At 43.6% G+C, this 106,746-nt stretch overlaps 1 protein-coding gene across 11 annotated transcripts; it reads right to left on the reverse strand.

The window, feature by feature from the left end:
• Positions 1-10,662: 10,662 nt before the first annotated feature.
• ZBTB38 (zinc finger and BTB domain containing 38) lies at positions 10,663-87,054 on the reverse strand. 11 transcript variants are annotated; one of them, XM_014789135.2, is made up of 5 exons: positions 86,761-87,054; positions 85,611-85,684; positions 68,665-68,730; positions 53,941-54,045; positions 10,663-17,049 (listed from the first exon to the last, which is right to left on the reverse strand). In XM_014789135.2, exon 5 carries the CDS (start codon positions 17,047-17,049, stop codon positions 13,462-13,464), a length of 3,588 nt encoding a protein of 1,195 aa, XP_014644621.1. In that variant the 5' UTR covers positions 53,941-54,045; positions 68,665-68,730; positions 85,611-85,684; positions 86,761-87,054; the 3' UTR covers positions 10,663-13,461. The 11 variants fall into 11 exon arrangements, 9 of the variants coding, with proteins under 9 accessions (XP_014644621.1, XP_087286591.1, XP_087286590.1 ...); XM_087430465.1 differs by lacking the exons at positions 68,665-68,730; positions 85,611-85,684; positions 86,761-87,054 and adding exons at positions 41,273-41,387; positions 47,396-47,559; positions 55,452-55,546; XM_087430464.1 differs by lacking the exons at positions 68,665-68,730; positions 85,611-85,684; positions 86,761-87,054 and adding exons at positions 41,273-41,387; positions 55,452-55,546.
• Positions 87,055-106,746: the final 19,692 nt, after the last annotated feature.

Here is a 106,746-nt window from a genome sequence, read left to right on the forward strand (position 1 = left end):
TGCACTTTCTTCCCCTCCACCCTTAATGGATAGATGACCCCTGGTGGCATCTCTTTGCTCTATCGGTGGCCACTTGAGAATGCTGGCGAGTTGGTCCATTGTATGCAGCTGTTGTCCACGGCTAGCTCTTTGCCCACAGGTGGCTCACAGATGCTTCTCAACCTTTGCAGGCAGTCCACAGGCACCCTCTCACTGGGTTGTACCACTCCATGCCATACCATGGCACCCATCCTTACTCTATAGAGATCTTTGCATGTTACCTCAGGTGTATGTGTGTGCACGCGTGGCGGAGTCACCTCCCAATAATCCAGGCAAGAAGCAAGTGTAACTAGTTTATGGAATGGGATGCACCTGGTCAAGTACAATCCAAGGTTGAAGCAGAACATGATGTTCCAAGTCTCAAATTACTGCCTATCTTATTCTGAGTGTTAACTTCATGTGAAACTAAAAACCCTTAGGTTTGGGATATCAAAGGGTGAGTGCTACTGAGAAAAATTGCTGATCACATGTGCACACTTGGTTAGCACAACATTGACATGTATTTCCTTCAATAAGCTAAGCCAGGAGCAAGTTAACGGAGAGGGGCCGGAAGAGGGGCAGGCACAACATTATGGGGATGGGCTGTCGGGCCAGCTGCCGCTGAGTCCCAGCTGCAGCGTCAGTGACCTCTGCTGGCAAGATTTTTCTCTCCAGTCTGCACAAAGCTTGGCGTCCCCTCCAGGTCTGTGTGTCTGGTTCAGTGTTCTTCAGAGAGATGCCGCAAGACTGATGCACAGCGAGGGTAGGGCAGACTGGGATTTTATGCTAAAATGTTTACAGGAGTTGGAGCTCACAGCAGTCAGGAGTTTAAGCATTGATCATATCCCTGCCTCCCTTAGCTTTCTCTCAAATGCAGATATTACTCACTTTCCAGATATAAACATATTTTCTTTCCTTTTTTAATACTTTTCTCAAAAAGAACATATTCAGGGGCCAGCCCTGTGGCATAGTGGTTAAGTTTGCACGCTCCACTTCAGCCACCTGGGTTCACAGGTTCGGATCCCAGGCACAGACCTACACCACTCATCAAGCCATACTGTGGTGGCGACACATATACAAAATAGAAGATTGGCACAGATGTTAGCTCAGGGACAATCTTCCTCACCAAAAAAAAAAAATTCAAAAACAAGTTTCACATAAACAAGTTTGTGAAATTTCTTAAGAATAATGTGTTTTCAAGTTGACAAAGTGAGGTGAAAACACTCTGTCAAAATAAGCTCACTTTTTAATGTGTGTGGGTCAGGGGATGAGGCATCCTTTACAGATCCCTACCCAAATCACACACTTCACGTTGCCACGTCGTCTCACTCACAGATACATGGGAAATGCTGCTGTTGGGCAAGGCCTGAGCGCAGCTCTAAGCCAGGCGGACCTTTCCATAACTGGCCGGATAAATCTGTAATGGGAGATTCTGGGCTAGAAAGCTGGACAGCAAAGTCCAAGCCATCAAGACAGGTCTCGAGAGTCATGCTGATGCAGAGTTACTGACTTAGCAGCTCTTGTCCCCGTGAGACCACATGGTGGGCACTTGAGGGCCTCTCTCAGCCTGCCCCACTCTCTCTAATTATTACGTTTGCCCTCGGGGTGGGGCCTCTGCAGCTATCTTCTAATAGGACTCTGTCCCTTTAACCAGAGCTAACTGACCAAGGGGAACCAATCCCTTCAACAGGGGGTGGGGGAGGGTGGGAATCAGATATCCTTTTCCAGAAACTGGCGATTAGGACGCAGGGACAACAGTCAGGCTCTGATGGACACTGTGCCTGTGAGGTCCTGCAGGGCGGGCCAGCATCTTCCACTGCAGTCAGGGAGAGCAGAGAAGGCTGGTCAGCACAGAGAGAACTGAATAAAGGTGACACGAGGGGGACGCAGAGATGAGGTGATATAGAGAGAAGGTTTCTGCTTCCTGGTTCAAATTTTCATCCATCCTCCCTTAGGTTCTGTCTTACGCTCCTGTTTCCTTCCCATGTCCCATTTTGTTTAAACAACAAAAGACCCCGAAGACAGATGCACTTCTTTTTAGTTTGCATTTAATACAGAGAAAAATAACTCTGAAAACTTTTGCTTGAGAGCTCAAAATTTGAATTATGGTGATCCAAACTATCAGGAACCCTCAGAATAGAGTGAGGCGTGTGTTAATTGGATTTTCTGGATAAATGAGAGTTAAGCAGAAATTTCCATCTTTGTTATAAAAATCTGTCTAAAATGCATGAATAAAGAAAAGATTGGAAACAACTTAAATGTCTATCAGTAGAACACTGGTTAGAGATTCATATGATGCAGTACTATGCAGGCATTAAAAGAATAAGACAGATAGAGCCATATGCCCCACCACAGAAGGTTCTCCATGACATATTGTTAAATAAACTAAAGTATCTGAATGCTTTCATTTGTGTAAAAAAAAATAATAAGGAAATAAAAATATTTAGGTTCATAGACACACACACATATATGCTTGGATATGCATAAGATATCATCTGTGGAGGGATACTCAAGATCTGGGACAGTGCAGGCCTCTAGGGAGAAACCCAGGGGCAGAATGAGAGGGAAACTTATTTCTATCTGTGTATCCTTTTGTATATTGGAAAAAAATGTTTTTTTTTTTACCATGTACAGGTATTAGCTCTTTAAATGTATACATAATACATTATCACATTCAGATGCATTAGCCTACTTTCCACTTTTATTAAGTACAGAGCACTCATTTCCCTTAACCATGAGAGATCCTGGAAATCGGAGTAGAAAGATCTTCAGAAACGTGCACATTGCTGGGGTCACCTATTCAAATGTGTTTGCTTTCGTCTGTAGAAGTCGTTGAGTGATCAGGTAAAGGCTGTGAGAAGTGAAGGCTGGGGGTTGCTTGAGCAGACAAAGTGTGGGGAGAAGGGAGATGAGAAGGGGTCTGGTCTGAGCCCCTGCGAGTCCACGCCCAGGTGGAGGCACTGCTAGCACACGGGGTTCTCATTTCCTACGTGGATTCTCACCACTCAGAGTGGTGAAGCCCTTGGACTTGGGCCTTTCTGCATCCATTAAACGGTGAAAAAAATATTTTCTTTCCAGGTTCTTCCGAGGAATAAATATTAAAGCATCTGGCACAGTGCTTGGCTCAGTTAGTTTTAGCTGAGTGCTGTGTGTTTGTGGTCATTTTGGTTGACTTTTCTTCAACGTGTCCTAGAAGGAGGTACATAACCTATATTAGCAGAGAATTATTATGAGTGTCAACAATGATGTTGGATGTCCTGGGTTTGAATTCAGACTCTGATGTTTAGAGGAGGTTAGTACCAGAAGTTTCTCTGCTCTCTTTGAAGACTTTTTTTGAGGGGAGGAAACTTATTTCATTCAGCATGGACATCTTTGCCATCAGTTGGAGAGAACCAGCCTGAGACTAAAGCCAGCACAGAGGAAAGTAGAGCAGAGAGAAAAGGGAGAGAGAAAAGGAGAGAGAGAGAGAACATAATTTTGCTACAGCCGTTGGATCCAGCTTTGCTTAAAGCCAACTATTCTGTCCATGGCAATTGAGAAGATGCTGACTCAGTTCCTTGTTCTTGTGTTGAGATGTAGAAACAGAGTGTACTAGAATTAGGAATTCCCAGTCTCTTCGGTGTTCTGGGCTGGAGTGAGACCGTATGAGAAGTGTCGGGCCCAGGTCTTCCTCTCATCCCTTCCCACCCACAACCCTGCTCCGTCCCACACTGCTGGGGACCTCGTGGACACACATGAGGACCCTGAAACTGCATCACAAACGCTGTCCACTTCCCCTGCAAAGAGCTGCCCCTTGCTTGTCCCTGGGACTGAGGGGAGTGACGCTGGCAGGGAAGAGGCCTAGGCAGGCCCTAGAAGTGGGCAGGGAATTCTCAGGTTCTGGATACTCAGAGTGTGGCCTGGGGGATGGCACAGACTCTGGGTTGGCACATCCCTGTTGGCCCTGCAGACTGTTTGCCCCATGGAGTGGGGGACCTCTGGACGAGGGCAGGGCGGGGCCTTTTGGCCTGGGTGTAAGAATGATACTGAGTGGGGAGGAGTTCCCAGTGGTTGGAATGTTGTCCTATTCAGAATGAGCAATAGCAGAGGAGGCTAGTTCTCATCATGATGAGAGATGACAAAAACAGTAGCCCGGAATTCTTACCTTTTGTCTTTAGGATGAGAAACATCAGAAATGATGGGGTCTGATTTGGAAAGCCTGTCGCTCTCCCCACTCACCGCATTTACACAGAAGCTGTCCAAGTCAATGAGTGGTACTTGGCCTTTCAGTCCAGCAAAACTGAGAAGCTAGATGTTAACAGAACCTAAGACACACACTATCTCGGGTTGTCAGAGTTCAGGAGAGAAACTGGCCACTTGGGAGTGAGTCAGCTTCTCTCTGGCATTACCTCATCGCTCATGTGAAGTGAGTTTACCTTTCTAAAGCAGAGATGTCATTTCCCACTCCTTCCATTAGAGGGGCCGGATGTGTATAAAGTAAGCGCTGACCCGGACTTTCCGGGCTCTGACATTATACAGCAGGGGGCACTGAAGGAGCTCGAAGATCCTTCCTGAGGCTGTTCTACACCTCAGATGCTAACTTCCTGGTCCCAGCCACAGGCTCCCCCCATATCTGACCCTTTTGAGTAGCTGACTAAAAGTTTCAGATTTCAATTACTTATAAGAGAAACAATACACACACACACACACACACACACACACACACACACACACACACTTCTATTCTTTCCTCACTAGAGACAAGCAAAAGTATGAAGTTTTCCATTTGCCTTGGGCCACACAAGACCATATTTTCACTCCAACATAAAAAAAGCCTTGTTTAGACAGTCCGTGATGTTTGACCCAATTTGTACCCTCCTCATTTCTTTTCATTCTTAGTATTTTTAGAATTTCTTCCTCTCTCCCAAATCTCTGAGAGAGAACTCCAGGAACTCTCTGCTTCCACCAAGAATAATGCTATGCTCTTAACCACCACAGCTTTGCTGTGACAAGTTGTGCCGTGCTCCGGGGCTCCAGTCCCTTCTGCCTCTCCTAGAAGGCTCGGGAACTCAGCTGCCTAGGGTTAACTTGCTCCACATACCAGCTGTGTGACCTTGGGTAAGTTATTTCACTTCTCCGTGCCTTGGTTTTCTCACTGGGAATTATCCCTTGTAGCAGCTTGTCTCTAAAGACGTCTGCCATCCATTCCTTCCCTCCCTGTACGTGCCTGACCCTTCCCCACTGAGAATTAGCACCCACTCCTCCACTCTCTTGACCCTGGCTGGGCTGTGACTGCTTTGATGCCCAGAGTGGTCAAGCTTTTAGACGACTCTGTCCCCACTGCTATCTGACTGCAAATGCATGAGGGGCCTGCTCAGCTGATCCCAGTCAAACCTCAGACCCATGTGAAATCATAATAAGTGGTTGTTTTAAGCCACTAAGTTCTGTGCAGCAAAAGATGACCACACTAAACTTTGATGGAGATGATGATGATAATGTCTACCTCACAGAACTGATATGAGGATTAAATGAGTTAATATTCATTGGATGCTTAGAACAGTGCCTGGTAATACTAATTGCCATATAAAAGCATGTTGAACCAAAAAATGAGTGACCTAGGACTCTGAGGGTATTAGAGTCTCCAGCTAACAAAAACTCATTCTGAGGAAAGCACAGTAGTTGCCACTGTCCAGTCCCCAGTCTTCTGAAAAATAACTCAGTCAATGTGGAGTCAGTTGGTGGCGGTGAAAACAGTGTCCTGAAAACCAAAAGGTGTTGGTCCCATCTCTCTGAGCCTGGGCAAGCCCCTTAACTTCCCTAGGCCTCCGTGTCCACAGCTTTCAAGTGAAGACCATAATCACTGCCACCAAAACAGGACTGTTGTGAGGGACAAATATGAAAATAGTTGTGACAGAGCTTTGAAGAACATAGATTCTTTAGCCTTTGCTGAGACATTTCATTTCTGACCCCTCCATGTGTGTCAGTCTGTCAGACATTGAGGTCTGTACTTCCTTACATTAAACCCTGGCTCCATGCTTCTTGGCTACAACCAGTCTCTCGCCAATACCCCCAACTCCCTTTTCTCCTCATCCTTTTTTCTGCATGGTGGAATCCTGGTCTCCAAACCTGGGTTCCACTTGTAGCTACCTTTCTCTGTCTGTCTTCTCCCCTTCACAGCTCAGCTTCTTGACACCGAGTCTTCACTCACTGTCTCCACCTCTACGCAGCGTCTGCCTTCCCCACCACCCAGAGCTGCTCTGCCAGGATCACCAGCGGAATTGCTAGAGCAGGCTCATACCAGCTCTCACGACTGGGTGCCTCTCTTCCCAACTCCATGTTCAGTGATATCATGTTGGTAGCTTAAAATCATCCATGGTGGGAGTATTTACGCAGTATTGCCACAGAATTGGCAAACACTATAAATCAGGCTTTCTGCTTCCCCCAGGAGCTGGTTGTTAACCTTTACCAGCACACCACTGGCAGTGACCTTCTAGTTGCTGAATGCAAAAGGGCACTTTCCAGACTTTCCTTACTTGGCTTTATCTTCACTGGACACAATTCACCAGTCTGTCCTTTCTGAGATGTTCTCCATCTCTGGCTTCCTAGCTGCCACTCCCCCAACTTTCTTCCTACTTCTCTGGCCTCCTCTCTGTCTCAGCCTCTTATATAGGATTTATTTAACTCATCTTTCAAATATTGGTGTTTTCCAGGATTCTGTCTTTCTCTATACAAGCTTCATAGGGCACATCTTGCATTCCCATAGTTTTAACAATTCTAAAACTAAAAGGTTATCTTTGATCCCTCCCCAGCCCTCACTTGCCGTATCAATTCCACAAGCCCTGCTGATTTGATCTCCTAAACAGCTCCCAAATCTTCCCCCTTCTCTCCATCTTCACTTCCCATATGTAATCCAAGCCACTATTATCTCCAGCCTGGACCACTGCAATAGTTTCCTAACTGCTCTACTTTTGGCTGCTACTGTCCTCTGAGCCATTCTCTACATTTCAGCCACAGTGATTTTTTCACAATACAAAACTGATTAAAATACCTCTTCTTGTCCCAACCAGCTTTAAACAATTCAGTGGCTTTCCACTGCTCTTAGTGACCTGGGAGGCCCTGCGTGGTATGGCTCCTGTCCTCCAGTCTGATCACAAATCCATCTTTCTTGCACTCTGGCCACCATTTGCTTCCAATGCATGATGTTCCCTCTAAAAGCAGACTTTTGTACCTGCTATTCCCTCTACCTGGAAACTCTCTCTCCTCTCAACTCCTACTCATCTTTCAGACCTCACCTCAAAAGTTCCTTCCTCAAGGGCGACTTCCCTTGACCTTCCAGAGGAGGTTAGACCCCCCATTAGACATCCTCATGGCACTCATTGCAGCTGTGATCATTCAGCTTTTTGCGGTCCCCACTGGATTCCCACTGAGCTCCAGGGACTCTCTGTTTTGCCCACTCTTGGATTCCCAGTGCCTAGCTCAAACATGTTTTGAATGAATGAAACATGACGTTCAGATCCATACCTGGAGTCAGTCCCCTCTTCTGAATTTCTGCTCCACGTATCTAGTGGTCTGCTGGTGACTCCATCCTTCCAATTGCTCAGGCCCAGACCTTGGAGTCATCCTTCACTCCTCTGTTTTCCTCATCCCATGGGACCTAAACCACCCGCAAATTCTATCAGATTGATCTTCAAAGGATGTCCAATATCTCAGCCAGATAGTATGTGCCTCCTGATGAAACAACATAACCCAACCTAGGAAGCTGTCTTGCTGCTTCCCAGATGGTGAGAAACCACCTCATTTCTTCACAAATAAATTGCAAAGAGGAAAAAAAGAGATAGAAGGGGGAACCTACAGATTAAAAAATACTTAGCTACATCAACCAATTGTAGTGTGGGACCTTATGTGGGTTCTGATTCAAATTGTAAACAAAATTATGACAACTTTAAGATAATCAGATTTTAACTGATGGATCTGATGATATTAAGGAACTATTAATTTTTAAGGTGTGATGATATGGTTATATTAAAAATGTTTATTTTTTTAGAGATGCAAGCTGAAATATTTACAGATGAAATGGTGTGATGTCTGGGATCTGCTTCAAAATAACACAGTAGAGAGGGCAAGTAGGTGAGGGCATAGATAAAACTGGTGATGAATTGTTGACTGCTGAAGTTGGGTGATGAGTACACTGGGGTTCACCATACTATTCTTTTTCATGTTTGCAATTTTTCCTATTAAAAATATCTATTCAGAATGTGATCTATTCTTCCTATTTTCACTACTCCTACCCTTGTCCTAGCCACTGTCATCTCTCACCTGTTCAGCCTCCCATCTGATCTCCCCACCCCCACCCTCGCCCCGTCCTGCTATGTGGTCACTACCCTGCAGTGAGAGAGATCCTTAACACATCAGATCGGTTCCTCTCTGCTTAAGTCCTGCAACCGCTTCTCATCTTGCTTGGACCTTGTGGTACACCTCTCTGAGCTCATCTCCTAGCACTCAGCGCCTCATCCGCTCCCCTACCACCCTTCTGCTGTCAGGCTAGAACTTCAGACTCTCTGGCAACGCCCACGAGGCCCTGGTGTTGTGTCCTCTGCGTGCCCCTCCTGCCTCACCACCCCAAACTCCAGGCTTCGGGGATAATCCACACTCACCCCAGGCTCCTTTGCTTAGTCGCTCCTACCTGGACTTGCCCCTGCTGGGAAGCCCAGGCTCCGTCAGCAGCAACTCAGTGCTCTCTGTTTGGTTCTGAGCCCCTTGGAGCTCAGTTTCGTTTAATAATCATCGATTGCCTCGTCAGTCTCCTTCCCTGGAACTTAAGTTCCTTGAAGGCTTAGGCTACTTCTTACATCTCTGTAGCCCTGGCCTTGACAAAACGCCTGACACTCAAAATTAAGCATATTTTGAATAAATGAATTACATTTTTACATAAGTTAGCACTGTTACATCTTTTAAATCTCTGTATGCCAAAGTTTCTTATAACAGGAATAAAATTACATAGAAGTCATAACTTTTAAAATTATTGCTAAAAGTGCTCTTGACTTCTCAGCCAAACACTGTAAATAAATAGATTTGATGCCTTAGATGTCAAGAATGAAATAATAAAAATGTAATCACATTCCCCTTATAACCAGTTCTTCCATTGGTTGTCTAAATTTGGAGTGTTTCGTTTTAAAAATTGTACACCAAGCCAACTTGCCTGCTCACTGACCGTCTTGCTTGAACAATCAGGGTCAAGGGGTGCACACTGGGGAGGGATGGAGGGAGGGACCAAAGGGGGCTGCTCTCTCCAGAAAGGCGATTAATAGATGCCAGGACTTGGGGAGGGGAAAGGGGAAGAGTTGTCAGACTCACAGGAAATTGAAGCGGAAGACTCATTGCCTCTGCCAAGAACTGATGGAGACAGAGGGAATGGAACCAAATCAACCAACAGGTGATGAGAAGAGAGGAAGGTGAGCAACAGGAATGACAAGACCTGAAGTAATGGAAAGAATACTGCTTTCTAAACAGGATTGCTTTGCGTGGTTTGTTTTTATCCTTTTAATCCAGTTACTATCTCAATTGTTGCAAATTATTTCCATATTAAATGTTTTGCTAGATAATGAAGTTGATTTTAGCAGAGAGCAGTTATTAAATTTTTGGAGAATCTGGTTTGGATTGCCCTTCAGATAAAAAATTACTACTACTGGCCAGCCATTAGGATGGAAATTTGAGTTATTTCCCTGTGTAGGTGATGGATTGTGCCACCCGAGCCCCTGGCACTTCCTTTCACATTAGCCATTGGGCCTAACTGCATGCATTTGAAGATAATTAGCAAAGGTTAGGAGTACAGTCTGTGAGGATGGAACAGATATTTTTAATGTGAAAAATTACTAGCTTATAATAGCATTAAATTATAATTTCACTCCATATTCTAAAAAAAGTATACAAACTCTTAAAAACTGATTTTATAGAATATCCAAAGATATAAGAGAAGCCAAATGCCTCAAGTACTGAGGCCTCAGTAAGATAGCAGTGAGTGCGGGGAAGCTGCACCTCACGGGGCCTCCTAGAGGCCGTCAATACAACAATCACCACCCTAAGGCTGCATTACTTTGTCACGTCTCTTTTCTCCATTCTCTGTTCAGTTTACAGTAAGCATTTTTCTCTGAGGTGTTGAGAAGGAACAAAAACACGGGCTTTGGAGTCAGGCAGCCCTGGGTTGGAATCCTGGCTCTGTCTGGCTGTGGGATCTTCTCAAAGTCACTATAAAATGTGGATAATGAGGTCTACTTCCCAGGGTTCTTGGGGAAGGACTGAATGAAACAGCCGATGTAAAGAATGTTGCCCAACACCTGGCACTCGATAGTGTAATTTGTTATCCACTGTGGATGAGCAGAGCAGAATGTTTCCAACACTCAGTGATTTTCATAAGATCAGGCCTATCCAAAGCACTAAATTACCAGCAGACTTCAATCTCTCTTATTCCGCTTTTTTTTTTTTTTAATGTCATATTCCATTTGAGTCCCAAGCATGTAAGTAGGTACTATGGAATGTAAACAAGTAAGGAAACAGAAATATATTGAATGAATAATATGTGAAACAATGCTCTGACTCACACAGATGAAATAGCTGCTTGGCTGCACAAAAGAATTAACATTAAAACATTTAAAAAGAGACTTAACATAGGAATAAGCTATTTTAATCAAGCAAAAACAAATTTATATTCATTATTTCTAAAAATAAAATTAGACTTTTCCAACCCTTAACATCTGCATTTAATAATATCTTCTAACCAAAATACAGATGCTAAAACAGCAAATTACAATATATCTTGTACAGCATACAGTATGCTCACTGTTTACACTTACTTTAATTCTAGTTGGTCGGTATGTACTCAATGCATACTTAAACATCACTCATAATAAAGTTTTCACAATTAACAAAAAATGTGACAAGGCTGTCTTAAAACGGCTCTGCTATAAATTGTATAGAATATACAGAATTACAAAGTCAAGTATTTTTTATCAAAATATACACCCCTCCCTGAAACTAACACAAGCTATCAACATTTTAAACGAATAATACAATTATAGAAAATATTTGCAAAATTATTTTTTCATGTATAAATATTCTGCCATATTTACTTTGGTCTAGAATTATCAGCATACAAGTCCACTTAAAAAATATCCACATGTAAGGGCTGAGAGACATCACTACATGTAATAATTTTATATTTGGAGTTACCTCAAATCAAAATGACTAAAATACACAGTAATTCTCCTCGATTCATAATCCTAGTTGAGATAAAACAAATTAATAGATCATAGGATTGCTTATTCAATATTCTAATTATCAATTCAAAAATGATTTTCATAAGCCCTTTGTGACTATCTCTTTAACAAAACCCAAATGAATAGTGCAGGTGTACATATATACAATGTATAAAATAGACTTGAGTCCGCTTGCATTTTCCCATTTGTCTCTATTACATAATACTGTATGTAAGTGAAAGCAGAACAAAAGATAAATGCAGGTACAACATTGGGCTTACTTAACAGCAAAGTACTATACTATAAAAAGGTCAGCTTTGATCATGTCCTTCTCTGGGTGTTTAAATGCTTTCTTGCCCACCCAAATCCATATTAAGTCTTCTTCATGGAGACATCACAACACTCGGAGAGAGAGAAACCGGAGTCCTTTGAGCTACTTCTTCATAATGGTAACCTTGCAACCTTGGATAAACTTGGGTTTCCATCTATCAAATCCCATGAATATGAATGGCTGCAGGTTACCCTTAAATCGGGTTCTGGATTCTGCTCACACTGGTGATCAAAGGGTAGGAATGTTTTCTCTCTCCCTCCTATTCTGGCAGTTTAAAAAGTAAGAATCACGAGTTCCAGCTTCCCAGGAACCTAGTCCACATGATGGAATAAATAGCCTAGAGGGCAATTAGACTTTGAGGGCAATGTTGATGGTGTGGGTCAGTGGAAAAGAACATTAGAAAACTTAAGTGGATTTTTAGGCAAGGGGGTTAGATGTCTGCAAACATGAAGGCAAGGCATCTGGTTTTGTGGATATATTTCTAAGTCATGTCAGTAAGTGATGGAACCTTGTCATTCCACATTCTCTCTCCCCATCCCTCAAAAACAAAGCTACTGTTTGAGGCAAGGAAGGTCATCACTTCCTCTTGCCCAATCAAATCATTAATGGGTGGGATAGAGGGGGGTGTTTCTGTTGTCCTTTCGTTTTATACTAGTATATACTTGTGGGCTGCATAGTCTCCAAGAAGGCTAATAATTGTAGGGATTAGGCTTTCTGTCACTTTCAAGTGCTTGGAAATTCATCACCGTATGTGTGCCTTGTGCTAACCTTCCTGGACACTCCTTCAGTGGAATGGGAGGTGTCAGGTTTTACTTGACCCCTTGAGGCTGGTTAAGTCTATCTGGACTAGACCTCCACATCCACGGCCTTGTGATGGATGGAAGACTGCAGGGAGTTTCAGAAGAATTTGACGCTTCTTCATTTTCTGAGGTGAGGCCACAGCAAAGTAATATACAGCACAGGTAATCACAGGTAAATTCTGGGAAGGCTCTTCCCCATAGATAAGGCATGACCCATGTTTTCAGTGACTCGAGTAGACCAATTCTAATAATAGCTCAGCCATACTTCAAGAGAACAGCATTCCATCTAAAAGCATACACATGCTCTTAAGTCATATCCAAAATGCTTTCTACTGATTTTTACATCAGTCCTCATTATTTGCAGATCTATTGCTCATCATTATAATTCTCTACAGGGGACATGGACAGTTAAAAGTTATAGTGATTTATATACGTATCTTACAAGGTTTGTGTTGCAGAAAAGTAGTTCTAGATAATGTATGAATGTTCTACTTAGGTTACTCATTTCACACATATTTTCAGCTATATTATTAAGTATTTCATATGTATCCATTAATTTAAACAATTTTTAATAGTGCAGAAGCTGTGTGGGAATAATGACTGTCATAGCTCATTCACCTTTTAACGTATTTATGAAGATGACATTTTCATGATATCTGACCCTATCTTCTCCAGTGACTAAAGACAGTTCAGCAGCCAGTTCCTATTAGCAATTACTAGAAAGTTTTATATTAGGCTAAAATTAAACTCTTTGTTTTCACTGGCAGAAATACCACAGCTAAGAACTTCATAAACTTTCACAAGATACTTGGGATACTGGAGGATCAGCTATTTTGTTTTTGTGCACTTTGCATGAAGTTAATGCTAAAACCCAAAGTAGATATTAGGATCCTTTTTCTGGAATTTTCACAAATGAGATTTTCTTTTTTACATTTCACTCCTTCATGACTGTTACGTGAACAAAACAAAACTAAACTAAAAAAAAAAAACAAAAACAAAAAGAGAACAGCTAACTAAAAAAACTCCTCAAAACACAAACACACCAACTTAGATTTTTGAAGATTTTTCTAAGTATCGCCATTCAAAGGACATTTTCAACAATGGTTTGTACGTTATCCTTTTGGCCATTGTCTTCTGAATCAATGAAATGTGGATTCTCCAGGGGATTTGAGTTTTCATGGCACACGTCACCTTCCGTGTTCTCCCGCTGACTTGGGCTTTTAAATAAGTGTTTCTTCTGGTGCATCCCCAGGGCAGCAGCTGTTTTGCAAATTTTGGGGCACTGGAAGCAGGCATAGCCCTTCCCGTTGTGCTCCCGAATATGCCTCTGCTCGTGATTCCTTTTTGTGGAGAGATACAAAAAACTCTGAAAGCAGAACTGACAGTGGTAGCGCTTTTCGCCAGTGTGGATTCTTTCGTGGATTTTGAGGGTCTCGTTCAACGTGAACGCCTTGTTGCAATACTGACAGACGAACTCCTTCAGGCCCAGGTGGATGCGTTCGTGTTTCTGCAAGTTTCCTTGCATGGAAAAGCGCCGGCCGCAGGTCTTGCATGGGTACGGCTTCTCTCCGGTGTGACACCGCATGTGCATCTTGAGTGTGGACGGGCTCTGGAACTGCTTGGCGCAGAGCTCACAGGTATAGGGCCTGGCAGTGAGATGTCGGTGGGGCCGTCCTTGGTTTCCAGCCCCCGAGGCCTTGTCTCCGTCGCAGAGTTCACACTGCAACTGAGGCATCTCTTTATTTTCTTCTTCCTCGAAGGCCTTCTCCGGAGGAGCCTTCCCCACAGCACAGTCCAGTTCTGCTGGGTATTTACACTTATTGCTTGGGCTCCTGTTTTCATGCTCTTTCCTCCAGGTGACTTTCCTCATTTTTCTCAACTGTCTGGATTTCTTTTTGGGTTTGTAGTTGTAGTAAGGGCGCCATGGTTTGTCCGTGGAATCCTGGTCACTTGCATCGTCGAACATTTCGCTCATCTCCACACACTCGGATTGGCAAAGCCCAAGTGGGCTGTCTCTATTGGTCTCCGGGTCACTCTCTCGTGGCAGAGTCTCCTCTTGCATTTGATACTTGGGTCTTCTTCCTCTTTTATAGAACAATTTAGATCCTAGGATATGCCTTTTCACAATGGCTTCATTCCCAATTTTCACTGTTATTTGGCAAAGGGGCGCGACGTTGCTATTTGTGGAGGTTCCAGGGAGAGCAGGCTTTGCAATGTAGGTTTCAATTTTACTGGTTTCTTTAATGATATTTGTGGTTTTGCTCAACGACCCTCCAGGATCAGCAATGTATTTTGACTCCTCTGGTAGTTCTCCTCTGTTACATGGTACAGTTTTCTTTTTCTCCTTAATGCTTTTGGGTCTGCTGGCAACTCTACTCACTTTGTCTGGCTCAGGTTTGCTGTCATCTTTCAGGGACTGACTGATGGCTGGGTCTGAAGCGGCTCTGTGGTTGCTGCTGGTCATGGCAGCAACAGCGTTGCTGTGCATTATCACCGAGGAAAACTGGCTACTGTGCACAATGACTGAGGGTGCCGAGCCACTGTAGCTGATCACTGAGGCGGAGTTCTCGCTGCCATTACTCACAGACAACGCAGGAACCTCCCCTGCCGGGACGTCAGACCTGACAGCATTTTCAGTGGAAGAAACTGACACCTCAGTTGAATAAAAGTTATTGTCAAGATGCACTTTCAAGGTCTCCTCTCCCCATTTGGTGCCCTCTGCATTTTGCACACTGGCAGAAGTGGGTATGTCCTGACATGCAGGTGTTTCCAATGGGATGGCTGGACTCTTGGTCAAGGTGTTCACACCATCTTGGAAATTCAGTGAAGGTAATTCAGAGCTGTGTGGATTCTGAATAACATAGGGACCAGGTGCAGACTCACTCATCTGACTGCTTTCTCGAGCATTTTCATAGGAAGAATTTCGGTAGCTCTTATAAGGAGCCCTCTTGCATTTCATAGGCAGGAGTCTATAAAGTTTATATGGATAGACACTAGGCTTCAAGCCTCCGTTTGCCGTTTTTTTACTGATGGACAGTCTATGATCTATGGCATGGAAAGACTTCTGATGGTTTTTGAGTATATAGTAGGTCATGAAAGTTTCAAGGCAGAAAATGCACTGATACCGCCTTTCTCCTGTGTGCCAAATTTCATGTCTTGTCCTGTACTCAGCCAATGCAAAAACTTTGTTGCAGTAATGGCAAGGATATGTTCTTCTCCATGAGTGAACATTTGCATGTCTGCGGAGGCTGGACAAAGTCACGTAACTACGTTTGCATACAACACAACTGTAGAGCATCTGCCCATTAACAAATTTAACCATGTGGTCTGTTTCTGGCAAGGTACTTCCGGTACTGGAAAAGTCACCAATCCTATTATCAGATAATAAAGGTTCTGGACCCGTGAATGAACTTCCATTTTGTCCAATGGTAGGATAGTTTTCTAAAAAGCGCTGATTTCCTCCCGGAACGGGCATGTGGCTGGGCCGCATACAGATCTGCTCGTGCCGGTCCAATCTGCTCAGGGAGCTGAACTGCTTGTTGCAGTGCTTGCACACCAAAGGCTCCTGGGTTGGCTTGTGCAGCTGCATGTGGGCACTGAGCAGAGTGCTGCTGTCAAAGGATTTGGAACAACAGCTACAATTGTAAACGAGAGGCGGAACCTCTGCTGCCGGCGGCCCGGGAACGTCAGAGGATTTATTTTCATCTTCCCTGGAAAAACGGACATCTCCTTCATTGTTGGGAGACTTTGAATGAGAAAGAACTGCAGCTGGCTGTGGACTTCTTTCTTGATTAACCTCTGCGTTGGTTACTGGAGGAGGTGGTATACTTTCTGCAGCTGAATCAGAATCCTGGGGTAGGGAGAGTGTCTTTGGCTTTCGGCATGTTTTTGGCTTTGCTGTAAGAGCTTCGCCATTTTCTTTACCTGCTTTACCAGGTGAAGTGCTATCACGTTCACGTACAGGCTGACTCCTGTAAGCCTCAGCCACGGAAGAAACGGCATACGAGTGCTCGGCCAGGGTCCGGACGGGCTCCGCCTCGTGGCAGACATCAGTCCTCTCCAGGCAGAGACCAGCGGTTCTCATGGAGTCAGAGACCTTCTTGAAACTTGCCCTCAAGTCCAGCGGAGAAAACATGTTATTACTATTTTCTGTCTCAATGATGGAAAATGCATTTGTGATCCTTGGCCCATTAGTGATGGCCGGTTCTTCATGCCTTTTTTCATTTTTTTCTTCTTTAACCACTCCCTTCTCAGTAATGCAGAATACATAGGGACCCGGGGAATTGGAAAAGCTGCGATCGGTAAGATCTTCCAAGAAGGATATTCCCAGCTTTTTCCCTGCGGCCGCAAGGTCAGTGACTGTCTCCTGCCTCTTGACGACAACTGTGGAGCTGTAGATATAATTAAGGATTTCTGTAAACACTTCAGCTTTGAGATCATCCAGCTCCAGGACATGGCTGGAAATACAGATTGTATGGCTCCAAAAGATATTTTTGAAATAAAGGCTCGAAGCAGCCAGGACATTGCTGTGGGCTTTAAATTTGGTGTCTTCCACAATGATCGTGACATCACATAAAATGCCTCGAATGCGCTGCTCATTTAAGATGGAGAGCACTGTGTCACTGTGAAAGTCGTCCTTGAGGTCCCTGGAAAGGGACATGACTGTCATCTGAAACAAGAGGAGAGAACTGGTCAGAGGCCCTTCCACAAGTAGCTTCTTTATTTCTAGAATATTTCAACCTCTTTGAAAAACTTTTATTTTGTATGAAAATACAGGTTTTTATCTCATTCTGTTTTGCTTCCAAGACTTGGAGTCAACATTAGAAGCTAAATCTTTATCTCGCCTCAGCCTGTTTCTCATACCATTGCTAACAGTTGTTATGGTTGGAAATCCTCCCAGAACTCTTTCTCCTTCTTCCTTCAAAGTTGTAGCCATATATACATGTCCAAATTTGGGAGGCGGAGGTTTCTTCCCCTCCAGTGTTAAGGGTCTCATCATCACTCAAGGCTGCTGTACTGAACCCTGGAGCTGGGCAAAGCCATGGTCCTGCCACAAGCCTCTGATTTATTTTCAAAGATAGCCCTGATGATCTGACCCAAACAAATTCACGAAGCAGGAAAATGATTTTAAAACAGTTTTCCCTCAGGAAGCAGTACCTGTATGTAAAGGCATTGCCTGCTCAGAGAAGAAAGATCTGGAAGAGCCAGTCCTCATTCGTGGCTCTGGAGCAGCTCTCCAAGTCTCAGCCTGCGTGACTGAGTGTGACCACCAGGGGCACCCCGCCTCTGCTCTACGGGCCCTTGGGCGGACTCATCCCATTCCTTCTCCGATTTCTCCTTCATTACAGCCAAAGTAGACTGAGGTTTTCGAAAGAACTCTGTGAGGTACCGAAGGCAAACCAAAAGGAAACAAAACACGACACCACGAAAGTGTGTTTCTGAGTTTACAATACCGAGTCTAGTCATAGGTTCCTGAATTACCAAGATTTAAAGGCACAGTGGCCCTTGTTCTGGTCCGAGGATCTTATCTCTGTTCTTCCCGGAGCCTCGTTCTTGTTATTCTCTATATATGTTCTATACCATGAGCCTGGGATGGCCCGAGCCTACCAACCAATATTCTAGTGAGTGATAGTCAAAAGCAGCAGCTTCCGCACTTCCCCAGAGTAAGAAATACATGGTACACAGTGACCCAAGACAGAAGTGAAGTTAAAACTTAACCTCACGATGTGCGTGCGATGCATTCTGTTCTGTTCCATTATCTTTCATTTAAAAAATGCTAGCAGCAACTCACTAAACTAATTTCACTATACACTAATAGATCATCCCTTCAGTTAAAATTTAAAAACCCCTCTAGTCTGAAGGATATACTGCTTAGTATATCCTACTAGCTAGCTATACAGCTAGCTAGTATATAGCTAGCTGGTTAGCTATTCATCCAGTCTCTATCCCTTATCAGATGACATCCAGAGAGCCATATAGCTTGATGATCTTTAACTCGCAGAGGTAATGCCTCCTAGCACTAGAGGATAACGTGTAGCTCACGGCATTTATTCATTTGGAAAGACCAGATGCCCACAGAAAGAATCCCTTTTTACTTTTTGCAGAGCTTTTATAAGTTGTGCCTGTTATGTTATTTAGTGTCCTTTATACAAGGATCCATTTGCTAAATTCTTTTATTTCATTTGGCCATTGGAAAAAGTGCATTTCTACTGATAAATTCTTCAAATCAGATAATGAGAACAATATACTCACCATTTTTCTCTTTTAATTCTTGAGACAAGGAAGCTTAGAACTCACTTTTACCATTAACTGTTATAGCCATTGTTAGCCTGGGTTTCTGGTGTGACTATTGTCTCACTTTCTTTATTTAACATTAGTTCTTCTACTCTTGTTTACCCTGCCTTTAATTATAATCTTCCATGAATCTTTTCTGGAAGTGTGGGGGATTAATCTATAAATAAAATGGAATTAAATGAAATGGGATCTTGATGGCTTCCTCTGTGCCCCTGAAGGGAGAAAAGGTCACCCCTGAACACATTGCAGGACTCCATCCTTCACTGGTTATAGATCAATAACATACTTTGCTCATGTTTCCTTTGCCTTTCTTGAGGTCTCTCTGTTCTGAGCCCCTGCAGAATCCACTTTCTCTCCTGACTTATTTATTCTTACCCTGTTTGTCTTCACTGAAGCCCATACAGTACTTCAACTCTTTATCTGGCCTGACTGGATAGTCTCAGATCTGGCAAAACCCATGCCATATGATTTAAAAAGTTGGCTTCCATCTTGGCTTAGTTCTATGCTGATGTCATCTATGTTGTCCTTCCATCTCAAAACTACTGCTTCTTCCAAAACACTCCAATTCACAGCACACTGAACCTCCCACTGGGCTCCACCTCCAGCTGGGGGAATACAGTACTTCACATCAAGCTAATAAATACTCTAGGGTGTCAGATTATAAACCCCACTCACTTCTGTGGGATTCTCTGATTCTTCTCTTAGATTATTCAGTTAGGATGGCTAGTAAAAGGCCAACTGTTAACATTTAATAATATCTCAGTCATACTTACAGTTAGAAAAACATATATAATAGGAACTATCATTTTATGTCATTAAAACATCCTTATAACTTTGCAAAATCCAAGTATGACATCTTTCAGGGGAATATCTACAACTGTGTGGCAGAAATCCTTTTAAAATCATAGTTACTAACTAGCACCTTGATTTGCCTTTTTGGCACACACAAAAAAACTTCATTCTTGTATCAATTTTATCCAGCAAATATGTTAATGCCTCACAGGGTCAGACAGTGCTTGGAGCTGGAGATAATGAGGAGAGTAAGCCATCACTTCCCTTGAGGAGCTCAGAGTCTAGGGGAATAAAGAGAACGGTCAACTAAAAATTGGAATCCATGATGGTAGGCCTTATATAAAGGCATGCACAAAGTGTTAGAAGATGACAACTTATTGTTCACAGGGGCCCTGGAAAGCTTGGCATCAATGAATAAAACAGGGGTGTGGGAAGGGCATTCTAAGCAGAAGGAACACCACAGGCAAAACAAACAAAAAGTGATAAGAGGGTATCATGTACTCAGGGACTGGTGGCAGGAGAGGGCGTGCACTGCCCTGTCCCGTGTCCTCAGCAGTGCTGGCACACGGCAGGCCTTGGCACCTAACTGTTGAATGAGACAGGCTAGGAAAAGAAGGGCCAGACCAGATCATAAAGGCTCTAAACGACTCCCCACAGTAAATTTTATACTGCAGGTAAGAGGGAACCACTGAAAGGCAGAATCTGATTTGAACTGAAAAAAAAATCACTCGGGCTGCAGTGTGCTGAAAGGATCAGAGGGAGGGAAGCTGGCTGTAGGAGAGCAGCTAGTTAGGCCATCCCAGTGGTCCAGGTGGGAAGCAGCCTATCCACCCAGACAGAGTGAGAGCCTTGGGGGAGTAGATGGCCCCACCCCAGCTAAGAAAGTGGGATGGGGGGATGGTATCTGAGCTCACAATTTATTTTAATTCCCTCGACCAATATTTACTGAAGAACTGCTAAGGACAAGGCATCAGGCTAAATGTTATAGGAGGACAAGTGTCCACTCGTCCTCTGAACAGATGCTCACTGAATACCTACTATATGCTTTGGGACAGTAGTTCCCAAACCTGCCTATGCAACAAAATCACCCGGGAAGCTTTAAAACAGTACAGATTTACAGATTCCCCCTCCCCTGCTCCCACAGAGATTCTGGTTCAGAAGAGCTGGGGTGAGACCCTGGAATCCATGTTGTTTTTGGTGAGGAAGACTGCCCTGAGCTAACATCTGTTGCCAATCCTCCTCTTTTTGCTTGAGGAAGAGTGTCACTGAGGTAACATCTGTGCCAGTCTTCCTCTACTTTATATATGGGATGCCGCCACAGCATGGCTTGATGAACAGTGCGTAGGTCCGAGCCCGGGATCAGAACCTGTGAACCCCAGGTCGCCGAAGCGGAGTATGCAAACTTAACCACTACACCACCGGGCCAGCCCCTCCATATGTATTTTTGTACTTATACTTATTTAGTGAATAAGGAATATACTCATAGGATACTAAATTCAAAAGACGCAACAAGTAAATATTGAAAAGTCTCCTTCCCACCTTGTCTCAAAGGCTCTTCAGGTAGTTTTTATCAACCAGCCAGAACCAGGCCTGGCAGCTGATACTAAAACCCTGTGCCACAGGGGAAATGAAAATTCTGCTCCCAAAGGCTTGTAGTGTAGCAGGCGAAATAAGATGTGTTCATGAAATACTGTAAAACAAAGATACCCAATGACTGTGCGGGATCAGGCAGGCTGGAGAAGGTCATGGGAGTTCCGGGGAGAGTGGCTTGGGAATAGGAGTGAGGGAAGGCAGAGGGGGAGGCTCGGCAGAGCCCTGCAGGAGGAAGTGACATTCACCGGACCTTGGTGGGTAGAATTCAGCTCTGCAGATAGGGACAAAGGGGAGAAAGGGAATTTCAGTCAGAAAGAGGCACCGAGTCAGAGTTTCATGCCCTCAGGAAGCTTATAATCTGAAGAGTCAACATAACAGTTTAAAACAAAGAATCCAAATCTGCAAATACAAATTGAAAAAGCAGTGAAAGTTGCTGAAGGTGCCCTTTAACGTCTTTAAGACTCTAGCACCCACCTTTCCAATCTTAACGGTGCCCCTTATCGAAACCACCTAGTTTTGTCAAAAATAGCCTCCAGACCATAGTTATCCGATGATCTCAGAAGGTGCCACCAGCTAGAAGCCATATTCTACACATTCAAAGCGCAACAAGGAAATGAGTTCAAAGTCTGTAGATCACAGGAGATCCACTGTAGGCCACGGGCAAATCTGGTCCCCACAGGTTTTGTTTGACCCACATGGTTTTTGGAACCATGTTTTTGAAAAACTGAGCTGATGTTGAAATAGAGTAAGATTTAACATAAAAATCAACATACCTTTCCTTGAAAAATAGGAAGACTGGGCAACAATGGGGTGTGTTGCCTGCCTGGCAGGCACCTAGTAGCTTTGTCCTCGTCACGGGCACCTGCACGCACACACTGCCTGTCCAAGCACTTACCACCAAGTGGCTTCTCTCAGTAACATGACCAGCCTGGCCCCTTTAGCCAGTTCTATTTGTGTGACTGATAAAAACGTTAAGTGAAATAACATTTAGATCCATAGATCTTATCAGACATACTTTAGGGATATCCCCAAATTTAAATTAAGACTTATAAATGAGCTCGTGTGTGTGTGGGGGGCAGCGGGGAGGGCAGTCATTCTCACCAAAAATAGTATTCTTTGACTTAAAAAAGTGAAAGTGACCTCCTCCACTATATTTCTTCATGGAGAGCAACTTAAAACAGAAGTCTTAGGAGTTCCTGCCAATGGAAAGCCCACTGTAGACTTCAGAAAAAGAAATATAAAGTGGAAAGAAGATGAGATTTAATTTACATGTAACTTGCTAAAATGTTTTCTAGAAAGCAAGTTTCATGTAATAAATTTACTATTCTCAGTGGTATTACCAAGACAGAATAGATAATCATGAAAAAGGGTAACAAAAATGTTACAGACGCAGAAATTTTGGTGAGCCAATATTTTTAAAAAATAAACTAATTTGTAATTAGATAACTGTGTTCATCTGACTTATGTTACCATTTTCCTGAGTTTGTATTTTAGCCGTAATAGTCTTTAACATATATCTTCTAAATATATAAATACATTTATGTATATATCCACATGTATATACAAATGTATGACTATATAAATATATGAATTATGCTATATGTTCATATATTTTATAAGCACATACAAGTAGGATGAACATATAATTCAGCATCCAAAACAGGACCCTTGAGAGAGAAAAGGGGGTACAACTAATAGCTGTGCCAGGGAGACAGGTATACATTGGGGCTGCACCCTGGGAAATGAGGTTGAATGGTCATCCCGTATTTATATGTATACATATGTAAACAAAATATAAACCTCTCTATAAATTAATTATAAAATTCTATATTATAGTTATAAGTACATACATGTATATTTACTAAAGTATACTTTATAAGTATGTAAAATGCTTTTAAGAATTTTAAAAATATATAATAAACATACTTTATAATTATACTTTTTATAAATGCCATTGGGAAATTCTAGTTAAATAGCATATTTAGAATCTTCTGCTGCTTTTGTCTCCTGCCATACTCCAACCTTATATAATAAATACATATACCTATACTGCAAAGATGGGCACGTAAATAATATACTTTTGGTGATTATTATTTTTTTTTTTTTAAAGATTTATTTATTTATTTTCCCCCCAAAGCCCCAATAGATAGCTGCATGTCACAGTTGCACAGCCCTCCAGCTGCCGTATGTGGGACGCAGCCTCAGCGTGGCCGGAGAAGCGGTGCGCCGGTGTGTGCCCGGGATCCGAACCCGGGCCGCCAGCATCAGAGAGCACGCACTTAACCGCCAAGCCACAGGGCCGGCCCACTTTTGGTGATTAAAATGACTTTTTTTCACCTGCTTTTAGAATTAACTAGCTTTAAAAAAATAAAATAAATCTATGCTCATGGTAAAACATTCCAACAGTACAGAAGTGCATTAAGGTACAAAGCAGAAGGCCCCTTCTCCATCCCAGCCTCCCCACCCCCACATCAATACACCCACAACACACACACTCCCTAGCCATGGGTGACTTTTTTCATAATTTGAAAGATTTCTATCTTCCATTTGTATAAAGCTTTAGAAGAAAAATTGTATTTCCTTTCTCGAGGTTCTTCTGTCCTAGCCCCTAGCTCCTCTGCCTGGCAAGTCCTTACACCTATCTATCTCAGGTGACATCCCATCTGGGCAGCCTCCTTCCTCTGGAATTTCTAGTTTTTAGGTCTTACCTTTATTGTAACATGTAGTAGTATGCATTTGTTCACATTTATCTTTCCCTATTTGCTTCTTGAGCGCAGGGACAATCTCATTAATCTTTGTACCCTCTGCACCTGTATGGTACAATGCATGTTGACGATCCTGACAGTGAGCAGAGGGAAACTGGCTCTTCAGACCCTGAGCAGCAAATGGCTTAAATTATACATTGTGCTTAGAAAGTCTCCTGACTTAAAGCTTTAAAAATTAGACCTAGATGAACCCAAATTCTACTCTATGGAGATGAAAATTACTAGGAAAATAAAAATTGATTCCTGTCCATTTTTTTTTCTAGTTTCCTTCTAATCTAGCGGTTCTCACAGTGTTTCATGGACCTCTGGGTCTCCCAAGACCCTTTCAGCAGGTTTGTGAGGTCAAAACTGTTTTTATAACAACACTCAGATGTCTTTTGCCTTTTTTTTTTTTTTTTTTAACTATGCTGACATGTGCATTAATGGCAATGCTGGGTGAAACGGCTGGCCCCTCAGCAGGCATCAAGCCAGTAACACTCAGATGGAGGAGTAAAAATGATTAATTTTCTTAAATCTTGATCCTTGAATATATATCTTTTTACTATTCTGTGTGATAAAATGGGAGGTACACATACAACACTTCTGGTGCACATTGAAAAAACCATGACTGCCTTCAAGAAAAAGCACTTCGGTGGTTCTTCAAATTGTGAGCTGAACTAGCCGATTTTTTTCATGGAACATCATTTTTACTTGAAAGAATGACTGATAGACAAACTATGGTTATTCAGATGTGGGTATCTGGGCAAACATTTTCTTGAACTAAGTGAGCCTGTCATTTCAAGAAAATAGCCTTTTTCTTGCCAGTAATAATATTCGACTTTCAAGTGAAAATTAGAATTTTGGAAAACTTGTATCCACCACCATAAGCTTGATACGTACATAATGATTTTTCTAACGAGGCTGGTGGTGATGTTAAGGAGTATGATTTTTGGATATTATGTAATGAATCTGGAAGATATGCATAGCTCAGTGAACTAATATTTTCCAAATGGCCAATGCATATTATAAAAAATCATGCATGGGCTAAAAGGTGTAAGAGAGACTAGTGGATTTAAATGTATCAAGTACGGAAAGTTTGTTGATAGGGTTTCAGATTCCATGTTGCAGCTAATCTTTAAGAAACGACCACCTGTCAAGTTTTGGTGTAGCATCAAAGAACATCCACAATTAACTGAAAAAGCTATTTAAAAAATTTCTCCCTTTTCCAACTACCTATTTGTGTGAGGCTGGATTTTCTTTATCTACTTCAACTAAAACAACACATTGCAAGTGAATTCAGGAGCAGATATGAAAATCCAGCTGCCTTTCTGTTAAGCCAGACATTAAAGATATTTGCAAAAATGTAAAACAATACCACTCTTCTCACTATATTTTCTACTTAGAGAGTAGAAAATTTTTTTAATAACATGTTATTTTTTAAATAAATGTTATTTTATCATGCAACTGGGTTTATCAGTCATTTTTCATGAGAATAGTTTTTTAAATTCTCATTTTTACTTTTGAATATGGTAAATATTGACAGATATAACTCAGATAAACAAAAGCTCTTTGGGTCCTAAATGATTTACAAGAGTTTAACGGGGTCCTGGGACCAAAAAGTTTGAGAACTGCTGCTCTAACCCATAAGAAAATGTTCAAAATTGTTTTTAAAGAAATTATTTAAAAATTATTCCACTCAAAATAAATCATACATAGGCCTAAAAGAACTAAAGTTAGAGTGAATGCAAGTGTGAAGTGTGTAAAATGCAAAGCAGAAATCTCCAGGAGACAGAAGGAGAGACCAAGAGATAGAGAAACACAGACAGATACACCCACAGTCACAAAGACAGGTACTCTATAGCTGTCTTGAACTTTCCAAGCTTGCAGTGATCGCCGTCTCGAGTCTGAGCATGGCTGAAAAACCAGGTGGACCCACAGTCACTCCATGCCACACTCAGGTGAAAACTGTTCCCTGATTGGCAGGGCTGCTGTCTATAGTCTGTTGCACGTCTATCATTGCTTCCATCCTTGCCTTCCAAGTCTCAAAGGTTAGCTTGGTCACGGTGTTCTGTTTGCCCATATAATTCTACCCATTCATCTATTAAATTAGCCCCCTCTCTACTGTATCCTGGAAACCGCTTTTAGGCCCTGGTTCACTCATTCTGGGACTGAACTTGAAAAAAGGGAAATAATTCTTGGCAATGATCTGATCAACTAATTCCCAGTACTTCCAGCTTATTTAAATCTTCTCTCCCCCAATTAGTCAAGGCAACTTTACTGAAATACACATAAATCCAAAAACTTAAAATGATGGCTGCCATATAAACTCTAACTCTCACAAGGCAAAAAAATAATCTTGAAAAATCTCTTTAAGTTGTTAACCCACAAATTTATTATGTAGAACTTTATAGGGCTTGTTAATAAAATTTGGTGTGCTTTTATTAATAAATCTTTAAGTACAGGTGAATCTTTAAGACATGACAGATAGAGAGTGAAGTAACCGTACCAGTCTACACTCTTCGTGAGAACTAGAAGTCACTCACTCAAGCCCACTCTCCAGGGCCAGAATGAACTCCATTTTTCTACGTCTGCTCAGGAAAAGGCCAAGAGCCCTCCAGCAGCACCTCGGCGGCTCGATTCCTAACACACACAATAACAAAACTGCGTCGACAGAGCAACCTTCTCCTCCCTCTACTGCAAGTCTTCTTCTATAAAAAGAAACTTAGAACCCAACTAAAAAAAGAACGCACTGTATTAGGAGACTGACCTGGAATCCTGCAAAAGTCAAACTCACAGTCCATTTTGGGCCAGTGGGGGGCCCATATCGAGGTGGAATCTACTGCACAGGGCCGCTCTTCCCTGCGGAAAGTGTTCTGACAAAGGAGCTGCTTCAGTGACTCGGCTCCACCATCCCACACACATCCCTGCAGTACATTTTCTCCTAGTTGTGTTGGGTGACTACGTCAGACCTCCTCACGTGACGGGGTGTTAGAAACACACGCATCAGATCTCGAAAACAGATTACAAAACAGAAGCCTTTTATAGAGTTCAGCTGTGTCTAGGAAAGGGCAACTCCTCTTGATTTGCCTTCTAAATGAAGCCCAAAAGGGGAGAGAAGAGCAGCCTTTATCAGACTTTAATGCATTTAAGCTATCAGATTCAAGAAGGTGTAGTGTGGCAAGGGAAGTTTTCTTTTTTAACTGAAATTTGGGCTGTGTGCAAGGCTAACATCAGGAAGCTGCTAGGGCATTCAGCAGAGAGTGAGGGTGGCCTGAACAACCTCACCTGAATATATTATTTTGGAAAGGTAAACATTCGGTCCCTACATTTGTAGTTGCATGCATATAGATCGTGAGAATGAGTATTATCAGGTTCACGAATGAAGCAACATGCTCAGTTAACGACTTCAGGCTGCTTGTTTGGGAAGATGAAAGGAGGAAAAAGTCCTTGGTTTCTTTTTTTCTTTTTGAAACAAAATAGTATTTCAGGGTAGCCCAGGTACTTTGGGTTCATCTCAAGATCAAGCTTGCCCAGACACCTGCTTGCTTAAGAAACCTGGCAAACAGGCTTAGAGAATTTCTCTCTGAAGCCCTCGAGTGCTGTGTCCATTTCTTGTCTCAACCAAATTCCACTGGCACTCAGAGTCTCTACTGAGTGTCATTTTTAATTTGGAAAGCATTTTTAATTTGAATGCTGTGGGGACCAAGTGATGAAAATGACCAGGACAGGATTCCTGTCCCCCGGAACTTCTCATTTGAGAGGCGAACTTATCATCAAGAGCTGATGTCCAAAGCCAACTACCATTTTCTTGTGAACCTAAAGGGCCAGCTGATTTCATGGCCCTGTTCCTCTCAGCTGATGGCTACCTCTCCGGGAGGGCGGAGGGAAGAACTGTTCTACCTTTTGGCTTCTGAATAAGAATGAACCTAGCTAGTTGCAAGGATGGGCTATCCTACAATGGACAGAGCACCAACGGCTGCTTTGGTGTTAAACTACCTAAACCTACCCATTGCACCCTCACTCTCCACCCCCAGCTCCCTCTGCAGCCTGGCTTTCTGGGGATGACTGCAAGACAATGAATCACAGTTTACACTGGTTCTTTCTGGATGGACCAGAAACTGGGGCAGAGAGGAGTGGACGAGATAACACACATGAAAACCACCACGTGCAGTGCTTGGCACACAGCAGGGGTTCAATGACTGTTGGCTGGAATCAGCTTGAGAAGCGACTGTGTCCTGCTCACCTGGTGGCCATGGAGGGACCTGCTTACGCAGTCCACTCTTCACGCAGCACACAGGATGATCTTTTAAAGACACAAATGAGATCAAGTCAAGGCCTGCTTAAAACCCTTCAGTGTCTTTCTCCTGGTGTCTGGATAAAATCCAGACCCTTCACTGTGATCTGAGAGGCCATGCACCATCCACGAGTCCTGTCCACTCTCCCCAGACTCACTGGCTCCTTTCTGCCCGGCCCTCTGTATTCACCACATGGGCCTCCCTTTGCTTACTCCACCTGCCAAGACTCTTCCAGCCCGGGGCCTTTAAACGCATTGGTTTCAGCACTGCCCCGGGCTGGTTCACTTTCATGCTTCAGGCCCAGCTCAAATGTCACTCAGAGGGACCACCGATCTCTCTATTTGCTCCCGCCTCTACCTGCCCTCATGTCGCCCGGTTTATTTCCTTCATACTCCTTACCTCAACCTGCAAGTATCCCAAGTGTTTGCCTGCTTGTTCACTGTCCACTCTGCCCAACAGAAAGTACGCTCCAGGGGGAAAGGAGCTTATGCAGCCTGTACATGCGACAGCTCCAGGCCCCAGCACGTGGTGGGCACTCAGGAAGCATTCGTTGAATGACTAAGTGAATCGACTATGCAGATAAAACATGAACGACGCTCACCCTGGTTAAAAAGCGCCCCGCCCCTCCGCCCTGCAGTCCCGCCCCTCGTGCCCCGCTCTGCTTTCTTCTTTCCCGGAGCACTCAGAACATCCGCTACGCTACACGATTTACTCCTCAATCTTCCTTGTCCCTCTGCCTGCCGCAATGTAAGGACCCCCAGAGTAGCAATCCTGGATCCTCTTCACTGATGTATTTTAAGCACCTGGAATAGTACCTGACACCTAGCAGGCCCTCAATATTTACATTTACTAAATGAACAATCCGTAAACAGATACGTTTATAAATCAGCATTAGATATGGATAGGCACCATAAATATTGCCAATTACAATTTTCATCTGTTTGAATTTCCCCAATCAATTTTAAATAAAATTGCTTTTATCTGATTTATTTCAGATTGTGAAGCACTTAATTCATTCACTCTCCTTCACCATCCTGCAAGGTGGGCACGTAAAAGAGAGACACCACTATATCCTCGCAGCGTTAAATGAATTAACAGGGTCAGTGCTCAATGTCTGGAAGCTGATATTATCATGCCCACGGCACAGCTGTGGAAACTGAGCCCAGAGAAGCGCCCTGCTCACCACAGAGCTGTGATGTCTGACGGCGGCGCATGCTCAGTCCCTTCCCTCAGCTGCCTCCCTGCGGCACACACAGCAGGAGGGGAGTCACAGCGCCTGCCCTGTATCCAGCACAAATTGGCGCCGCACCCAGTCCACACTGCAGAAGCCCACAGCACAAACAGAGCCAGGCTGAGACTCAAGAGCTAGGGCCATTGGGAGCAGCCAGCCTGGGTCACATGCCAAGAAGTCACCAATCTGCCTGTCGTGAAGCAGAATGTGCCAGAGAGGTCCCCAAGAAGGGCAGCTAAGGATCGAAGTGAAGGCAAGCAGATCCCTGACCAGGGGCTGCAGTTACCAGGGCAACCTGAGCACTGTTAGATGATGGGCTTGGGCCTGGTCCCCTTCACAGCTGGCCAGGTGTACGGTAGCATGGCACAGTGGGCATTTTCACGGTGCCACCTGAACCCATGGTCAGTCGGAGTGTCTGCCCCACAGCCCAGAATTTGCTCAACACCCAATACCAAAGCCTTGAGACTATACCCACATGTTGCCAACTTAAAACTTTTAGTGTTAAAAAAATTGATTTTTAAAATTTTCCTGCCAATTCAGTCCAAGCAATCAGGAGATAAAGGCTGAGGATTTGCACAGCCAGGATTTGCTAATCTGAAGCGAATGCATCAGGAAGATGAGTTTTCATTTGTCTCCCCTCCCCCTGCACGAGTATTTAGGTTTATCCTCTCATTACAGGCCTGGGGATGGTGCAGTCTCAGGGATCAGGAGGCTCATACTGCAACAGTGGGTATGAAGCCTCGGGGGAGCGCTAGGGGCAGAGAATCTCCAGGGTGGGGCCAACTCTGGGTATGAGCCTTCTCAACAACAGAGAAGAGTCTCCCACCAATGCTGAGCTGAGACATGGTCAGCAAGGCTCGTTAAAACCCTAAGTCCAAATTCCAGTATCTTTACCAAGGCTTATAAAGTCCTCTGTGATTTGTCCTCATTTCCTGCCACTCTAACCCACACCAGCCTTCTTTCTGTTTCTTGACTATGCCTAGAATCTTCCCATCTCAGGGCCTTTGCACATGCTGCTTCTGCAGCCTAAAATGCCCTTCTAGCCCAGGCAGCAGCCTACCCTGATCTCCATCCAACAATCCCCTCCCCCTCAATTAGGTTCATCTGTTATGTACTCTCAGCATACTTTTCTTTCATAGTGCTTATTATGATTATAACTAAGTATTATCTGACAAATGTGTGCCTTTACCACAGAGTATAAATTCTGTGAGGGCTTAGCCTGTTTACCACAGTCTCCCTAGCTGCCAGCACTGCACTTAGCACAACATAACAGGTGCTAAAAAACCTTTATTAAATAAATGCAAAAACAAAAGCACCCGAACACTAAGCTTTCAAGAGCCCACCACACCTGGCCCTGTTACCAAGCTTTCTGGATCCAGCATTAGGTCAATGCAAACTGCCCTGCTACTTGTCACCTCTGCTAAAAGAGGGAAATACATTTATTGAACATGAAAAAGTCAAGAAGGCTGTTCTGATACAGTAAAAGGAAGAAAAAAAAAACAAAAAAACCCCAGCAAATCAACACCACTGGCCTGAAGCTGAGCTGGATAAGACAAGCCAGGGCCATCCACCGCCCTCAAAGTCGACATTGCTCAGACAAGTTAAAGCACAGGGACACAGCCTTGAAACACTGAAAAATCACTTACTCGAAAAATCACTTGGCTCTAAGGAAGGAAAACAGCAATACTGCAAGCTCTACTGCTATGCTTTGTTGTGTTAAAGACAACAGGCCTAGAATGGAGTTGCTTATGCTAAAGCCCCACAGCACAAAACCGAAACTTAGTGCCAGCTTTGGCGCTCCCAGAAACGGAATCTTAAACCAGTCAATCAGGAAACAACTGATCACCACTAGGCAGGTAGACCCCTGCCCTCCCCTATAAGCAAAGGCACATTGCAATAGCCAACCGGCCTTTTTGCCTGATCTAACCTCCTTCTTCTGCTCCCCCGCCTCTAAAATCCCCCGCCTCGTACAGCTCTTTGGAGCTCCTTTCTATCTGCTCAACAGAATGCGGCCCAATTCACACACCACTGAATAAAGCCAATAAGATCTTTAAAACGGACCCAGTTGAATCTTCTTGTTTAGCAGTTTAAATCCCAGGCATCTGGCCTTTGTCTCCTGAGTGCTTGCACTGAACTGGCAACAAACTTTTAAAAATTAACTTTTTAAAAAAAATACTAAAAATTGAAAGCTGTGAACACGTGGGTGTAGCACAGGCCCTGGTGCTGGGTGTTTGTAAAGGGCTTCGTTTCTGCATGCTGTCTCCCTCAAGCTCTCAGAGGTCTCCACTCTCTGTAATCACTTTTCATTTTCTCCCGATGTCTGCTCCCTCACTCAGTCCCCTCTCAAGAGGAGCTAATCTGGAGAAGGTTCTGGGCTGAGAGAAGCACGGCCGGGCCTGTGGCCTTCTTCTGGGTCACAGAGCTGTGGACACTTGTGCTTCCTGGTGCACGGATATGTGACCCACTTCAGGAGCACACGCAGCCCTATTCCCCCATCAGGCAGCCAACAGTAAGATGAAAAGTGCACTGTAATGTGTGTTCATAAGGGGGGTTCTCAGCAGAGCTGCACATCGGACTCACCTGTGCAACCTCAAAAAGAACATGAACCAGGGGACACCACTGACACTGAGTCAGTCTTGGGAACTGAGTCTGGGCAGGCATGCTTTTTGCATCCTGCTGAAAATTACTGAGTTCTGTAGTGCACACGAACTGACCCGTGACTTCTGACCACACTATGAAGAGCAGGTCACTGTGTCTCCTGCTTGTGCCCGAGCCCCTCTGGGCAGCCTTCCGGAGGGTTGCTTTAGGGTGACGTTAACATCCCACCACAATTGCGTCAATGTCCCCAATATGACTTATTCATTTGGCAGGAGGATGTTCACCTAAATATGCCAGCCACGTGCTGTGTCCCTAACACCGAACAAGCACGTCCGTGTGCCCAGCACCATTCTACACACTCCATATACACCCTCCTGATTAAGCCTCACAGCAACCTCATTTTGCAAATGAGAAAACTGAGACTCAGAGAGGCTCATTGAGCTAGGCTAACTCGACCCAAGTCATTTAGCCAGAGCATGGCAGAGCTGGGATTCAGACCCAGGGAGTATGACCCAAAACCACACCCACCATTTCAGGTTCAGGAGCACCAAGAAATAAAGAACTTAGCCTTTCCACATTTCTTGGTATGAAAGGCTCATATGCTCATGACCCCAACCTACCCACCAGTGTGTGTGGGTGCTTGGCAAACAGAGCCTGGACTTGAGCAGGTGGACAGGTCACGCCCTGTGGTATGCTGTGGGGGTAAGACAGGTCATGCCATGCTCTGCTTTGCCAGGTACATACCCTGGAGAAGGCTGCATCCCCCTGCCAGAAGGGGGCCATTTCTCTCATATGCACAAAGATGCCATATGGACCATCAGGTGGCCCTGGAGTGAACATTTAAGGGAAATTCAAAATTTTCCATAACATTCTACTTGTAATTATTTTTGTAAAAAAATGTAAACTTCAAAGTAATATACGGCACTCATAAATATTATCATTTTGATTTTGATCCACTTCCATTTCAAGGTAATATTTATCTAATGCCTACCACCCACCAGTTACTGAGTGTCACACAGGGGCTACCACAAGAAGGGGGCATAGTGGGGAGATTAAGCTGCTGAGCTAGGAGAGCTGCGAGACCCCAAAGCACTGTATTCGTCCATTGACGAAACAGGGCTCTAACTAAGGGTAACTTAGGATAAGGCAGACCACGTCCAGTCTGGCCCAGTGGCTAAGAGCCTGAACTTTGGTGTCAGTGGACCTGGCTCTGTCACATTCTGGCTGTGACCTTGGGCAAGTTGCTTAAACTCTTTGCACCTCAGCTTCTTCATAAGCAAAACGGAGTTAATACTAGAATCTACCAGGGTTAACCTGAGGATTAAATGATAACACCTATAAAGTGCCTGGTGTAGTTGTCTGGCACAAAACCAAGCTTAATAAACATTAGCTATTATTAGTATTACTATTACCAATTAATTATTATTAGTCACAACTGTCAGTAGGAGCAAGTATTACCAAGCCTTGGCCCCAGGCCCCAAATACAGGGAATGTGAATTCCTCTGTGGCAGAGACAAATGTTTCAAGGTTTCACCGTGTGCCCAGGGCTCACAGCGCGTACACCCCACAGGCCTCATTAACTAACCCTTCTCCCCTAAGGCAGACAGTAGCTACATCTGAGCCTCCGCTCACATGTGGGCATTTAGTTATAAGTATCATCTAAATGATTTTCTTTTCTTTCTTTAGTTGCACCTTCTTTTGTTAGCATTTCTTCTAGGCACACGGAAAAAGGCACTAAGAATTTAAATAGAAATCATTCAAGTTGGCTATTTATGCGCAATTCTGGTAAAAAGCTTGATAGGAAGGAGACCAAAATAATGTTTAAGACAAATACTTAAACCACTTACACATTTCCATTATGTGTACTTGCGCCCCAAGTCAGAAGGTCACTCATATTTGGCTATATAAAACACAGTGAGGGTACTGTCCGTTTACTGGGTTACGTGCCTGTTTCTGACAGTGACATTCTGTGACCTTCATAAGAAAGCCTCCCCTGTGCCCTGCTTAATCACCTCTCCGATCTGTTCACACACTCCTGGCCGCCCAGATTTGCTCCTTCCCCTCACATCAAGGGGAACTCTGGAGGAAAGGCTTGGGACCTCCTCTCTCTTACTTTAAACCAGGAACCTAATAACATGTCAGTGTGGCTATGATTTATTTTAGAGAATACTTTGATGTTTTGGTTTTTTGATTTTAGAATTTTTTTTATTTTATGTCTCAGTTTAATGAATTCATTAGGTTGTGGTTTGTTCAGTAAAAAATAAATATTAAAAATTTGGGTTCAGTTTGGGGTTTAGCACGTTTATGTGTTTATTTTGGATTTTGGTTCAAGCTTCCATTGAAGTCTTCGGTTAGCATTTTTGACAACTGTCAGATGTGGTCAATAGTTCCAAGCTTTCCTTGTCCTGTTCTACTGGGCCATCCTCTCTCCTCCTGTATAGTTACCTTTACCCTCAGAGGGGATAGGCCTTCGCTTACACGCCCCTGGGTTCAAATTCCAGTGCTACTACTCACTAGCTGTATGAACTTGGACAAGTTAATTAACATCTCTAGATCTTTCTTTTTTAATCTATAAAATGGATATAACAGTGCAACTTAGTTCTTAATAGGATTAGATGAGACAATGCAGATAAAATGTAGTGTCTCATTCTACTGCTCTTTTTCACCCTAATTTTCCAAGAAAATTCCAGAAAACAAAATAATACCTACAACTCTTTTCTTTAGCCCATCTCATTATGATAATAGCAACCAATTTAATGCTCGTTGGTTGAAAGGGTGTTGGAAGCAGGGGTCACGTTGTGAGTGGGGATTTCCCTGAAGCTGAAGTGGGGAGATGAGTGGACTGGAGAGTCTCAGGCTTTCAGGGAGCCTGGGCAAGATGAGCTCTGACAGCTGGACAGTTGGGAGCCAGGCTGAACCCACAGGAAGGTAAGTACACTAAAAAATACTCAGGGAAGGTAAGTGCAAAAACAAATATTAGCAAAATAAGGGACTGTGGTAATACAGTAAGAGTTCATATAGTAGGGGCTTGGAAGAATATGTTAATATAGGTATGGTAATATGATTGAAAGAACAAACATTTACTTTTAAAGAACAGGTACATGCATCAAAATGTAATATGATAAAGCCAATAACTGTGTATTAACAGACACAAAATTAGGGACTCTATTGTTTTGGGGAGCCCTGTATGCCCATTAAAGATATGGCCCCCCGCAGCCCTACTGTGAACAATGAACGAGAAGAGGCTGGGGTTCTGAACAACCAGAGAGAGCGTCTAACCCTCGAGTGGCTTCTCTAGGTCCACAGGTTGCTCTTTCCAGGCTGGGTAAACTGCGCACTGAGCAAGACTGCCCTCTGATTGTCATCTTAGCCCCAGATTAGATTATTACCCAGTTTCTTCACACACACAAACAGAAAAAACATCGAGGTGGCCAGCCTCCCCAGTGTTAGGAGACAGGGTAGGAGAAGGCAGAGCATTTACAACCCGAGTGCTCTGTTCCCTTCACACTTCATTCCTTTCCATCCTCACCTTGCTGGGAAGGGGGCCTTTGAGCACAATAAGGCAAGTTATGCTCTGAGTGGCAATCAATACCAGCAATAAGGAGAGGAGGCAGGGCAGCGGGGTGTCCTGGACCAGGAGAGGTGGGCCTGATGCAGGATACAGGGCGAGGGCGGCCAGAGGGGAGGAGACTGGGGATCCCTCCCTAGAAGACAGAACCTGGGTGCTTCACCACCACCCCTGGGAAGGGCTGGCTCTTACTGTGTCACTGAGCTGCTCACTCCGCTCTTCCGCTCTTCCAGGCTTCATAAGAGGGTTGGAGTCACAAAGGGAAATTCCCCAAGGCAATTCCTAGCTCTGGGAGTAGGGAGCCCCTCTTAAAAACGTGACCCCTTAGACAGAGCCTTTCTCTGGCAGCAGCTTTTTCAGGGGTGTGTTTTGATTTTACACTTGATGACCACAACCCATTCCCAGCCCACGGTGCCATGTCCACAAGATGGTGCTGAGTCCACACACAGAAACGCTCTTGACTAGTTGGGAATCCAGTCTCCCAAACCTTTCTCAAAATGGGCAGATGAGGAAGTGTCGCTTCAAAATAAACAGACACTGGGTGTTTTACATAACAAAAAGCAAAGAGAGCATTACTCTCACTCATGGTTAATTTGCCACAAATGGATTCAAGAGATTCTTCAGATCGGGTGGGGACCGCTCCACCCAGTGCGGGAATTTCCTCCGTAGAGGCACAGTCAGGGGCCCCCAACTGTAACCCTGCCTCATGACGGGCCTTTGAAGGTTTACTCTGCATATGCCTTTCCTGGGCTCAATCTCTCCAATTCCTCAGCTATTTCCCTGCAAAGAGAGTTTTATACACAAAAGGAACTTTATTTAGTCCAACTCTCTCATTTTAGATATGAGAAAATTGAGGCACAGAGAAGTCAAATGACTCGCCTAAGATCCCATGGTGTGACCAAAAGCGGTTTCTGGACCTCCGGTTCCACACACCTTACGATATACCATTCTCCTCAAAGGGCAGATGCTGGGACCCGCTTACTAACAGCATGACCTTAGAGAGTACTTGAGCTCCCTCAGCCTCAGTCTCCTCATCTGTTAAATGGAGCAAATAACACCCAGCCCAGGACGTGCTGGGAGGACTAAGGGAGAGCATATGAGCACTCAGCAAGTGCACAGCAAATAGTAAGTGCCTGGGAACTGATTTTGTTTATAATGTACAGACTTTTTTTGGCACGGAGTTCTCCTTTCTTCCCTTGTTTTCTTCTCCCTCCCTGGCTTCCAAACTTCCAGGGCTGAATTTTTTAACCGAAACTCAAAATTTCACTTATTTATTTTGGTTAAATTTAATCGTGTCATTTGGTCCATGACCTCCAGTCTGTTGAAATATTTTAGACTGTCAATTCTACCTTAAAATATATCTACTGATTTTTTAAACATATTACACTGATTCCTGCTCCAGAACCTTTCAGGTAAGTTTAGGATGGGGTCTGTTTTTTATGTTCACCTCCAGAGAGTGGCAGAATGTGACCATTCTTCTCACCCACTTGGATCATATTTCGAGATCAGGACTGTTATACCAAGGGTGACTTTGAAAATATTTTTCAATATATTAGAATAAAAAAGACAAAGCCTTGTATCATCTCTAAAGAGGAAGGAGGCTGCATCCACACTATCAGGAAGTGCCCCTGTGAGAAGCAGCTGTGGCCGTGTGAAGACATTAACACATTTGGAATCAGAGCACTGAAACCTCAGGGTAAATGAACTCTTGCATTGAGATCCAGAAAACTTCAGCGCTACTGGGAATGAAAGAGCCTAAGAGTAAAAGAACAAGATGTCAAGCTCCCTGGAGCTGATCTGTGGTCCCTGGGCTGGTCCTTGGTGACAGGTGACCCAACACAAAACCCTGACCAGTTATATTCTCTCAGCTCCACTGTTTCAATAAGTACAGCAAGACTCTAATTTTCTAACCATTCTTCTCATTCCCTCATCCTCCCTAACTAGCTGATGCCATTTGCTTTTCTGAGGCTCACATCCCAGCATCCTCGTACCCTGCCCTATCAGGGAATTCAGACAGCCTGCAATTGTTTCAGCGCCCATACCCCCTTACCCAGGAGAACACTACCTTCTCCTTCAGGACTCTTCCCAAAGGCCAACTTTCTGGGCCCAAACACAGAACAAAGACAAGAACACCCGGCCTATTCCTGTTTAGCCTGGTACCATTTACAAGTCATTTTCATACACGCCATCTCATTTTCTTTCTCACAACACCCCTGCGGGCTGTGAAATAGTATTTCCACTTCAAAGATGAAGGCACTGAGGCTCAGAAAAATTAAGCCAAAATCCCAACACCACATAGCCTGTAATTGGTAAGGTTGGGTTTTTAACCCCGATCTTGTGACTTTGGATTTAAAACTCCTTCCAGCATACTTAAAAGGAAGACTATGTGCATGTGATTCCCAATGTTAGTAAATATAAATCACCATCTCATCTTTCGATTGATATGTTTTATGGTTGTTTGCTTTATACCAAATTCAGTATCAAGTGTGTATTTGCCATTCAAAAACTACATATCATTAGCTATTTTTACCAACAAAACCAATTTTTCTTGATCAGCCTACACACCATTAACACACTGCTGACCAGGTGATCATCTAGGCATTTTACTTAGTATTCTCCGCCATCTTCTATTACCTGATCGCACAGCATTCTGTTTAATTCATTCTGTAAAATGGGAACGAGACCTGAGATGATTACTGTGACAGTTAAATGAGGCAATGACCACAGAGACCTCAGCTGGTGAGTGTTCAATTAATGTATTACATACCACTTACTACTAAAATCTCAATACATTCATTAAAACCGAGTTGAGTTTTGTTTTCTTAACAAGTGTCTGATGAGATGTAAGGCAGAATGGGTCTAATAATTCAGAGAAGCAGAAAAACTATTTCACCCCCTTGGCCTTCTTTAATCCTTTATTTCTTCCCTCATTCAGCAACCTCCTGGAGCCCACAGTCCAATGGAGGAGACAGACATGCAGACCAACAGCTCCTCCGTGATGACCGAAGGGCTCTAAGGAGTGTGCCCAGGGCTCTGGGGGAGGCAGCCTTAAACGAGTTTGGAGAAGGAGTCAGAGGAGGAGAGGTAGAGCTGAATCTGGGAAGACGGAGACCATTTCTTTGGAATCTAAGAGGGGAAAAAGGCATTCTATTCTAGGCAGAGGGCTAAGCAAAGGCAAGGAGGCGTGAAATAGAATGACACATTTGGGGACCAGCAAAGAGGTGGGGGGTGCTGCACAGGGCGTGGGCAGGGCCTGATGGGAGAGGGAGAGACTGGCAGGGACCCAGTCATGAAGAGTTTCAAATGTCACAATGAGTTTGGACTTTATCCTTTAGTCAAAACCTTAACTGCATACTGGAATCATCTATGGGAACTTGAAAAAACACCAACACTCAGGCTTCAACTCGAGATTCTGATTTATTTGGTCTTGGATGGATGCTGGGTATTGGGAATTTTTAAAAAGCTCTCCAGGTAATTCTAATGTGCAGCCTGGACAATTGTGAGTCATTTAAAAGGTTTTATGCAGAAATCATTTGACAAATTTGCAGACAGGTCAGGCTGGGAGCAGTTTAAGCAGGAATCATTTGACAGTTTGCAGACAGGTCATTCTGGGAACAGTTAGGTGAGAAGGATGTCTGGTAGGGGTCTGGAAAGAAGGTAAGGAGACACGTGGGGATGAAAGGAGTAGAAAGATTTGAAAGCTATTTGGATGCACGAATAAACTAACAGGAAATTAGAGGAGAGAGAGGGGGAAGAAAGAAGTTTGACACACCAGTTCCATTGCCCAGATGTGCCATTAACAGGTGGGAACCAGATCAAAGAGCTGGTTTTGGAGGAGGACAATGAAGTCTGTGCCCCCTCTGAGGAGCATGTGGAAAATGCAGGTGGCGTTCTCAGTCAACAGGCATCCAAAATGGACTTTGCCGCTGAAAGGAAGCTGTGGTGAAGATTCAGATGTGCAGTGCACTGATACATAGGAGGTGACTGCAAACATGAGCATGGATATTGGCCAAGGAAAGCAAACTGGATGAAAACAAATAAGGCCAAAGAAGGAGACTGAGGAGTACCAATACTGAGGGGGGAGGAGCCTGAGGAGTACCAATACTGAGGGGGAAGGAGCCTGAGGAGTACCAATACTGAGGGGGAAGGAGCCTGAGGAGTACCAATACTGAGAAGGGAAGGAGCCTGAAGAGTACCAATACTAAGAAGGGAAGGAGCCTGAGGAGTACTAATACTGAGGGGGGAAGGAGCCTGAGGAGTACCAATACTGAGGGGGAAGGAGCCAAAGGAGTACCAATACTGAGGGGGAAGGAGCCTGAGGAGTCCAATACTGAGGGGGGAAGGAGCCTGAGGAGTACCAATACCAAGGGGGAAGGAGCCTGAGGAGTACCAGTACTTAAGGGGAAGGAGCCTGAGGAGTACCAATACTTAAGGGGAAGGAGCCTGAGAAGTACCAATACTGAGGGGGAAGGAGCCTGAGGAGTACCAATACTGAGGGGGAAGGAGCCTGAGGAGTACCAATACTGAGGGGGAAGGAGCCTGAGGAGTACCAATACTGAGGGGGAAGGAGCCTGAGGAGTACCAATACTTAAGGGGAAGGAGCCTGAGGAGTACCAATACTGAGGGGGAAGGAGCCTGAGGAATACCAATACTGAGGGGGAAGGAGCCTGAGGAGTCCAATACTGAGGGAGGAAGGAGCCTGAGAAGTATCAATACTGAGGAGGTAATGGGATGTGTCAGAACCACCTGGAGGCCCTTCTTAAACATTTAGTTTCTTGGTGCTACCCCAGACTGACTGACTCAGAATAACTAGGGGTAAGGTCCCAGGAACAGATTTTTAACAAGTTCCAGGCGATTCTGAATCAAGGCTAGGTTGGACACTGTGTCAGTTTCCTAACGCTGCAGAACACATTACAGGTTTCCCCCGCTATCTGAAAGTTCGCTTTACGCCACTTTGCTTTTACAAAAGACCTACATTAGCACTGGTTCTCACTATCCAAAAGAAATCCAAAGAGGATTTTCACTTTTACAAAAAAAGGGGAAAAGCGAAAATAGGGTTCAGCATTTGTTTTGCAGCGAGCCATTAGAGAGGCTAAGCAGTCAAGCACAGTGCTATATTTCAAGCCCGCCACATCAGCCACAGTAGACGATGACCTCGACCTCCAACATTGAGGCAGGCAGACATAGAAGGTGTAGACGTTAGTGACTTGCCTGCCCTGATGGATTCAGACAACAATGAGATGTTCATAGATGACCCTCTTCTTCTCTCTCCTCCACCCCAGTCTGCTGTACCTTCCAACACCCCCAAATCCCACAACTCAGCCTGACACCCCATCATCAGCACCACCACCTCTTGGCCTTCCTGTGTGCTGTCTTCCCGATTCAGGTAAGTGACGCTACACTGTGCACACATTACTTCTACTCTATATGGGCTGTGTATTTATCATATCATTCCTGCTTTTGCTACATGATAGGGTTATTTTAGGTTTTATGTGTTATTTGGTATGATTTGGTAGGTTATTTGGGTCTGGGAATGCTCACAAATTTTTCCCATATAAATTAATGGTAATTGCTTCGTTTTATGCCATTTCTGCTTATGAAAGGTTTCACAAGCACACTCTACTTTTGGATAGTGGGGGGAACCTGTACCACAAACTTGGTGACTTAAAACAACAGAAACGTATTCTCTCACAATTCTGGAGGCCAGAAGTCCAAAATCAAGGTGTTGGCAGGGCTGTGCTCACTCTGAAGGCTCTAGGGGGAGAATCCTTCCTTGCCTCTTCCAGCTTCTGGTGGTTCCAGGCGTTCCTTGGCTTGTGGCTGCATAACTCCAATCTCTGCCTTCATCTTCACATGGCCTTCCCGTCTTTGTATGTTTCTCTTCTGTGTCTCCTAAAAGGACACCTGTCATTGGATTTAGGGCCCACCTGATAATCCAGGATGAACTCATCTCAAGATCCTTAAAAAACTTACATCTGCAAAGACCTTTTTTCCAAATAAGGTCACATTCACGGCTTTGGGGATGTGGACATATCTTTTGGGGGGGCCACCATTCAACCCACTACATAGCACATGGCAATAACTCATCTGGATGAATAGGAGAGGGGACTGGGAACTCCAAGCTAAGTTCCCTGACAGTGGCAGGAAGAGGAGGAAGAAAAGAGGGAGAGAGAGGGCCAGCTCCGGTGGCCTAGTGGTTAAGTTCGGTGTTCTCTGCTTTGGCGGCCCAGGTTTGGTTCCTGGGTGTGGACCTACACCACTCATCTGTCAGTGGCCGTGCTGTGGTGGCAGCTCACATACAAAAAGAGGAAGATTGGCAACAGTTGTTAGCTCAGGGAAACTCTTCCTCCGGGCGGGGGGCCGGAGAAGAAAAGGAGGGAGAGAACAGTTTCAGTGATGACTAAGATCCACAGCTACACTTCCCAGTCTTGTGCTGCCAAGGAACCCAGGCCACCAAGTGTCCAGGGCACAAGGCCATCTGAAAGTACTATACAGAATGGAAAAAGTCACCACAACCAATTAACAAAATGCTAGGCCATGGTACTCGCAAAATACAGGTGAGCGCTTCGAAGAGCTGAAAACACTTTTAATTAATTCACTCTCTACATTAAATTAATTTGATATGAAGCTAGGATTTCATCTCTAAGATATGGTGGCCATTTTCTCCTCACCACCCTAGGAGCTTCCAGCCCAGACGACAAGTCACCATGGCAGCATGGGATTGGTTATTTCTGTCTTTCGAAATGTTTCCTTAGGAGCAGGCAGTACTCTTGGTCACCAACAGTAAAGAAGGTTCAGCCACACTCCCTTCTCATCGCCCACCAGGGTCCCCAAATCTTCACTGAGAGTGGATCACTCCTCATTTTTACCTTGATACATGTTCCACCATTAAAGTCCTACATTGTAATTATTTGTGCCGGTTCCCTGACACCCAAAGTTTTCTGTCCTCTAACATAGGAATTTCCCTTCTTGGCAACATGGTTTGCATGACCAGAAGGTCAGTGGGGGGTGGGGAGGGTGGAAAGGAACGAGGTGCTATGTTGAGGTTAAAGTCACAGCCAGGGAACAATAGCCTTCAGAATCAGATTCTTAGTGTGGTCAAAACCACTCCATTGGGGCCAGCCCGGTGGCGTAGTGGTTAAGTTCATGTGTTCCGCTTTGGCAGCCCGGGGTCCGCTGGTTTGGATCCTGGGCACAGACCTACTCACCACTCATCAAGCCATGCTGAGGTGGCGTTCCACATAGAATAACTAGAAGGACCTACAACTAGGATATACAACTATGTACTGGGGCTTTGGGGAGAAAAAAGAAAAAGAGGAAGATTGGCAAAAGATATTAGCTCAGGGCCCATCTTCCTCAAATAAATAAATAAATAAATAATCACCCCTTTGTACATCCCTACAGTATAACGTAGAGGCACACCCCCCAACCCCTAAGACTGTCCCAAAGCCAATCTGCAAGGACCAGTCTCTCTGCAAATCTGTCTCTGCGCTTTGCCTCAGCATCTACAGCAGTGCTCCCTAAACACTAACGTGCACGAGTCAGCTGGGGGGCTTCATCAGCGCGTTTTCTGACCTGTACAGTGGGTCACGTATGTGTGGTCCGTCTTCATTTATGCCAAGGTGGAGATGGCTGAGGCACACAACTGAGTTTAAGGTCTAAAGAAACCAAGTTTCCTTACCTGCTGGTGAAATAATAGTTGTAACGGTGATGATGATGTTGCCAATGACAACAAAAGCTAATATTTACCGAGCACCTTCTACATGCCAGGCCCTGTGTTAAGTGCTTTACAGACATTATGACTCATTTAGCACCAAAAGAGATGAGGAAAATGGGAGTGGTTAAAAGATGTCTAGAAAAAAGGGAAGGTATTATAAATTCCAGGATGTGCAGCAGGTCAATCAAGTGTCAACAGAGAGAGAGAGGACAATTCTCACACTGTCCCAGTCTAAGACTAGTTAGGAAGTTGCTAACTGCTTGGTATTTCAGAAAGCATCCTTGGGCCGAGCAGGTCAATAACACAGACCAGGTATATCAAGATATGCCTGCTGTCCTTTGCTGTCATTCCATGGTGTGATGCGATCCAGGTTAGCCAAAGGAGGCTGGCTCCATTTGGCTGCCTTGGGAGTGACATGCCCGGATAAGGAGGGGCTTCCTTTCGTAGGTTCTTCCTGTTCCATCCTGAGACGGGCACACTGAGCAGTGGGCAGCTTAATTAAGGCGGCTCTGTCTGATGCCTCTCCAGATGTCCTCACAAGTACATGCTGTGTTCTGGGACTGACTCAACTGACAAATCACTTTGCCTGGATGAGATGGACATAGCTTATATCCAAAGTGGCTCCTTTATTTTCTGTGACATGGAGAAGGTTCAATGCCATGACTTTTCCTTGGGTTGGGTCTTGAAGAGCTGCAAGCCCAATGCTCTGCAGGAAAAGACTGGGCGGGCTGCCACTGAGGAAACCTAGACTGGGGGATTGAGTCAGACGGTGTAGCTCTATAATTGGCATGCAAAGTAGTGGTCCATAGGCTGAATTCAGCCTGCAGACCTGTTTCATTTGACCTTACAGTATTTTAAAAAATTTTAATGCCCTCCAGTGTTCCACACTCTATTTTCTTATACCCAGCCCACAATGGATGTTCATATTACCTTTCTGCCTCTGTATGTATCTGAATTTTAGACCCTAATCTATAATAACATAAGTATAAATCATCTAAAAGTTTTATTCTGCCTGTAACATTTCAATTTCTGTACAATGATTCATTGTCCTCCTAAAATTTAAATGGTGATCTATCAGTATTCAGGCTTTCAAAACTACCAAAGTATTCCATCTTCACCAAGGATAGGTGATGAGAAGCCTTAACATGGAATATATTTGGGTCACATAATATTTCTTCAGGATCCCTCCAGTTTGTTCATTCCCATGTGGAAAATTTCTTAATATATAAATCCTAGGGGGCATTTATCAAACTCTTCACTTTGCCTCAAAAATCACCTTAATGATAGGGTCTGCTCAAGTTTTAAGAAGGAGGTGATATTCAACTCCTAGTCAGCACTCCACAAAATCCAGAGTCATACTCTCAGAGGCTCCCACCTCTCCCTTTTAAAAGAGAGTTCCACATTCATCATCAGCAGGTGATGTAATGAGGGGAGCCGTAATTGCTGAGAATGCATAGGCCTTTACCAGTAGCTCCTGACTGGGTCAGAGTATTTTGCATTGATATCACGTTCCATCATTGCATCACACAAATAATAATTCCAAAAATTAGATCACAGAAATGGAGCCTGGACTACCTGGGAGTCAGGGTTTCAAACAACGGGGTCAACACAATAAAGCATATCCACCAAGATCACAAGTGTCCTCCAGGAATCGTCAAGAACTACTCAATGGAACAATGGTGGTCAACCCAAGACCATGCTTGAGAGAAAATTCTGCTCTAGAGACTTGAGGTGAGATGAGGGGGCAGAGCTGATCCCTTTGGTCTGGAGAGCAGTCTAAATGTCTCTTGTGCTGGTGGGGACCTCCTGGAGGAAAGCTGCTGATGCTCTTGCCTTGTTCGGCCGCACCTCCTCCCCACTGTCAGCAGACAGCCCATATTCCCAGTGGTTTCCCACCTGGTTCCAGACACAAAATGCCAACATACAGAGATCATTTTTACGGACCTGGGCTCTCAGATATTTATTTGAGTCCACATATATACTTTCCTTGCACACATATTCCCTTCTCCCCTGTTTTCCATAATTCCTCCTGCCATGTTTTCCATCATTTCTCTTCCACCTCCCATTTTTCCAGTTTGAAGCCACTGCTGGCAACGCTGCAATCTCTGGAGGGAGGCCAGGCATGGCAGCACAGATCTCTGAGCAGCACAGGATTGTGAAATGACCAGCTCTTCCTAGGGTTCAGGAGATGCAGGTGACTGGCAGAGCTGTCAAGCAAGCCCACTGGTAGGTCTGACCTAGAATTAGAGGCACAAGAGCTTTTCTACTATGGAAATGCTACAAAAACTCTTGCCAGTCACGCAAGTGAATGCACAATAGTTGAGACAAAAGAAATCGACTGGGGAAAATTGTTGGGCAGGGGGAAGGAAGAATGTTAAAGGAACTCAGTTCCTGTTAGCTTCTGCCAATTTCACCCCCCAAAAAATTTTAATTAAAACTGAATGAAGGTTTCTGGCAGTAGTCAGGTATCCAAATAGTTCCCCTGCTCACCTGTTTTCAAGTGAAATTATCTGGGGGCACGGAAAACAGGGAGCGATTACATCAATAAATAAGTTGTCTACATTAAAAAAAGTAAAATTCCCAAAACAAACGCAAACCCACTGCAAATAAAAACCCACAATAGGCTGTTTAGAAAAATTATGCTTTAAATATACTGATCTAAAAAAATCTAAAGAACAGGCTGTTCTGTAGAACAGCTCGAGTTTCTACTTGTGCTTTCATTTTAGCAAACAAACGCTCACAGACTCCACAGTGGGAGGGGTTCACACAGGGATCCAAGCTCGCAGAAAATGGCCACCGGGGTTTAGAAACCTGAACACAACAAACAAGACACTCAAGGCACCTTCTGGGAATACAGGGCACTTACCTTTCACAAGAGTAATTGTCTAGAGACAGATATAACCCTTTTTTCCGATCAGTAACATAAATCATGGCCTCCAAAGTATTTGTTTGCTGAACGCCACAATGACTAATCACCCGACTTTTATATCTTTGCTGAGCAAAGGGACCCCAGGGGGGGAAAATAGGTCATTTTTAACGTAAGGAAGCTGCTACGATTAGAGGCAAGACTCCCATTTAAACTTCATAAAAGAAAAAAAAAAAGACCTCAAAAAGTATTTCCTAAAACAGAGAAAAGCGCAAATCATCTTATCAGAAACTCATATCATTAAATAGAAAAGAAAGTCTTAAAACAGATCCTTCAAACGTGGCAAAAAGCTCCTGAGTGATTTCCTGAAATGTCAAAAACAAAAATTAAGAATATTAAATACACAACAGAACAGGGTAAGAAATTCACTTTGTAATGTATATTCATTTAGGAAAGAATGTTTTCCCAGGTAATTTACGGCGCTTCTGTGCAAAAAGTCAACTTACAGTGTACAGCGGCTAAAGAAACTCCAGAATTGCTAGACCTTGACAGGAAAAATTTTAAAGGTCAGGTTTTTTTTTTCTTTTACCCTATTTAGCACAGTACTCGGGTAGGCCCGTTCTCTAACGTCTGAGTAAAACCCCACTCGGGGCTTCACTTCACTGCCACGTCATCGCTTTTTCTGTCTATCCTAGTGCCTTCTGCTTCCTCAAATCGGCCCTCCCACCTCCTCCCATTGTAAAGAGAAGATGGAAGCCACATTAGTCCAAGGGAAGGGCAGACACACAGCAGAAGGTAGGGTTCCGCAGGGGGCACCCAGGAAACAGTATGACCCTGGCAACTGTAAGACAGTGAACTGCCTCCCCCCATGAGCATCCAAGACAGCGCCGCGACCTTGGGAAACCTTGCTCTTTGAGTTCGTGTCAGGGACTACAAGACCAGAATAAATCGGTTTAAGCAGGGACAGACTAGAATGCCGAGTGGGTTTTAAAAAAAAGGAAATCTGCACTTTAGTCTAGAAGGGAATCAATGCTCTATTAGGGCCAACCAGAAATCTCCATGCTTACACGAAAATGCAAGCAAAATGCCTAGAATGGGAAGACTGTGATTCTGAACACGGGGCTCCCTTGCCTGGTAAGATAATAAGTTCAGCTTTGTTTTTACTGAATTGGTGGTCTTATTATCAATTGTAATCAACTCTACAAATAATCAGAAGTTGTTCTAACACATGAACAGGAAAAATAGCACAAACAAAACGGGGCCTAGAAACAATACCCAACTCACAGAGCAGGAAGTGACAGCTCCTATCTGCCTCACCTGGCACAAAGCCGGCCTTCATGGGTGCTGAACCAGCCCAGGATGCCCGTCTAGGATGTAAACAGCCACTGGATTTCTCGTGGAAACGCGCCCTGGGATGAACACACGTGTTGCAGTGGCCAGCAAAACGGGGTGTGCAAGCTGGGTCCTCCTCTTCATACTCCCTGAGAAAATGTTTAATTCCTCTCAAAATTATTACTGTACGTATAGCTTAGTAATTCTCATTTTAAAACGAGAGGAAAAATGCCTTAAAAAATAGGAAACAGCCCTCTGCACCTCCCAGTTTAAAAGGAAATTGTCTTGACTTCCCTAACTGACAAGAATGCAAGTGCATCAGCAGACTCCGGAAGCCTGCATCATGGTGTCCTACTGTGTGCCTGCTAGGAGCCCAGCAGACACTCTGGTCCTCTCTCCAATACAGCAGTCCCAGCCCCTCGGTAAGCTTTGCTTGCTGACTGCCATCTCCTGCTCTCCTGAAAACCCTCCTTTGGACAAGACCCACCTGTTTCTGCAGAGAGCGGACTGGACCGGGTGTAGGACATTGGGTTCTGTTCCCAGCTTGCCACTAGCTGTGTGACCTGAGCAAGTCCTATGACTTCCCTAGACTCCTGTTTCCTTATCTGGAATGTGAAGAGGTTGGGCTAGTTTATTTCTAAGGTTCTTTCTAGCAGTAAAATTTGAAAACCATAATTCCCTACCTTCCATTTTGTCACCTTGTGATTGAGTCCCAGTCAGTAAGAATCCTCACTTCCTCCAAAGCAGACACTCTCTCCTATCCTTAAGTTCACACACTTTCCTCAAAAGCATATGGGGAGCGGCAGAACCCGAAGTCTGGCTAGTCCCAGGATATCTACGAGGACAGTCGGAGGGGCCCCCGGAAGACCTCGGACATGGAGTTCACCACCTGCTGGTCTCAGCACCTCTGCATTTCTGCTGGAGAGGAAGCAGCATCACCACACATTAGAGGTGGAAGGAACCTTAGCCATCACTGAGCCGGACCTTCTCTGGTCACAGGTGAAGAAACCAAGCCAGCAAAGTTAGGTGCCTTTCTTTCCCACGGCTGCACAGTGGGTCACGGGGGACAAGTCCAAGGCCTCCTGCCTGGCCTCTCACACCGTGGTCTTTTTACCTCCCCCCACCTCCCTCTGCAGGGCTCTGGGCTCTTTCCCTTGTCCCCTGGCAGACTTCCTCAGGGCCCCACACACTTACGGAGCACCTCTGGGCAATCCCCCAAGCAAGTGTTTTAAACTTTCAAACTGGCACAGCGACCCTGGGAACATTTAGCCTGGCACAGGGACAGTGACAGCTATAGCAAAACACAAAACGATAGATCTTATCAGAGCAGAAACCCATTGGTGTTTTCCCTCCGAAAGCAAAGCTTGCAGCAGCACACAGCTGGTAGATAAGGGTAGGTGAGGGAGAGAGGGAGGGGTCCTGATCTGGTACCTGGCACATAGCTGATATTTGTTGAACAAATTCAAGTTTGCACGTTACCTCTGCTCCATTTGCTTCCTGTCAAAAATTCTGAGTTTACAGTAATATCAGGGATGAGGGTCTCTAAGTCTCTAAGCCAAAATCAGAAACAATGATCTATTTCATACTCTCAATACATGGCTGGGGAAACAACGTGGGTGTGGAGAGAAGAGGCTGGACTTCAGAGTAAGATAAGACCCCAAGGTGTGAACATCTCATCGCCACAACACCGGCCACATTACTGAGCCTTTTTGCCTCAATTTCTACCACATCAGGTCATTTTGAGGTTCTAGTAAGATGGTTGAGATAATGCACAGAAGGTATAGAATTTACTCCATGAAAGTCAGCTCCGTCTTCTCCCCTCAGGGGCTATGGGTGTAGACAGAGAAACCCTTTTTCTACGCAAGGCTCCAGGCCATCAGCATCTTCCTCCAAAAGAAGCAAACCATCGACAGAATGCCAACAACGTTATGAAATGACTCAGTATAGTTTTAATAAATATATTCCCATTAAAGTCATCTGATTTTTAAATTACATACAGGGAATGTAGAGTGCAATTCAAGATACACAAGTCAAATATGTTTTATAATAATTCTCCAGATATTGCTTAAACACCAAACACGTATATACGTCTCAATCCTTTCTTGTGAATAAGGAAAGAAGAGAGCTAGGACTAGGAGGAAAAAAAGGATACACTATTTTCTCATCTATAAAATGAGGCTGGGATAGATGAACAATATGAGTTAGCCTAAACATTATATGATTCCAAGATGCAGAGAAAGAGGGAAATAAGATATAATGACACAGATATTTATCAACCAGAAGACACAGAGTCAGATAGATAAATGCATCAAAATATTTTAATGGCATGACCATGCAATGTTGCTGCCATTAAATATGTTATTGGCAATACCATTTAAAGTTACACTGGTTTTGCAAATTCTGGGCATAGGGACAGAATGTCACCACTTACTCCACAGGAAAAGAAGCTGATCTGGGGGCTGTGAGTCGCCCAGTACTGCTGTGGATATACTGCACATGATGGGGGCGGGTGCGACAATACCAGCACTTCTTAACTATCTGGGGTCCAGTTGTTTTTATCTTATTACAAATACAATCTATAAACATTAATGATACAAATATAAAATTTTTGAGCATAGACATGTCTCTAATAGAAACTGGATTTGAAATCAGCATATCAAGTCTCACATTTACCCCTTCCTCTGCTTCCTAGAAATTGGCATTTGTTAATCTTCATCACAGCAGTCACTGCTTGTTTAAAATGAAGATTCTCAGGGGCCCCACCCCAAATTTACTAAATTAAAATCTCTGTGCGAGGGGCCTGGGAACCTACATTTTAATAAATTCCCCAGATGGATTCTTATCTATACTAAATTGCAAGTCATTTGAACTATCACATAGATCAGCAATAGTGGGAGGTATGCTCTTTCCATGATAAAATTAACACATTAGAATGAGTCATAAAGATAAGGCTTTGTGTATAGATGCACATTATGTAGAAATTTACATATCTATACAAGGTTGTAAGGCGAAGAGAATCAACATTTATCAATTGCCTACTATGGTATAGATCCTGACCAAATTATATATTACTCAATCTTCAAAATAATCCTGTTTGAGTTATGGATGGAAAAAGTTGGGCTTAGAGAGAGAGCAACTTTTCTGAAGTCACAAGCCTGGAAAATCGCCCAGCTAGGTTGTGAAACTAGATTTATCTGACCCCAGTCTTCTCATTCCATTGCACTAAGCTCATATGCCCATGAAAACACACACACACACACACACACACACACACACACACACACACTCTCTCTCTCTCTCTTTCACATCATACAACAGCCATATGGTAAAAGGCAAAGTAAAATTAAATTACTTTAGAAAACTTTGCATCCACAGAAATGTAGTTTTTAAAGAACTTTCTATCAACGGATACACTTTGGTCGGTCTGCTGACAAGAGAATTAAGCGTATGACTATCAAAACCTCATTTAACAGTCTGAATTTTAGTAATGAGAAGTGTATTTTGGGGTTTGCTAGGGTCAAACTTAACAGTGATTCTTGATTTGTGCAAACTACAAATTTTTGCAAATAAAACCACTTAATATTCATTCTGCAAGTCATAGTACCTTACAAAGGAAAATGACGACAAAAGTGTGATCTAGCGCTTGTGAACCCAAAGGCCTTCCTGGGCCTCACCCCTCCCCCTCCAGCGTCTAACACTCCAAGCTCCCTCCACCAGGAAACCTCCTTCTGCAGGCTTCTGGAGTCATGTTCTCTTGTGGTTCTTCCTTGCTCTCTTGCCAGACTTCTCTCTGGGTCCTCCCTAAGTCCTTCTTTCTTTTCTCGTAAGGCTCCATCCTCAACCTTTGCCTCCCTATATTTTCTCTCTGGAAAATCTCTTCTCCTACTTCTTGACTTTTTCTTATATCCCAATGACTCCCAAACCAGTCCTGGCCTTCCTCTGGAGTGCAAAGCCCTGACCTGTCTGGGGGACGTCATACTTCAACACCTCAAGCTCAGCACCTCTAAACGGCAGCCCCTCATACCTCCTTTCAAGTTTCCTTCATGGGTACCACCACTCTGGAAAGGCCAACGTCAGCTTTAGCTGCTCCTTCTCTCTGAGATGTCAGGTTGTGTCAGTTCTTTCCTTTGCATCTGTTCATTTCCCATTTCACTGCTATCACCCATTTCAGGCCTTCACCCTCCTTTTCCTTGGTGGACTGTGGCAGCCTTCTAACAGGTCTCCCTGTCTCTGGTTTCTGCCCTGCCTTTCCTCTCCATCCCCCCTGAGCTACCCACATGAGTATGCTCCTGATACACAGCCAGGACACTCTCCTGTTCAAATCTCTTCAGTGACTCCTATTGGTTAAAACATTCAAATTTCCCAGCTTGGCATTCACGACTATTATCATTCGGCACCGAATGTTCTCTAGTTTTATTTCCCCCGAAGCCTGTAGAGACCAGTTCTAACTCAATCGGACTCACTACTTTTCCCCGACTATGGTCCATGCCTCCTTGTTCTCCTGCTCCTCCTCCTTCCTCAAATGCCTCCTCCTCATCTCTTTGATGGAAACTCCACATCCTTCAAGGACTTGCTTAAATGCTTTTTCTCAAGAAAGAGTCCCTCGACTCCTAGGGATAAAGGGACTTCTTCCTCCTCAAATTAGAAAATATCTTTTTTTGACATTTACCACATGGTTATTTCTGCATATTTTATTTCCTCACCTACAAAAGGGGTCTGAGAGGAAAAGGACCAGATCCTTTTGCTGCAGAATTCTCCATTCTCTCTAGCACAGTGTCATACTCCTAGAAGGTACTCAACATTTGCTGTAAAACATTTACAGAACTCCTAAAAGTCTGCAAAGCACATTCACATTCAACATCTCATTTGTTCTATTTGGAGCTTAAGTTTATTACAAGTAGCTTCAAGACTTACAATCTGATTTCTGTTGTTTAAGGCAATTATTGGAGCTACCCCTAACTCTGCACCTTGTAAACTAAAGCATCTCTTTACTTGCTTTACTTTCGAACACTCAGAGTCCTGTGGGGCCCACAAAGCTAAAAGAGGAGACCATTTCGAGTCAGAGAAGGTCCCTTTGCCTAACTGCTTTTTTCTCTGCCTATAGATGAAATGTACAAACAAAAGGCCTCTGTAAGCAGGTGACAGTCACGGCAAAATCAAAACTTAAAAGAGAAGTAAGAAATTCCTTTCTGAAGATTTCAAGATTTTAAAAAAGATTTTCCTATATATCCAGTTGGAGTCCTATGTACGGGTCAATCTCCAACATCCTTGGAGATTGATATTCTTGGAGACTGATATTCTAGCATGTGAACAACAGAAAATCTCCAACAGTTGAACAATAATTCCTTGCTAAGAGACTGAGCACGATTACCATGATTGTGAAAACAGAGGAATATGTTTGGTCTTGAATATCCAGTGCCCACAGGAGCTCAATAAACACCTGCTGAATGAACAAAGAAGTGAATGAACTCAGAGAAGGCCTTACCGGTGCTTATAAAGTGAAAAGTATAAGTTTTCATGGATGGATGCAAGTGTTATGTTAAATTTGAAAAAAAAAGAAAAATTGCACTGAGGGGCAAGAACTGTGATATGGCAGCTACTTAGGTCTCTTCCTGTGACAGCTCCCAGTCTGACTGCTGGAGATGCAGGGGAAGGAGGGGTGAACGGCAGGCATTGCCCCTCCAACTACGCCTCTTTGGAGTTTAGGTTGCAAGCTCCTTGAACTTTGTGGTCCCGGCATTGTGTTCAGCATACAGAATGTGCACCATAAACGTCATATGAGATGCAAAGCCCTCCATGACCTGCCCGCATTTTCACATTTGAATCCTTCACATCTATTCTTCCTAACCTCATAAAGGTGTTGTGAGGACTAAATAAAAATACAGCACTTAAAGCCCTTAGCATACTGCCTTGCATGCACACACACAAACAAGTGCTTGTTAAGGGGCAGTTGTTACGATCACCATCCGGGGCTTTGTATATGCCTCAAAGGCCAAGTTGAGTGTGCTGGGCTGTCAGTACTTGTCTGCACAAACCACAAGTGACCTGTGGGCGGGCTCTTCACGTCCACATCCTCAGTGCCCAGCACGGAGCTCACCCCCAGCAGGCCCTGAAGCTGGTTGTACCACAGAGCAATTGGGGTCCAAGTGCCAGTCCTGCCTTCACCCCAGCCCACTGGTCACCCTGAAGAGCCATTTAAACGCTCTGGGCCTCAGTGGCGACTGTGGGTCCTTCCGGCCTGAAGAAGCTAGAGATCTAGAAGAGACTTAGAGACGCTCCCATGACAGTCAGCGGCAGTGCAGTAAGAAGCCAGTTGTCCTGAAGCCCGTTCACTTAGCTCCCCCTTCATCACAGGGGCTCACACACCATGTCTCCTTCATAACAGTTCCCTTAAATGTCACTGTCGCTTTGTAATCCCCAAACCTGGTAGATCACTGGCACAAATCATATGCCCCTTGGGAGTCCTTCAGCCCCTCAGAAAAACCATTTCCTATTTCATGTAGACTAAGGAGAGACACAAATCCAGTTACCTCAGTTAGAACAGACCAGCCTTAACAGAGTTAGTTTCTCGTGCTTTGGAAGAAATCACTTGGAAATCCTTGGTTCTGAGTCCTCCATCGCCTCCACATCAAGATCTAAAAAAAGGAAAAAGAAAAAGCACAGTGTCCCATGACCAGCTGCCAGGATGTGCTGTTTCAGCAACAACAGTAAGTGCAATCAGCATGTGTATTGAACACCTACTACAAGCCAAGCACTGAGCAGAGTGATTGACATATGTGACCTCACACAGTCTTCATAATACCCCCAGGATGCAGGAGACATCCCCTCACTTACAGCCACACAAAAAGAGTCTCTGAGAGGTCACGGAATCTGTTCAAGGTCATACAGCTGGTTTATGTTAGACCTGGGACTTACACGCAGGTTCAACTGATTCCAAAGCCTGGGTTATTAACCTGTAACTCAGGGTTTTAAAAACTTTTTGACAGTGACTCACCGTTTTAAAAAATTACATTATATAAACTGAAACCTCAAAGTCTCAAAACAATGCTTACTCTTACCACATGCAATGCACTCTATTTTCTATTCCATTCTTTTCTAAAATTGCATTACATAGCCTATATCTTTAAGAAAAATTCCAGTAGTAACCCACTAGACTGATTTCTCAATCTTCTAATGGGTCCCTACTCTTGTTGGGAAAAACACTACACTTAGATATAGTACCTCACTAGAAGTCTCTCTGAAACCCGGACTAAATCCTATGTTTTTTAACCATGAGAACCTGACCGAGTGGTTGAGCTTCATAATCAGGAGAAAAGTCCTTAACTTTTAAAATATGTATAAGGCACCATAACACAGGTCATCTAGAATGGATCCTTAGAAGGGATATTCAATTAGGGCCAAAGTCCAGACCGGAACCAGTCACTTACCTACAGCAGAACGGGAGCTATAAAGTGGAACCGCGGACAGACTACAGCCTCAGGTGATTTACTAGACACCCCGCAAAGAAGTGGCTAACAGCGGGCGGTCGTGCTGCACCAGCAGAGCAGACCTAACTACTGCAGGAGTAGGAGGCTGAGATTGCTAACCCCTGGGGGCAGGGCTCTGCCTTTGCGTGTCCCATTCAATTCCAGGGGCTTCGTGTGGAGCCAGGGAAATCCTTAGGCTCCTGCAGGGTCAGGACTGGGGTCCGAGTCGCAGTCGGGGGAGGGGAAGTGCGACTGTCAGCGCAGTTCCGGAGCCCGCTGGACCTGAGCCCACAGCGTCCCTGGCCCTCGGCTGCGCATTTCCCCCGGCCCCGGCCCTCCAGCACGGCCGCGCGGCGGGGCCACTGGACGCGGCGAAACTGCCCGGCGCCGCCGCCGAGCAGCCCTCCCCGGGGCCGGGCACCTGCGGGCGCGGGGCCGCCTCTCCGGCGTCGGCGAGCCGACAGCCTGCGCCAGGGTTTCCTGGCCAGGTTTCGGGGCTCCCTCCCGTGGAGAGGGGGTCAGGCCGGCCGCGCTCGCCCCCCGGCCCGCGCGCAGCCCCTGCGAGGGGCACTTACAGGGCTGGGCTCCGCCGCCGCGAGCGCGCCTCCCCGGGGGTCCATGGCGCTTCCGACCCGCGAGTCCGGCCGCCGCGCCGCGCAGCACCGCCCAGAAAATGGACGCCGCGGCTCGGCTCTGCCGGCCCGCCCCCGGCGCGGGAGAGGCCGCGGCCCGCCCGGGAAGAGGTCGGCCCGACCCTCAGCCCGCGGGCCGGGGCGCCGGGCACCGCGCGCCGAGGCCCAGGCCTCGGGAGGGCAGCGGCGGCCCGGGCGGGGCCCGCACGACGGCCCGCCAGGCCCGGACACCCCCCCGGGTGCGACGGGTCCCCACGACGGCCCGCCAGGCCCGGACCCCACCAAGGGGCAGCGGCCTCCAGCTCCTCTTCGGAGGAGAACACAATTCAAAACCTGAGGGAGGACAACCCAGTGAGGGGTCTACGGCCACGGAGCCTCATCACCATCCGCACAAGGCCGGGCTCCGCGGACCGGGCCCTGGGTTCCAGATGCAGATCCCAGACAGCAACCAAACCCTGCACAATTGAGAGGCAGGATTCGGAGAAAGTCAAGTGCAGTTTTAATTTAATCAAATTCTCAGGAATAGGGTGTCACCTGCGCTTTCCCATGGCTGTCAGGAGAGGCCTAGGTCGATTTTCCCAACATGGTACAAAAGCTAATACCCGTGAAAGACGCACTCCTCTACCTTAAATAAAGGGGCATGTCTGCCTGCTAGGATCTTTCTTCCAAGATTCAGGGACTGCTCACTGAAAAGGCATTTACTGAGGCCTGCCACAAACTCGCCTTGTGGAGCTAACAGCTTAGTGCACTAACAGACAGGTTTTGTTTGCTTGTCTAAAAAACCATCCATGTTTCCTGTGTTTTGGTAGTACGAGTCTTATTTTAAATTTTCTTTAGAAAAGATTCACTTCTAGGTTAGAACTTAAAAGGACAAAAAGTCTGTTCTTTGCTTGACTTATATCCTGTTTTTAGCTTGGAATACAGTGAGTTTGCAATTCTGCATCCCAGTTCCTGACCATGTTTTAAGAATGTGGTCATTTTGATGAGTAAAGTAGATCCAATATTCAATACAAAGCCAGTAAAACATTTTAAATAATCAAGGAAAACGATATTGACTTAAAGTCAAATTAAAGAATTGTAATTTAAAAATCAAGGCAGGGTTTTGAAGGCTGGCAGGTTGGGCAACATGCACACACATGTGCACACAGCTGGCAGTTCCCAGCCTCCTCAAGGCCAAGCACCCTTTATTTTCTCTCCATAGGCCACATGTTTAGAAAGAGCTATTCCACAAAATTGCATTTATTAACTAAGGATTCATCTTCCCACTTAAAAAAACAACAACCCTGCAGTGTGTTTGTATATATAACCACCAATCAGAGCTTCTACAAAACCTGAGCTAACCTGTTGTTAATCGTGGATTCCAACCTAAAGAAACTTGCGGTCTGATTGCAAGTTGATGGGTTTTCATTGATGCTTTTGGAAACGGTGAAAATCATTTGGGGACCTCCAAGAAAACTGAGGCAGATGAATTAGGAACTACAGGCTGGGAAGTGCCAGTGTGAGGCATTGCTCTCTGGGCTTTCCCAGGATTGGAAGGTGAGAAGAGCAAGGCAATTTGGCCTTTGGAGTCTGCCTGCTTGGGTTTAAAGCCCAGCTGTGTCACTTACAAGGCCACTCACTGTGTAATTTTAGGCAAGTTACTTAAGCTCCCTGAGCCTCGGCTTCCTCATCTGTAAAATTGGGCTAATTTTAATATCACGCTTACCACATAGGACTTTTTGATGATTAAATGGAATAATACTTGTGAAGCATCTGCAGTACTGCTTGGCACACAGTGAGCACTCTGTAAGTGTAAGCTGTTGTGGCTGTTAGTGCTGGAAGTCAAGTATTCAGAGCTCTACATTCCTACCATCCAAGTGGTGAGAATCCGTGTTTAAAAGCAACCTTTATATCCTAGAATTTTCCATGGGTAAGCTGCCAGGGTCACATGGTGAGTGACATAGAGGGATTTAAACACAGGTCTGACTCCACAGTCCACTTTCTGTGCTGCTAACATGTTCCAGGTGATACCTGGATCAGACGCTGTCAACAGCTTGTTAAGGGTGAAATCGGCTCTGGCTTTCCTAAGAGGCTTAGCAAGTGAATGGCTCCTTACATCCACTTGGGAATTCACAAACAGTGGCATTTCTTTCTCATTAGAGCCAAATGTTTCTCCAGAAGTGAGTAGATTTCCCCAAATTGTTATTAATAACTAAAATATCATGGCAACAGTTTTAAACTCCACAGCCTAAAACTTACATAATCAGCCCGTCCTTCAAAATTTTCCACCCTTCCTCATAACTAGTGGCAGATTCTCTCTCTTAATCATTTTTCTGAGTATGGGGAACTATCTGGAAATTTCCAGGAACGTCCCCACTTGTGATCATTTTGTTCTTTTCTATAAAGATTTATTCTTTTCAAGACAACTAACTGTAATATGTTTTTTATATCTTTATAATACTTTTCACTTCAATACATTTACAAATAAGAAAAAACATCCTAAGACTTTCAAGATTCTCTCCTCTCTTAAATTTCTACCATTTCTTCAACATCTCTGCAGCATGGCCCTCAGCCTTTTCCAGCGGCCTTTTCTAGGAGGCTTTCCTCGTTTTCTACCTCATTTCATTTAACCCCCCACACAACTTCTGCTGTGCTACAATGACCTGCTTTCACTTTCTGATTTAGGACTAACAGCCAATTTAACATTTACTGCTCCCCTTCTCTTTCTCTTCAATATTATCATAATTATCATAAAGGTTCAATATTATCTTCGTTGATTTATGATGGGGTTATGTCCTGAAACTCATCATAAGTTGAAAATATTGTAAATCAAAAATGCATTTAATACACCTCACCTACCAAACACCATAGCTCAGCCTAGCCTACCCTAAACGTGCTCAGAACACTTACATTAGCCTACATTTGGGCAGAATCATCTCACACAAAGCCTATTTTATAATAAAGTGTTGAATATCTCATGTAATTTATTGAATACTGCACTGAAAGTATAAAACAGAAGGCTTGTCAGTGTATTGGTTGTGTATCCTCGTGATCACATGGCTGACAGGGAGCCATAGGGGCTGCCGCTGCCCAGCACCACGGCAGAGTATCGAACCGCATCTCACTAGCCTGGTAAAAGATCAAAATTCAAAATACGGTTTCTACTAAATGTGTTTCGCTTTTGCACCATCGTAAAGTTGAAAAATAGTAAGTTGAACCACCGTAAGTCGGGGACCATCTGCATACAAAAAGACCAAAGGGTTGTCTCTTTTAAACCCACTTGCTTCTTTGTTTCCCACCATAGGTTAGGAATCTATAACTCATCCTGCCTCCCATATTTGCAGCGCTCTGTTAATTTAATTTATTGTTTTACTTTTCTTCTCTCTTTCCCTCATCCTGGGCATCCACCAAATTCTATCACTTGGCCTCTCCTTTTGTGGCTGCTTATCTCTTTCCCTTCAAGCATTTTAAGAAAGTCCCTGTTCAAATCATTTCCTCTAATCTCCACCACATTCCTGAAAGGGCTCTTAGTATGTTGTGTTGAGAAGTCTGCCAAAGCCCCAGAAGAGGCAGAGTTTAGAACAGGGGTGTTGACTTCCAGTGCCCCCAGGAGCCAGGCAGGAAGTAGTGTGAACTGGGGCCTATGGGATAGTTCATGTCCTACCTAAATGGGGAATGGGGGTGCCAGCCCCAGATCGATTGTTGCCAGGTGGGAATGCCAGATCGGCAGAATTTTCCAGTGAAGCCAAAATCAGGATTTTTATATAAAATCCTGAATGAAATGTTGACTACTTAAAAAAAAAAAAGGAATCTGAATCTGATCAAGCCTCTAACTGTAACTACCAATTTACAGAAAATCTCTGAGACAGAAGAACTTGTCAAACAGCACCAAGGAATGCAATCATCAAATTTCAGATTGTGGGAAACTCTGTGGGTCAAACAAACTGTTTCTTTGACAAATTTTTTATAGCAATAGGAGGGACAAAAGAAAGAGAGGGAGAGAAACCTATAGATTAAAGGAAATTTAAGGGAATATCAATTGCACTGTAAGGACCTTATTTGGAATTGTGCTCAAATAAATTGTTTTTTTTTTAAACATGACCTAATTGGACAAATTAGGTCAAATTAGGATAAATGCTGAGTAAGATGTTAAATGTTATTAAAGAATTATTGTTATTTGCTGATATGATAATGATACTGTGGTTATTTTTCTTAGTAATCCACATTTTTAAAATGTATTTTTTTTAGTAATTCACATTTTTAAAACTTCTTATTTAGAAATATTTCAAAATTATGAAAGAATTACAAGAATAGAACCCAAAAAAATCTCCTATATACGTTCTACCCATACCTATCTATCTATTATTTTTTTCCTGACCCATTTGTAAGTCACAGACATCATTCTCTCTTACTCCTAAATACTTCAGTATTTATTTCCTTAGAAAAAGGGCTTTCTCTTAATATCCTTATCTCTAAATATTTTCATATGATTCTCTAAAAGATAAAGTGAGATGATGTCTGGGATTTGCTTCAAAATAACACAGGAGGGACTTCCATGAAACAAGATTGGCCGGCCACTGAGAATTGTTGAAGCCAGGCCATGGCTACGTGGACGTTCATTAAACCAGTCTTTCCATATTCTACATACGTTTAAAATTTTCATAATAAAATTCTAAAAGATTATATTAATGAAGGCTATAAAATGATATATTAACTGAACAAAAATAAGATACAAAATGACTACAAAGTATTGTCTCAACTATAAAAAAACAGACACCATGCTTAGATAGAGACTGAAAGAATACATGCCAAAATGTTAACATTCCAAATTATTTCACAGTAGGTAGATATTACGTTTATAATTAGAAGGAAAAAGATAATGCAATTAAAAAATTAGAAAACAAAAGCATTGGCCACTGATTCAATTAAAACTATTGTTAAAAGTCAAACAAAACACATCTGTGGGCTGGACCGGCCAACGGGCTCCAGTTTGCAGACTTGGAATTAGAAAATGGGTCCACAGTCTGTGGCCTGGGGGCCAAATTCCACCCGCCACCTGTTTCTGCACAGCCTGCAAGCTGAGCCTGGTTCTTACCATTTTAAATGACTGAAAAAAAATCTAAAGAAGAATAATATTTCATGATGTGAAAATTACATGAAATTCAAATTTCAGTGTCCATAAGTGAAGTCTTATTGGGATACAGCCACAGTCATTCATTTCTGTATCTATGGTAGTACCTATATTATTATCGTTATACTTAATATTATATATTATTATATTTTGAATTGCGTCAATAAAAAGTTTGTGGAAAGTTGTTTTCTCCATTGTTATATAAATACCTACATAATATCTTCAATTTTGCCTCAATCCACAAAGCCTAAAATATTTATTATTGGACCCTTTACAGAAAAAAATTTGCAAACCCTTGGTTTAGAACTAGGCTTCCCCTGTGAGCTAAAAGCAGCTTGGTTTAGTAGAAAGAGCACTGGAGTAGGAGTCAAGCAGGGCCACTTAACTCTGCAAGTGACTGGAGAAGTCACAGCTTCACTGGACCACAGTTCTTTCGATGATAGAATAAAGTGGTTCTCCTGGAGACCTAGGAATTCAAACCATCAGAATATCCACTGGGGATGGCTTAACAGGCACTCAGACTAGGGCTGGAAATACTGGTGAAGAGCAAGGAAGGACAGGCTTTGAGGGCTCCAAAAGCAACATGCTGCTGTGGGCAACGTGACTTTGGGAAAAAGAGTTTCTAAAATCTGCAGCTTAAAACAGGTATTTTGGGTCTATCTCCAGTCTGAGCTTTGCAGAAGACCAAAAGCACCCGGTCACAGCACGTGTAAAAGGTCTACTCCTTTAATTTAAAGCTTAATCCAGACCTAGTAGAGCGATAGCGGGAAGGGGGGCTCTCTGGCATCCTCAGCGTGTAGAAGAGGAACCTTGGGATGGAGACGTCATAAGACTCTGGGATAAATCACCTTTAAGGACCTCAATCTGTAGGTTCTTCATAATGGCCAAGGTGGGACAACTATGCAGCAAGGCCAACGTTAGGACTGAAGCCAGACAGAACATCAGAGCACCCAGTCCCTACACAGCAGGCCTGCAGCCTGCATTTCAGGGGCTCTCCCAAGACTTTCTAATTGCAGCCCTCCCCACTCCTTCTGCCTTGTGCCCTGCACCCTCAGCTTCAGGGTGTGGCCCCAGCATCTCCCTTTGTTCGCCTGCCTGCCTCCTGACTGCGCCCTTTGTTCCCTCTTATTTTCTGCACCGCTCCCTCTGCCCTCTCTGTCCTCTCAGTCTGCAGTCTTCTCCATCTCCCCATTTTGCCTCCCAGATGACCATCCCATTGTCTTCCACATCATTTCCCCAATATCCTGCATTTTCTAGAGAATTTTTCAATGATGTAGCCCGTCTCGTTCCCTACTAAAGGTTCCCCTCTTCCCTTCCACAGCTCAAGAAAACAAGAGAAAAGGGAAAAAAATTACAAGGGCACTGCCCTTCTGGGATTTAACCACATTCTCAGCTGGTGGCTTTTGTTTTCTCGACTCACTGGCTTGTAAGGCCCTCGGGGCAGGGACTCCACGTCACGCTCAGGCTGGGGAAGATGGGCAGGAATGTGAGGCCTTAATTAGAGCAAGGCCTCAGACAGGGGAGAAGATTTCAGCAGGCAAAAGGAAAAGGAATTTCAAAATATCCATTTGGCAGCAATAACCACAGGGTAAGGGAAAGGTTTATTTTATTACATAAAGAAAATCATGAAAGCTGCTTTTCACGAACACAAAAAGAATATTTACATTGGCATTTCTAAAACAAAACAGAACCAGAAAATAAACCCCCTCCACATGCCAAATATAGTGAGTGTAGAAAGCAAGTGCTAGTCTGAACCCTTAACAGGAATACCTGCAGAAGCAAGGAAGCCAGTAAGGGAAAAAATGCAAAATGAGTTACAAGATCAAAAGAGCAATTTTCTGGTCAATGAGACGCTTAGGCCACGGCAGAGCCATGCTGGGATCACCTAACAAAGACAAGTGTTTTGGCGACTGGTCTTTGATTAACCTGCTGCCCATAAAGCCTTCGACAGAACAGCCAGCAGGGAGACCCCCACTGTCAGCCAGGAAAGGTAAACAAGCAGGAGCATCTTGCCTGCATCACAAATTCAAATTTTTGCGTTCAAGGGCTTCTCAGCTTAACATCTGCTCATGAATGCAAAAGAGTGGCAGCCGTTATCGAGGTCACCTGGCAATACAGGCAGACCAGCTTGGAGCAGGGCAGCCAGACATACGGTGGCTTATTAGGAGCCAAGACATCTTGGGAAGGTGATGAGGGCAAGACACAGAGTCCTAGCGAAGAACCATCCTTGCCATCGGCTGAGATGCCCTGAAACCGAAGGGTGCCCTTCAGAGAACAGTATAAAAGGCCATTAAGAGAACAGCACGCCATTCATTTCTTTCTAGATCAGAGAAGATACACAATTGTGCCTGTCTACACAACATTCTAGCCTTATATAGAACACTGGACTGGAGTTTCATGTCCTGTTCCATTCTGCCTGGGTTGTAGCAGTGTCTGCCACGCAGCAGATGCTCAACAAATGCTCGAAGACGTGCACTGAAATGTTGAAGCTCCCTCTCCCACTAACAGGCGATACTATACTACAAAGGGCTAGAACATTCTTCATGCAGTGGAATTTCATGGCTAGTCGAGACCAAACGAAGTGTAAGGAGTCAGCCAGGCCTCCTTTAACTTGTGATAAGCAAACTCCACTAAATTATGAATCAATTTTAGAAGATGCTTCCGAAACATTCGAAGGTTTCTAACCTGTATATATAGCAAACCTATCCGTTTGTTCATGGACCTTCATCAGCAGACTAACCTAAAAGGCATAAAATAGTTCTGGTTCTTAAGAAGAATTTTCTTAGTATTATTTGCTCAAATAGAGAAATATCACTCCAAGCAGTAAGGTCTTTAGAAAGCCACCAACAGTCAAAGAGGTCTGCAGAACTGAAGAGTTTTAGGCATTAGAGGACAATGACAATTTATTGGCAAGATGGGACAGACCCCTCCACTATTTGCCTTTGAAAAAAATTAAAGGAAATGGCTATCTCAATGTTTTGCCATGAGTTTAAATTCTAGAGTTCTTATGAAAAATAAAGCAAGAGGCTTCCCAGAAATTTCCTTGTTCCCTGTTTCCTTGTTTCTTCCGTGGATTTCTTGGATTAGTGCCGAATCTGTGCCAGAATTTCATTACCACCTAGGACTGCAATACCCAGAGTTTCACTACGCCTTCTCAGGCAGTTTCGGCGTGAGACTGGGTCAAAGGCAATGACTTCACTGGCACCAGGTCCTAGGAATTTGACTACAACCAGCCATGGGGGCCTGGCCCACCTTCTCACTTCAGGGGAAGCTTACCTAAGTAAGGCTCAATGCACAAAGTCATCGGACCTGGCTCTAACGGAGCGGCAGTTACACAAGAAAGGAAAGTCTGCACTTTGAGCACGAGCACACCTCTGTCTGAGAATGCTCCCCATCAGATCTTCACCTGGCTGGATCCATCTTACCATGCAGGCTTCCACTGAAATGCCACCTCCTCAGGAAAACTTTCCCTGGCCAACCATTGTAAAGTGACTCTCCTCCTTCCAACACGTCACCTTTGCTTTTTTAAATTTAAGTTTATTTTTCATCTTTGCACTTGTCTAATTGTCTACATATTTATTTCCCCTTCCCACTCCACACTCCCCCACCACACTAGAGGGAGGTCCATGAGAAGCAGGCTCTAGTCTCTCTTGATCATTGCTATATTTCCAGCCTCTGAAGTATGTCTGACACATAGTAGATGGTCAATAAATGTGTGATCAAATGGTTAATTACCAAGAAAACTGTTAAGAACAGCATTTCGCTTGGAAGGGAGCTGTTAGAATGGACCATATGGTACTAGGAACTCAAAGGCTTAGCATGATCTAGTACTAAAGAGAAAGGTGCTAGATCTTTTTCTAGGTTCTTCTCCCCATATCAACCAGCTCTAAGACGCGGTCTGGCTACCAATCCGTCTATGGGGGATCCATGGAAATGTCTGAGGTAGATCAACATCACTATAGTAGCAAGAAATGTAATCTCTTTTAATTAGAAGATACTGACACAACAGATATCAACTTGGATGAAGATATTCTAGTTGACTGAATGTAATGCTTCCCGTTTACCCAAGTAAACAGATCATTATGGATAAATTAAAAAAAAAGCAAAATAAAAAGCCTGAATTAAGGCTTGGAAAAACATTTCCTATTCTCCAAAGAAACAAAGAGTTGAGAATTTTATATTATAAATCATTCAGGCAGAAAACCACAGATTTGCCCATTTTGTTTTGGTGAAAACAAAGCAGTTGTTTGCACATTCTTCCTGTTGCACCTGCTCTGGCCTACCCAGTATAAACACCTTAGCCAAAAAGCATAAATGGGTTAAGCATGGTGTTAAAAGAGAAACAGGCCCAAAATGGAGTCACTTATGTTAAACCCCACGTTACCAAACCGAGACTTAGTACCTAACTTACAGTTTCAGCTTCTTCCAGGAATAGAATCTTAAACTCATCAATCTGGAATTATCTGGTCAGCACTAACGAGGTCATCTGCCTGACAGACCCTTGCCGTCCCCTAAAGGAAAGTGACCTTGCCACAGCCAATCTGCTCTCTGCTAGTATAACTTGCTTGTCCCGCTCCCTTCTGCCTATAAAAGTCTTCCATTTTGTACAGCTCCTTGAGGCTCCTTTCTCTCTGCTAGATGGGATGTTGCTGAATTCATGAATCATTGAATAAAGCTAATAAGATCTTTAAAATTTACTCAGTTAAATTTTGTTTTTTGACAATAGTCTTTTAAACAATGAGAAGGGGTATAAGTGACATCCTCTACAATCGGCAGGAAGTGTTTTTGGCTAATCTAGGAAATCCAATAATAACTGTAAATGGGTAAGTTTAGAAAAGCTTTGTGTCTTGTAAACGTTTCTGTGAAACATGAAGGCAAAGCATTAAGGCGAAACACAACAAAGTAATAAATAACAATTATTCTCCCGTTCACTGATCTATTTATTAGAATGACAATGGTGCAGTATACTTCCCAACAGTCTTATTTGGCTTTCAAGCCCCTTGAATTGTGTTTAAAATTCTTTTAGGCTAGACCAAGGGCAACATAAAAGAATAATACCACAAAACATCATTAGGTATGAAAATCTACAAGATGATGCAACCATGCTTGAGTTAAAAACAAAAGGATCGAGATTTTATAAAGAAGAAATACACTGTTGAATCTATCAGGCGTTAATTTTTGTGGTAAAACAATTCCATTGCATCCATCTAATCTTGTGATTAAGATTCAGATGGGTTCAAAATGATTAATTTGTATCAGCCTATCAAAATAGAAGACATTGCAGTTGTAATCTTTCTGAATAGCAATAGTGTTTTAATTACAAATGCCTGGCTCATTATTTGCTCAGGAGCAAATGACAATTAGCATGATTCTACTGCAACTGTTAATGCTACTGGTACTAAAACAAATAGGCAGTACTGAATCAGGTTTCTGACATTTCCCTTCAGCTTACGATCTTCTGGCTGATGCTATATTCAAAACGTACTTAGCCATTTTAAGTCACAGGCAAGAAGGAAAATGGCTCCCGAACAGTCAAAAAAAAAAAAAAAAAAAAAGGTGTTGCAGGAGGGATATTTCACAGCAAGCCCGAAGAACGAAATCACTATGAGATGAATCATGTTCTAATATAATTGAGCTAGAGAAAGACTGCAAGCAATATATTTAAGTTGGCCTCAAACAACACAACAACAACAAACCTTTAGCCCATAAGAGGTTTGATTTTACAGACAATGCTTTGGAATATTAGACAAACTGCTAGAATCAAGCAACTATTTACACAGACGGTTCTGAATCTCAGTGTTCTTCACATCGGAGCAAACCTCAGGGAGGTTTTGGGTTTGGCAGCATCTTCCTCTTAACACACCTATGAAGCCGTTTCCACAAAGGCTCATTGGGGGGGTGGGCTTGGGTTGGGTCCTTCTCTACCGAGAGCTCTGAGGTTACCAATGGAGGGCTCAGGGAAAACAAGAACATCAGCATTTTCTAGTTCTCAGAATTTCTGAGATACCTTTTGTTTCAGTGGCGCTGATGAACTCGTGATAATGAAACTACACCTTTGTACACAAACCTTGACCAGCATTCTGGAGCATATTACAAAGAAAACCTTAATTTTGAAAGTACTGAGCACAAAGGAGGAAGAAAAGAGCTCTCCCTGTGCAAGCTTTCTCTGTATGTGTAGAAATATGGCTCAATTTAAGGCTTGAAGATCGCATTTAAAAACGTCCAAAACCAGTTCAGACTCCATGGGAGAGGAAACAGAACTGTAAAATTTTCATTAAACATTTGATTCTTATTTTAAGGCAATCTTTTGCATTTCTGTTATTGCATTTTTAAATAAGATTTGGTTACCAAGGAAACAGGTTCTGGCCCAGTGTTAATTTGAAACTAAAATATATTTGAGAAGTTAAACTCAAAGGAAAGAGCCCATGAAATCATTTTGAAAAGTGCCGGAATTTGGTACTTACAGAACCACAGCTGTGTGGTCTGCAATGAACCAGGCTAGGGACTCTGTTTCTTTCAGTAAGGATCTTTATTTTCTAACAGGGCCATCTATATTTAATATTTCCCCCTTTAAAAACTGTAACTCCTCATCTCCCCAAATAATAGATATACAAATAATGTATTTATTCTCGTATATTACCTAAAATTGATTTTGAAAGCATATACATTTTTATTTTCATCTTTCACATAACACGTTTAAAGACCGCTTCTTAAAATTTAAATATTTTAAATGTTTCTTATTAGGCTTGTTTGCACTCTTTGAAATTATCTCCAGAAACCCATTTATTTTTAGTTTCAAGATAAAGTGGAGCTGAATCAACAGACTTTTCAAAAAATTCTTTTGTTGTCTAATGGCGCCACACCTATCATATATATGATTTTTTTAAAAGAAATCATCTCACTTTTATAGCAGAATCATTTTATAAGTTTATAAAAGCTATAGATTTATATAGTACCTGAATAGGAAAGGCTATCCAATTTAATACCTCCCCCCCATTACAACTGTCTTATTTAATTTTTGTTTTTTAAAAAAAAGTCATATTTTAATTCATCTAATGTTCCTGCTGCATGGTTCAAAAGAAATCTATAAAACATGCAAATTTCAACCTACCTGTATGTATCACTTAATGCAGTGCTAGCAAGACAAGACACTCAGCCATTTTTATGTAAAGCGATGGAGACCAACTGATTTCTCCGTCTTCTTGCTCACAAGTTTTAGATGCAATTGTCACACACACAAAATCATACGCAGAACAGCTTGAATGTACTGTGATCACGAGAACTGAATTTATCAACAGGAAAACAGGATTGAAAAAAGAAGTTTCTCATCCAAGGTTTCTCTGAGGCTGCAACCAAGGAGGTGGTGTGTTGAATTTTTTTCCCTTCCTCCTCTGAGAGTTCAAAGCCCGGAGCTGACCACTGCAAAGGCCACTGTCACATTTGCTGAAAATCAAACCACTGATACCAGCACTGAAAATACAAATTTGAGAACCAAGTTGTTTGCGCACCATGGAGTGCATAAGAGTTAAAAATAGATTCCACCTTGCCTCCTACCTGCATAATAAATATGTAAGTTTCAAGTGTTTAATTTGATATTCACATTAATTAACAATACAACATACATTATTTAAAAGACAGCAAATGCAAGAAGAAAGGGGAGACACCATCTGGTAGCAGAGTTTTGTTGTTGTTGTTTTTGTTTTTAGGGTTTTTTTTTTTTTGGCTTTGTTAAAAAAAAATCCTATTTTGAATGTGATGAAAAGCAAACACCCAGAAGCAAATGAATCGGAACTGAAAGGTGATGTTGAAATATCTAAGGCTGTAATGAGGCAAAAACAAGTCTTCGCTACCAGATGATATGGCATACCGAGCATTTACATACTCACATCTGAAATACTAGGCAACGTGTAATGAATTCTATACACAGCATGCACACACAGCACAAGCACGGCTAATCCTGCCTGCCATCTTAGGCTCGCAGAAGCAAGATACGCACTGCATGCAGCACACGAGCACTGGGGAAGGAGGAGGCAAGGGACAGCTCACCTTAAATGCAGTATCTGATTAATGTTGTAAGTGACATTGCATATCAGCCTCAGAGTCTTGGTTCAACTGGGTAGGAGGGAACAAAGAAAAATGTCATCAACTGGTGATGCAAGATGAGCCCAATCACTAAACACTGTTTAGCAAACTCCAAATTCTGCAACCAGACAGTAGAAGGCATTTCATACACTTAAGCAGAGCTGCTGTACAGTGAATGTGTCCTTCTGCTTCTGAGAATCAAACGATCCTTTTGCTAAGGAAGAAAATAAGCTGGAATGAATACTGTCATATCTTCTTCTTGAAGAAAGCTTTCAATACAGTATGTATCTGGTTTGGGATGCATTTTATAGACTGTTAATTTTATAGAATTGCTAACAACAACAAAAGACAAAACTGTTAAGCTCTTGCAAAGTAAAGAATAATATTATAAAGGGTGTAGCTTTTCTAGATTATTTTTCAAAATCCTAAACGGTGCCGGCAGGCTTGTAGAAGAATGCATGCTCAGCTGTCTGTATCCGTGCTATAACCTCTAACCACACGCCGTGTAAATGTATCCTGCTAAGGGTATCTGCAGTACAGAGTGGCAGATACCTCCTCAGTCGGAATTGTATTAAAATGTGGATGAATTTGCTTAAACTTAGAAGCAGAATAAAATCAGTACAGAAAAATAAATTAACACTGAGTTCCTTTCGACGTATAGCTGACCATCATGAACGATAAAAGCTATTCGTTTAAGGATAAAAGTATCCTTGGGATACTGACCTCAATAATGTTGACTTGCAGCAGCACCGTACTTGCTCAGAATGTAGGAAACACAACATGATTTTTTTCCTCCCTCCTCCTCCTAAAGCTAAACTGTAAAGTAAAAAGCCAGTGACAGGAATACCGAAAGGCTATATATGTACATATAGCACATACTGTAAGAGAAGAAATGGCGCTGTGCTGAGATGCGATGCTTCTTTGTTTTACTTTGAGGCTAATCTTAGCTACGCTTGCACGATGACATTGACATCACGGAGGTCAGGGCGGACACTGGGGTGCTATCCGTTTTACGAGTGAAATGTTTTCTGAAAATTAAATCTCATCTACTCAAACACCAAATTTCATGTCTTCTTCAATACCACCTCCCTATCCCCGCTGCTTAAGATTGATGGGATCTAGTTTGGTCGTATGTAATAAATCGGAATTACCTTCTGTACAGACTCCAATACATAATTGTAGGAATTAATTTTTTAAACAAAAAACCTTCAAGAATTCTTATGCATCCCCTTTCAATCTTTTCTATCAACACACACACACACTCACAATTGAAGCTCAAATTGCAATGAAATGTTTAACATGTGGAACAAAAAATGTGGAAAGAGCTGCTTATTCAGGATTTTGAAGAAATGCCTAATAAGCAAATACTGTTTTGCTACAAAACCAGTGTCACCATGTCCCCAAAGAGAGGAAAACAGCATAGCTTGCTAGCCTCCAGATTCTGCCGGCAGGTAAAAACAGAAAAGCATTTCATTAACCATGCTGTATAAAATAAGAAGTCTTTTATTTTTAAGGAAATAGAACAGATTCTTTTCCACTCTTTCTTCAGCTACAAAGAAAACATACCCACCCCCACCCTTAGATTCTGGACATAAGCCAACATTTTTATAAAATGCTATGAGACTGATTTTGAATATGTAATATTCAGGTTTTTCTTCTTCTTACCTCTCCAGAAGTCTTTCATTGCCTATTGCATCACTGAATATGCTAATGTTAATTAATTTTAACATGTGAAAAAACAAATTAATATTTCCTGGGGTTGCTGGTTTTCCAGCACTTCTATCTTCTATCAGAAGATAGAGGCTAAAAATAATCAGGTTAGCAAAACATTCAAGTTCCCCAGAATTTTTTTAAAGGAGAAAATGTACTCGAACATCCTAACTTAGGTACTAGGTTTCACAACTGGATCTTTTGTTTCTAGCTCTCATTCTATCTCCCTTTCCAGAACTCAAGTGATTTTTAGCTCAATGTGAGGGAAGTACCCAGCCCACCTCTGTCTCATACACTTTAAAGTCTCTGAGTTGGATTGTCCAGATCGTCAGTCATACCTGAACAACACCGAGTCCTCTTCTCTTTGGAGCACATCTCTCCCCTACAACTACTCCAGAAATAAACATGGCTCTAACGGAAACAGTAGCTCCTGGTTTCACACCAATGGTGGAACCATCTTCCCCACCCCCACATCATTGCTCTGTGAGCTCTGGTTAGCATTGACAGCGACAGAAAATTAGAATGGAGTGTCCTTAAGCTAATTCCTCCTTTACCATGGGGGTCGAGAATTGGAGAGACTACCACGCTGAGTTATAGGGTACCAATTTAATATCCGGTCATCTATAAAGCAGGGTCCTTAGCGTGGGGTCAGAGGAGGTTGAAGTGAACACCTGGGCATTTGATGCTATTAGTTCAGACATTTCTCACTAAAAACATCTGAAAGCCACACATTCATGTTAAAATACTCACAAATTATTATCATGTATGCTAAATAAACCCCATATGGAATCAACCCTGACCACATAGAACTAAGGCGCTGCCTCCTCTGCCTGGGATAATAAACGACAGCAACAAGGACAGTAACCCATCTCAGGCTCCCACCAGAGGAGTGAATGGCGTTATGTCCTCTGTACAGGGGCAGGGTGGTGAATGCGGTCAGGTCCCATACCGGTACTCATAAACCGGATGCCAGGGCAAGCCATTTCCAAACCTCCCTGTGGGGTTCTCTGTCCACCCTCTGTCAAAACGAGCCTAAAAGCCACATATTGGTTTATTTTGTGATGTTCTGAAACACTCAATGAGCAAACGTGGCCCATTTATCAAACTGGTTTGTGTTAAACAAATTTGAACTGCAGTTGAAAGCATTCAGAGAGGAGCTCGTTTAGGCAGACATTCTCGACTAGTAAATCCTGTTTCACACTTTTAAAAAACCATGCTCATAACTGAATTACTTAAGCTTTGTCATGATTACAAGTGGCAAGGGTATGCATTCACTTATGATCTTTAAAAATTGCGTGCTCCTCATCAACTTCCTCAGGGCATATGCCAAACGTTAATTTAAAAGACAAATCTCTTTCCACAATGAAAATTTTAACCTGTTTTTGCCACTTTGACGAGTCAAGCACATGAGAAACCCAAACAGTCTGGTGGAAGCAGCCTGGAGAAGGACAGAGCTGGCAGTGAGGGTCGTCTTTCACTTTGATTAATGCTCTCACTTGCTTACAGTCTTGTTGTTCTGCAGTCTGAGCTCACTTTATTTTCAGTCCTGTGGGTTAAAGTTAAATTGCACGGCTTATGCAAAGTTCATAATTCAAGTATGGACAAAGCTTGACTCTCCGTGTTTAAAAAAATGTAAAGTCAGGGCACTGAGTCTCAGAGGAATCTTTGGCTTATAAACATTTGGACTGATTTGCACATATCTTTACTCCATCCACTGCATTAAAAATTACAGCTGGTTTCCATTTACACTTAATATAGATATTCAACATTTGTGGGTAAATTTGTGATCAGGTTAGGCTATTCTAACCTAAATTTCTTTTCCGGGTTTTTTTTCTTTTTTTTTTTTGGTGAGGAAGATTGTCCCTGAGCCAACATCTGTGCCAATCTTCCTCTATTTTGTATGTGGGAGACTGCCACAGCATGGCTTGATGAGCGGTATGTAGGTGTGCATCCGGGATCCGAACCCACGAACCCCAGGCCACTGAAGTGGAGTGTGCAAACTTAACCACTATGCCACTGGGCCAGCCCCCTAATCTAAATTTTTAGAAATAAAATGTTCACCAAACACAACATTTTTGTTTAAATTCTTAGAACTTAAAAAGTTTAAAAATTTTTACAAGGTTGTGGTTATTATATCTGTCTATAGTGTATTCAGCCCTGGAAACAACGTGGTGACTTAATTTATCAACGACTAAAAACAACTTTGGATGATATTTTAGCCTAAATTTTCGGGAAAGTCCAATGCTACTCTGAACATCTATATTACACCTAGAGATCTAGGCAGAAACTTCTGCTTTCTATCTTGATCAGAGCTAAGTCTATAATAGCTACCATTTATAGAGAACCTACTACATGCTCGATATTTTAGCTGTATTATATTATTTGACTCTAACCTGATAATCCTACAAGGTAGGTATTAGTTATCATCAACTTTAGGTGAAGAACTAATTGAAATTACTAGTCACCCAGTAAATAGCAGAGTTAGGATTCAAACCGAAGTCCAACTGATTCCAAAGTCTGGGTCTTTCCACCAATCCTAAGAGGATAAAACCTCCTCCATCCACTTTCCACTCTGATGTAAGAATCTTCTTACTGTGTAGACTCCTGGTAAGAGGGGCCTCCTGCTCCCTGGGTCCAGGACACCCCTGTTTATATGAATCAGCCTCAACCCCCAGGTAGAAAAGACAGAATAAAAGAGGAGGAATCGACTAGACCATGTTGGAAAGTTAAGGGTAGAAAGCAGAGTCACAATTTTCGTTAAGAGATTTGCCATAATTTGGAAACGTTTTACAAGGCAAAATAAGTGGAAAAGCTTACATTTCCATCTGAACAAACTACTTCACCTGGTGACATCCAGTCTTACCATGTCACAGATGAGGAAACTGAGGCTGGGAGAGATCTGGTCATTTGCCCAAGATCCCACTGCATAAGAGAGCTTACCCGTTTGCTATAGTATTTAAAAGTACATCTTGTCTCGGGCCGGCCCCGTGGCTTGGTGGTGAAGTGCCAGAGCTCCGCTGCTGGCGGCCCGGGTTCGGGTCCCAGGCATGCACCGACGCACCGCTTCTCTGGCCATGCTGAGGCCGAGTCCCACATACAGCAACTAGAAGGATGTGCAGCTGTGACATACAACTATCTGCTGGGGCTTTGGGGGAAAAAAAGGAGGAGGATTGGCAGTAGATGTTGGCTCGGGGCTGATCTTCCTCAAAAAAAAAAATAAATAAATAAATAAAAAAAATAAATAAAAGTACATCTTGTCTCTTTTTATACCTAATATAGTCAGCATTTGTGAGTAAATTTGTCATCAGGCTGTTAGACTGTTCTACTCTAAATTATCAATTAAAGAAAAATCAGTCTAACAATCAAGATTGACCTGGCTTCTGCTCACAAACAGTGTTTTTGTCCTGAACTGATAACCTAAATCTGTATTACGAGTTCCTTCCCCCACATATTTTATAAATGGACTTTTATTTATTTTATTTTTTTTTTTATTTTTTTCCCCCCAAAGCCCCAGTAGATAGTTGTATGTCATAGCTGCACATCCTTCTAGTTGCTGTATGTGGGACTCGGCCTCAGGATGGACGGAGAAGTGGTGCCTCGATGCACACCCGGGATCCGAACCCGGGCCACCAGCATCGCAGCGCGCGCACTTAACCACCAAGCCACAGGGCCGGCCCATAAATGGACTTTTAAAAAGCCTAACTTTTGAGTAAGAGATTTTTCTCAACCAAGTTTAGTGTTTCAAATGCATCATTTTAATGGTTGACTCCCTACGCTAACATCAGTACATCTTGCCCCCCTCTAAGATCCGTTCCAGCTCTGGAAGTTCCTGATTCGAAAAAACCCAGCCCAGCTTGCTTCCTAGGTTGGTTAGGCCAAGAGCTGGACTCCAAGTCTCCCGCCACCTGGTTATGTAGCCAGCTGACTATCTCGCTCATTGGCAGTAATTTTATATGTCAACCAGATGGCTCTCAAAGGGGGCTTTCTAATCAGCTCTATCAGCCCCATCTTGCCTGGGAATACGAGAGGACAATTATCTTGCTCAGGGCTCAGGAGGCAGTAGGATGAAGGGTTGGGTGAATGGACACGCCTGAGGAGCCTGAACTCCAGGAAGCTTCCTCCAACTCATAGACATGCGCTTTCTCACTGCCATCCATTAGCATCTGTGTCAGATGTGGGAAAGGAGTACACACTTGATGGCAAGGACCAGGCAGCAAGCCTTGGGGACCAAACTGAGGTTACCCTCCAGGAAAGAGCTGGAGGGAGAAAGGAAATGTGAACCATGTGTTTTTCAACACATGGTTCACATTTCAACACAGAGAAAAAGTGGTAAGTGACTTAGGGCTGCAAGAGAGACCTGGTGGACAACATCCCACTCCACCCTAATCCAGCTTGGACTCTCCTGTGGGAATATCCTCAACACGTCTCACCACCATTTTCGATATCACTACCTCAGCGTTAGCAGCAGAGTAGTTCCTGCTTTCATGTCTCAGTGCATTTGAAACACAGCATTAATAAAGACCTGTGTGCAGGTGGAGATCAAGAGCATCACTAATCACACATTCATTTGTGACCATGACTGCTTGCCACTCCCCAAATGCAGGGTAAGTAGAACAACAGTGTCTTCTAGATCCTGAACTGACAAAACACATATTTAGCAAGAAGGCTGAGTTTCTTCTTTCTAGAGAGATTGGTAACTAGGTTGAAGAGGAAGGATGGGGCTATAAATGAAGGTAGAGAAGGAAGAATTCTTACACATTGGTAAAATGTACCTCATGTGAGAGCATAATCCTCTCCTCGTATCTTTCTTCATCCTGGGCAACAAACATTCCAAGACTCAACCTGGGAACAAACTCATTTGCTTTCTCTTCTCTCAGATAAATGCCTTTGTAGCTCAGAAGGGCCACACCATGCACTTCTCACCAGAGCAGCTTAACAAACCTCAGTGACTCTTCACTTCCTTTGACTGAAGATAAAAGCACAATAAGTTTTGGTGGTATTAATTATCTACCTTTAGTCATGTCTCTGGCTTGCCTCCTGCAAGATCTGTGTATCTCCCACGGCACCTAGAGCATTGCCTGGTGCAATGGAAGGGCTCGTATGGGTATGCTCTTGACTGACCAACACCAAATTGGGGGTCCTTTCTCTACTCACACTGCTACCAGTGGAATCTTCATCTTTGTCTCATGAAGCTACTTTCTAAAATTGGAGAACTTGTTCCATGAGTTAAGGAATGGACCTGGGGACTGAAAATACCTATGGAAGTCTTTCAAGTACTTAATCACTTGTTTACCAAGGGGAGCCACAAGTTGTCTGGCAAGCAGACCAGAGGCTTTGTTTAAATCTGTCCCTCCTAGAACAGAGAAAGGGGAGACAGAAATCAGAGTGGCCTGACAACACCAACGCTGCTTCCAAAAAGTGCCTCAACATTTCCTCAGGCTCTTAGTGGCAGAGCAGGTTTCACAGAATTACAGGACGGGCAAGGCACTTTAGAGGATGTCATCTAAACCCTTTCTTTGAGGGAGGAAAAAATCAGGTTCAAAGAGTGTGTTATTTCTGAAGACCTCAGCAACCAGGATAAAAGCCATATTCTTTAATTTCTAGTATTCTGCTCTTAGTAATTCAACATACTGGCTCAATTCAAAAAAAAAAAAATTTCAAGCTTTCGGGGCTGGCCCAGTGGCATAGTAGTTAAGTTCGTGTGCTCCGCTTCCACGGCCCGGGGTTCACAGGCTCGGATCCCGGGCATGAACCTACGCACCACTTATCAAGCCATGCTGTGGCAGCATCCCACATATAAAATAGAGGACGATGGGCACGGCTGTTAGCGCAGGGCCAGTCTTCCTCAGCAAATAGAGGAGGACTGGCAACAGATGTTAGCTCAGGGCTAATCTTCCTCACCAAAAAAATAATAATAATAATAATAATTTCAAGCTTTCACCTAAATAGGTACTTAATAAATGGGGCAAAATAGCAAATATTGGCCAAAATGTCACCTGGGACCAAGTACCACTTGAGAAGTAGGCTTGATTGCTCTGTTAAGTCAATCAGATTAAGTTTAGCCAGCTGAAGTAGACTTGATCCTATTTGGTTTGCAAAGAAAAATCTCATGAGTTAGCATGAGCAGCTAAAAATAAGTTGCAGGTTTCATTTTCCATTGTTCAGTATGGTTTTGAAACCAAAAGGTGCAAAACTAGGAGATTCACCAACGCCTACTGAAGATCAACAGTTCAAGTTGTCACCTTTCTAGCACACAGTCCTGATCTACAACTCACAGCCAGGCCCAAGAAATGTACACCTATGTCCCTCTCACCAAGGTCTCTTGAGATGAGTCCCCCTAATAAATAAGGCATGGCAGGAAACTGGGGGCTGAGGCCAGTTCTGGGGGACAGTGGCTGGTGTGCGTCTTGTCATATCCGGACAGGATGCCACATAGACATCAGCCCCATATGCTCAGCCCCAATCACGCTGGGCACCCCTCCATAAAGCAAGGGAGTAAAGAATGCTAGAATTTCACGGAGACAGGTCCCTGAAGGTAGCGAGCACAGCAAACACCCCTTGACCTAAATGTTCATGGCCTTGTGCAATTCCATACCGTAAACCCCAGCGGCTCACGATCAGTTCAATTTCGAAACTGTCTTTCCAGGGCCAAGTCTGGCAAAAAGGTGTTTGACAGAGGTGTGAATGCTTCAAAGGGAAGGCAGCCATCTCACGCCGCAGCGTTCGCTGTGGCATAGGGCCCAGAGAGAGCGGCACCGTTAAAGAGAGCCCTCTGCTGAATGAGACTGAAAGGGGGCAGAGAAGGGTTAATCTCCCTCCATTAGAAGAGGGGCCATTTGGTGAAGGTGAAGAGAATAATCTGTATGAAGAGCAGAGAAGACAAAGGGCCATTCCAGAAAAGAAATTACTGGGCAGGGGCGAGAAGGATGATTTGCCCTAGATTTTCACCACGAGACCCTTTCTTAGATCTCTGGGTCTTTACCTCGCTTTGAAGTTACGGTCTCAGGGAGGGGAAAGGGCGCATATTCACGCTCAGTGCTGGAATACTTAAGCTTTGATTCCATCTGAGATGGGCTGTCTCTGAGAAGCAGAGGATGAGGCCAAAGGCACCAGAACGCCGCCGTAGAAGCCTATAGCCATAAATTAGAAAGCGGCAAAAGAAACAACAGGAATTGCTCATAAAAGAGAAGCCAGTGGCTGAATCTCCCTTTCCTGGGGGGGAGAACACTCTTTTTTTAAAATCATTAAAAAAAATGTTTTTTAAGTTGCTTTTAATAACTTTTTTGGAAATAGTTTAAGATTCACAAGGAGTTGCAAAAATAGTACAGTAATTGTATAGCTTCATCCAGCTTCTTGCAATGATAATACACTACCACAGAACATCATCTACAGCAAGAAACTGACACCGCACGCTACTGTGAACTCAGGTACAGGCTTTATTTGTATTTCACCAGTTTTTACACGCACTGTGTGTGTATGTGTGCGTCTAGAGTTCTATGAAATTGTATCCTGTGTGTAGACTGGAGTAGCCATCATCACAGTCCAGACACAGAACTGTTCCGTCACCACAAAGAAACTCCCTGTGCTGCCCCTCCATAGTCACACCTTCCTCCAACCCTACCCTCTGGCACTGACCTGTTCTCTGTCACTGTAATTCTGTCACTTTGAGGATGTTATATAAACGGAATCATATAGTATGTAACCCTTTGAGATTGGCTTTCTCTCACCATAATGCCCTTATGATCCATTCAAGTTGTACGCAAAGAGCGTGTGCCTTTTTATTGCTGAAGAGTATTCCATGGTATGGATGTACCACAGTTTGTTATCCATTCACCATTGAAGGACATGTGGCTGGTTTCCAGTTTTAAGCTATTACAAATAAAACTGCTTTATTTTTTTATTTGGGGTTTTGGGGGGAACATAAGTTTTCCTCTCTCTTGCGTAAATACCCAGCAGTGGCATTGTACCGTAAGTGTATGTTTAACTTTATAAGAAACTTCAAACTGTTTTCCAGAGTGGCTGCAACATTTACAGCCCACCAGCAATGTATGAGCGATCCAGTTTCTCCACATCCTTGCAGCATTTGGTGACATCGGTGTTTTCTTATTGTAGCCATTCTGATAGACGTGTAGGGGCTCCTTTTGATGGTCCCCAGTTAGGATGGCAGTAAAGTATGGGGCCTTCAGAGCTTGGGTGGGGTGCCTTCAGATATCTCTCACTGTTCTAGCTTTCCTAAGACTTGTCTACACAGCAGTTTGGGCTGTCTGGCATTTTGATGATGGAAAATAGGGCTCTTGATATGGGGTGAGCCTTCAGGTTTGTCTGGCTGCTCCTGACTGCAGTAGTGGGATATTGCCATCGGGGGCTGCTGGGCTTCTTTGAGGCAGAAGCTCTTGGCCCAGCCAGCTGACCTGATACCAGTAACACCTGCTCTCATAGGATGACATGAAAGCCGTGATATGACAGCCATGGGGCAGGGACAGACTTTGCCTGGGCCAGGGTCCGTTTGCAGCTTTGGCCAGAGACTGTGTGAGTGCTTTCTATTCCTAAAGTTAGTTACTTATAGGCAGGGTGTGTGTGTCGGGGGGTGGGGGGTGGGACATGGAGTCAGCACAGACAGGTAAGGATGGGACCACCAGTGGCACTTGTCAGATCACAGGCCCCGCTGAACACTTTTTGCCCTTGGCCTTCCTACACTGTTGGCCACCCAAGACTCTCCAGCAGCCTGTGCACACCTTGTCTGGATGTCACAGAACTCCAATTTCTACCTCCTGGGGGTTAGATCTGGAGGCACTGCTGTCACTGCCACATGGACCTTCCTGGCCTAGGGATCCAGGTCCTGTCAGCAATTAGAGCTCCATCTAAGTATCAGAAGGTGCCTGAGCCCAGGAAGTAGTTCACGACACCAGGAAGACGGACTTTGCATAGGGCCAACATCACAGTGATGACTCAAACTGCCCCAGCCATGTCTGGAAAGTCACCCTCCATCTGCTGTACCCTTGATTCAAGGGAGGTTGTAGACCTTCCCAGAATCCATACTCATCATGATCCTGGCTCTGCAAGTTTGGACCAGGAGGCCAAGAATCAGGAGAGCAGTGATCCCACACAAGGACAGCCAAGAGCTAATGAGACTGTGCACAGCAACAGTGAAGCTTGGTGATCAGAGGCAAGGTCCTTGGTGCCTAAGTGTGTAGGATGGGCACAGCAGAGGTGCTCCTTTGGGTTCTGGCTCTTGAGCTTCACTTGGTGCAGTCACAGGAGATGGACGTGGACTGGGGCATGGAGGAAACTAAATGATGATTTACAGAACCTGAACATGAACCGGGGACTGGGAGCTGAGCAGTCTGTGGAGGCTGACTTGAAAGTCAAATGATAGGATGGTGGCTCTCCAGAAGTTGAGGCGGTAGAATGAGAGGAAGGGCAGCCGATGCTATCAGGTGACCGGTGGGTGTGGTCTGATGGATCTGAGCAGACTTACGCAGACAGGATGGAGAGTCACACTTCCTCTCAGGTGGTGAGAATTTTTAAATTTGGTTATTGTTTTCTCACTATGTTCTCCGCTGTAACAGAATTTTCCAAATTTCCATTTTCAGGTGCCTCTTCTCTGACCCACTGCCCCTCCTGGTCCAGGTGCTCCTACTTCCCAGCTGTCAGAAGGCAGCCCAGCGCAGAGCACCTTTCAGCTTTAAAGAGGCAGGCACCTCCCCTGACCATGAAGTTAGGTCATGGGACTCCATCCTTGAGGCTGCTTCCACCACAGCTCCCCGCCAGCCCCGGCTTTGTCTTCTTTTCAACTCATGCCTGCCTTGACCTAAATTTGCCCACCATGTGAGTCTTCCCCTTGCCCTGCCCCTGCTCTGCTCTCTGGGCTTCTGACTCTGGACCCCACCTCCTACCCTGCTCTCTTGGCATGGATCTACGCGGCTGCCCTATGTTCTCCTTGGTCTAGCTATAGTGTTGCCACCTCAGGGCTTGGGGTGCACAGTGGTCTGGCCTCATTAGGCGGCCAAGGTGGGTACCTGGGCCTCTCACAGGGACTGAGCTGCCCACACGTACCCTGAGATATGGTCCCACCTATCAGAGGGCAGATAAAAGTTCCCTGGTGGAGGCAAGGCTCCTTTCAGGAGTTAGAGTTCTTGCTGGTGCCATGTCTCTGCTACCCAGAAGGTGGGTGGATCCAGGCCCTTTGTCTACTCAAGTTCTAGTTCTCCCTCTGCCACTCAATCTCACAAAGAGTAAAGGAACCATTCTGGCTCTCAGTTATCTCATATTTACAATAAGTTTTCCTGACTCCCTAGCTGACCATCTTTCAACTATACCATACCATGATTAAGGGAAAATCTAAAATTCAGAAGCCAAAAAAGAGCCTTTAAGTTAAATTATGGTTTAGATCTACTAGCTTAAGTTTCCCTAACTTTTTTCTGTGTAATAAGTGTTTGCTGAAATGAATGTTTATTGAATTGAACACAGCATATCAATAGTTCTCAGGCTTTAATGTACATATGGATTGGGAGGGTATATTAAAATGCATATTCCTTGGTCCCTGACTCAGAGCTTCTGATGCCACTGGGGCCTAGAAGCATGCATTTTAACATGAGAAACTGAAGGGGACCCAGGTTTTGAAATAGACAATAGTAACTTTACAGAGGCTAATTTACAATATGCATTAGGAACTTTAAAAATAGGTCATTTGACCTACTGATTCAATTCTAGGAATTTTCCCTAAGATGTCACCAAGGATTTATCTATAAGAATGTTTACATATTTATAATAGTAGAACAGTAGAGGCAATCAAACTGTCCAGCAAAAAAAAGAATGGATAAATTAAGACATATCAGTGCAATGGAAGCACAGCCATTAAAAATCAAATTTTCAAAGACCATTTAGTGATTTGCAAAAATGTTTACAACATAATGATAAGTGGGGTGATGAAAAAGCATATAAAATACCATTTCAATAATTTTTAAAAGAAGAAAAAAATATATATACATATGAAAAATTGGAAATAAATATACTAAAATGTTAATACTGAATTGTTGTTTGGTTGTTGGATTACTGGAGATTGTTGTTTTCTTCTTGATATTTTTCTGTATTTACCAGATTTTGTACAGTGACTAGTTATGGCTCCTTCTATTTGAGAAACAGTGATAAATTTTTTAAAAGAAAAGGAATTTGCCTCATGTAGAGTGAAAACAGAAAAGAGAGGCCTCTTAGGAGTCCAGCCCTGCCATAGCCTGGCGGCTACAGGAGGACTCAGACGACAGAGAGACCGAGTCGGTGCCTGGGGTGAATCTTAAGCGACATTCTCTTTTGTGAAGCACCCTGATATACTTGATGCCAAGGAATTTGGGTCAATGAGAAAGTCCTTTTCACTAGACACTACTTTCCTGCCACATTAAGGATAACAGACTAGAGGATCTGGGACACGGAGGGGAGTTCACAGTTTACATATCTTCTTTACCGCTCTTGGGTTGAACTCATGCTTGATGCCTCTGTGTATAACCGCCCCCCCCCGATCACCCCAAGCAGACATGCTGCACTCACGAGCAGGGGCTTTTGGACAGACGATGGGCTCCATTCTGGCTTGGGAGACACTACCCAGAGTCAATGCTTCCATGGAGTGCTTTTAAAACCTCCGTTGGCCAATATACTGGAAGCCCCGTAGAATGCCAGGAAGCAGGTCTTTTGGCAGAAAGATGGCTCAAATCCATCCTCTCTCACAGGTTTCGGTGAATCCTGGATCAAACCTCTCTCTCAGTAAGATCAGAGGCCTCGCAGTTAGGGCTCTGGCCTAGAGTCAAATCTTTCCAAATGTCCTTGAAATTTTTACACGACATGCTTTGGCTAGTTAGGGCCTTGTGCTAAGGATCTCAGACGAAAGTCAATTTAGAAAGACAAAAAAATGAAAATAGTGATAATTACAATATTAATAGCAATACCAAAAGCCAAAACACCAATTTTGACCATAATTATGGTAATTGCTTCCATCAACACCTTGACTTGCCGTGCATTTTTCTAAGTTGCCCAAACCATTTCACATGTATTACCTTATACTTATTCTGACAGAATTTCAGTTTTACATTCTTGAAAAATACCAATTCGGAGGCGGGAGGAAGCTTTAAAGTTCTGATGAAAACCAGAGGCTTCTTGAGTTAAAAACAAAACCCTGAAGTCTTCAGGGTGGTGTTTTCCAAATTCGTTCTTGACAAGAAGTCAGGGGATTTCAGCATGAGAAATTACAAAGCCCTATTACCATGAATACTTAGCTTTGCTGAATATGACGTGGCCTTATTGCAAAATCCTCTAAAGGGAGTAATAGAACATTTATAATGCTGAGCCCAGGTAAGAAGGGGGCTTGTACTTCTGTGCTTTGAAAACTAGAAAACTTCTGAGGTTAAAAATAACCAACTGGTCCAGGCACTGCCTCTGTCAGCCTGCTATGCTCAGCCCATGTCTGCTCATCATGGATCAACAGGTCCAGGCTAAGCTCTTTAGATGACCTAAGCTCTAAAAAGCCTATGGTGCCCCAAATTTGAATTATCCCCCTCCTGTGGAATTAGAAATTTAAAAAATAGTAAAATATAAAATTGAAGTTGAGGAAGCTCAAGAAAGTCTAACTTTTTCCATGATGTCTACTTTGAGGCTTTTTTGAAAATGTGGAAGATCAAAATATTCACAGCGTATATTCGTTACCCCTGCCTTGGTGGCGTGGCTGTGAGGTCACCCAGCTTGCTGTATCGACACTGTGGAGGGGTCGTGTTGACAGTAGTGAAATTCTGATTCGGCGCTTGTACACCTCCCCCTGCCATGCTGTGCAGCTAGACATTAGAAAGTGAGAGGTTGACACCACCTCATCACCTCCACACACGTACTCATATGTCCATGCCTACATACTTAATGCTTTGAGGAGTCGTTATCACATGACAGATGAAACTAATAAGCTGTGACTACCAAGTCTCCCAAGTGAATGGACCTTGACGCCTTTTCTCCTTGACTGTAGCCTTTGGCCCTGCCCTTCCTGGAGGCTCTGTTAGGCTGGGACTTCCAGCAATAGATTGTGCTCACTTAGCACCAGCTTTTGAAAGCTGGTACTTGTTCTCACTTTACTCCTTTGGCTGCATCCTTCTAGCAGGCACTGCATTCCCCATTCAACCTGGTCTTACCTTTAGCTTACTCCACTAGCCTAGCCAGCTCTCGGCTTAGAAGACACTTTCAGGACCCACCAACCCAAGAAAATGGAGTTTCAGAGGTGGAAGCATTTTTGCAACAAATCAACTTGTTATTCTATTCCACTCCTCTTTAGCCCACTCCTAGCATGAGGGGACTGGGCAGAGGCGAGGCAGCAGTAACAGGAGACTAGTCCAGGTATCAGGCTCCATGAGAGCCCGAGAGGCTGTGTCAGATCAGCTGGTAGCTGGCCTTCCCACACAATGGACAATGTGTGTTCTTCAGGACGTGGGTGTGGCTGCCAGAAATGTCAAGTTGAGGGGCAAAATTTAATCAGAAACGGGTGTCTAGCCAGATATTGACAACAAAGCTAGAGAACTAGGTACCAGGCAACTCAGGCAAAGACTGCAGTCCATTTTTAGTATACGTCCTGCTGAAGTGAGCACATGTAGTCCATTTTTATTGGAGGTCTTTATGATGCCTTAAGGGCATCGTAAATGCACCCACCATATGGTTCCTGATATTTACCAGTGAGGGGAATACCGCACTAAGACCAACAATGGTGAAAAGGCTACATAAAATATAAAATTAGTTTGGAGTTCTCCAAACGGGGCTTATAACCTTACTACTCATTGTTTCAGTAGAAGTTTTGAAACTTTTCCTGAAAAGAAAAAGCTAGAATTATATATCAAATCCTTAGCGTAGTATTAATCTCCCCAGCATGAGTCTTTTTAGTCTACTTTTAAATGTTTCTCTAATAACTTGGTTTGAAGATCCCATCTTAATAAGGGATACTCTCCCCCTCCTCCCAAGATTAAAAAGTATGCTAAGATCTGGAGCAGATCAGACAGGGTAGCTTCCCAAAGTCCCCAGGAGCAGACAGAACCATGAGATAAAGAAACCATGAGCTTTCCTATAGACCACTGGGGCTCAAAGTTGGGGGAACAGACACGGACAGATGTATCTTCAAAAAAATCTCACCATAGGGGCCGGCCCCGTGGCTTAGCGGTTAAGTGCACGCGCTCGGCTACTGGCGGCCTGGGTTCGGATCCCAGGCGTGCACTGACACACCGCTTGTCCGGTCATGCTGAGGCCGCGTCCCACATACAGCAACTAGAAGGATGTGCAACTACGACATGCAACTATCTACTGGGGCCTTGGGAAGAAAAAGGGGAAAAAAGGAGGAGGATTGGCAATAGATGTTAGCTGAGGGCCGGTCTTCCTCAGCAAAAAAAGAGAGGGGGATTGGCATGGATGTTAGCTCGGGGCTGATCTTCCTCACACACACACACACACACACACACACACACAAATCTCACCACGTGTGTTCCTTGCTCACATGGCCAGACATTACCTAAAAGTGTCAGTTAGAGAACTCTGTATAGATGATAATTTTTTAGTTCTCCCACTGCTTCATTATGCTACCTTATCCTTGAGCATCTCTGAGTTCCTTACTATGTTGTGCCAGAGAGGACTACTTCTTCTCCAGAAACTCTCCAGAGCTATCACTGGGAAGTGGCTGCCACCCCTCTAGGGTCTGTATTTCCCAGATAGCTTTGCAGTTAGATGTGGTCATATGACTGAGTTTTAGTCAACAGAATGTGAGTAGAAGTGTTGTGCAACACTTCTAGGCATGGCCCATGAAAACTTTCCATGTGTACTTTTTCACGCTCTTTTCCTCTTCTACTGGGGAGTGGAGACAATCCCAGGCAACCTTGAAAACCACGCACTGCAGAAAGTGGAGCCTCTCTCAATCTGTGTCTCTGAATGAGTGCGTGAAAGAGAGTTGCCCCATTAGCCTGTACTGTTACATGAGCAAGAAATAAACTTGTATTGTGTTTGAGCCATCATACATTTTTCGGTCTGTTACAGCAATTAGCCTATCCTATTACTTATCCTCTTTGACATAGCTGTTATCATTGCATGCAGAAGTCCCTGTGCCTTCTCCCCTTTCCTTAAATCGTACTACAAACCAAAAGAATAAAATTAGTAAACTTAAATTTAAGCAGCCATTAGGGACAGATGACACTCACCAAATTAGTGGGACAGCATTTAGATCCTGCAGCCAGAAGAACGGTAGTTCAGCAGAGCCTCACTTCAAGACAACCTGATATATAAAAATCAAACAAAAAGTAAAATGTAAGACCTACAAAACAGATATTTGAGAGTGTAATGGTTAATTTCCAAAGGGTGCTGTCAGTTTACAAAGGAATTTGCCACTGTTTTCGAGTAAATATTAAGCTTCCCTATTGCCTTTAAAATGATTCATTTTTAAAAATGTACCCTCTCCCCTGCCCCAGTCATTATAAAACAATTTATAAAGAACAATTCTACTCTGCTAAGTAAGCTATACAAAAAGACCAGACGCTGACTTGGGATGACCGGAAGCCAGGAAAACTCGGTATGATTTCTGTGCCCATGTGCTCTGTAGTTCTTATGTACATGTAAAACTTTTCTCTCGGGAACTTAACTTTCTTGGGTAGGAACTCTCAGAGCTGGTAAAATTATAGGCTATGCAAAGACTTAAGATTTTTCAGGTGAAATTATAACAGACACCAAAGATACATTATAATCTGTCTTTGTGTTTAATATTATCTCAGATGCAATGGCATAAGTAGGAATGAAAATAAGCTCTCTGTACAGGGCCATGAGACAATGGAGGTGTGTGCACCAGGACAACCAGAGACAGCCAGAAACACGCTCTGCAAAGGTGGTGGGCGTTCTCTCACCAGAGCTGCCATCTTTTACCAGGCTAAGTGCGAAAATACCATTCGACGGTACAGGGCACGTATTTGTCCAGAATAGGGTTTATTTTTGTGTCTGATTACCCAGTATACGATTCAGGAAGCAAACAGTTCATAGCTCTGAACAAACATTCTGGCAGTCCAAAACAGAGCACGAGGGCGGAAGGAGGAAGAAGAGGAGACAAAACAAGAGGGTTGATGGGGGAAGGCACGGTTGGGCCATTTTCTTTTCTTTTTTTTTTTTTTTTTGGAGAGGAAATGCGTTCTTGTCTGGTCCTGCGGAGGAGAGAGAGATCCCTTCGGTGCTGTCTTTGGAGGGTCTCTCCACTGGAGTGCCCACTCCCTCCCTCTGGCCTGCCCCGCCGCAGGTGTCAGGGAACAAGATGGCGCCCCACAGTGAAGGGCACTGAGCAAGGGGGCCGGGTGGGCCTTGACTTACTCGGAGGCGCTGGCTCCTCTGAAACCCAGACGCTGCCAACTCCCTGGGCTCAGGAGTTATAACCGCTTCCTTGCTCTGAGTTCTTCACTTCTTGTCGAGAGCAGCTCCACATATTTTTCTGATGATGTCACACATTCTGACTTCCTACATTTTGAAAGTTGATCTACAAGTAAAACCTTCCATGAGGCTTAAAAAAAAAAACAACAGCAGAAAAGAAAAGAAAGGTGTGCTGGGGGAGATGAGGAGGAGAAAGGCAGTTGTCTCCTTATTTTGAGATTTGCTGCAGCTGCGAGTGCTCCTCCCCAGCCAGTTTCCTGGCTGCAAAGGGAGGCCAGTGGCCGGGCGTGGGTGACGTCAGGGCCGGGCCTGAGTCATCGCCAGCGGCCGGGCTGCCCTGCCACTCGGAAGGGGACAAAAGGAACCTTTGATGTCCAGAGGCCCTCCTCTCTGCACACTCGCCTGTACTGAGCAGCAGGCCAGGAGAACATTCCTGCCGCCTCCCCACCCCCGGCCGCCCTTCCTCCTTCCGGAACAGTCCCAGGCAGATTCAGCAAGGCCTCCCCAAGGGACGTCACCCTCCTGCATGGCAGAGGCATGGCCGCTCTCTGTCAAAGAGAGAAAGAAGCAGGGACGGTGTTTCTCTGGGGATTTCTCACCTCCCCCTCTAGCGTCTCCCTTCTTCCGTGCTGTGCCGCCTCACCCGGGGAGTCGCAGTGCTGTCCCGAGAGATGTGGAAAGGTGGAAGGCGCTCTTGTCGCCCTTGCTGGGCATTACCCAGTGGTCAGTGTCTATTCTCCTCTGCCTCTATGCGGTGGCCTGGGCCTCAGTGCCAATGTGAACTCGCACCTCCTGGCTGTAAGAGGGCACCATCATTAAGACGGGTATTTATACCCCAGTGCCTGGCAGCAGGCTCAGTAAATATATGATGAATGAATAAATGGCAATTTTAAAATAAAATAGTACAGAGCATATATTGAATACGTATAGTGAATGTTCGAGCCTCTGTGCTAAGTGCTTTACAAAGATTATTTCACTTACTGTTATTATCACGACAAAACTATAAAGTAGGTACTATTATTATTCCCAGTTCTATAGATGAGGAAATGGATGCTCAGAGAGAGTAAGACACTTCTTTAAATTCTCACAGCTAGTTAGCAGCAGAGCCTGGATCATCTGATCTCAAATGCTGTGTTCTTAACCACTGTGCTGAGTGGCTGGAGTGACGAATGGATATTGAAGGGCAGCCTGCTCAGGTGAGGGGAGATAAGGGTAACGATGGGGCTTGAAACCAAATCCTCCCAGGAAACAGCGGAACAATTAGGGATGTTCTGTCTAAGGTGGTAGGCCTCAGGCCCTCTTGATGTGTTGACACCAGATCTGAGACTTGGTGGGATAGCCAGAGTGGCCAGGAGGGCGAGTCTGTTCTCAGGTCCAAGTCGGGGTGAGAAGCTAGAACCGGAAGACAAAGCCAGGGAGGTCTGGTGGCGTGTGGCGGATGCAGAGTCTGAGAGCACAGTGGATGGAGTACCTCAGAGGAGCTGAGGCCCAGACTTGTCTTTACTGTCCCCTGGCCTCATGGGTGTAGGTGGGAGGGTCAGTGCAGCAAAAGGCACAAGTCTGGGGCAGGAAGAAGACTGCAGGGAAGAAAGACATCTCAGCCTCTCAAAGACCCCGAGACCTAGAGAAGGAGCTGGAACTGCAGTGTGGTTTCAAAGTATGAGGAGGGGCTGGAAGAGACAGGGAACAGCGCTGGACTTGACAGTGGTAGTCACCGCCCTTAGCACTGCCAGGCTAGGAATCAGCTGCCTTTCCGGGACTAAACGAGAGTCCCGCCAGTGGCTGTGTTTAAGCCAAGGCGAGGAGGAGACCATCCACTTATGGGGATGCCTGGGCCCAGGATAAGGATGACCTCGGAGGTACCTCCTCCCTCTGTGGTTTATGATTCTGTGGTTTGTACTTTTCCATGATTCCCCTAGGGTAAATGTCTCATTCCAGGAGGAAGACAAAAGCCAGGACTGTCCAGCCCCTTGCGGAAGCGGGGAGGGAGGTGTTGGTGGCCTCCTCAACAATGCCACTCCACAGCTTTCCTTCCCACTGTGGGGCGGGGTGTCTGGTCACGGGACCCTTCTCCTTGGCTCAGGACATCGATGCCTCTGATAGCCGGGGACATTGTGTAGTTACCTGTTCTGGGAGCTCTGCCAGTTGCCACTCTGAGGAATTACACTTGTTCTGTGGGGTCTGACTCCCCAGGCAGGTGGAATTAGCAGAGGTGAGTTTCAGAGGAGAGAACGCCACGTGCTTTTCATCGAGGAGCAGCAGCACTGATCAGGGTCACTGTCAACGTCCACACAGAGCCTGACCTTGGGCTGAGGAAAGCGCTTTAAGTTCCAGGCATTTTTGGCAGAAGGCTTGTTTATTCTTTTCTTCTCTCCCTGCAGAAAATGCTTCTGGGCACCTCCCTGCTCTGTTTCCCCAACGGCTCAGTGGCCTTGCTTGCTTCACACACACAGGTATTTATTTCTCTAATAAGATGAACAGAGGCCAATTATTTTTTTCAATCTACCTTGTGGAACCAGGTAGAAAAGAGAAAAAGAAAGGAAAGAAGGAGAAACGATGAGTAAGCTTAAGTGAGATGCACATCCTTCATTGTATGGTCTGGGGTTGACTCGAACAGTGAGGATAAAATCAGAGAATTGGGCAGAACGTCTACTTGGGGACACAGAGAAGTAAGTACAGTGACCCCCCCCTTCCCCAACCTCTACCCCATCTGGAGAACCCTCCTCCTTTGTTACAACAAATGCAGTTATATACTGGTAATTAAAAAAAAAAAAAATACAACCTTTATGCGTTCAAGGAATTCCTTGGAAGACTTGTCTATACTTGCTGCCTCCAATTTTCCTCCAATGTCAACTCATTCGCTTTAAAAAAAACAATTTATTAAGATATAAGTTACATACCATAAAGTTAACCCACTTAAAGTGTACAACACCATGGATTTTATTGTATTTACAGAATTGTGTGACCTGTGATCTAATTTTAAAACATTTAATCACCCCAAAAAGAAACCTTGTACCCATTGGCGGTCACTCCTCATTTGCCCCCAGCCCCCAGCCCTAGGCAAATATTAATCTTTTTTCTGTCTCTATAGATTTGCCTCTTCTGGACATTTCATATAAATGGAATCATACAATGTGCGGTCTTTTGTGTCTGGCTTCTTTCACTTAGCATAATATTTTCAAGCTTCATGCGTGTTGTAGAATATATCAGTACTTCGTTCCTTTTCATGCCCAAATAATATTTCATTGTGTGGATATACCACATTTATGTTTATCCATATGTCAGCTGATACACATTTCAGTTGTTTTCATTTTTGGCTGTTATGAATAATATTGCCATGGACATTCGAGTACAAGTTTTTGTGTGGACATATGTTGTCATGTCTCTTGGGTAGATACCAAGGAGTGGAATTTCTGGGTCATAAGGTAACTCTATGTTTAACATTTTGAGGAACTGTCAAACTGTTTTCCAAAATGCAGTATCATTTTACATTCCCACCAGCGATGCCTGAGAGTTCTCCCCATCCTCAAGAACACTTATTGTCTGTGTTTTGATTCTAGCCATCCTAGTGGGTAAGCCATGATATCTCATTTTGATTTTGATTTGCATTTCCCTAATGACTAATAATGTTGAGCATCTTTTCATGAACTTATCACCCATTTGTATATCTTCTTTGGAGAATTGTGTATTCAAATCCTTTGTCCATTTTTAGATTGGATTATTTGTCTTTTTATTTTTGAGTTGTAGGGGTTCTTTATATATTCTGGATACAAATCCCTTATCATATATATGATTTACAAATATTATCTCCCTGTCTGTGGGTTGTCATTTCACTTTCTTTATGGTATTTTTTGAAGGAGAAGAGTTTTTAATTTTGATGAAGGCCCACATCAATCTTCTCTTTTATCACTTGTGCTTTTGGTGTCATATCTGAGAAACCATTGTCTAACCCAAGGTCATAAAGGTTTACACTTGAGTTTTCTTCTAAGAGTTTTATAGTTTTAGTTCTTACATTTAGGTCTATGATCTGCTTTAAGTTACTTTTTATAGTGTAAGGCGGGGATCCAAATTCATTCTTTTCATGTGGATATCCAGCTGACCCAGAGAATTTGTTGAAAAGACTATTTTCACAAGAATTCTGTACATTTAGAACTGTTCCAAAATGAAAAGTTTAAAGATTTTTATTTATTTATTTATTTTTCCCCCCCAAAGCCCCAGTAGATAGTTGTATGCCATAGCTGCACATCCTTCTAGTTGCTGTATGTGGGACTCGGCCTCAGGATGGACAGAGAAGTGGTGCCTCGGTGCGCGCCCGGGATCCGAACCCGGGCCACCAGCATCGGAGCGCGCTCACTTAACCACCAAGCCACGGGGCCGGCCCCAAAATGAAAAGTTTAAAAAATAGTCTATTCTTTCCCCCATTGAATTGCCTTGGCCCCTTTGTCAAAAATCAACTGACCATAAATGTTATTTTATTTCTGGACTCTTAATTCCATTGGTCTAGATGTCTGTTCTTATGCTAGCACCACACTGGTTTGATTACTGGAGCTTCATAATAAGTTTGGAAATTGGGAAGTATGAGTCCACCAACTTATTTCTTTTTCACAATTGTTTTGGCTATTCTGGATCCCTTGCATTTCCATATGATTTTTAGGATTATCATCTCAATTTCTGCAAAAAAAAATCCAGCTGGGATTTTGATAGAGATTGTGTTCTACCTGTAGATCAATCTGTGGAGTATTTGCATCTTAACAACACTAAGTCTTCTGATCTGTGAACCCAGGAAGTCTTTCCATCTATTTAGATCTTTAATTTCTTTCAATAATGCTTTGTTATTTTTAGTGTACATGTCTTATACTCCTTTTGTTAAATCTCATCCTAAATATTTCATTCTTAATTGATATTATTTATATTGGAAATAATCTTTGCTCATGGACTTGTTAAGAGCTTATACTTTGGAGGTTGAAAGACCTAAGTTTCAGCCCTGGTTCCACCATTTATTAGCTGTATGACTTTAAGGTTACTTAATGTGTATCCACATCCTTTTTTTAATCTGAAAAAAGGAACTAATAATACCACCTCGTGGGTTTGTTAAGATCGTGGGATTAATTAAGATCGTGCTTATGTAACGCTACTGAGACCATGACCCACATGGGCCCATCTCAGGGTGGTGTTACAGTCTAAGAAACCCAGTCTAGTCACCAAAAAGTAATTTCAAATTAACACATATTCAATACTTGCATTTCTCAAACACCATACAGAGCCCCTGCAATCCTTCTTACCGTCCTTTTCTCTCCTATCCAAGCCACGTACACCCCACAGCTTTGGCCTCCCCTTCTTTCTCCCAAGCTCCCTACAAAGCTTTTTCTCCAGCCCTAACCAATGTTCTTCTAGGCCTTCTACTTCTGTCCAGTTCTCCTTCTGATGGGGCAGGGCAAGAAACTGTCCAGGCAAAGACAGAACTCTCTTCAGTGGGCAGGAAGAAAAGAAGATCAGGGAGCACTAATATCTAATTTATGTCCCATCCCTCATCGAAAGTGCTTAATGAAATGTCTGACAGGTAATCAGGGCTCTGTAAACCCTGGGGTTTTATTTTTGTTGTGGTGGTGGTTACAGCATGCCCAGCTATCCTTTATGTCAGTGGCCTGGGGTTTAGATCATGACCTCTGAGAATTCAGCTTGGAGGCTACTGCCCAGAGGCCTATCCTCACTTATTCAGGTGGATTTGGGGTTGTTGCTTGTCTTTCTTCCTCCTGAATCATTTCTCAAAGAATTAGCCCCTAGAAAATTATAAAAAGTTCAGCTTGAGGCTCCCTGAGTACTGTTTGGGGGCCATATCTGCTGTCTCCCCACCCAGCACCAGAATCCTGTGTTCCCTCCTCTCCTCCCACGAAAATTTCTAGTACAGCACTTTTAAAACTGTGGGTCAGGACCTACTATGTATTGGGTCCGAACCAGCACTGGTTTCAAGTGACAGAATAAAAGAAAATAGAATAGCAAATATGGAAGTGCATTACAAGTAAGACTTTGTTTCAGTTTTCTAACGTGTGTGAGCTGGGTCTCTCTGTGAAACGTATTTCTTACTGTGGTTCAGGGTTTTAAAAAAGTTCAAGAAACAGTGTTCGAGTCGATCTTTCACTTTCATTAAGGTGTCTGAACAACTCATAAGAGCACAACGTAACGCCCCTCCGAGTGGTCTGTCCATTGGATGGGGATCGAAACCCAAAGTCCAAGGGATGAATTTCCATCAGCAGTGAAGGATTTGGGGGCATTGAGGCCTTTTCTTTTAATTTATAACATTTGGTGGAGGCATATCTTCTGTTACCTGTGTGGACCTACCCCTGCCCCATTCTCCCTGCCCCCTGCCATGCTACCTCTTAGCCATGACCTCCTCTCATTCCCACATATCTGCAAATCCACACCCTGAACCCCCCGGACTTGTGTGGGGTTTTCTATTTATCAAAACTCTTTCACATATTCCATCTCATTTGATTCTCACAACGATCCCACGAAATCCACAGGTCAGATCCAAATCCTTGCTTAACTATTTAATTCATGTGTGACCTTAAGCAAGTGACTTAACTTCTCAGCTTGTCTCCTCAGCTCTATTATATATAACCAGAAAGATTAAGAGACTTGGCCAACATCACACAGCCTGGAAGTGGCAGGACCAGGAAGAGAACTAAATCTTTCACCTCCCAGCCTGGTCGTCTCACGAGCTCTCCTCATGGAGACGCATGACTTCTTAGTGATATAATTCATCTGACTGCCTTATGAAGAATGTTTAAAAAGCAAAGAACATTTTGCTCTCTTCCACCATATCTAAAAACACCGAGTTTTATGGCACAAAGCACAAGACAAATAGCTCTTCCTGCCCCGCGGTTAAGGGTTATCATCCTTAACATCAAAGGCTATTTATTAAAGGCCGGGGCGTCAGAAGCAGAAACAACAAAGTCCACGAGTAGAGGAAAACAAAGTTCCCCAGCGCTCTGTTCTTCCCTCGTGTTGTAGAGTGTCCCCTCTAGTGGCTCTGGAGGAAAACAGCTTCTGGAAAACACACAGATTCAATATTGATGCACTCAGAGAACGCCTCAAGGGAGCTGAGAGCACTTGGTTCAAGGTCTCCCGTCATGGATGAAGAATTGAGGACGAGAGCAGTGGTTTGCAACCAGGGGTGATTCTGCCCCCAGCGAACATTTGGCAACGTCTGTAGACATTTTTGGCTGTCATTTGGCCGGGGGTGGGGGGGCTACTGTCATCAGTAGGTAGGGATGCTGCTAAAGATCCTACAATACACAGGACAACCCCCCACAACAAAGAATTATCCGGCCCAAAATGTCAGTAGTGGTGAGATGGGTTAGAGAAATGGTGTGATCTACCCAAGAACTGGCGGCTTTTTTTTCCAGCATTATTGAAATATAATTGACCTATAACCAAAGAGTTGCAGCTTATTCACAGCTTTTGACAGCTCAGGCTAAGTGCTCTCTTTCTGTTTATTTCTTTTAAAATGTTTTTATTAGAATTGTGAAAAATTCAGAAGTAATACATGTTTACAATTAAAAGCAATATAATAAAAGACTTAGAAGACTTTCCATCACTCCTTCCCATAATCAGTGTTAATATCCTTCGTGATTTATTAGGTGGGACTATATTTTTGACTTACAAAAATGGCAATTTCCTATGGTTGTTCTTAAGATGTTTACCCCCTTCTCCAAGAGCACACCGAGACGAGCATCAGTCCACACACAGAGGATTCGTTGGACTTTGCTTGTTGCTTTTTGGTTTAATAACACACTTTGCTTTACAACTTGCTTTTTTTATTTAATAAATTGTGAATATCTCTTCAGATAAAAAAATAAGGATCTCCTGTAAGTTTCCAGAAGCTCAGTACTATGGGCTCCAAGGAGTTAAGATGGCCTATGATAGGACATTAAATGACACTGAATCATGTGGTGTGTGCCTTTAATCTCTCTCTGACATTTGAGATTTCACTCTTTTTCAGAGAGCTTGGCTCAGGATTAGAAAATTCTGTAGGCCATGCTATCTAACTAGAAATGAATAACATCCTTTTATTATCTTTGTATTTGTTATTACAGATACTTTCTAGTTATAACAAGAAATACTAGTTTTCTATTGACTATGGTGCTATCAAACTTCATTTTATAACAAATTTCTGAGTACTGGTTAATTTTATGTGTCAACTTGACTGGACCACGGGGTACCCAAATATTTGGCTAACCATTATTTCTGGGTGTGTCTGTGAGAGTGTTTCTAGATGAGACTGGCATTTGAACTGGTAGACTGGGTAAGGCAGAGGGCCCTCCCGTGAGGGTGAGTAGCATACAATCTGTTGAGGGCCTGAATAGAACAAAAGAGTGGAGGCAGGGAGAATCTGGCCTTCTCTGCCTGACTGTTGAGCTGGGTCGTTGGTATTCTCCTGCTCTTGGACCGAGACATCATGGGCTCCCTGGTTTCCAGGACTACACCACTGGCTTTCCTGGGTCTCCAGCTGCAGGGGGTAGAACATGGGACTTCTCAGCCTCCATAAGCATGAGAGCCAAGTCCTCATAAGAAATTCTCTCCCTCTCTCTGTGTATGTATCCTATTAGTTCTGTTTCTCTGGAGAACCCTGGAGCCAACTCAAATAAAAATATTTTAATGGTATAAGATTGATTTCAGTTTGGGTAAGAATGATCTAACTCATTCTTGGTATGGCCCATCGTATGTTGTTCAGCCATTCCCTTCTGATGGACAAAGGGTTTTTTCCCAGGTATTTTTTGTTTGCTTGTTTTGCCGTTAGAATAATGCTGCAATAAATGTCCTTAAACTTTCACACTTTTATTTCTGGAATAGATTGTCCAAAGTGAGATTGTTGACTCAAATTTTTTTGTCTATTTTTAATTTTAATAGATATTTCCATATCATTATTTAAAAAGCTGAAGCAAGTCATACTCCAACCAGCAGTATATGGACTGAACATTCTCCCACATCTTTGCCATCAATGGATATTATCACTCTTTTTAAGTTTTACCAGTCTAATGGGTAAAAACTGGTATCTCACTTTTGCTTTAATTTGCATTTCCCTGACTCTAAGTGTAGTGGTTTAAGAGCATAGAGTCTGAAGTCAAAATGCTTGGATTTGAATCCAAGGCTGCCACTTAACGGCTGTATTTCCTTGGTCAAGATTCTTAAGATACTTTTCACATCTGCCAAATGGAGGTAATCAAAGTATTCTATCACAGGGTTGCAGTGAGGATTAAATGAGTTAATATATGTAAAGCACAATGAAAAGTGCCTGGATTATAGTGAGCACTATATAGGTGTTAGGATTATGGGTGAGCTGGAATAACTTTTTTTTTTTTTTTTTTTTTTTTAAAGATTTTATTTATTCAGTTTTTTCCCCCCAAAGCCCCAGTAGATAGTTGTATGTCATAGGTTCACATCCTTCTAGTTGCTGTACGTGGGACTCGGCCTCACGTTGGACGGAGAAGTGGTGCCTCGGGGCGCTCCCGGGATCCGAACCCGGACCGCCAGCATCAGAGCGCGCACACTTAACCGCTAAGCCACGGAGCCGGCCCTGGAATAACTTTTAGTAAGTTTATTGACCATCTGTATGTCTCTCTCGTAAATTGCCTTTTCATGTCTTTTGCCTATTTTTCTCTTGATTTGTTTGTCTTTTTTCTTATCAATTTGTAGGTGCTCTTTGTATATTAGGTACCTTTAGGCACATATGATACATGTGTTACAAATACACACTGTTCTGTACTTTGTCATTGGTCTTTTGACTTTGTGTATTGTATATATTTAAATTTCCAACACATTTAAATTTGTATGTAGCCAAACACTTTTCTTTATGACGTCTGGGTTTCTTGTCTTGTCTAAGATCTCTTTTGCTTTTAATGTTAAACAAATGTACTCCCTAATTTAGAAATGTATTGTTATTATTTTACTCAAGTATTTAAATCTCCATGATTATGACCTATGGTAGTAGAACAAAAACCACAATTTAGTGTCTCAGTAAGTTATCTTGTTACCACAGGAGTCCTCCCATCTTGAAAAACACCTTTCACTTGACCCTTTTGCCCAATTTCTCTCCTGCTTTCTATTTTAAAAGGTCCTGTACTTTTCTACCACCCATTTCTTCTCTTCATAAAGCTCTGTAATCTGCTATCTCCTTCTTCCCTGTTACTGGAAGGTAGCAATTGAAGGTTACCAGTAACAACTAAGAACCAATTCCATCACTTTTTTATTGGCCTTCATCCTTCTTTTCCTCACGGTGCCATTTCACCCTACAGGCCACTCCCATCTTCAGGAAAGACTGTCCTTTGTTGGACTAAGGATGCTGTTCTATCCTGAGTCTTCCTTGGCCCTTGTGGCAAACACTGTTGTGTGCCTACCCAAGAGCACCTCCCACTCCTTTTCTTCTTGGTGGCAGAGCCCACCACCCATCACAGAGGCTGACAATGGCAGATGTGCACATTCTCAGCCCACCTTGCAGCTAAGGCATGGACACATGCTGTGGTCCTGACCAATGGCCCAGTGAGGGGAAGTCTGTTAGGTAGGCTACTGGGAAAAGGTTTTTCCTCTTAAAAAACAAAGATATATGTTTCTGTAAGCAATTGTATGAAGAGGTGATACCTTGAAGAGCAGCAGCATCTTGCAACAATGAGAAGAAATGTCAGAGCATAATAGCCACTACACTAAGATGGTGGAGAAAAAGCTGGAAGAACATGGTCCTTGGCAACATTGGTAGGCTATGGACCAAGTCTAGAACCACCTATCTCCAGGTTTCCTCTAAGATAATATGTCCCTATTATTTAAGCCATTTATAGTTCAGTGTTTTCTTCTTTGCAGCCAAAATCTTCCTTACTGAGCACTCATATGACCCCATAACAGCAACTTACCCTTACGGTCTCCTAATGGCTCTCCTTGGCCTCCTAGCCCCCTCCCACCATCATGTATCGAGAACATTCTTTCTAAAGAACCACTTTCACTTTGATTAGAGAATCCTGTTGCATAAGCCATTAGTGGTAACATTATGCCAAATGAAAGAAGCTAATCACAAAAGACCACATATTATATGATTCCATTCATAAGAAATGTCTAGAACAGGGAAATCTATAGGGACAGAAAATAGATTAGTGGTTTCTTAGGCCTGGGATGGGGATGGAGGGTTAGGAGGTGACAGATAAAGGGTATAAGACTTATTTTGAAGTGATAAAAATGTTTTAAAATTGACTGTGGTGATGGCTGCACATATCAATGAATATACCATTGAATTGTATACTTTAAATGTGTGAATTGTATGGTATATAAATTATATCTCAATAAAGCTATTAAAAAAATAAAGCCTTCAGTGGTGATCCACTACCTAGAAAACAAAGCACAAATTCATTATCTTGGCATTCAAGGCTTTCCACCCTCCAGCCTCAAAGCACCATCTAACTTACTTCCTCACTACTTCCCTATATGGCAGACAATTGGACAGCTCATGAGTGGTTCCAAAAACACAACCTGTGCTTCTCTTCTTCTCTGCCTTTGCTTCTGTGTTCCCTTGGTCCTTCCCTCTCCCACCACCTTGGTGTCTCAAAATTTAACGTGCCTTCAAGGTCCAGTTCAGATGTTTTCCCTAATCTTCCCAGGCAGAAATGCCCCTTGCTCCTCTGAATTCATAGAATTCAAGGTACTTCATGAGGTGTTTACCTGTCCCTTTTACGGGCTTATGTATACACAACCTCATTGGCTGTATCAGCTCCACAGTTTCTAAATGAAAAGTTGGGTGGTAACTATGTGTCAGTAAGAAAAAATATTGCAAATCAAGACCATTTTTAGAAAATTTGGATTATGTGGTTGCCATAATAGTCTTCCCAATAGAGCAGATGATCTCTGTTGGGCACAGACTTGGTCACCCATCCTTTCATCCCTTGTAGTGTCCTCACCACTGCCTCTCAGATGGATGAAAGAACTTAGCTGCCCTTTTTCTCCAGGACGCATGGAAAATGCGGTTAGGTGGTTTTAACAAATGTTTTAAAAAAAACAATTTAAGAAATATAACCCCTGTATTATATGCCAAATAAATAAAAGCTAGATTGATGATACAAACATTTTTAAAGACTACAAAGTACCAGAAAAAATGAAAGAGAATATTTTTGTAATCTTATGATGGAGGAGATCTTCCTAAATAAATCACAAAATCTCAGATGCCATGAATAAAGTCAATGATGGATTTCTCTCTATAAAAACCCAAGCCTCTGTACAGCAAAAGACACCATAAACAAAATTAAAGGACAAATGTCAGACTTTGAGGAGGTATTTTCAAGAGATATAATAGTTAAAAGATGAATATCAGTACTAACTGAACAACACATTTTAAAAAGGGCAAAGAATATAAACAAGTAATTCGTAGAAAAAAAGTAGAAACAACAACTAGCATATGAAGATGTTCAGCATCCTCAGCACTAGGGAAATGAACAACACAAAGAGGGTCTTCACATATCCGATGGGCGAACTAAGAAAAGACTGAGACTATCCATAATTGTCAAGTGTATGGGGAAAAGACCAAAGATAACTAGGAGTGTTGCATATATATTATAATACATGTAATTTTTTAAAGAGCAATTAGGTAGGATCTAATTATTTTCTGCAATGAACAGGTATAACATGCATAATTCCCAAGGGAACTTTTAAAAAGCCATTCTTGATGATTAATGAAGGAAATCTCAAATCCTTTCTTTCACAATTTCCCCCTTCTAAGAGGCTTATATAGAATACACTTTTAAAGATAATTTTTGGGTTGCTTAAAATACTGCATTAGGAATCCTGGCAGTGATAATCATCTTTACAAGCCCTACTCTGTCTCTTTAAGTGAGAATTTATTTAAAAAATTCTCCGTATTTGCCTGGACTGATATCAGCCATGTTACTTGGCTACTTGCTAGTATGGTCCATGACCGAATGACTGACTCTAAGGGGAGAGAAGGAGCAGGTGTTTGAGGGTGAGGAGGAGGGAGGGAAGGATGGGGGGAGCTACTGGGTCCTGATTTCCCCCTCCCTGGCTTCCCTCGACCAATGTTCAGTTGTAAAATGCTTTTCATTTCCCTGCTGTTCGGTTGAGCTTTAATATAAGGTTGGGTCTTGGGATAGAGTTTTATAGTCTTTACAGTCAACTAAGTACCCAGACTTTTCCTGAGCCTGGCATATTCCTTTATCCCACTGTCCTCCCTCAACAGGGCCGTAACAGCGTGAGAACACCCATGTACGAGTTAGAAGGAGGTGTCCCCTCAGGCGCAGCCCCACGCCAGGCTGCACGGCTCTGTGAGTGGGGCATGGGCGGTCTTGAGGCCCTTGTGGCCCCTGGGCCACTACACTAGCAATGCTGCTCCTCACCCCAGCCCTACGCCAACTGCTGTTTAGGAAATCTTTGCAAATTGCCATTTCCTCATTTCAAATGTTCACAGGACACAGTAGCACCTGGTACAGGTAATGCTGCAGACACACAGCTCAGGTTTCTTTCTATGGCTTCTCCTTCTCAGCTGCCCTTTGGGATTTCAACAGGTGTCGAATCTCCTTTGTTAATGCTTTTAGCCCCACCCCCACCTCCACCACACACACACACACACACACACACACACACGCGCGCGCGCGCACACACACACACACACACACACGAACACACACCCCACAGCTCACTGTTCACCCACAAAACAGAGTGACAGAGAAGTTGATTGGTATCCTATCCTTTTTACCACTGTGGCCTTATCAGCAAGAAAGAATGATAAGGTAATTTTCTTCTTGGCCTTGAGTTTTAAGTTCTGGGCTTCCCTTCCTCAGGGGAAAAGAATAGCCCTTTGTGCTTCAGAGTCTTAAACGAGGAGTTTCTAGGCCCCAGGATAAAGCCCCTCCACTCAGATCTTTGTTTGGAAGGCAGACTTATTGAGAAGAATTATTCAGGATGGTGGAGACAGTTGCTGGGATTAAGGGAGGGGCGTGCAGGGCGGCAGTGGTCTGTGTCCCACCGCCCCTGAGGGAACTCAGGTGGGAGGCTACTTGAAAGCCTATGGAGGCTGGACGCCACACACTCCTGCTGTGAGGGCCTGGCAGGGGCCCGGGTGGGCTCTATGGGTAATCTGTGGCCAGTGGACAGAGCAGCAGAGCACCAAGAAACCTTTCCATGGGCCTCCCAGGGCCCTCCCTGACTGGCAGAAAAGGCTAGCACATGGGGTGCAGAAGGAGCAGTGGTAACCATGACTCCCACCATGGTCTATGAATCAGGACACCCTCACTTTCCTAGGCCTAGAATGCCTGGGGGACAGGGACAGGGAGACCCAGTAATCATGACATTGGACTCTTCATCAATATTGGAGAGGGAAGAATTTGAAGTCAAGTTTAATTTGATTTTAGATAAATCTAGAAATGTGGCATTCTTTGCACCTGGGTATTGTGGAGCAACACCTACCTGTTACCCACATTTCTCTCTATAACGTAATCTATGGAATTCCCCCTTGTAACGAGAGGGGTGCCTGCATTTTGAGCAGAGCTTCCTTAACTCCTTCTTGTCATCATAATCTTCACCTCTTAGAAATTCTCTCTTGTCTAAACAACATGTATACTTTAGTTTACAGTATGAACATATTAATCAAGTAGAAGCATCAGTTCTTAGGATCTTCCCAAGTGCTCTCCTCCCCATTTAAAAAAAGATAGAAACAGGATCTTCAAGAAGAATTATGAAAATAAGGCCTGGAATTGGGGCCCACCAGCCTAGACCTAGATCTAGATGATACTAGTAATTCTCCCAGTTCCCATTTGGAACCAGCTGGGGAACAACTGGGTGAATTACAAGTCCCTGGACAAATGGATTTAGTTCCCCTGACTCAGAGCTTTAAAGTAACACCCACTGTGCAAAAAGGCAAGGTGTCAGGCACTCTGGAGATACAGAGAAGTGAAAGGAAAGTACCAGCTCCCTGGAGACGGAGACTATGGGCCAGGAAGTACACAATGGGGCTGAGCTGGTAGGACATGGGGAGCCAAGAGAGCCACAGGAACTGGACAAGTCAGGGGAGTCTCCCTGGAGGAGGGGTTTGGGGAGGAAATCCTTGCCCCATCCAATTTTCTGATTTCAGTCAGCTGGAAGAGAGAGGTGGAGGGGAAGGAGAAGAAGGTTCCAGGGACCTGGAAAAGGGACAGAGGTGAGAATGTTCACTGCCTGGTTGTGAGGCAGACGATGTGTGTTTGGAGTAATGGGGAAAACATGGAGTTTGATCTGGAGGCGGGGACCAGCTTGTGGATGGCTTTCAATGCTGAGCAGAGGAGTTCAGACACAAGGCAGATGAGTTTCCAGTACGAGAATTACACGATGAGAGCAGGGTTTGAGAATTAGCAGGCAGCTCCCATGGGAGCTGCCAAGTTTTAGAGGTTCTCTGGGTTAGTAATGATTTCTTTGTAATAATGCTTATGGTATTAAAAAATACCATGCTTGAGACGTAAGCATTGTGTGTGTCAGGCATAGAACTTCTAAAGAGGTTTATACCTTGATACAACTTAATCTGACCTATTAGTAAAAGAGAGTGAAGGGATTATTGACTTATGAAATCAAAAGTCCCATCAAGAGGATCTGGGTTGAAGAAGTTTGGGAGCTAGCATAAGACCAGGTGCCCAAGTGTTGACTTCATAAGGTGGTTGTAAGAAACTGCAGAAGTTGGCTGATGATGTTGTTCTGCAAGACCACACCTGCAGGAGGAACAACTGGAGTGTCCCTGGAGACGACTGCTGGAGTCCAGGATAGCTCCCGAGAAATCATCCCAGACAATGTGACACCTGGGAGCAATCTCACTGGTCTCAATGTCTGATTTTGTCATGTTAACTTGTTCATTCACTCATTCACTCATTCATTTAAGTATATCTGCTGAGGCGCTATGGAAGGTTCAGACTTCAACAATGAGTGAGAAGGTTTCTATAATCCAGTGGGAGAGACAGACATGCACACAGATGATGGCAGTTCAGAGCCATTGTTGTTTCTTTCCTTCTCCCCTCTTCTTCCCTCCCCGCCAACCTCATCCTCTGGAAAACGGAAATACTTGTATTGGTAGGTGATTGGTTCTCAATTTCCCTCCATGAGTTCCAGTGTCGACTTTTGCTTTTTGTTTGGTAACATGAGTGAAGACATTCAATGAGAAGTTTCTAGAAGTCCTTACTTTTCCTTTCCTTCTGAGGGGTGTGGGTTGGAGGAGGGTTCTTTGGCTTGTCTGAGCTGATGTATGGGATGCAAAATGGGATGCAGGCTAGAGAAGGGGCATCACCATTAGGGGGAACGGGTCAGAGCTCCCTGAAAGAAGAGAGGATCAGGGTTGGGTTAGGGGGTGGGAGATTGGCTTGGACAGAATGAAAGAGGGGGAGAAAGGAGAGAGGAAGAGAAACAGTGAAGGTGATGGAGGCACAGAGATTGGTGGGGAGAGGAAGACAGAGAAGGTCTGAGCAGACCCAGTGAGCAGAGTGATTTGAGGGAAAGGGACTGTTGTCTATTTGAAGGAAGCTTTGCTGTATGTTATGCTGTGAAGCCCCTCACCATGTCTTGCACTAGACTACTTTTCAAGGCTTTGGGTGGGAGTGCGGGAGGGTTTTGGGGGGGGCAGAGTGCAGATGAGCTCTATACTGAAGGCAGCTTAGTCTTGGGGGTGTTCGTCTTACCTTCAATTTTGCAGTCAAGTTTCCCCAGACATCTCTATCTGTGCATGTCTGATATCTGAGCTCACTGGCCTGTGAGCCTGTAATGATTACAGATATGATGTTTATGGCTGCAGCATGGAGTGGTCATCTGGGAAAGTACAGATCTTCCTCAACTTATGATGGGGTTATGTCCTGATAAACCCATTGTAAGTCGAAAATATCATAAGTTGAAAACGCATTTTAGCCTAGCCTACCTTAAATGTGCTCAGAACACTTACATTAGCCTAAACTTGGGCAAAATCATCTCACACAAAGCCCGTTTTATAAAAAAGTGTTGAATATCTTGTATGATTTATTGAATACTGCACTGAAAGTGAAAAACAGAAGGGTTGTAAGTGCATTGGTTGTGCATCCTCGTGATTGCGTGGCTGACTGGGAGCTGCGGGGGCTGCTCCAGCCCAGTATCAGGAGAGAGTATTGTGCAACATATTTCTAGCCCTAGAAAAGATCAAAATTCAAAGTACTAAAGGTTTTGGGCCAGCCCCAGTGGCCTGGTGGTTAAGTTCAGCATGCTGTGCTTCAGCCGCCCTGGTTTGGTTCCCTGGTGCAGACCTACACCGCTGGTCTGTTGGTGGCCATGCTGTGGAGGTGGCTCACATACAAAAAGAGGAAGATTGGCAGTGGATGTTAGCTCAGGGCGAATCTTCCTCAGCCAAAAACTTTAAAAAGATAATAATAATAAAAATACTAAAGGTTTCTACTGAATGTGTATCATTTTGGCACCATCATAAAGTCAAAACATCATAAGTTGAGCCATCGTAAGGTGGGGACCATCTCTACAGGCTGCTCCCTCTACTCTGCTTAGAGACCTGGTTTGTGGTAAAGATTGTCCCTCTTGTCCACCCTCTGACCTACCCCATTCTTTCATGTCCCCTTCGCCTCTGTATCATGCCTAGAATTCATTATGGATTTAAGTTCTTCCCCAGTCCCCCGCCCCCATGTATACTGTCATTTCCGCCATTTTCTTAGCCATTCCCTCTGCCCAGTCCAAGCACCCCTCTCTTGATGAATGTTTCTTCCATCTTGCCTTCTTCCACATCTTTCTTTAAACTTGAAGCCCTTCTCTCTTCATCGATATATCTTCACTCTAAACATACTCTGAATCTTAGGATTCTATAAAATTTTCATTCTGAGAGTTCACATTATCATCCAGTTCTTTCACAGTCTATACACTCCTCAAGGACAGAGACATATATGTTTGTATCCCCAGAAGGAGGCAGGGTGCTGGGATATACTTCCCCAAGATAACCACACGGCTCCCTCCCGCACTGCATTCAGGTCTTGCAGGGACTAGCAACTCTCCTCCCCAGGCTTAGTTCCTTCTCCTGCTTTATTTTTCTTTACCATCTAATACATTACATACATTTATTAAACTGCTGAGTATCTGTCCTCTCTGCTCCCCTAGGATGTAAGCTCTATGAGGACAAGGACCTTGTCTATACCTCAGGCCTAGAACCGTGCCTGGCATAAATACTTACTGGGTAAATGGATTCCTGGTAGATGTCAGGTACTCAGTCAATGGGGAATTGAATTCAAGAATCAGAAGTGCACTCTAGAAATATAACCTCATAAAACAAGGCTTTCACTTTGTTCGCATTGAAATCTTGAGCACCCTGAGGTTCAGATAGTATCTTCTCTTTCTCTTCCATGGGGATTTAAAAAAAAAACCTCAAAATACAAGCATAACTCAGATATAAATAATAAATTGTTAGATGAAGATTACACTTAATACTTAATATTTTAAATTTGTAATATTGAATCTGAGAAAAGCAAAAAAGAAAAATTGATGATATACATTTTTGTTTTCCTAATAAGAAGTATTTATAATTTTTTCTTTGTGAGACAATTTTTGTTTTGCTACACTGGACTTGGACTACAGATTTAAATTGGCATTTTGAATGAATGTGTGTCATATGCCTTTTTAAAAATAATTGTGAATCGAGGGGCGGCCCCATGGCCTAATGGTTAAGTTTGGCATACTCTGCTCTGGTGGCCTGGGTTGGGTTCCCAGGCATGGACCTACACCACTTGTCAGCAGCCATGCTGTGCTGGTGACCCACAGACAAAGTAGAGGAAGACTGGCATAGATGTTGGCTCAGGGAGAATCTTCCTCAGAAAAATAAAGAAATAAAAAAAAATTTTAAATTGTGAATCATATATCAGAAGAATTCATGAAACATGTAAGTATAAGTATAAGGCAAAGATTTTGTATTTATAAAGGATAAGTATAAAGTAAACAACTGTTAAATTGCCTCCCCAGTCACATAACACTGAAGCCAGCTCTCCAGGAGCCTCCAGCGTCCCCTCCCTGAGTCCCGAGTGCAGCCGCCTCCCTGACTCAGAGGTGACACAGCCCTGGCTTGTGTGATCATCTTTCCTCTGCTTTTCTTTACAGTTTTGTAACCCATGTTTTATAATTTTTAAAGCTTTGTCAAAATAATCACACACATTGTTAAGAAAAAATAAAAGCAACCGTTTCCTGTCTTCCCCAGGCCCACTCTGCAGAGGCAACTATTTCTCACCTTCCAAGACATTTCTTCTGATAGCTGTCTTCATACCTTTAAACAATATGCCTACATGCCTATTGCATGATGTATCCATTTTAAGAGGGTGGGAGTAGAGGAGAGAAATGAGCTGACCAACAGAACAAAAATTTGAATTGTGTCTGACCTGTCATTAGCAACACTGGATGCCAAAATGCATTGGAGCAATTTTTCCACATTCCAAGAAAAAATGATTTTCAATGTAAAAATCTACTCCTAGCCAAGATATCAATTAAATGTGAAAACTGAATACAAGGTTGAAGAAAATTTATCACCTACACATCCTTTCTAAAGAAGTTGCCTGAGGATCTGTTTCAGGAAACCAAGGGAGTAAGATTGTAAAGAACAAAACGTGGGATCCAGGAAGCAATCTAACCCAGTGAAGGTACTGGGTAATTCCTGTGCAGGAGCCTAGAGAGCAGGCTGTCCAAATAGGAGCTGGGGAGGTCTCAAGGGCAGAGGAGGGGATTTGATAGAATGCCTGATTAGATGAGAAGTTTAGATAGACTTGAGGATCAAATAAAGGCAAAGATTCTCAGAAAGGCAAATACCAACTCCAGGGAAAAAACCCAAAAAGCTATACAAGAAAAAAATGTAATCAGAGTGATGAGTAGCCGTACAGCAAATGATATTTTCATGGTCACGATAATGTAAACCCTGTTACT

This window comes from Ceratotherium simum, chromosome 5 (assembly GCF_057802395.1).
Source record: "Ceratotherium simum simum isolate JZ-2026a chromosome 5, ASM5780239v1, whole genome shotgun sequence".
In the NCBI taxonomy this organism is placed as follows: Eukaryota; Metazoa; Chordata; class Mammalia; order Perissodactyla; family Rhinocerotidae; genus Ceratotherium; species Ceratotherium simum.

What these genes read in the sequence shown, in the direction of transcription:
- ZBTB38 (XM_014789135.2), bottom strand. Translation starts at nt 17,049, where the DNA reads ATGACAGTCATGTCCCTTTCCAGGGACCTCAAGGACGACTTTCACAGT.